The 144,179-nt window shown below is 40.2% G+C and overlaps 1 protein-coding gene across 1 annotated transcript; it reads left to right on the top strand.

The window, feature by feature from the left end:
* Nucleotides 1-50,345: 50,345 nt before the first annotated feature.
* Nucleotides 50,346-110,892, top strand: hs3st2 (heparan sulfate (glucosamine) 3-O-sulfotransferase 2). The gene is made up of 2 exons (XM_062990335.1): nt 50,346-51,054; nt 110,274-110,892. The coding sequence occupies exons 1-2, from the start codon at nt 50,504-50,506 to the stop codon at nt 110,890-110,892; spliced, it is 1,170 nt and encodes a 389-aa protein (XP_062846405.1). The 5' UTR covers nt 50,346-50,503.
* Nucleotides 110,893-144,179: the final 33,287 nt, after the last annotated feature.

Here is a 144,179-nt window from a genome sequence, read left to right as displayed (position 1 = left end):
TAAATATGTGTCGGAGGGCTCCGAGCTGCCTCCCGCACAGTGATTATAACGTTTAATAACTTGCCTTCAGTAATACGTTGACGTTGTCCGGCCAGGATTCTTGCCATGAAGGCTTGATTTACCAGATCCCTCAGAGGAAGTGGAAGAAGAAAGCGATTCTCATTCAGAGGACGGATTGCTGAAAAGGCTCTCAACCAAAGCCATAAATCATTCTTTAATCAGAGTCCACAGAGTATGTGCCAAGCCACATTTTGCCCAGTAGAGGACCCCTGACTCAATAGTGTCTGTGTTACTGCTCTCCAGATGCTGCAGTCTTTATTTTTTCTTTTCCCACTGCCCTGTTTCTATTTGTTTGTCGACATTTAGGGCCCCACACAAACTGTAACTCAGCATGCTTTGCCGGTTTTAGTACTCTGTGGGTGGCATACTGCGCTTTTACAATCACAAGAGTTTTATTACTCAGCAGTTGCTCTTTTAAAAATTGCAAACACTATACAAACAATTAAATATTAAATATAATTGGGTGGGGAGTAATCATTTTGCTTAATAGTGTCTTTAATTTTTTTATTCAGTCATTGTTTTTTTATAGAAGCCTACAAAAACATACATTGTTTGGCCAACAATAATCTAAGAATCTGTGTGGAGTGGCTGGAGAGGCCTGAGGGAGGAGGTATGAGTGTTTGTCCCTGGTGTCTCCATTAGCCAGGTTGGACTGACTTGTTTTTGCGAGCTGCTACTCAAGGTATGATAGCAGGCAGGAAATGAGACAAGTAATATGAGATTAATAACTTGCTAAAATCAAGTGCAGCTAGAATTAAAGTGCACAGTCTGAATACAACATAATAATAGAATAAATGCATGTAAATAAATTAAGGAATTATAACAATATAAAAATTAATTAATCATAAACCACTTCTGTTTAAAAATCGTTCAACCAAAAACAATAATATGAGTTATAGGATAGAAAGGTTTTAATTTTCATTTTAAGGCTTTGGTTAGATTTTATTACAGAGAACCTGGGTTCAAAGCCTCTTTCCCTATTTAAAAAAAAATGAGTTACTGAAAAGTTGCCCTTCCATCCTGTTATCAAATAGTACTGGCCACACTTTCACCCTTACCAGGACGAAGTAATTGCTAATAATAAATTAATTAATGTACCAGTGGCAAGTGCTTTTACGCTGCACATCAACCCTCGTCACTTCTCGAGTGTGTTTTTGTGACAAAACGTAGTTTGGGAGACCAGACAGACTCATCTGAGATTCCTCCTGATGGTAGATCGTGTAGTGTGTAATCCCCTATCGCCGATTAGTCATGTAGTGTGAAATACACAACGACTTAAAAGACTCCCGATTACAAGAGATCCAGTTGTGTAGTGTGAACTGCACAGCCATCTGACGACATGAAACACGTGTAGTGTGAACTGTACAGTGATCTGACAACTTGGAAGTTTGTGTAGTGTGAACTTGGCATTAGTTACTTTGGTTACCTTCAGCCTCTGTAAAGATTAGCTACTTGAAAATGAGTTACTCACAAGTTGTTCTTCCACCTGGTGTTATCAAATAGTGCCGGACACACCTTCACCCTCACCAGGATGAAGCAATTGCTAATAATAAATTAAGCAATGTTTCAGTTATAAAATGTCATATTATTCTATGTGCAATTACTTTACATTTGATTACTTTTACATCACTTAAAATCTGATGAAAAATGTAAACCCTCTAAGTTATAAATGATCAGAACACAAAAGTCATTTTAACTAAGTTAGGTCATGAAATATTTAAAATGGTCTAGCTCATGATTTTTACTAATATGTTATTTAGAAATAGCACTTAAGGGCAAACAAGGAAATCAAGGCAAGATCTAAAAAACAAAGAAACCACTCTGAACTACGTAAAGAAATGCAAGATAAAAGTTTTAGCTCAAACCTCCCTGACCTGGCAAAATTAAAAATCTGTGCATAGATCACAGAAGCTGCAACCAAAGATGCCCCAAGAATAAGTAAATGTGTGTGGAAAAATTCCAAATAGAAATAAATATTTCTATCTGGCCTTTAGTCAATAAGATATAACGTAACTGGACATCACAGGGGAAGAGAAAGATTTTGGGGAAAAAAATTTACAAATTATGTAATCGAGCCAGGCAGCTTAAACTTTTTGATACAGTGGTAAATCAAGAATGGTAAGAATGGGGACCACATGACTACATGTACTTCGGTATGAAAGTTCTACTAAAAATTCTACAGACCTGGTATTTTTTTCTTCTTCTATGCATTGCTGCAAGACTTGCTGAAAGACTAACACAACAGTGCTAACATTTAATATGAATGAATAATTAACCATCAGATATAATTAAAATTATTCACACAAAAAGTAAATGTTATAATAGGTTCTACATACACTGATCAGCCATAACATTAAAACCACCTCCTTGTTTCTAAAAACATTGTTCATTTTATCAGCTCCACGTACCATATAGAAGCACTTTGTGGTTCTACAATTACGGACTGTAGTCCATCTGATTCTCTGCATGCTTTGTTATCCCCCTTTCATGCTGTTCTTCAATGGTCAGGACTCTCCCAGGACCACTACAGAGCAGGTATTATTTAGATGGTGGATCATTCTCAGCACTGCAGTGACACTGACATGGTGGTGGTGTGTTAGTGTGTGTTGTGCTGGTATGAGTGGATAAGACACAGCAGCACTGATGGAGTTTTTAAACACATCACTGTCACTGCTGGACTGAGAATAGTCCACCAGCCAATAATATATCCAGCCAACAGCGCCCCGTGGGCAGCGTCCTGTGACCACTGATGAAGGTCTAGAAGATGACCAACTCAAACAGCAGCAATAGATGAGCGATCGTCTCTGACTTTACATCTACAAGGTGGACCAACTAGGTAGGAGTGTTGAAGACCATTGAAGAACATTTTTTAGAGTTGGGATGCCATGAAACAGAAGGCAGTGGAGAAAGCTTACCCACCTCAGCAGCCAACCATCCCATTTACATTTTCTGCATTTAGTAGACGCTCTTACCCAGAGCGACTTACAGAGGTGCTTCCATAGTAAACATTACCTTACTCTAGTTTAAGTAAACAACAGTCCAAGAATACAAATCTGCCCAAACTCTGTTAGAACCATTTTTTTTCCAAGAAATAAATAAGAGAATTAGTAAGTAAGTAAGTAAAGTAAAGAAGTAAGTAAACAAGTCAGCTTAAGTGCTTAGTAAAGAGGTGTTTTTTAATCGTTTTTTGAAGACAGCAAGAGACTCAGATGTTCGGACAGACAAGGGAAGTTCATTCCACCACTTGGGTGCAAGTACAGAGAAAGAGCCCTGATGCTTGTCTTCCTCAAGTTCTGGGTCGAGGATCAAGTGGTTCGGAGGTTGCGTGGTACAGAGCAGGGTTTTATTAGACCTCGAACGTAGCTTGGGGCTGGTCCATTTTTGGCTTTGTAGGCGAGCATCAGTGTTTTAAACTGAATGCGTGCAGCTACAGGAAGCCAGTGAAGCCATCACAAAGCAATGGTGGCGTAGGATAGATGGGTAAAATGGTATCTCACATTATGGATTCAAAACTATGCCACATTTAATTTATCATTTTAATAAATCCTTTACCCAACAGTGTTGGAAGAATGGTAAGCTATGACACTATGCACATGAATTCAGGCTAAATGTTTCCTGGTGGGCTTCTGTTTATTGTAAGTCATGTCAGCAGTTTTACATCAAGAACTTTTTATGTCAAATATTACTTGAAATTAGATGGAAATTTGTTGTACTTTGTTGGAAAACCTTTACTGCCTCTGTGGTACGAATGTGTGCACATGTTTCAGAGGTTATGTAAGTAAGGACCATTTAAATTCATACAATTAGCAGAGTTTTCTAAGCAATCACTGCTCTGATGACCTCAATTACGTGCCAGTCGCCACACCAGGCAGCTGGGATAATCTACACTGTGATTCCTTTGGGTATCACAAATAGTGAAGACTTTTATCAAGCAAGCTCAGCATTGTTATAAAGAAACACATTTACCAAATAATTTACACCAAAAAATGATCATGACTATGGAATGAAATTTGCATTAGATTGAACACTTGTGAAACTGTTACAAGTTTAGTGAGATTTTTATATTTTATAGGTTAAATTTTTCAATAAGAGACAGATCTGAACTGCAGGCAGGTCAGTCAAGCACACGCAATCTGTGTCTACACTTGTAACCAATACAGAATAAGACCTGGCATCATATTGCTGAAATAATCATGGACTTCACAGGAAAAGATGTCATTCTGACGGCAGCATGTGTCTCTCTAAATCCCAGTATACACCTCAATATGAATGGTAACTTCACACATATACAAGTCACCAATACCAAGACAGATGTTGGCTTTTGTGCCTTTTACTGATAACAGTCTGGATGGTCCATATTTTCTGAAAACAAGCTGAACTTATCTGACCACAGCACACCTTTCCACTGTTTTTTAGACCCTCTAGATGAGTTTATTTCTGCACAGTATTGATGTATTGCTTTTCCTTTGTGTAACAGAGTTCAGGTTGCATTTCTTGATGCAGTAGCGGACTTTGTTAAGTGACAATGGTTTTCAGAAATACTTTCTAAACCTTTTCACACTATTATGAACAGTAGATAGCATATGACTAAATTATTTACAATCTTGCATTGATATATACAGTGGTACCTTGTAACTCAACCTCCCCTAAACTCAAAATCTTTGAAACTCAACGTCCTTCATCGACAAATTTGTACCCTTAAACTCAACGTGTGTGTGACTGCTGCTTTGCTCAGCGCTAGGCTTGAACAGTGCGGTAAAACGTCATGTGAACATGAGACGAATCTGCATTTGTGAGGAATAACCGCCAAATTCACTCTGAAAGCTCTACGTGTATCTGTGTTTAGCTGGATTTTTCTCCTATTTCACTTTTAAGCTTGTTATAGCTCGGGGTTCTGAAAAATTGAAGGAATCAGCTTTTCTGAGAGAGTTTATCATAAAAAAAGTAACTTAATGTATTAAAAGAATGACATAGAAACACTAAACCTCTCTTAATTATTACTGCTTCTTTGTTCTCTCCACTAATTAATAAGCATAAGAAAACAATGAAGAAGTAAAGGTAAAGAGCAGGTTTTATTGTATTTTTGATGGTACTTTTTCTCCCTTTTTTTAGCGCGTCCAATTGCCCGATTGCATCATGTTTCCTCTCCACCAATGCCGATCTCTGCTCTGATTGAGGAGAACGAAGATAACCCACGCCCCCTCTGACACGTAGGCAGCATGCCGTATGCATCTTATCACCTACACTTTCACAAGTGCAGTGCAGCTTAGCTGCATGTACGGAGGGACACACCCTGAGAGCACTCTTTACTCAGCCAGCAGAGGTTGTAATTCACCATCCGGCTTAGTCCCGCCCATATGAACAACAGGCCAATCGTTGTTCATGTGGTCGCTCAGCCTCAGCCGGCAAGGCAGAGCTGAGATTCGATATGATGTATTCAAGGTCCCAGCTCTGGTTCCAGCGTGTGTTTTTACCGACGCGCCACCTAAGCACCCTTTTCAGTGTTTTTGATATTATACTTTGCTGTGTTATTTTCAGTGTATAAGTGTCAAAAACAACCCTATTATTTTACATTAGCCTAAAATCTATGCAGTTCCACGGGACCATGGAACGCATTAACAGGTTTCCCATACATCCTTATGGGAAAAAATACCTTAAAACTCAACGCCCTTTAAACGCAATGCCACTTCCATAACCAATTGACATTGAGTTTCAAGGTACCACTGTTATTTTTCAATTAATTGACAATTCTCTATTAAAGTTGACACAGAGTTGTGAGCCATGACTCATTATTGATTATAAAGACTGATGGATCCTCCTTTTATAACCAAACATGATTCCCTCACCTGTTAACAATTCACCTGCTCATTCTGGAACTTTTTTACTCTTATTTTGCTTCTGTCCCAACATCATATTTTAAATATTGTTAAAGATTGTAGACAACAAATATAATATATACAATGGTGGTTACGTTCCAAAGTTTGAAAGTTAGTCTAACTTAGAGACACCACAGTATTTAATGTTTAGGAACAAAGTAGTCTTCATTTGCATCTTTGAGTAATTATAATTACAATGCAGCATGCAGACCCACAGTAGACCATTATGTCCTTCAAATGAAATACCAGGAGAGCCCTTAAAATTATTATAAATGTGCATAACACTTATGCACAGAAACTGTGTTACTGTGCAGCATCCATACTACAAGCTGCCAACCCAAAAACATTTACATACTGTCAAACCAGTAGTTCAATAGGAGGGTACAACAGAAGCACAAAAAAAACCTCACTGACACTGAAGGCAGGGATCAAACTCAGGCTCCCAGGACAAGCTCACCATGCCACCCCAAACACATTCACATGCTACACATTAACAGTAAACCAATAGGAGTGCCTAGAGAAGGTGGAGGAAGAATGTCCTGATCTGGCATGACATCAGCAGTTGGGCCACTAATCAATAGTAGCATAATTTGTGATAGCCCGTTCAATACAACATGGTTTATTACTGCTTTTTCTCAGTTTGCTTGCAGTAAACACAGAAGAATGAATTGTGACCGTATTTCATATCTGTAACAGCAACATGTTTTCAATATTTTACCTACTTCATGTAAAGTAATTTGTTTTTGTTGAAACAAAAGATCTATTGTATTGATTTTTCTTCTTGTCATGCTTGTGTGCATGATCATGGAACGCAAGCAAAGAAGACACAGGTAAATAATTTCGACAATGTCCTTGAAATTACATAGGCATATACACCGATCAGGCATAACATTAAAACCACCTCCTTGGTTATACACTCACTGTCCATTTTCTCAGCTCCACTTACCATGTAGAAGCACTTTGTAGTTCTACAATTACTGAATGTAGTCCATCTGTTTTCTACATACTTTTTCAGCCTACTTTGACACTATTCTTCAATGGACAGGACCACCACAAGACCACTACAGAGCAGGTATTATTTGGATGGTGGATCATTCTCAGCACTGCAGTGACACTGACATGGTGGTGGTGTGTTAGTGTGTGTTGTGCTGGTATGAGTGGATCAGACACAGCAATGCTGATGGAGTTTTAAAACACCTCACTGTCACTGCTGGACTGAGAATAGTCCACCAACCACAAATATCCAGCCATCAGCGCCCCGTGGGCAGCGTCCTGTGACCACTGATGAAGGTCTAGAAGATGACCAACTCAAACAGCAGCAATAGATGAGTGATCGTCTCTGACTTTACATCTACAAGGTGAACCAACTAGGTAGGAGTGTCTAATAGAGTGGACAGTGAGTGGACACTGTATTTTAAAACTCCAGCAGCGCTGCTGTGTCTGATCCACTCATAACAGCACACACTAACACACCAGCACCATGTCAGTGTCACTGCAGTGCTGAGAATGATCCACCACCTAAATAATACCTGCTCTGTGGTGGTCCTGGGAGAGTCCTGACCATTGAAGAACAGGGTAAAAGCAGGCTAAAACAGTTTGTAAAAAACAGATGGCCTACAGTCAGTAATTGTAGAACTACAAAGTGCTTCTATATGGTACGTGGAGCTGATTAAATGAACAATGTGTGTAGAAACAAGGAGGTGGTTTTAATGTTATGGCTGATTGGTGTAGGTACAAGCTAAGAAGCAATCTGTTGGTTAAAGATTCAGGAGTTAACACCTTTTTAGGTACTTTACAAAAAAAAAGCAAATCAAAAAACTTAATCACTAGCTGAATCGCTTCAATATGAGGTGAGGTACCCTAAATAATGACCTCCAGAATCGAAGTTGAGCACACATAAAAAGTAGGTATTAGTTTGGCATTCAGCCAGTGTTCAAGATTGCTCTGACCAGCTTCCATTCCTTTTTTATCAATATTTTGCTTTCCTTGTAGCAGGAGTTCCCAGATATGTTATCCTGCAGCCACTAGTTGGGGGTCAGCCGCACAAGAGCTAGAATATAGAACCTGGCCCTCTGTGACAACAAAACCGTGCAGAAAATGGAAAACACCTCTATCAGTATTTGCTATAAGCCTCATGCTGTGATTAAAAATTCATGTCTCCTGCAACCGCTGGTACACTGATAAATGCTAGTGGCTAGTCCATTTAGTGCATTAGCGCTCTCATTAGTAACTGTGGGTGCACCAAACCACCACTGCACATGTTGATGGAGATGCACAAATACCACTTTCAGATTGTAAGCCAGGAAAAGCTATATTTAACTATAGAATTTTTGTGCCTAGATTACTAAGCAAAATAAAAACATTCACACGTGTGTGTGTGTATATATATATATATTTTAAAATAGAAACCTAGATTTAGAAAATAATAATAAATAAAAGAATTCCATGAAAGCAGAGGTTGGACAAATCTCAAATAATTTAATGATTGTATAACTATTGTATTTTTTTAATGCAAGCTATTACAGTTCAGATTAAAATGTACTTGTTCAACATTGCTCACTGTCATTTACCATAAATAGAATTTAAATGTATTTATAACTGTGGATCATAAATGATCCTGAGATAATTAACAGTCTAATACACATTGGACTTCAGAATCAAATTTAAACTGAAATAATTATTTGTTAATAAACATATTTTCTTTAATGGCCTTGTACACAATATAATCATTCTAAACAAAGCCATATTAAGCAGCTTTGGAAGTAAAAAAGATGTTAAGTCTTAGTTTAAAAAAGGCAGAATTCAGTACTATATATTTAGATTACTTTCCAGTACAAACAAACAGTATTAGACACCCTTCTAATATTTGAATTGATGTGTTGCTTCCAGCTTCGCAGCCCCTGTGCACAAAGCAAGGTCTATAAAACATAAATAAAACGAATGAGGTATTTGCTGACTTGGGGACTAGGAACACATCCTCCTCTAAAAAATCTTAAGTGGAGCAAATTCTAGAATTCCTGTATCGCATATTAATAATAATAATAATAATAATAATAATAATTATTATTATTATTATTATTGTTTTGTTGTTGTTATTATTATTTGTTTTGCTGCTGTTATTATCATTACTATTATTATTATTATATCACTATTATTATTATTACTACTACTATTATTATTATTATTTATATTTTTACTATGATTATTACTATTATTAGTAGTATTAGTATTATTGCTATTATTACTTTTATTCTTATTACTATTATTATTATTGTTGTTGTTGTTGTTATTATTACTATTATTATTATTGTTATTATTATTATTATTATTATTATTATTATTGTTATTATTATCTTTATTATTGTTGTCATTACTATTATTCCAATCAAAAACATGTGTGAAGCAAGACACACATTTACTGCTCTAACTCAGAAAGCATTGCACCAGTCATCAATAAACTTCAGAGGCACATAGCATAGAAGGTTTATAGGCAATGGCAAAAATATGGTGTAATCGCAGTTCTAGGTGGTCCTATAACATGCAGGATAATATTACGCAAACAAAGACTGTCCGATTTACATGGTTCGGCATGTATGATTTGGCATGGTACTTCTGTGTCATATCTTCCTTCAGGAATGGTCCCATACACATGTACTGGGCCACACTGGGTTGTTTGTGCTTGGAAATCACCACTTGCACTATATTTATTAGAATAGAATAGAACGCCTTTATTTGTCATATATACACATAGACATGTACAGTACAATGAAATTATACTTATGCATATACCATTGTGCGGGGCCCCTGGAGCATACTGGAGGACCTAACAGTGGCTGCAAAGCAGAACGGGGATTCAAACTCTCAATCTTTCAATTGCTAGCTCACACTAGGCTACCACTGTCTCAAACTATTACTATTATTGATAGCCACTGTGGCACAGCCAGTGTAATAATGTTTTTAGAATTTCTGTTGCACATGGAACAAGGAAGTTTTCATTCCCACTATCACAAGATTTTCAATTGAAGACCCAAAAGTCCAGAATCAGCATTTTCTAAGAGTGGATGTGAATGGATACAGGCATCATGTGCTTAAGTAGTGAATACACACAAAAATGACTAGAGCAGGATCTTCATATCAATAATAAATATGGTCAAACCTCTGAGGGCTCTTAAATTTCTCCCCTTCATATAAATTATGGATGCACTTTAGTGTTCAGCTGGTCCACTTTAGATTTCAGCTTTGGTGTTTGCGACAGGAAAAAGCCAAACAAGTACGAGTCTGTTTACCTAAAAAGAATAAAATGTCACTGAGCCCATTGGCTGCACAAATCACTAATGTCCTTAATGTCACCCAGTATTAAAATAATCCCAATAATAATACAAATTCAGTGTGCTAGCTATAAAGACTTATGTACAACCCCAAATCAGAAAAAGTTGGAACAGCATGGAGAATTCAAATAATAAAAAACACAGTTTCTTACATTTACTTTGACTTATTTTTATTATTTTTTATATATTTTTATTTCATTTATTAATAAACATCCATTCCTGTTTTTCAGACCTGCAACACATTCCAAAAAAAAGTTGGGACAGTAAAGCATTTACCACTTTGTAATGTTGCCATTCCTTTTCACCACACTTAATGTACAGTGTATCACAAAAGTGAGTACACCCCTCACATTTCTGCAGATATTTAAGTATATCTTTTCATGGGACAACACTGACAAAATGACACTTTGACACAATGAAAAGTAGTCTGTGTGCAGCTTATATAACAGTGTAAATTTATTCTTCCCTCAAAATAACTCAATATACAGCCATTAATGTCTAAACCACCGGCAACAAAAGTGAGTACACCCCTAAGAGACTACACCCCTAAATGTCCAAATTGAGCACTGCCTGTCATTTTCTCTCCAAAATGTCATGTGATTTGTTAGTGTTACTAGGTCTCAGGTGTGCATAGGGAGCAGGTGTGTTCAATTTAGTAGTACAGCTCTCACACTCTCTCATACTGGTCACTGAAAGTTCCAACATGGCACCTCATGGCAAAGAACTCTCTGAGGATCTTAAAAGACGAATTGTTGCGCTACATGAAGATGGCCAAGGCTACAAGAAGATTGCCAACACCCTGAAACTGAGCTGCAGCACAGTGGCCAAGATCATCCAGCGTTTTAAAAGAGCAGGGTCCACTCAGAACAGACCTCGCGTTGGTCGTCCAAAGAAGCTGAGTGCACGTGCTCAGCGTCACATCCAACTGCTGTCTTTGAAAGATAGGCGCAGGAGTGCTGTCAGCATTGCTGCAGAGATTGAAAAGTTGGGGGGTCAGCCTGTCAGTGCTCAGACCATACGCCGCACACTACATCAAATTGGTCTGCATGGCTGTCACCCCAGAAGGAAGCCTCTTCTGAAGTCTCTACACAAGAAAGCCCGCAAACAGTTTGCTGAAGACATGTCAACAAAGGACATGGATTACTGGAACCATGTCCTATGGTCTGATGAGACCAAGATTAATTTGTTTGGTTCAGATGGTCTCAAGCATGTGTGGCGGCAATCAGGTGAGGAGTACAAAGATAAGTGTGTCATGCCTACAGTCAAGCATGGTGGTGGGAATGCCATGGTCTGGGGCTGCATGAGTGCAGCAGGTGTTGGGGAGTTACATTTCATTGAGGGACACATGAACTCCAATATGTACTGTGAAATACTGAAGCAGAGCATGATCCCCTCCCTCCGGAAACTGGGTCGCAGGGCAGTGTTCCAGCATGATAATGACCCCAAACACACCTCTAAGACGACCACTGCTTTATTGAAGAGGCTGAGGGTAAAGGTGATGGACTGGCCAAGCATGTCTCCAGACCTAAACCCAATAGAACATCTTTGGGGCATCCTCAAGCGGAAGGTGGAGGAGCGCAAAGTCTCGAATATCCGCCAGCTCCGTGATGTCGTCATGGAGGAGTGGAAAAGCATTCCAGTGGCAACCTGTGAAGCTCTGGTAAACTCCATGCCCAGGAGAGTTAAGGCAGTTCTGGGAAATAATGGTGGCCACACAAAATATTGACACTTCAGGAACTTTCACTAAGGGGTGTACTCACTTTTGTTGCCGGTGGTTTAGACATTAATGGCTGTATATTGAGTTATTTTGAGGGAAGAATAAATTTACACTGTTATATAAGCTGCACACAGACTACTTTTCATTGTGTCAAAGTGTCATTTTGTCAGTGTTGTCCCATGAAAAGATATACTTAAATATCTGCAGAAATGTGAGGGGTGTACTCACTTTTGTGATACACTGTACTTTTCTGCATTAATGCTGCCATCACCGTAGTGTAAATGACCTTTGCCTAGGGCACTGACACAGCCCCATACCATGACAGACCCTGGCTTTTGGACTTGCTGGACTTTGCTGATAACAGTCTGGATGGTCCTTTTCGTCTTTGGTCTGGAGCACACAGCGTCCATTTTTCCAGAAAAAAAAAAAGACCTGGAATGCTGATTCATCTGACCACAATACACTGTGTGATGGTCCATCCTAGATGCCTCGGCGCCCATAGAAGTCGACGCCGCTTCTGGACATGGTTAACATAATGCTTCTTTTTTGCACAGTAAAGTTTTAAGTGGTATTTGTGCATGTAACTCCGTATTGTAGTGCTTCACAAAGGTTTGCTAAAGTAATCCCTCACCCATGTGGTTATATCAGCTATTGTTGAGTGGCGGTTCTTGATGCAGTGCCATCTGACGGATTGAAGATCACGAGCATTTAGTTTAAGCTTGTGCCCTTGGCCTTTACGCACTGAAAGACCTCCAGATTCCTTGAATCATTTAATGATGTTATGCACTGTAGAGGGGGAAATCCCTTTCAATCTTTCTTTGAGGTTAATTGTTTTTAAACATTTCAATCATTTTCTCACACATTTGTTGACAAACTGGAGATCCTCTGATCATCTCTGCTCATCATAGACTCAGCCTTTCCTGGATTCTGCTTTTGTACCAAACCATGATTACAATCACCTGTTGAGACATCACCTGTTTGGAATCACATCATTATTTAGTTTGTTCACCTCATTACTAGCCCTAAAGTGCCTCTGTCCCAACTTTTTTTGGAATGTGTTGTAGGCCTGAAATGCAGGAATGGAGGTATATTAACAAATGAAATGAAGTTGAGCAGACAAAACATGAAATATCTCAGGTTCATACTGTCTACAACCAAATAAAAGTTAAAGTAAATGTAAGGAACACTGCATTTTTATTTTATTTGCATTTTGTACATGTTTTTTGGGTACATTTAAATTGTAATAAACTCTCTATGAGCCCAAAGAGTTTTCTAAAGTTAAAACACAGCCTGCTACACTGGTTCCTTCAATACAGTCTTTCTGAAGTCTCATGGGGAAACGCTGCTGTGCTAATGATAAAGTCTATGGGATTTCTGTAAGAGAAACACGATACACTCATCAGCATCAAACAACTTATGAATGTATGACTGCTAATATGCCTGGACAGTTTAGGCTACTTTTAGGTATTTGCCATACTGCTACTTTCTCTCATTATCAGAATCAAATTCCTCAGAGGCTTGGACTGTGTTAATTACCTGAAAATACAATATGGATTCCACTCTTGCACCTTTTAGAGCAGCATTTTTACCAAGGCCCAAGGCACATCACCTGCTATAATTGTGATCAATGGCTTGTGATAACCTATTTCACAGTCAAGCGATTCTATGTATAGTAAGGGCAAAGGCACAAACAGTGCTTATTTACATATCTAATAATTTAAAATTAAACATCAGAATGCTGGATCAGTGTTTTTTGTAGACTAGGGTGCCTCTGTAAACTTGTTTGGTGGCTAGTTGTGAATTGACACCCGCCTACCTCCCCAATTTGTGATTTGTTTACTTTCTGACAAAGTGACAATTAGACTAAGAAATACTTGATTAAACTGTGTAAATATAAACACATTTTAAATTTGATTCCCACAAAAAAAAGGTGGGATGGTGCAAAAGAAGAACAAAAAGATTGTATATTACTTTACCAATTCACCTGCTTAAAACAACATTTAGTATAAAAGGGGAATTCACTAATGTTTTTTGCAAGCAAAAATGAGTTGTGGCTCACCACTTTGTACCAAATGGTAAAATGTATTTTTATTTTAAATTTCCATTACCCAGAAATGTCAGAAACAAGTGTTGAATATGCTTTTGATTGCAGCATACGTCATTGGTACACATATGCAAGTCAATCAAGGTGACGTCTTTTCCAGTGTGCATGTGCCTGGCTGGCTTGCCTGCAGTCTAGATCTGTTTCCTAGTGAAATGTATGGCGCATCATGAACAGCTACAACAATTAGTATCATCCGTACCCAAACAATTGGAAAGTGTAACTAATAGAAACAATAGAAGTTCATCCCAAACGTTTTTAAATGTGTTCAAGGCATCAAATTCAAAATTTGCTTATATTTACGAAATACAATTCCCATTTTGGTGGACTGTTCTCAGTCCAGCAGTGACAATGAGGTGTTTAAAAACTCCAGCAGCACTGCTGTGTCTGATCCACTTATACCAGCACAACACACACTAATGTGCCACCACCATGTCAGTGTCACTGCAGTGCTGAGAATGATCCACCACCTAAATAATACCTACTCTGTGGTGGTCCTGGGAGAATCCTGACCACTGAAGAACAGGGGGCTAACAAAGCATGCACAGAAACAGATGGACTACAGTCAGTAATTGTAGAACTACAAAGTGCTTCTATATGGTAAGTGGAGCTGATTAAATAGACAGTGAGTGTAGAAACAATGAGATGGTTTTAATGTTATGGCTGATCGGTGTATATACAACTATAGGGGAAAGAACAGAAAAGCAGGCAGATTATTCACACTACCTAAGAATATAATACTGGTGAGATATCTTCATGTTTCTAACATTACTGTCTGCTTTTAGACACAAACTACTTCGGGGTCCATTACAAGCCCAGAGCAATCTACACTTATGTAATAGAACCTCTTTAAAGCAATGATTCTTTAAACACACACACACACACACACACACACACAATATTCTAATCCCTGTTTCCAGCTTCAATGCCGCCACCACCATCATACCAGTGCTAAAGAAATCTACAGTATCTAACCTTAATAACTACTGTCCTGTAACGTCAACTTCAATCATCATGAAGCGATTTGAGTAGCTGGTCTTAAACCACTCAAACACCAGCTTCCCCACCGCACATTTTCAGGACAAGCCACATCATCCATTTTACAGATGACACCACTGTACTTGGCCTAATCAGTGACAACAATGAAACATCCCACAGATAGGACGTGAAGATTATTGAAGACTGCAGGAAGTCCTGCTCTGTCCATTCCTTTTGTGCATTATGGCTCCATAGTGATAAGAGTGCAAGACATTAATCACACACAGTGCAAACACAATGCCAGGCCACAGGCCTTGTTAATAGTACTAAAGAGTGTAAACTATAGGTCACATTGCTTACAAGTTGAAATATGGTAAAAAGAAATTATTATTGTTGGTGTGATTGTTGTTGTTCTACTGGTATTGTCACCCTGTCTACAACCCTACAGTGTTTCATGACACTACATGTGCACATACAGTGAGGAAAATAAGTATTTGATCCCCTGCTGATTTTGTAAGTTTACCCCCTTACAAAGACTTGAACAGTCTATAATTTTTATGGAAGGTTTATTTTAACAGAGAGAGACAGAATATCAACAAAAAATCCAGAAAAACATTAAATAAAGGTTATAAATTAATTTGTATTTAATTAAGGGAAATAAGTATTTGATCCCCTACCAACCAGCAAGAATTCTGACCCCACAGACCGGTTATGTGCCCATGAGGCACACAAATTAGTCCTGTCCCTGTATAAAAGACTCCTGTCACAGAATCAGTTTCTTCAGTTCAAATCTCTTGATTACCATGGGCAAGACCAAAGAGCTATCAAAGGACATCAGGGACAAGATTGTAGACCTGCACAAGGCTGGAATGGGCTACAAGACCATCAGCAAGAAGCTTGGTGAGAAAGAGACCACTGTTGGCACGATAATTTGAAAATGGAAGAAATACAAGATCACAGTCAATCGCCCTCGCTCTGGAGCTCCATGCAAGATCTCACCTGGTGGGGTAAGAATGATTCTGAGAAAGGTGAGGTCAGTCCAGAATTACACGGGAGGAGCTTGTCAATGATCTCAAGGGAGCTGGGAGCAGAGAAATGCTGGATACGACCCCAAGAACACCATCCCCACCGGGCATTTCTCTGCCTCCAAACACGGCGAGTGGAGTTGATGCCAAAGAGCTCAATTTTGATCTCATCTGACCATATCACATTCTCCCAAGCTTTCTCTGAATCATTCAGGTGTTCATTGGCAAACTTCAGACGGGCCTGTACATGAGCCTTCTTGAGCAAAGGGACTTTGCGGGCACTGCAGGATCTCAATCCATTACGTCGAAGTGTGTTACCAATGGTTTTCTTGGTGACTGTGCTCCCAGCTCCCTTGAGATCATTGACAAGCTCCTCCCGTGTAATTCTGGGCTGACCTCACCTTTCTCAGAATCATTCTTACCCCACCAGGTGAGATCTTGCATGGAGCTCCAGAGTGAGGGTGATTGACTGTGATCTTGTATTTCTTCCATTTTCAAATTATCGCACCAACAGTGGTCTCTTTCTCACCAAGCTTCTTGCTGATGGTCTTGTAGCCCATTCCAGCCTTGTGCAGGTCTACAATCTTGTCCCTGACGTCCTTTGATAGCTCTTTGGTCTTGCCCATGGTAGTCGAGAGATTTGAACAGAAGAAACTGATTCTGTGACAGGAGTCTTTTATACAGGGACAGGACTAATTTGTGTGCCTTTTGTGCACATAACCGGTCTGTGGGGGTCAGAAGTATTTCCCTTAATTAAATACAAATTAATTTATAACTTTTATTTAAGGTTTTTTTTCTGGATTTTTTGTTGATATTCTGTCTCTCTCTGTTAAAATAAACCTTCCATAAAAATTATAGACTGTTCAAGTCTTTGTAAGGGGGTAAACTTACAAAATCAGCAGGGGATCAAATACTTATTTCCCCCACTGTATACATTGATCAGCCATAACATTAAAACCACCTCCTTGTTTCTACACTCACTGTCCATTTTATCAGCTCCACTGTTTCTCTGCATGCTTTGCCCCTTTTCATGCTGTTCTTCAATGGTCAGGACCTCCACAGGACCACTACAGAGCAGGTATTATTTGGGTGGTGGATCATTCTCAGCACTGCAGTGACACTGACATGGTGGTGGTGTGTTAGTGTGTGTTGTGCTGGTATGAAAGGATAATACACAGCAATGCTGCTGGAGTTTTTAAACACCTCACTGTCACTGCTGGACTGAGAACAGTCCACCAAACAAAAATATCCAGCCAACAGTACCCAGTGGGCAGCGTCCTGTGACCACTGATGACCAACTGAAACAGCAGCAACAGCGATCATCTCTGACTTTACATCTGCAAGGTGGACCAACTAGGTAAGGGTGTTTAATAGAGTGGACAGTGAGTGGACATGGTATTTAAAAACTCCAGCAGCACTGATGTGTCTGATCCACTCATACCAGCACAACACACACTAACACACCACCACCATGTCAGTGTAACTGCAGTGCTGAGAATGATCCACCACCTAAATAATACCTGCTCTGTGGTGGTCCTGTGGGGGTCCTGACCATTGAAGAACAGCATGAACGGGGCTAACAAAGCATGCAGAAAAACAGATGGACTACAGTCAGTAATTGTAGAACTACAAAGTGCTTCTATATGGTAAGTGGAGCCGATAAAATGGACAGTGAGTGTAGAAACAAGGAGGTGGTTTTAATGTTATGACTAATCAGTGTATGTTAATGCTTGTCATGTCATGTTGTAGCACCTATAGATCTAAGAGGAGCCATTCATAAAAAATAAGAATTATCTAGTGCAGACAAAATGCCTTTATTTGTCTTATATACATACACACGTGTACAGTACAATAAAATTCTGTACTCACAAATTCCAACTGCCAGGTCTGACATTTACTTGATCACTGCACTTCTCTGATATCTAGCACTCCCACTAAGCTCATCAATAAACTTCATCTGAGCCGCCCCTGTTCTCACCCACAGTTGAGTAGTTTGTGAACTATTTATAGCAGCTTTTGGTTATATAATAATTCATTTCATGTGAACTAACTTAAAGCTGAAGTTAATAAATTAAACATATTGTGCAAATTGTAAGCAACATAGTGTATTTAAACCGTTCAGCTGAAACATTATGATCACCTATGTAATATGCTGTCAAAAACACTCTGACCTGCTGAGGCATAGACACCAAAAGAGTCCTGTGGTAACTGGTACCAGGACATTACCAGTATATGTATTTTAACTTTTGTATGTTTCTATATGAATCATCCTATTGTGGATCCTGATGACATCTCTTCCCCAAGTAAACAAAGCACATGTGCCCAGACATTTTGGACATGATAGAACAGTAGAACTTTCTCCATGGTTCTGATGTCTAGTTCCAATGCCTGCATGTTCATTGTATGTGCTTATGACTGGAGTTAGCTTGTTTAATTTAACTGGCCTACAACTATGTAGCTCATACAAAGAAAATGTAATTCACTGTGTTGACATATGAATCAATTATATGCAATTTCCAGTTCATTTACAATCAATATCCAAGGATTTCTTAATTAGTATCTCTAAATGAATGGCATCCATTCCATTCCAGTGTGTGTTGAATTGCAACACAAGCAAACCACATTCTACCTAATAAAGAGATGATTAAATGATCACCAGAATAAAGGGTGTCACGCTTTGCTATTGAGGCACTAGGTGGAACCCTGTACATTTATTTATTAGGATTTTAACGTCAGGTTCTACACACTTTGGTTACATGTCATGACAGGACAGGTAATTACTGGTTATACAAAATTCATCAATTCAAGTTTAATGTTAAACACAGGCATGGACAATTTAGTATCTCCATTTCATCTGACAGTGGAAGGAAACCGGAGCTCCCGGAGAAAAACCATGCAGACACAGGGAGAACATGCAAACTCCACACAAAAAGGACTCGGACCACTCCACCTGGGTGGAACCCTGTACAAGCAAAGATTAAAGATAAACCAAATATGCGGGCTGCTTAACCAAAGTGGAACAAAACTGTGAGTAAAAAGCCACAACCAAAAAAGGGGATAACAAAAGTACAGGTAGGCCAAAAATTATCAAAAATATCACAAGAAAATACACAAAAATACCCACAGCCAATAGCAGAGATAGTTGACAGAAAAAAAACTTAGGCACAAAACATGCACAAATACACTTAGAAGAGTCCAAATCAAGAGATCAAAGCTCAGATTGACTACATCCTGATCAGGCAACAGTGGAAACAGTCGATTAATAATGGACACAAATTACACAAAAGTGCATACTGTGAACCTTACAATCTTGTACTGTTGACAACAAAGCTCACATTTGAAAGGAAGCCAATCAGATAGCCAGAGCAACTCAGTTCAAGCAGCAATACCAATTGAAGGTTCCTAACAGATTTGAAGATCTACAGACACTTGAGGAACGTCACACACCACACAGACAGATGAAGAATGTCATGCTGAAAGCTGCTAAGGAAACATTACAATAAAAACTGCAACGAATACAACTGGATTTCCAGTGACACCTTTGACTTTATAAGTAAGAAGCCTGAAGCAAAAACAAAGTCCCCTGATGAATACAGAAAACTTCAGTGTGAAGTGCTCAGAAGAGATAAACAAAGCTGAGTTGGATTCATTATGCAGTGAGCTAGAAGAAAATGCAAAGAAATGTAACAGCAGAACTTTCACCTAACCATTACAGACTCAAACTACAGCCATTAAGAACAAAAATTGGAAGAAACTGGTGAAACTTAAGAAGTTGTGTCAAAGACGAAAAGACTACTGTGAAAAATTGTACATTGGTGAAGAGGAGAACAAACAGATTGATGTTCAAGAAAATGGCTTAGATGACAGAAGTTAAACCGCTCGAGTTTGGTGACATGACTCTAAACAAGTTGCATAAGGTGTGCAGGAAAGTATGGAAGAACAGAATCTGACCAGAAGAATGGACACAATACAGCCGCTTTGTTCAGCACTTGGCTTGAGCGGTGCAGTAAAACGTCATCAAATCGTGTAAGACGGATCTGCATTTGTGTGAAATAACTGTCAAATTAACTCTGAAAGCGTCCACATTTATCTGTGTTTAGCTGGATTTTCCAGTTCATATGCTGACCAGCCTTGTGCATGGAGAGCCACACCCTGATCTGCATTATTCCCTAACTCTGTGCAGGCGCCATCAATCAGCCAGCAGAGGACATAATTGAACCAGTTATAAGGAACCCTGGTCTGGCTTACCAACCCTGTGAACAACAAGTAATCGTTGTTCATGTGGCCACCCAGCCCAGCCGGATGGCAGAGCTGAGATTCGATACGATGTATTCGAAATCCCAGCTCAGGTGTGCTAGCACATTTTACCGCTGTGCCACCTAAGCGGCCCTATTATATTTGTTTTTCTCAGTGTATAAGTGTCAAAACAACCCCAGTATTTTACATTAGCCTAAAATATATGCAGTTCCACGGGAACTTGGAACGCATTAACAGGTTTTCCATACATTCTTATGGGAAAAGGTACCTTGAAACTCAACGCCACTCCCAGAACCAACTGACGCTGAGTTTCTAGGTACCACTGTATATGTATGTATGTATGTATGTATGTACAGTGGGGCCAAAAAGTATTTAGTCAGCCACTGATTGTGCAAGTTAGAAAGATGAAAGAGGTCTGTAATTTTCATCATAGGTACACTTCAACTATGAGAGACAAAATGAGTGGAAAAAATCCAGGAAATCACATTGTAGGATTTTTAAAGAATTTATTTGTAAATTATGGTGGAAAATAAGTATTTGGTCAATAACAAAAGTTCAACTCATTACTTTGTAACATAACCTTTGTTGGCAATGACAGAGGTCAAACGTTTCCTGTAAGTCTTCACCAGGTTTGCACACACTGTAGCTGGTATTTTGGCCCATTCCTCCATGCAGATCTCCTCTAGAGCAGTGATGTTTTGGGGCTGTCGCTGGGCAACACGGACTTTCAACTCCCTCCACAAATTTTCTATGGGGTTGAGGTCTGGAGACTGGCTAGGCCACTCCAGGACCTTGAAATGCTTTTTACGGAGCCACTCCTTCGTTGCCCGAGCGGTGTGTTTGGGATCATTGTCATGCTCGAAGACCCAGCCACGTTCCATCTTCAATGCTCTCACTGATGGAAGGAGGTTTTGGCTTAAAATCTCACGATACATGGCCCCGTTCATTCTTCCCTTAACACGGATCAGTCGTCCTGTCCCCTTTGCAGAAAAACAGCCCCAAAGCATGATGTTTCCACCCCCATGCTTCACAGTAGGTATGGTGTTCTTGGGATGCAACTCAGCATTCTTCTTCCTCCAAACACGACGAGTTGAGTTTTTACCAAAAAGTTCCATTTTGGTTTCATCTGACCACATGATACTCTCCCAATCCTCTTCTGGATCATCCATATGCTCTCTGGCAAACTTCAGACGGGCCTGGACATGTACTGGCTTAAGCAGGGGGACACGCCTGGCACTGCAGGATTTGAGTCCCTCTCGGCGTAGTGTGTATACTGATGGTAGCCTTTGTTACTTTGGTCCCAGCTCTCTGCAGGTCATTCATCAGTTCCCTCCGTGTAGTTCTGGGATTTTTGCTCACCGTTCTCATGATCATTTTGACCCCACGGGATGAGATCTTGCGTGGGGCCCCAGATCGAGGGAGATTATCAATGGTCTTGTATGTCTTCCATTTTCTTACAATTGCTCCCACAGTTGATTTATTCACACCAACCTGCTTGCCTATTGTAGATTCACTCTTCCCAGCCTGGTGCAGGTCTACAGTTTTCTTCCTGGTGTCCTTTGACAGCTCTTTGGTCTTGGCCATGGTTGAGTTTGTAGTCTGACTGTTTGAGGCTGTGGACAGGTGTCTTTTATACAGATAACGAGGTCAAACAGGTGCCATTATTACAGGTAACGAGTGGAGGACAGAAGAGCTTCTTAAAGAAGAAGTTACAGGTCTGTGAGAGCCAGAAATCTTGCTTGTTTGTGGGTGACCAAATACTTATTTTCCAATTTACAAATAAATTCTTTAAAAATCCTACAATGTGATTTCCTGGATTTTTTTTCTCATTTTGTCTCTCATAGTTGAAGTGTACCTATGATGAAAATTACAGACCTCTCTCATTTTTCTAAGTAGGAGAACTTACACAATCAGTGGCTGACTAAATACTTTTTGGCCCCACTTTATGTATGTATAAAAACAAAGAGAGAGAGAGAGAGAAAGACTTGGAGTCAATGTTGAAGTTTTCCAATTTATCAAATAGGGTTGAGGTCAGGGCTCTGTAAAAGCCCTTATATCTTTATAGACCTCAGTTTGTGCAGTCATGCCAGAACAGGAATGTGCTATTTCCAAACTACTGACATAAAGCATATGATTTGATATACGTATTTTATACACATTTTAGCACTGGGTATGTCAAAAGTTAGGGGGGATGTCTACATACTTTAGGGAATTTAGTATAGGTTCAAATTATGTCTAATATATCTCGTCATTTTTATTAACACGTTTGTAGTTGTAAAAAGAAAAAAAAATAATAGTTTGAATTTAATAGTTTTTTCAGCCTCCTACAAGCTCTCATCATCATCAAAGGCTTACCATAGTCTGTAGGAATACAGGTCATGCACAGTGCTCAGCTGGAAGTATGCAAATCAACAAGTAACATCTGCAAAGCAGGCATGAATGCCTTTCTAATCGGCATTCCAATACCCAAGCTGCCCTTCGAATCCATTTGCGCAAGGCCAGGTTCAGCATACATCAGCACGGGAATTATTTCCAGCCTTGCCAGTGGAGGCTGTGTGATAGATGGCACCAATGAGGGGCAACTCTCATCTCTCCTCCATTTTGTTTGGATTCAATTTTGCTGAGCGCACACAAGAGGTGACACTTCAGTGGGGGAGCTTCTTGTACGGTGCCTTTCAAAGATGTGTTGGAGAGGCAGATGCTAAAAAGAAGGTTAGATTGCAATCTAAAAAGGGGGAGGTTGGTTGAGAATATGTAAAAATATCACACCCACATCGGCACTCATGCATTCTGGAGATTGGGAGCATATGTAAGTGGGGTTAAGGCTTGTGAATAGTGCCAGGAAGCGTTAAAATATGAAATTATAACACTTGTCTTATACATGATAACATGCTACAATGTCACAGCGCACTTAAAGAAACCCCACAAGATATAAAAATGTCATACTGCATAAACGATCTACTAGTCGGAAACCTGTTACAAAATCAGTGACATTTAAACTGACTCCAACTTTGTAGCTATAACAACCTCTACTTAGCTCCAGAGATGTTCACAAGTCACAAAATACGAGTCCGAGTCAAGTCACGAGTCTTTAGGCTAGAGTCCGAGTCAAGTCACAAATCTTTAGGCTAGAGTCCGAGTCAAGTCACAAGTCTTTAGGCTAGAGTCCGAGTCAAGTCACAAGTCTTTAGGCTAGAGTTCGAGTCAAGTCACGAGTCTTTAGGCTAGAGTCCGAGTCAAGTCACGAGTCAATATAATATACACAAAACATATATTGGAAATGTAGCGTAGAAACAAATAATATATAAGTTCAGATAAAAAACAACAACAGATTAGCGAGTGTATTTTGCCATTTTACTTAGTGCCTTTACTTTCCTAGGTACCGGTTAAAAGCTTAAACTGATACGTTTTGTTTTCATTGCAAAACAAAAGCGCGCAATAAATTACAGCGGCCGAAATCCAAAACACAGCAAAAAAAATATATAGAAATATTATCTTATATAATATCTTATCTTATATAATATATATCTTATGTAATTATAAGAAATATAATCCGTTAGTTTGTAAATGTGCTTATAATTAAAAACCACCAAACTTTTCCTCTCAAGTGTTTCACTGACACATCATCTGTGTGACGCTGCAAACTAAATAAATACAAATAAAAGCATTTCTTACTAAAAATTTAAATCAGAAGGTCTGATTATTTCAGAAAGCGGTTCTTCCAACCATTAGCGCCAATTCTGTTGGAGCATTTAATTCACACCAGATGTTCCAGTGAAGTGCACTATGCATCACTATACCGGAAGCTGGCTGGAACATTTACCCATTGTGTGCGTTGCGGGTTAAAACGGCTGGAGCGTTATCAGAGAGCAGAAAATGACACGATCAGAAAGATGTCGGATCATATATATATATATAAGCTAACCATGATTCTTATATACAGTGTATCACAAAAGTGAGTACACCCCTCACATTTCTGCAAATATTTTATTATATCTTTTCATGGGACAACACTATAGAAATAAAACTTAGATATAACTTAGAGTAGTCAGTGTACAACTTGTATAGCAGTGTAGATTTACTGTCTTCTGAAAATAACTCAACACACAGCCATTAATGTCTAAATGGCTGGCAACATAAGTGAGTACACCCCACAGTGAACATGTCCAAATTGTGCCCAAAGTGTCAATATTTTGTGTGACGACCATTATTATCAAACACTGCCTTAACCCTCCTGGGCATGGAATTTACCAGAGCTGCACAGGTTGCTACTGGAATCCTCTTCCACTCCTCCATGATGACATCACGGAGCTGGTGGATGTTAGACACCTTGAACTCCTCCACCTTCCACTTGAGGATGCGCCACAGGTGCTCAATTGGGTTTAGTCCATCACCTTTACCTTCAGCTTCCTCAGCAAGGCAGTTGTCATCTTGGAGGTTGTGTTTGGGGTCGTTATCCTGTTGGAAAACTGCCATGAGGCCCAGTTTTCCAAGGGAGGGGATCATGCTCGGTTTCAGAATGTCCCAGTACATGTTGGAATTCATGTTTCCCTCAATGAACTGCAGCTTCCCAGTGCCAGCAACACTCATGCAGCCCAAGACCATGATGCTACCACCACCATGCTTGACTGTAGGCAAGATACAGTTGTCTTGGTACTTCTCACCAGGGCGCCGCCACACATGCTGGACACCATCTGAGCCAAACAAGTTTATCTTGGTCTCGTCAGACCACAGGGCATTCCAGTAATCCATGTTCTTGGACTGCTTGTCTTCAGCAAACTGTTTGCAGGCTTTCTTGTGCGTCAGCTTCCTTCTGGGATGACGACCATGCAGACCGAGTTGATGCAGTGTGCGGCGTATGGTCTGAGCACTGACAGGCTGACCTCCCACGTCTTCAACCTCTGCAGCAATGCTGGCAGCACTCATGTGTCTATTTTTTAAAGCCAACCTCTGGATATGACGCCGAACACGTGGACTCAACTTCTTTGGTCGACCCTGGCGAAGCCTGTTCCGAGTGGAACCTGTCCTGGAAAACCGCTGTATGACCTTGGCCACCATGCTGTAGCTCAGTTTCAGGGTGTTAGCAATCTTCTTATAGCCCAGGCCATCTTTGTGGAGAGCAACAATTCTATTTCTCACATCCTCAGAGAGTTTTTTGCCATGAGGTGCCATGTTGAATATCCAGTGGCCAGTATGAGAGAATTGTACCCAAAACACCAAATTTAACAGCCCTGCTCCCCATTTACACCTGGGACCTTGACACATGACACCAGGGAGGGACAACGACACATTTGGGCACAATTTGGACATGTTCACTGTGGGGTGTACTCACTTATGTTGCCAGCTATTTAGACATTAATGGCTGTGTGTTGAGCTATTTTCAGAAGACAGTAAATCTACACTGCTATACAAGTTGTACACTGACTACTCTAAGTTATATCCAAGTTTCATGTCTATAGTGTTGTCCCATGAAAAGATATAATGAAATATTTGCAGAAATGTGAGGGGTGTACTCACTTTTGTGATACACTGTATATATACATACATACATACATACATACACACACACACACACACAAACATATACGGTATATATATAATTATCACACGTAAGTAATATTAACACATGCTGCTGACTTTTGTTGCCTACAAGTAATTTTTTGCGAGTCACGAGTCAAGTCCGAGTCATTTGAAACAAGTTCGAGTCGAGTCTGAAGTCGCTGTGTGTGCGACTTACGTGCGACTCGAGTCCCCATCTCTGCTCAGCGCACAGTTAATCTATTAAGTATTTGTAAAGTCTGATACTAATGTTCTTCAATAAGGCCAGGCTTACATTTAACATTCCAATTCATACCAAGTGTTCAGTGGTGTTGAGCTCTATGTAGGCCACACCATGCCAAACTTGTCTTTAGGGATCTTGCTTTAAGCTAGGAGGAAAATTGTGCTGAAACAAGAAAGGTCCTTCAAAAAATGTTGCCAAACAATATGGCAAATAATTAAAACAGCTGATCCATGATTCTTTGTTACACCAGTGTTGACCATCAGCAAACTAAGTGAAATGGTAAGTTTTGTGCTGCATGGGATAAAAATAATGCTCCAGATTTCTTTCACACTGTTGATTTGAACAATGCAGTATGTTTTTATGTATTATGTACAGTGTATCACAAAAGTGAGTACACCCCTCACATTTCTGCAGATATTTAAGTATATCTTTTCATGGGACAACACTGACAAAATGACACTTTGACACAATGAAAAGTAGTCTGTGTGCAGCTTATATAACAGTGTAAATTTATTCTTCCCTCAAAATAACTCAATATACAGCCATTAATGTCTAAACCACCGGCAACAAAAGTGAGTACACCCCTAAGAGACTACACCCCTAAATGTCCAAATTGAGCACTGCTTGTCATTTTCCCTTCAAAATGTCATGTGACTCGTTAGTGTTACTAGGTCTCAGGTGTGCATAGGGAGCAGGTGTGTTCAATTTAGTAGTACAGCTCTCACACTCTCTCATACTGGTCACTGAAAGTTCCAACATGGCACCTCATGGCAAAGAACTCTCTGAGGATCTTAAAAGACGAATTGTTGCGCTACATGAAGATGGCCAAGGCTACAAGAAGATTGCCAACACCCTGAAACTGAGCTGCAGCACAGTGGCCAAGATCATCCAGCATTTTAAAAGAGCAGGGTCCACTCAGAACAGACCTCGCGTTGGTCGTCCAAAGAAGCTGAGTGCACGTGCTCAGCGTCACATCCAACTGCTGTCTTTGAAAGATAGGCGCAGGAGTGCTGTCAGCATTGCTGCAGAGATTGAAAAGGTGGGGGGTCAGCCTGTCAGTGCTCAGACCATATGCCGCACACTACATCAAATTGGTCTGCATGGCTGTCACCCCAGAAGGAAGCCTCCTCTGAAGTCTCTACACAAGAAAGCCCGCAAACAGTTTGCTGAAGACATGTTAACAAAGGACATGGATTACTGGAACCATGTCCTATGGTCTGATGAGACCAAGATTAATTTGTTTGGTTCAGATGGTCTCAAGCATGTGTGGCGGCAATCAGGTGAGGAGTACAAAGATAAGTGTGTCATGCCTACAGTCAAGCATGGTGGTGGGAATGCCATGGTCTGGGGCTGCATGAGTGCAGCAGGTGTTGGGGAGTTACATTTCATTGAGGAACACATGAACTCCAATATGTACTGTGAAATACTGAAGCAGAGCATGATCCCCTCCCTCTGGAAACTGGGTCGCAGGGCAGTGTTCCAGCATGATAATGACCCCAAACACACCTCTAAGACGACCACTGCTTTATTGAAGAGGCTGAGGGTAAAGGTGATGGACTGGCCAAGCATGTCTCCAGACCTAAACCCAATAGAACATCTTTGGGGCATCCTCAAGCGGAAGGTGGAGGAGCGCAAAGTCTCGAATATCCGCCAGCTCCGTGATGTCGTCATGGAGGAGTGGAAAAGCATTCCAGTGGCAACCTGTGAAGCTCTGGTAAACTCCATGCCCAGGAGAGTTAAGGCAGTTCTGGGAAATAATGGTGGCCACACAAAATATTGACACTTCAGGAACTTTCACTAAGGGGTGTACTCACTTTTGTTGCCGGTGGTTTAGACATTAATGGCTGTATATTGAGTTATTTTGAGGGAAGAATAAATTTACACTGTTATATAAGCTGCACACAGACTACTTTTCATTGTGTCAAAGTGTCATTTTGTCAGTGTTGTCCCATGAAAAGATATACTTAAATATCTGCAGAAATGTGAGGGGTGTACTCACTTTTGTGATACACTGTATTTAAGGGCACTTTAACTTCAAATATAATTCTGAATTTTAACATGTGCAGTTAGCAATTCAGTAGTATAAAGACTCTATTAACACAACACTAAATACATTTTTTTTAGTGCTCCAGTCTGGTCCCCTGTTTTACATGAAGGTCGTTCAATTTTTGGTAATTGGTTCATAGAATTGTGTCCTTGCTACTTTATTCAATTGCTAATTTTACCAAACAAACACAAGTATAATTTTTAATAAAATTAATTAATTAAATAAATAACTGCAGTTGGATCCACTTTTGATAGATCAAATAATAGGAATGGGTTGTATAGGAGTAGCGATCACCAAAGGATGTGAAAGGACTCCCTTCCCATCGTTATGAATGTTAGAAACCAAATTAACAGCCGCTCAGGTGGCGCAGCGGTAAATCACGCTAGCACACCAGAGCTGACATTTCGAACTTGTTAGTTTGAAGCTCAGCTCTGCCACCCGGCTGGGTGCCACCCGGCTCTGCCACAACGATTGGCTTGTTGTTCATACAGGGTGGGAAGCCGGATAGGGACCTCATAACTGATGCAATTATGACCTCTATTGGCTGATTGGTGGCGGTCGCTATCTGTTGATCAGGGTGTGGCTGTCCATACACAAAGCCAATCCGCATATGAACTCACCTCGTGCAGGTGAAAAGATGCAATCGGCTACTGCACACGTGTGAGAGGGGGCATGTGTTAGTCACGGCTCTTCTCGATCAGAAGTGGAGATCAGCATCGGTAGAGAGGAAGCGTAATGTAATCGGGTAATTGGATACAACTAGATTGGGAGGAAAATTGGGAAAAATGCAAAAAAAAGAAACCAAATTAACAAGCTTTTGACTGCATGCTGTGTTTTTATGCATATATTTGCAGTTCACTTGATATATGCATTAGATCTAGATGTGTAAAATATCCAGACAGCACTGGTAATGTCAAGCTTGGTAACAGCCATTCTGTGTATAGAATCATAAACTTCTGTTTTAAAACAGTAGTGCTGCTCCCATAAAGGAAATAAAAGAACCTATAAAATGTGGGGCAAAGTATTAGAATCAACAATAGGTGATGTGTACTGAATAAAGTGGTTAATACAGTAATACAGTACTTTTTCTATTTTATTTATGCATTTTCTCCTATTTTCTCCCAATTTAGCATAGCCAATTTGTCCATCGCTGCTTGGGGATCCCTGATTGCAGTAGATGGTGGGTATATCGCTGCTTACGCTCCTCCGACCTGCGCACAGCCATTAGCTGAACCCTTTTTCACCTATGCATTCTTCACAGGTGCCTCTCTATCTGCTAATCAGGGTCCTTACACAGCGTTTAAAGACCCCACCCACATAGTCCGGTCATCCCGCCCTAGCAGAAACGTGTCTGTTGCAGGCACTGCCAATTATGCCCGCTAGATGGTGCCCAGCTGAGCGGTGGCAACGCCGAGTTTAGAACCGAAGAGTTCTGAATCTTGCCGGTGGTGTGTTAGAGGAATATCCTGTACATACCGTACATACCGTAATACAGTACATTTAAATGGTATTGGTTAAAGTACTGGACTGCTGATTGGACACAGGTTCAAGTCCCACCACAAAGTCGCCACTATTGGCTCCTGATTAAGACCCTTAATCCTCAATTGTTTGCATTGTATTCAATTATAATTGTAAGTCACAATCATAATTGTAAGTCAAGAAAATACTTTGTAATCATAACTCATTAGCATATGCTGTACACTATATGTGAATACCTGACCATGAGCTTGATGGACATCCCATTTCAAAATAAAATGGTACTTTTTGCCATAACAACAGTCACTCTTATGAGAAGGCTTATCACTTCAAGAATCTGAAGTTTGCCTGTGGGAATTTGTGCACATTAAGTAAAACATCTGTATGGTTGGGCAGTGATGTTGCTCAAGAAAGCATCAATTATTGTTCCAGTTCATTGCAAAGCTGTTCAGTGGGGCTGAGGTCAGGGCTTTGTGTGGGCCACTGGAGTTTGTGTAAACCAAGCTTATTTTATCTGTTTAGGAGCACAGTCATGCTGGAACAGATACTTATAATAATAGCCTTACCTAAACTTCTGCTGCAAAGTTGAAAGCGTATTGTATTGTTTACTTCTATGATTTATCACACTCACTATTGGGCCTAAAACAGTAATTCAGTGTCCCAGTGCTTCTGTAGATATAGTGTATCTCAAATCACATATTATTACAGCACTGTAACAATACTTTACAGCAAAATGCTCAGCTGTTGAGTAGAGAGGGAGCCTAGACTAGATTTATTACCTGTAATATTCAAGTTGACATTTTTAGATAAAGGATCCTCTTTGCTACTTATGTCAAAAAAGCACCCATCAAGTACCATAACTCTGCCATCACTAGTCACAAACCATACCCAACTATAAATCCATTTCTGAGAAAACTGCTTATTCTGTGTTAGATTTTAGGTCAACATATGTTCTTTCATGCAACAAAATAAAATCTGTCTCAGCAGAGCCCCCAGATGATTCAGAGCTCAGATCTCAGTTTGGTAATTGTAAAGCATGTTGTTTTTTGCCCTGCTGGCTGAGATTTAATTATTTATATTTCTAATACCTGCAGGACAAGCTTTATTTAACACAATGGTCTATCACGCTAGCCCGCCACCGCTGAGAGCTGTGCTGTCGGATGGCTGGGCATCTACACAGACATGATTGGCTATGTCCTTAGGGTTATGTCTCTGGGGATGGGTTGGCACCCTATTCAAAGCATTCAAAGCATCGATGCTTTGCACCTAGGGTTTTCTAGTAGGCCCTGACCAAGTGTTTCTTACATTTACTTTGACTTTTATTTCATTGCAGACAGTATGAATCCAAGATATTTCATGTTTTGTCTGGTCAACTTCATTTTATTTCTTAATATACAGTTAAGACAAAAAGTCTGCACACCCCTTTCACCTTCTCCACGTTTTATTACGTTACAGACCCATTCTATAATAGATTGAGTTCTTTTTTTGCCTCAAACATCTACACACAATCACCAATAATTACAGGGTTTAGAAAATATGCAATTTTATTTTACTGATAAAAATAGTTTATTTAGGGGTTACATATCTGTACACACTCTTAGCCTAATACTTGGTTGATGCACCTTTGGCAGCAACTACAGCTTCAAGGCATCTTGGAAAAGAAGCTACAAGCTTGGCACACTTGTTTCTGGACATTTTTGCCCATTCCTCTTGGCATATCCTTGCAAGCTGCATCAGGTTGGATGGGGAGCGTCGGTACACAGCCATGTTCAGCTCCTTCCACAGATGTTCGATTGGATTCAGGTCTGGGCTCTGGCTCAAGGACATTCACAGACTTTCTCCAAAGCCACTCCTTTGTTCTCTTGGCTGTGTGCTTCAGGTTGTTGTATAATGTTGAAAGGTAAACCTTCACCCCAGTCTGAGGTCCAGAGCGTTTTCTTCTGGAATCTCGGTGTACTTAGCTGCATTCATCTTTCCCTCTATCAGGACTAATCATCCCAGTCCTGCTGCTGAAAAACATCCCCACATAATGATGCTGCCACCACCATGCTTCACTGTAGGGATGGCATTAGCCAGGTGATGAGTGGTGCCTGGTTTCCTCCAGCTTGGTATTCAGGCCAAAAAGTTCAATTTTGGTTTCATCAGACCAGAGAATCGTTTCTCATGGTTTGAGACTCCTCTAGGTGCCTTTTGACAAACTCAGAGCGGGCTGTCATGTGCCTTTTACTAAAGAGTGGCTTCCGTCTGGCCACTCTACCATAAAGGCGTGATTTGTGGAGTGCTGCCTGGATGGTTGATCTTTTGATAGGTCAAAGCCCGTCTTCCCCGATCGCTCAGTTTGGCCGGGCGGCCAGGTCTAAATTTTTGGTGGTTCCAAACTTCTTCCATTTAAGAATGATGGAGGTCACTGTGCTCTTTGGGACCTGTAAAGCTGCAGCAATTTTGTCTGTACCCTTCTCCAGATCTATGCCTTGACACATAAAGACACAGTTTCTGAGGTCTGCAGATAATTTCTCTGTCCCCATGGCTTGGAGTTTGTTCTGATATGCACCGTCAACTGTGGGACCTTATATAGGCAGGTGTTGGCAATCCTCAATCATGTCCAATCAATTGAATTTAGCACAGGTGGACTCCCATTCAATTGTAGAAACATCTCAAGCAGTATCAGTGAAAACAAAATGCACCTCAGTTCACTTTTGGGTGTCATATCAAAGGGTGTGCACATTTGTGTATATATGATAGTTTACATTCTAATTTGTAATAAATTAGAACAAATGTCTAAAAACCTGCTTTTACTGTCATTGTGGCTATTTTGTGTAGAATATTGTGACAAAAAAAGAACTCAATCTATTATAGAATGAGTCTGTAATGTAATAAAACGTGGAGAAGGTGAAAGGGGTGTGCAGACTTTCCAGCTTGACTGTACATCCATTATTTCCAATAATCCATCAACTGCTTTATCCTGCTCAGGGTCACAGCAGGTCAGATTCCATTGGAAGACGATGAGACAAAAAGTGCTTGGACAGGGCATCAATCCATTGCAGAGCTCCAGCCATCTCCCATTTCTTAGACATAGCCAATCATGGTCGTGTAGGTGCCCAGCTGGCCCATAGCACTGCTGAGATTAAAATCTGGATCTCAGCAGTGGTGAACGCTGTGCCAATCACTTCTTTTCAAATGTAATCAAAACTTATAAAACATGTATTAAACAAGAGTAATTAATACTGACATTTAGCTGACATTTATGCTTTTGAACATTTTTTAATTAAAAAGAAGTTTTCTAAGGGTTGAGAATCATTTATTTGGGGGAAAAAGTTTGAGAAAGACTAAGAATAAGCAGGATTGACAGCATCATGATGTGGATTGCATTATCAGGAGCTTGTCTGCTACATCTGACATAAGACAGAAGGTATTGGAGAAAGCTAAAACAATGATGAAAGCAATGATGGCATAGTGATGGGACACAGAGGAACATTTGAAGAAATGTAATATATTTTATAAAATGTAAAAATTGCTGAAAACAAAGTAGCATATTTGATATCAGGTAATCCACATATACACTGATCAGCCATAACATTATGACCACCTACTTGTTTCTACACTCATTGTCCATTTTATCAGCTCCACTTGCACTTTGCAGTTCTACAATTACTGACTGTAGTCCATCTGTTTCTCTACATACTTTTTTAACCCTGTTCTTCAATGGTCAGGACCACTACAGAGCAGGTATTATTTAGGTGATGGATCATTCTCAGCACTGCAGTGACACTGACATGGTGGTGGTGTGTTAGTGTGTGTTGTGCTGCAGCAGTGCTGATGGAGTTTTTAAACACCTCACTGTCACTGCTGGACTGAGAATAGTCCACCAACCAAAAATATCCAGCCAACGGCGCCCTGTGGGCAGCGTCTTATGACCACTGATGAAGGTCTAGAAGATGACCAACTCAAACAGCAGCAATAGATGAGCGATCGTCTCTGACTTTACATCTACAAGGTGGACCAACTAGGTAGGAGTGTCTAATAGAGTGTACAGTGAGTGGACATAGTATTTAAAAACTCCATCAGCGCTGCTGTGTCTGATCCACTCATACCAGCACAACACACACTAACACACCACCACCATGTCATTGTCACTGCAGTTCTGAGAATGATCCACCACCTAAATAATACCTGCTCTGTGGTGGTCATGTGGGGGTCCTGACCATTAAAGAACAGGGTGAAAGCAGGCTAAAAAAAAGTGTGTACAGTCAGTAATTGTAGAACTACAAAATGCTTTTATATGGTAAGTGGAGCTCATAAAATGGACAGTAAGTGCAGAAACAAGGAGGTGGTCATAATGTTATGCCTGTTCGGTGTACATTATCTCTCCAATCTCATGCCTAGACAACATGAACTGATGTCCTCAGGTTTTTCCACTGTAAGCTCAGTAAATAAATGTCTGGAGACTCTGAGGGAAATGCTCCTTCCTGCTGGGCATCACGCTGACTGCTGCCAATACGAACTGTAGGACAATTACCAGGTTCCAAGAAACAGCTGTAGTGAGACAGCCAGCTGAAGACCAAAAGGCTGACATTTCTAGCTCATGTCCCCTTCTTGTGAACAACATTAGGGATCAATGCATCAAAACTGTTTGGAGTTGAACAACACAGATGAAATGTCAGCAACAATTAGCCCAGTGGCTTGTTGGCGGGGAAAGAAATAACCTGCTGTTCAATGGCCTTTGGTGAATAGCTGGACTCAGTGATATTAATTCTGTCACTACAGAGGAAGAGGTTGCAAAAAAAGCCAAAAGCCATAATGTTGACTGTGTAATCTCTGAGAAAAAGCAATGTCAAATGTTCTGCGAAGGATAATGTTGGTTTTTCACTTTTGAGCGTTAGACCTCTTGGTGGAGTGTCTTGATTGGATTTGTTTATGCCATTAAGGCTAGGAGTGATGCAGCAGGCAAGGTCTGTAATCTAATTATGGTTGAGTAATAGCATGACAAACAAATTTGGAGTAAAAAAACTGGCATTCTACAGCGACTGAAGCCTAGAGGAAGGCTTCACAATTTGGGAGAAAAAGCTAACACAACAACCATCCATCTTTATAATTCTGTTTCTGTGAGTCTAGGCTCACAGTGTGAGTCCTGTGTAAGTTAAGGCGAAAGACAGGTGAAATGTAACAAAATGTGAATAATATTTGCAACAAAAACAAAACGCAAAGTTCTCAGCATTGTGGATGATCTGACACGCCCATCATATGGACTTTTCACTCTCCTGTTGTCTGGGAAAAGGTACCGCAGCATTCGGTCCCTCACTGCTAGATTCTACAACACCATTTTTTCCCCCACAAGCCATCAAACTCCTTAACTCACACACATACTTGCATACATACACACACTTTTACACTGACAATTACTTAGATATATACATATATACCGCCTACACATGCATGCACACACACCCCCACTAACCTTAACATCGGCACACCACACACACACACAAACTCTAACACACCCACTAACCTTAACATCGGCACACCACATACACCTACAAATACACACAAACTCACACAGACGCATACATACTCTAACACATAAACTTGTACACTAATACACTAAACACAAACTTGCTTGCACACACACACGCACACACACTCGCAAGCATAGATACACTCATACACTCACTCACACTTTTACACTGACAATTACTCATACATATATACAAGCACACACACACTGACACCAGCATACCACTAACAAACACTTACAAATGCACATACACACATACATAAACTCTCACACACATGCACATACACTAACATGCAAACTTAGTCACACACACACAAAAACTCACACACATACAAATACATACACACGTACATACATATATACACACACACTAACCTTAACATCGGAACACCACACTCACCTACCTACACACACACACACTAACCTTCACATCGGCACATCACACACACCTACAAACACAAGCACACACACAAACTCACACACATGCATACACTAACACACAAACTTGCTCGCACACTTGCATGCATACATACACCCCATACACTTACTCACACACACACTTTTGCACTGACAATTACTCACACATATATACACAACTAAACCTCCTACACATGCACGCACGCACGCACACAAACATCAGCATACCACAAACACACACTTACAAATACACACTCACACGTGCATACATACAGTAGCACACAAACTCAGTCACTCACATACTTACAAACTCGCACACACATATACATACACACATACTGTACATACATATACACACACACAAAAACATTACCATCGGCACATCACACACACACACTAACCTTAACATCGGCACACCACACACACATAAACTCACAGACACATGCATACATCCACTTACACACACACTTGCATGCATACACAGTTTTGCACCGACAATTACTCCTACACATCTATGCACACACACAAACATCAGCACACAACAAACACACATCCATACATAAACTCACACGCACATACAATAACACACAAACTTGCACGCATACTAACACATACGCCTATACACTCTCTCTCACACACACACACACACACACACACACACACACACACACTCACAAACTCGCATGCATACTCATTTGCACACACAGACATACACACACAACCAACACAGTGTTGCTCCCTGGACTCTATCAAGTTTAAAATACATACCAAAAACACACCACTACTTTGTGACTATATCACCTGCATCTTTGCACAATTGCATTTTTGCACATTATTCTTAATATAGTTGCTACTACATATACTGTACCTTAAACTGTTAATTGTATAACAGAATATGTTTTCTACCATGTCCTGGCAGACACTACTCTTACCTTTGGTCCTGCCCCCCTTGATTACTTTTAGTAATGTATTGTAGGTCCTCGTATTAATTGTACTGTTTATTTGCACTGTGTATATCGTATTGTTTTGCACTTGTGTTCTGTGTGGTACCCTGGTCCTGGAGGAATGTTGTTTCATTTCAGTATGTACTTGTATATAGCCGAAATGACAGTAAAGCCTCTTGACTTGACTTCTGCATAAAACAAAATATATCTGTGATAAATTCATATTCAGTGACTACCCTGTCATATCTATTTTCTACATTGCCAAAGGTATATGGATATTTGACCACTAGCATGGACATGGGCTTTAATATGGAATTGACCTTTGTGAGTAGAACAGCCTTGGCTTTTTTGGTAAGCCATTAAACAATAATGTAGAATTGTTGGTGGAAAAGTTTACCCATTCAGTTACTAAAAAGGCACTGATTGCAATCAACCTGGCTCACAATCAACATTTCTGTTCATTTTGTTTAAAAAAGTAAAAGTTTGTAAACAGACTTAACAAAGTCAGCAATTTGATTGAAATTAATATTGTAGTTTAGGGGCATTTGGGCATATTTTTTGAATAAGTGGCATTTTTCTGTAGTATAGGTATTTATGGTTGAGGGGCATTTTCTTAGGGGATATTTATGGTAAAGGTGAATATGACAAATATCAATATGCACTATAACTCAATCTTCAGCCTCACTAATTGGTGGAAAATCATTTTGCTTTGTGGTAAGTGTTAACAAGGTTCTGAAACCTATATTGTGGAATCTTTGCCCATTCTTCTTAAAAAGCTTACAGCTCATTACTGTTTGATGGCAGCTGTTTTCTTTAAATCCCACCACAGATTGTCTATGAGACTTAACTCTAAAGATTGAGAATGCTACTCCAGGATATTTCAGGGCTGATTCTTTCAAGCCAAGCTTTCGTTGGCTTGAAAAAGTGCTTGGGATAATTGTACTGCTCAACTGTGGGAACTGAATAAGCCTTTCCTTTCTTAAACCAGACAAATTGCTGATCCATTTAGCCAAACAGTTCCAGTCCCTCCATAGAACCGTGTTCCAGAACCATGCAGGCCTATCCAAATAACTATTTCATATTCCAATAGACCCTTACTGTGCTTCTTGGTCGAGAGTGGCGTGCTTAGGTGATCCTCTTATGGTTGTCACTGACACATTTGTCCAAGCCTTCATAAGGGTTTTCCTTATTGTCCTGATTAGATCTGTAAGGGCCAGGCAGATTTGTTGGTGTGGCATAGCTTTGGAACAACCACACAATAATTACAATGCTGTCTCTAGGTATGGTGTTCACAGTCTTGGAATTTTCTTTTTTATACCCACTGCCCTTTTGGTGCAATAATAATAAATGTTAGATTGCCTAAAGTATTCAACCACTGCACAGATGTACTTGGTCAACAGGTTGTACACAGGCATCTCAGTTCAGCTCGAGTGTCCTTATGGTGGCACTATAGCATACCGTAAAATTTCAAAGTGCATATCTCATGCGCAAATGGCGTACAGATAAAATTCCTTTTTCCCTGATTACTCATATTATGCCCTACAATAGAGCTTCGAGAGCCATATAGCTCCACCCACTTAAATCTTGAGCTAATTTCCATAAAGTGCAAGATCACACACATTTTTGAGCAGCCAGTAGTCTTTGTATTTTTACCCCACATACACAAATGTTATATGAAAGTAACCCTGAGAACTTGAATTTTAATATGTATCAAACAAATGTTGTAGTTTCAATACAGTGTCGTTGCCAGTGTCAATCAAAAATATGGGAGCAAATCAAGCATAAAGAACACAATTACTGCTCTAAATCAGAAAGCATTTCACCAATTGTCTACAAGGTTCATAGGCTATAGCAAAAATATGCTGTAACTGCAGTGCTAGGTGGCGCTACAACATGCAAACAAAGATCGTCTGATTGACATAAAATTGGCTATAGCAGCGCTCCCCAACCTTTTTTGCACCACAGACCGGTTTCATATAAGATACAATTTCATGGACTGGCAGGGGCAGAGGGATTTAAAATACTGTAGAATAACTGTACAGTAGACCCTTGACTTACGAATTTAATTGGTTCCGAAGGGCTGTTCTTAAGTCAAAATGTTCATTAGTTAAACCTATTTTTCCCATAAGAAATAATGTAAATAAAATTCATCTGTGCCAGACCTCACAAACCCCCCCTTTACCTAACCTCTCTAATGTCTTAAATGGTCTTTTTTATTATACATACAAGTATATTTTCCCTTAAATTATAGAATAGACATTACTGTACAATAATAACAATACACAGTAGTACTGTACATAAAAAACACACATCACATTGTACCATACTCCATAATAAATTTCCTTCTTTTTTTATATAATGTATCTACCAGAAACAACAATAACGCTCAAATTTCTCTTTAATTTCCTTCTTTATTTCAATCGTGTTGTATTTTGTAGGTAAATTGCAAAAAATAATAACTTCCTTCTTCTCTCTCACTCACTGTCCCCACTGTCTGATACACAGTGACAGCTACTGGCAGGAGTAATTATACAACACAACAAATAGCAATAGATTTGTTCATTTTCTCACCACTAAGTTTTCTCTGCACCTTCTTTGCGGACATTTTACTATAGAATTTTACAAAATATTTAAAAAAAAACACCGGAAAAACACAGTCTGCTGTCAGAATGTTTGCTCACTGTATATATATATATATATATATACAGTGTATCACAAAAGTGAGTACACCCCTCACATTTCTGCAGATATTTAAGTATATCTTTTCATGGGACAACACTGACAAAATGACACTTTGACACAATGAAAAGTAGTCTGTGTGCAGCTTATATAACAGTGTAAATTTATTCTTCCCTCAAAATAACTCAATATACAGCCATTAATGTCTAAACCACCGGCAACAAAAGTGAGTACACCCCTAAGTGAAAGTTCCTGAAGTGTCAATATTTTGTGTGGCCACCATTATTTCCCAGAACTGCCTTAACTCTCCTGGGCATGGAGTTTACCAGAGCTTCACAGGTTGCCACTGGAATGCTTTTCCACTCCTCCATGACGACATCACGGAGCTGGCGGATATTCGAGACTTTGCGCTCCTCCACCTTCCGCTTGAGGATGCCCCAAAGATGTTCTATTGGGTTTAGGTCTGGAGACATGCTTGGCCAGTCCATCACCTTTACCCTCAGCCTCTTCAGTAAAGCAGTGGTCGTCTTAGAGGTGTGTTTGGGGTCATTATCATGCTGGAACACTGCCCTGCGACCCAGTTTCCGGAGGGAGGGGATCATGCTCTGCTCAGTATTTCACAGTACATATTGGAGTTCATGTGTCCCTCAATGAAATGTAACTCCCCAACACCTGCTGCACTCATGCAGCCCCAGACCATGGCATTCCCACCACCATGCTTGACTGTAGGCATGACACACTTATCTTTGTACTCCTCACCTGATTGCTGCCACACATGCTTGAGACCATCTGAACCAAACAAATTAATCTTGGTCTCATCAGACCATAGGACATGGTTCCAGTAATCCATGTCCTTTGTTGACATGTCTTCAGCAGACTGTTTGCGGGCTTTCTTGTGTAGAGACTTCAGAAGAGGCTTCCTTCTGGGGTGACAGCCATGCAGACCAATTTGATGTAGTGTGCGGCGTATGGTCTGAGCACTGACAGGCTGACCCCCCACCTTTTCAATCTCTGCAGCAATGCTGACAGCACTCCTGCGCCTATCTCTCAAAGACAGCAGTTGGATGTGACGCTGAGCACGTGCACTCAGCTTCTTTGGACGACCAACGCGAGGTCTGTTCTGAGTGGACCCTGCTCTTTTAAAACGCTGGATGATCTTGGCCACTGTGCTGCAGCTCAGTTTCAGGGTGTTGGCAATCTTCTTGTAGCCTTGGCCATCTTCATGTAGCGCAACAATTCGTCTTTTAAGATCCTCAGAGAGTTCTTTGCCATGAGGTGCCATGTTGGAACTTTCAGTGACCAGTATGAGAGAGTGTGAGAGCTGTACTACTAAATTGAACACACCTGCTCCCTATGCACACCTGAGACCTAGTAACACTAACAAATCACATGACATTTTGGAGGGAAAATGACAAGCAGTGCTCAATTTGGACATTAAGGGGTGTAGTCTCTTAGGGGTGTACTCACTTTTGTTGCCGGTGGTTTAGACATTAATGGCTGTATATTGAGTTATTTTGAGGGAAGAATAAATTTACACTGTTATATAAGCTGCACACAGATTACTTTTCATTGTGTCAAAGTGTCATTTTGTCAGTGTTGTCCCATGAAAAGATATACTTAAATATCTGCAGAAATGTGAGGGGTGTACTCACTTTTGTGATACACTGTATATATATATATATATATATATATATATATATATATATATATATATATAAAGAGAGAGAGAGAGAGAGAGAGAGAGAGAGAGACGCTCGGAGTCAACTTGTTCGTGACGTCACATATTTCGCGAATTTCGGTTCGTAATCCGAAATTTGTTTGTACGTTAAGTTTAAGAAGATCGTTCGTAACCCGAAATGTTCGTATGGTAAACCATTCGTAACTCAAGAGTCTACTGTACTACTCACAAATGACCTTTTTTCTTTTTTTGCTGCAACAAGACGCTGCTTCCACCTGGGGGTGATATGAGATGATAAACACCCATGTGTTGGAAATGGAAGCAGTGTTTTCATTGCTGATGTAGTGATCTCTAATTATTTATTCTTTCTGTGCGGCCCAGTAATAAATGACCCACAGACCGGTACCTGCCCGCGGCCCGGTGGTTGGGGACCACTGGGCTATTGTGCTTATGTTTCTTCTTCTTTGTCGATTGGGGCTATATTCGGAATTTACGTTTGTCTACTATTTTAACTGATTAGTTGCATGTATTCTGGAAAAACAAGCAGTCTCCCCTAAACATTTCAGCACTATGCATCAGCAAGAGAAGAGGTATTAAATATAATTTAACCAACAGTCATTTACTGGAAGCTGTATATCAGGTTATTTTTCCAGAAGAGGCATGGAAAATAAAATGGAGCAACAACATCCTTTCAACCAGCCACAGAATGGTAACACATTTAAACACTGAAGTGAATTGCATCATCCAAGTTTTAATCATAAGCCATAAAAGTTAATTGCAAGCATTTTTCAATGGAACATTTCTCTGGCAAAATTTATCTGCACAGTAAGATAGTGGTATAAAAAATCACTCATCGCCATGAATTTTATTAAAGCTAATGCAATTTAGCACACATGCAAAAGCCCAGTATAACCAGGGCCTAATAGTTTTAAGTGCAGCGTATATTATTCTACAATAGTTTTAAAATAATAACATAATAATATACATAAAGATGTCCCTACTGAAATAATGCTCATTTCTATTATTAACCAATGCAAGCAGGAATACTTAGCTGCTAGCAGGCTTGCCTAGCTTTGTGCTCTTGTAGTAATGTAACCAACATAAAACACGTCTTCCCAGTATTAAATTGAATTAATGTACATAGAGGTGTCTGTACAAAATAGCACTTTTTAAATTATCAGCCAACGCAAGCTAGGCTTCTTTGCCAGTAGCAAACCTGGCTGCTAATTTTAGGCTGTTGTGCTTTTGTCATCAACATGAATCTTGGGTATTATGGGGTGATGAGCTAGGGGTAAAAGTGAAAGGTGCAACAGCTTATTCAGTCTGACAATCCTCTGATATAGGTTTATCTTAGCCTTTACCATTGTTACGGGGCGGCACTGTGGCTATATGGGTAGCACTGTCGCCTCACAGCAAGAATGTTCTGGGTTCGATCCCCAGGTGGGGCGGTCCGGGTCCTTTCTGTGTGGAGTTTGCATGTTCTCCCTGTGTCTGCGTGGGTTTCCTCCGGGTGCTCCGGTTTCCTCCCACAGTCCAAAGCCATGCAAATGAGGTGAACTGGAGATACAAAATTGTCAACGACTGTGTTGGATATAACCTTCTGAACTGATGAACCTTGTGTAATGAGTAACTACCATGTCTGTCATGAATGTAACTTAAGTGTAAAACATGACGTTAAAATCCTAATAAACAAACAAATAAACAATTTACCATTGTTACGAAGCACACTAGGATAAGCTGAGAAACAAGCAATAACCCCTGCACACGTCCTCAGATGATAGTGTTTCTAAATACCATGGCAATGGCGTTCTAGCCTTACCAGGACGAAAAGGTTAATGAACCCCATTAATTTTGTCAGTGTTATATCACTGGCAACGGTTAACCCAATTGATTTAGCCTCTGATCACATTACACTAATAGCAGACTCAAGGCCACGGTGAGCCTCGTTTGATGAGACTCTGTGGGGCCCCACTAATTGGCAGAATCATCCATTTCTCTCTCACTTCTCTTTTTAGGCATGGTGCTCAGCATTTGGACTATGCGTGAAAGTTGTTGCCAGCAGTCAGCTATAAATACATCAAATGTGTCAAACAACAGAGTCAGTGACAAAGTTTGATGAGGAAATGAGTACTTTGAATAAACACTTAATATGCTACGGAGGAGGAAAAACAATTTAAATAAAAAAAACATTAAAAATAAGCAACCATTAAGCATAAAGTCTATATAAATTTGTCATCATTTATATAACTATCTGTAAATTTAGTGTGTTTGAATAAAATTGCTAACTACAACCTCTGGTATTGTACAATCTACTTGCCTAACAAGTCATTAGAGGTGGACAATGTCAAGAGAACTAAATATTTTGCATTTAAACTGTCAGCTTATCCAAAATTACATGTATGTATCAGTGAATATTCTTTCTCTGTAACACTGAGGCTGTGAATTTTTATGAAATTCTATACACATCACTATGATACATTTTAACTGTAACCATAACAATGTCCACTCTGTTGAGAAGGCTTTTTACAAGATTCTGGAGTGTGTCTGTGTCATCTGGGCATATTCAGTCAGGCACTGATGTTGGCTGAGAAGTCTTTTCTCGTGGACTTTATGTTATGGCTGGTGTGGAGGAACACTAGTGGCCTGCAAAAATCCTTGTCTTTTCAGATAACAATGTTTACATGTTAGCACTGGATGTGGCTAAAACATCTAAACCTAATAAGTAGGGCTGACTCGATACCACTTTTTTATGTTGGATATCGATACTGCAAATTGAGTATCTGCCGATACCAATCCGATACATCATTTCTCCTCTCAAACAACTAAGCAGTAATAATACATGTCTCAATGCACCATGGTTAAACTAGCTATCTAAATAACAATGCTCAGACTGTGAAACAAATATTCTAAAGGAATAAATACAGAACCTACATCACACTTGTTCACGTGACACATCTCGCTTTACGTCGTGTCATCCAAAGTGTCTACAACTGAAAGGTGTGGATGTCAATCAGAATTGACGCAGAGATTTACCATCACGAGAAGTTGTGTCACGTTTTTAGATTATTAAACCTTGTTGAATTTTGAAGAGGACATCGGTGGCTAAACGGGAAACGGTGTAGTTTGTTTTATTTCATAACACAAATGGATTAATTGTTGAGGATGTGAGAGATCTCTAAGCCGAGACAAAATAGGTTTTCTTTATCTCAGGTGAGCGATTTATCATTTATAAGGTGATTTTTATTGTGTTTAAATAGTGTTTTTAGATGTGGCAGTAGTAGATGATTTTTTTTAAATGCTAAAAGTTTAAGTAGATCAGTGTGTTTTAATTTCTGAATGGCTGTTGTAGATCAGTGGCACATGTTAATGATGATATCAAGATGCACCTTGTTATGGCCTTATTTACATTAAGTGTTATTTACATTAAGCAACAGTATCGGATCGGATTACACGTTTTTTTTTTTTCCTTCTGCTATCCGATCCAGTGATTTGGGCTAATATCGTGCCAGCCCTACTAATAAGCAGTAGGAGTCTCCACATGGAGCCATATATTGTATGTGAACTAAACTTAAATTGCCACGTCCCAACCAGTGCAAGGGTATAAGAGATTACAAGGCGCATTGGTGTTTTCATTGCAAACGATCTTAGGTCATTTTTTTGTTGTTGAAAATGAAAGCTTTAGACTGTGGTCAATACACCAAAGCCAAAATACTGCATCCCTCTTCAGCCAGCCGGTGATGCCAGAGCTTTACAGAGAAATCAAAGCACTTTTTTTATGTGGTATTTGTTTCAATTATCCAGGTACTATTTTCTGGATATTTTGTTAATAAAAATAAAATATAATTTTAGATGCACTTTCGATAGAAGGACACATTGCTTTGCACAGTTTATATAAATAAATCAACAGAAAAATCAGGAGAAAATTGCATTGCAGACCTAAAATTGAGAATTAGAAATTGAGTGCATCATTACATTCCAAGTATGTACTTCACATCTTGTAAACTTCCGATATGACGCAAATGCATATGCACAGAACGTACTTAAACTTTCTGACGGGGAACGTCATCAGATACGGGTGTTTACTCTTCTATTTAACAGATAAAGGATTACCCACCTCATTCAGATAGAAATTATATTCAGAATGGTCTCAATCGTACTATAGTTTATTTAGACTGAGATGTATACATGAACGTATCCTATTACAGTTAAGCTATTAGTTGGATTAATAATGGATCATCAGGTTGTATGTAAACATGGCTATTGAAGCCTAAAGGTGCTGATTTTAAAGCAGGAGCTTTTAATAGAGCAACCTTTAAATTTATGGTTTAGAAATGGCTTTAAGTGACATTCCATTAAGCCCTTCCCCATTCTTTCTCCCAAGTTTTCATCTTTTCATGAGTTTTCATTCATTAGACAGCTGTGCCACCTGAGGACATAAAGAATCTATGAATCTCTTTAAAAACTTAGACCAGACTCCACATACTTTTTAATTTATTTAATGCTTGTGGCTTATACAGGTGCTTAAACTAGCTTATTTATGCAGCCACACAGATGCCACCATAGGTAGTCAATCAATAATAACTAACTTTTTTTTGTATTTCACAAAATTAATAACCAAGCTGCTGTAATTGTTTTTTAATGACGGATATTGTTAAACATTTTAGAAAGCCCACAGAATAAAAAATTGAAATTTGTAAAAGTTTTTAGACAGGGTAGTATGTGTACATCCAATCATTTAGAGACAGAAACAGATCAGCTTGAAATATTAATGAATTCCCAATATCTCCATGATGCACATAACTGTACACATAATGGTGCTCATAACTGTTTTACTTTATTGGTAAATATTAGTATTAATGCCGTGTAACCACAGTTCATTAGAAAAAAAAGGGGGAAACATGTTCTAATGAATAAGTGGTACATATCATTACAATCACGATGATGTCCAAGATGAACATTCCATAACAAAGTCAAAATAAAATAAAACTGCACTGATCAAATGGGCTTTAACTTAGTCTCGGGAAAAGCCAGGGCCAGTGAAGGCAAGGCAAGGCAAGGCAAGTTTATTTGTATAGCACCTTTCATACACAGTGGCAATTCAAAGTGCTTTACATAAGGACAAAAAAAAAACATTAATTAAAAGCATTAAAACATTCCTGAGATCTAAAACCTCAGAAAGACTTCTTGCAAACATTTAGTTACAATTAAGAACATGAAATTCAAACAAGAGAGAAAAAAAAAATTAAGGACATGAAAAATTAAAAGAAATTATTGTAAAGTATAACCTACAATTTAGGGAATAAGAAATTAAAACAAGAGAGATAAAAAATTAAGAACATGAAAACTAAAAGAAAATATAGTAAAATATACACTACAATTTAGAAGAGCATGAAAAACTAAAAGAAATATGGTAAAATGAGGGTAATGGCAAAAATTTCGAGCTCAATCATAGGCACAAGAAAAAAGAAATGTTTTTAACCTGGATTTAAAGATTTCTACATTTGAGGAACATCTAATATCTCCTGGCAGTCTGTTCCAGTTATATGCAGCCCAACAGCTAAATGCTGCTTCACCATGTTTAGTTTGGACTCTGAGCTCAACTAGCTGACCTGAGTCCATGGATCTAAGAGATCTACTGGGTTTATATTCTCTAAACATTTCTGAGATGTATTCTGGGCCGAACCCATTCAGTGATTTATAGACCAGTAGCAGCACTTTAAATTCTATTCTGTAACTAACTGGAAGCCAGTGTAGAGATTTTAGAACTGGAGTGATGTGCTCAGTTCTCTTCGTCTTAGTTAAAACTCTAGCAGCAGCGTTCTGAATGAGCTGTAACTGTTTAATGGTCTTTTTGGGAAGTCCAGTTAAGAGACCATTACAATAGTCCACCCTACTGGAGATAAAAGCATGGATCAGCTTCTCTAGGTCTTGTTGGCACACTAGACCCTTGATTTTGGCTATATTTGTGTGAACCCAGATATACGATTAAAAGTCTGGCCTGTGTGTAACTGGCTTAACTGTTAAGAGTTATTATAAAAAATATGGGTAAAAAGCAAGCTCCACAAAGATATGGTTTGACAATTTTGTGAAGAGAAATTTCATGGTTCTGGACAGAGCCCTGACCTTAACTGGACTGAGCAACTTTAAAAAGAATGGGAACATTGATAGCAGGACAACTTTTTGGTCCATCAGCTACTGATCTTAACTGTTTTTGAACAGAATAGACATGAAAGCCCACATAAATACTTCAAACACACTCACACTTGGATACAGTGGTAGCCTAGTGGGTCAAGCTTTGGGCTATTAATTAAAAGATTGAGAGTTTGAATCTCAGCTCTGCCATGCAACCACTGTTGGGCCCTTGAGCAAGGCCCTTAACGCTCTCTGCTCCGGGGCGCTGTACAATGGCTGACACTGCGCTCTGACCCCAGCTTCCAAACAAGAAGGGATACACAAAGAAAGAATTATGTTGTATTGTACACCTGTATACACTGATCAGCCATAACATTCCTCCTCCTCCACCTCCTTGTTTCTACACTCGCTGTCCATTTTATCAGCTCGACTTACCTGTAGGAGCACTTTGTAGTTCTACAATTACTAAATGTAGTCCATCTGTTTCTCTGCATGCTTTGTTAGCCCCTTTTCATGCAGTTCTTCAATGGTCAGGACTCTCCCAGGACCAGTACAGAGCAGGTATTATTTAGGTAGTGGATCATTCTCAGCACTGCAGTGACACTGACATGGTGGTGGTGTGTTAGTGTGTGTTGTGCTGGTATGAGTGGATCAGACACAGAAGCGCTGCTGGAGTTATTAAATACCGTGTTCACTCACTGTCCACTCTATTAGACACTCCTACCTAGTTGGTCCACCTTGTAGATGTAAAGTCAGAGACGATTGCTCATCTATTGCTGCTGTTTGAGTTGGTCATCTTCTAGACCTTCATCAGTGGTCACAGACGCTGCCCACGGGGTGCTGTTGGCTGGATATATTTTTGGTTGGTGGACTATTCTCAGTCCAGCAGTGACAGTAATGTGTTTTAAAACTCCATCAGTGCTGCTGTGTCTTGTCCACTCATACCAGCACAACACACACTAACACACCACCACCATGTCAGTGTCACTGCAGTGCTGAGAATGATTCACCACCCAAATAATACCTACTCTGTAGTGGTCCTGGGAGAGTCCTGAGTCTGACCATTGAAGAACAGCATAAAAGGGGGCTAACAAAGCATGCAGAGAAACAGATGGACTACAGTCAGTAATTGTAGAACTACAAAGTGCTTCTATATGGTAAGTGGAGCTGATAAAATGGACAGTGAGTGTAGAAACAAGGAGGTGGTTTAAATGTTATGGCTGATCGGTGTATGTATAAATGACAAATAAAAGCATTATATTTTATAAAAAAAAAGTAAAGGCTGCTCATTTTGGAACAGAATGTTAAACAAGCTTATGATCAGGGGTCTACAAACATTTAATAACACTGTGTTTAAATAACAAAAAAAGTGGTTGATTGTTTTCCCTCACTGTTTTTGACTGGCCGTAAAATACAGAATCGTTCCTTATTTGGAAACTAAACGTCGCGTTCCGTATTGAACTGATACGGGACGCGCTTTGTTTTGTATTTTTATAAATGGAAGAGAAATGCTGCAGATTAGACTGAGACAGGACGATATGTATGAAACAGAAGGAAACTGCTGCTACCGTGGAAATTAGAAAGCGTTTGGTTGTTATTTTAAGGAGTGTTCAGATTTAGTCTTCGCAACGCTGTGTGTGCGCAGGCATATCAGCATAACAACCTGTTTATTACTTCCCTATTTATGGCATCGGGGCTGATGTGCAATGAATAAAGAAGTACAATTAAACAATTGGGAAGATACAATAAGTGCAATCACAATTCACAATTTAGAAATTATATTACTTACTTGTAATTTACTTGTAACTTATATGATTTCCCCTCCTTTGTAGATACTTGATGTTTAAATTTGGTCTGGTTGGCCCTAATTCTTTAGTTGCTAATTTATCCTGATTACTACGACGACTGAATGGCATTTCCCTTAATGACACGATGGAGTTGCTCCGAACTGAGGTAATGGTAGTCATGGTGACGAGATCGCGAAACCAGGTTACGTGTGACGCAAGCACGTAAGTGCGAGCCCTCCCGGAACCCATTCAGAATGTATTGCAGTGCCTGCAGTTCGAAAAAAAAAGAGCCTTAACATGAGAGTCTATGAGAGCAATCCGGGGCGATTTTCAGTCAGACTGAAATCGCCCTAAAAGGGGCGGTACTGTACGGAACACAACTCGACGCTGACTGGACTCCGATATTCAGAGGCAAGACAGACTGTCCAGAACAGTCACAGCTGTGATAGAAAAATTTCTTCCCTTTCGCCCTTTGGTGGTGCGTCGCCCGATCGCCCTAAGGAACGAGCCGCCCCTGTTTCCGCCCAAGGTTCGAATCCGGCTTAGGGCGAAACTAAAGTAACACAAGCAGGGCCGGCGCTATGTGGGCACTGCCCCCCTAAGCAACGCAGTCCAGGGCTGCATGTCAGTGTGAAGATGGATTATGTAAAAATGTTGTTTACACTATTGAGAAAAAAATGTTACATGATGTTCTTTATGCATGTTGTTTTGCCTAAAATATGGTTCTAATTTATTATTATAAAAAGTGAAAATAATAAATGTTAAACAGCCTAAATAAAACATTTTGATATTGTTCCTATGACGGTGTAAGACGCGTAATATTTTTTATAGGCGCAACCCTAACCGCCTACCACCCGCTCCCGCTCAGGTAAACACCCGCCATCCCACCCTATGCTTTCTGCGAACCCGCCAGCTCAGGGTGTTCCTTATTTCCAGTTCTGAAAGTTGGCAACCCTAGGCCCAAACATCAACTATATATTTTCCATCCATGTTCGATTAACCAGACATTAGATCTAAAAAGGGGCTACAAATTAAAATTAAGACACTTATTCGATACGAAAAGGTGCGTTGAGATGTACAGTGGGTTTTAAGAAACCTAAAAGCTGTAAAAATAATAATAATAATAATAATAATAATAATAATAATAAATTTAGAGGGAGAGTCGAAAAATAGAAAGGAGAAAAAAAAAACGTTGAAGAAATAGGTGCACGCGGCGTGACGTCACACAGCGTCTTAAAGTATTTCTCACGCGCTTGTAACGGTCACAGCTTCATCTGAGGAGAAGTTTAGAGAAGAAACGCGGCTCGCTAACAGCGTCGCTTCTGGATGTAATTTATTCGGGAAACTTTGAGGAAATTTTGCGAGGGTGCTGGCTTCTCGGTGTGGATTTTTATATTATATTTGTATTTCTGGTCAGACCTGGGAAGTAGCTCATACTACAGAGTAGCTTTTTCAATTCAAAAGTGAAGCAGCGATGAGGCAGGACGCGAAATCCGGTTCTCCCGCGACCATATTTAAAGTGCCATGAAATGCCTTTCATAACGGAACTTTCCAAAAAGACTACTGAGTTGTGTTTAAGGATCTGTTTGGAAACGCTGCCTTATGAAATTGAACTAACGGAGTTTATCGTGGAAGAATGAGGAGTGCGCGAACAACAACGGAGCAGGTCGGAAGGTGATACCATGCTGCGCTTTAACCCATGGAGAGATGGCATATAGGGTTATCTCCAGAAGCGCGGCGCCGTCCTCCAGCTCCAAGTTCAGCAGCAGCAGGTTCATGTTCATCTTCACCCTCTCGCTGTCCTTTACGTACGTGTGCTACAGTCTGCTCTTTTGCTCCGCTCCTATCATGCCAACCGGACGCTTGGAGGAGCGCCGGTGCGCCCACGGTGGAGAAGCAGGCAGCCCCGGCTCCAAAAAGCTGCTACACCAGTCACCGTCCTGCACTTTCACTCCTAGCTCAGATTCTAGCGAACTTAAAGCATTGGCGGATGCTGTGAGTCGTGCACCGAACCGAAGCGAGCACGCGAACCAGCGAAGTTCTCGTACGCGCAGTCCCAAACCGGTAAACAGCACCATGATCGCGACTGCGCAAAGGTACGGTAACAAAAAACTACCCAACGCGCTTATAGTCGGAGTAAAGAAGGGTGGTACGCGCGCAGTGCTCGAATTTATCCGCATCCATCCGGATGTGCGCGCCCTCGGCACCGAGCCGCACTTCTTCGATCGCAACTATGACAAAGGACTGGACTGGTACAGGTAAGCACCTCTAACGCACACCAACCGTCTAAACTCCACTTTCTGACTTCTCTGAGAAATATAACACATTCTCCTGACTTAAGTGTAGACACAAAAAGTGAAAATCTTTATTTCTCATTTCTTTTTGTAAGAACCTAAAGAGATCAGAATTTAGATTGTTCTATGAATTTATATATATATATATATATATTAAGTGTAGACACAAAAAGCAAAAAGTGAAAATCTTTATTTCTCATTTCTTTTTGTAAGAACCTAAAGAGATCAGAATTTAGATTGTTCTATGAATTTATATATATATATATATATATTAAGTGTAGACACAAAAAGCAAAAAGTGAAAATCTTTATTTCTCATTTCTTTTTGTAAGAACCTAAAGAGATCAGAATTTAGATTGTTCTATGAATTTATATATATATATATATATATTAAGTGTAGACACAAAAAGCAAAAAGTTAAAATCTTTATTTCTCATTTCTTTTTGTAAGAACCTAAAGAGATCAGACTTTTGATTGTTCTCTGAATTATATATATATATATATATATATATATATATATATATATATATATATATATATATATATGTGTATATACATATACATATACGTATATACAGTATATATAGACACAAAAAGTTAAAATCCTTATTTCTCATTATTTTTTTAAAGAACCTAAAGACATCAGAATTTAAATTGTTCTCTGAATTTATATATATATATATACATTCAGAGAACAATTTAAATTCTGATATATACTGTATATCAACATAGATAATACACTGAAGTTCAGCACTGCTTATTTTTTACTAAAAAAACAAACAAATAAAACGTATAGCTGATACATATCCAAGTCCAGAATCTAAACCCATCCTGGGATATTCCTTTGCACTCAGTAATGCGCAAGCTTGTGTTATTTACATTTACATTTTCAGCACTTAGCAGACGCCTTTATCCAAAGCGACTTACAGTACAGTTACAGTATACAATCTGAGCAATTGAGGGTTAAGGGCCTTGCTCAAGGGCCCAACAGCAGCAACCTGGCAGTTGTGAGGCTTGAACCAGTGACCTTATGATTACTAGTCTAGTACCTTAACCGCTAGGCTACAACTGCCCTTATTTATATAAGTACATATTGATGCTCAATGACACATTAAACATTATCATTTACTCTCTTTTTAATATACAACAAAGATCTAATTACATACTTTTTTTTTTGTTAATAGTGGAACACAACCTGGACAGCATTTGCATCCCAACATTTGTTTGACTTATTGAAACTCCTTAGACAGGTCAGAACTTGACATTAGGAATTATTACTGGATGACTATTCCAGAGCCTATTAAATTCTCTGACACTGAACTTTGTATTGTATTAACACTCAGCAGACACAGGCTCCTCTAATAATTGATCCTAAAGCAGAGAAAGCTATAAAAATATATCAAAGCAGATATAACTGTCATTATGCCATTAAGAATTAGTTAAGAATACCTGAACCTAAAGTGAAATTAAGGTTAAGGTCTAAAACGCATAGAAAGCTCTCACTTAAAATTGGACGCTGGTCAGAATTACAGAGACAGACAGACAGGCAGACGGACGGAAAGAGGAACATGAACACACACACACGCACACACACGCACACACACACTCACTGGTTTATTGCACACATTACATGTGGAGGCAGTGCAATAAATAAAATTATACAGATGTGGGTAAAGAGTTTTAGTTGATGTTCACAACAAGAATTAATTTTCCTGTCATGCAAAAACAGGTATCTAAGCTTTTAGTGGGCACAGGCTCACCAAAATAGAACAGTTAAACATTGGGGAAATGTTGCCTTAATAAATGAAGATGCAAATTGGTGCTTACAGCATAAATCCTTGGATCCTTTTGTTAAAGCTGCTGGTTGTAGTGTAATGGTTTATGGAAGATTTATTGTCGTAAACATTGGGCCCCCTAATATCAACTGACTATTGTGTCAATGCCACAATGTCACAGCCTATTTGAGAATTTTTTACTAACCATGTGCATTGCTTTATGTCCACAATTTACCAACACATAATGAATAAGTATGACAATGTACCATATACCAGAGCACATGGCATCTCAAATTTGTTTAATTAACATAATAAGTTTTATTGGTCTACCCAGTCACCACATCTAAATCTAATATGTGGAATATGTGCATCTAAAAACTTCTCAATATGGACCAATGGATTGTTTGCAAAACCTTGGGAAATTAATGCCACAAAAGACTGAGGCTTTTCTGAAAGCATAGCATAGGTGTCCCTACCCAGCATTATAGTGTTTCTAATAAAGTGGCCAGTGAGGACATATCCACTCTGAAACTTGTTACATGTTGTTATTTGTGTTTAGTTGGGTATATGATATAGCAGATGAAATGAGCATGTTTGTCAGGTTTTAATTGGATAAAGTCATCATGAATTATTTGCCTTTAAGTGCAGCATGTGTGTCATATCCAGCTGATGTTTCTCAAATTCATCATTTTATAAATACTATTAGACCTCTAACCAAGGATGTAGCAATCAACTTTATTTATTCTTTATTACGATACCGATATCAGACACGTATTGATTAATTTCCAACATGTTTATTGTAACCAAGCCAGTTCTCTGAAAGCTTATGTTGCGAGTGAGGAAGTGAACACATCCGAGTTATAAAATCTGAGCTCATTACTGTCACAAAAATAATTATGAACAATTTTTAGTCTTTTTCCCTTATTATTTTATGTTTAAAATGGTTATATTCTGTAAAATTATATTATATATTGTAATAATACTTATAATACTATGTAATAACACCATGAATAAATAATAATTTAAATTATTAAATTTGAAGCTGCCACTGAAGTACAAAATGACTAAAAAGTCACATATGTTGTATCAGAACTCCAGAAAATATTACTGTTAAACAAAACAGTTGCAAACTCTCCATAGTTTTAATGCCTAGGATGACAGTAATGTGATAGATGATCATTAATTGCAGAAGTCTGAACTCATGATCAGCATAAATAACTGTAATTAGGTGATTATTTAATACATGTGACAGAACCAAACACGTGTCTCGAGTGGTGAATCGGCCATCAAGCAGAGAGAAGGCAAGGATATATTCCTGACATGTTGCCAATCTATTGCAGGGCACCTCACACTCACTTGCTAGTTCAATTCAAAGTTCATACACCTTTTGCATGTTTTTGGGAGGTAGGTGAAAACTGAAGTATTCAGTCATGCACTGATTATTTTGATCACGTATTAATACAATACTGATGTCTTGATCCCTACCCTATACCTGATACTGATGTGATCTTCTCAGTTACAGAGGTTGTTCTCTAAAAAAAATGTGCCAGTGGACCGGATTGAAAAATGTATAAGGGTTTAATACAGATCCAGTATTCTGTATTAAATCAGTGTTTTTACATTTACTTTGACTTGTATTTCATTACAGACAGTTTGAACTCAATATATTTCATGTTTTGTCTGGTCAACTGTATTTCATTTGTTAATATACCTCATTCCTGCATTTCAGACCTGCAACACATTGGTATGCAAAAGCATTTACCACTTTGTAACACTTAAGATATTTTGGAACTGAGGATAATAAGTGATTATGTGGTTCAGGTGTTGTTTTGTCCCATTCTTCTTGCAAACACATTTTAAGGTGTGCAACAGTGGGGTTGTCACCGTCTCATTTTTCTGTTAAAAATTCTCAACACTGTTCATTGGGGTAAACAGCCAGGCATGAAATATCTAGGGTTCATAGGTCCGTGTACCTTTGGTAATTCGTTTTTTACTTTAAATCCCAAAGTTGAAAAACAAGAAAACGGGTTGTTTTTCGTTTCAAATACCAATATTGGAAAACGGGGCGTTATTCGTTTTTCGTTTTTCGATCAAAAATCAAATAACAAATAAGCAGAAATTGAAAAACGGGTCGTATTTTAATTTTCCAAAATCAAAATTTTTTATCAGTTCAACCAGAAATAAAAGTGCGAGCGCGTGCACACGCTGACGTGCGTATACATGCTTCATATAAAGTGTAAATCAGGTACAAGTGTTGAGAAGACGGAGCAAAAAGTTATAATAACGTTACACCGCGTCCCCTGTTATATTACCCTATAGAACTCAATTCTGTAATACAGGCAGAACTAATCGTACATGTCACGGTGAAACTATTACATTTACATTTTCATTTACATTTTCAGCATTTAGCAGACGCTTTTATCCAAAGCGACTTACACAATGAGTGGAACATGATGAGCAATTGAGGGTTAAGGGCCTTGCTCAGGGACCCAACAGTGGCAACTTGGTGGTGGCGGGGCTTGAACCGGCAACCTTCTGTTTACTAGTCCAGTACCTTAACCACTGAGCTATCACTGGCCCTCCTATTACAACATCTAATGCTTATTATTTACCAAATAACTTTTTAAAATATATTTGATTGTTGTTGCTCCTTGTTTACTGCAGAGTTAGTTCGTGCAATTTTATTAATTTTTGGATGTTTATTGGCCGAGAACAAGAAATATTGAATCGCCTCGGTTAGGGATTCGAATCTTCGTACTGAATCAGGAATCACGAGTCCGAGATCTCAATTAACCCGGATCCTATGAGTCCTCTGATTGGCACTGGCTCTGAGTGCACGGAAGACAAGTGATATTTGGATGCATTTTCATGCAGTAAATCAATCGCAATCAAGATGTCAGTACAAGTGACTCAAGTGAACCGAATCACATCACTGAGTGACTCAGACTAACCCGAGTCCATAAAATGAAACGAATTTACCACCACTATGTGACATGTATGATTAGTTATGCCTGTATTACAGAATTGAGTCATATATGGTAATAATAATAATAATAATGTAAAAAATAATGCAGCATTCTTTTTTTTAGGATAAATAGTTCTTGTGTGAATTTTTTCTGACTTCTGAGGGTTCTGAGATAAGTTTAATGTTTTTTTTTAAAACACACGGTCCCTCAACTGTGTGTTGACCATTCTGTGTCTGGGACTTCATATTTGCAGGACAGTCAAAGTGGCCATTTGGTATTCGAAAATGGACATTGGAAGAATGAACTGGTCAGATGAATCCTGATTTCTCCAAGAACATGTCAATGGCCAGGCATTGGCCATGGCCAGTGTAAATTATTTAACCCACAAAAGACATGACACTATGATACACTGTAGGACAACCCTTTTTGCAACATGCAAACGTTTGTTTTGACAGCATATGAAGAGGGTGGTTCTAAAATTTTTGGCTCATCAGTATGTCGTATGTAATTCATGTCTTTTGAACAAGTATTTGGAACTTTCTAACACCAGTGTTCTTACATTTTCATGTTCATGAAAGCATTTATTTTCATATACTAGTGATTTCTGAGTCTTGATGACTTGATTACTATGCTTTTTTTTACTGCTGTAGAGGAATTTTTTTTAGACCCAGCTTGATCTTTAAAAGTCTGGACCTGAATTTCTGTGAAGCTGTTTTTGAACAATAAGTCTTGATTAAAGCACTTGGCCAAAATAGCATAAAAATATAGATTTATAGAAATTATTACTGCAGGCAACATTTAGATTTTTCAACTGCGCCACAGTTTTGACCTTAGAATAATGTGTCAAGGTAAGATAACACAAAATGTCTACATTGTTAGGGTTTTGGTAAGGAACCGTGCAAATGTATTGGTTGGTAGTGAAGTGTAATTAAACCCTGCCATGCAGTGTCAGTTGTTGAGCAGTAGCCATTAAAATGCACCTTCAGGGCCATCAGCCTTGTAGTTGTGACTGGCATAGCTATGTGGTATGTAAGGCTAGGGTAGTGTTACACTCTGTGTATCAGGCATCTCACTTGCAGTGCTGCCCACAGCTCAGAGCCAGTAATTACACATACACCACAGCCTTGCTGAAAAAGAACACAGGCTTGGGCAAGTGAGTACAGCATGATTATCCAAGAGAGACTGTGGGACACACTCAAGTAAACAATCCCTTTAACCATATATATTTTTAACTACATATCTTGCAAGGCTCGTGTTTGTACCCCAATTCTATTGCAGTAAGGGCAACAGAGACAGATGTTTGTGAGATTTAATCAATACCATTGTGCTTGGAAAATGTGTATGGCTTGGGGAAAAGTGTAACAGCAAAAGGAAACATGTCACAAACTGGAATTTCTAGGTGTTCAGCAGTGTTTTAACTACACACTCAGCAGACAGTATGTTAATTGATGTGATTCTCTAATTAGCCAGTCATGTGGCTCCAGCATAGTGATCAGAAAAGCATTTCAAAACACTGCAAACCTTAAGGAAGATGCACCACAACTGCAGGCAATTACATCAAGTTGCGTTCCTGTTGCATAAGAGCATGCTTTTAATGCTGAATTCTGACAATACCTTTTGCAGTATGCCCACTGTAGATTCCAGTTCTTGGCTTTATTAGCCCTTTCATTAGGTCAAATAAGGTCACTCACCATGTTTTTTTTTGCACTTTTTTGTGTATACTGTGCTGTACATAAAACCCTTATCAGCAGTTCTGTGTATACTTAAACCTGACACCAACAACCACATCATGGGCAAAGTAACTAGCATCCCATGCATATGTTTTATGTAAACATTAACTAAAACCTTTAAACCTTTCAATGTTTTTTTTATTTATTTATTTATATTAGGCTACCATATGATTGCCTGAATAAAATACAGGAATTCCTCATTTATTACTATAGCAAGTACTCTTGATCTCCCAATAAAGCAGTGTAAACTAGATATCTCATACACTGATAACAATGTATCAGTACTCCCCCAGTAACCTCTTACTGTTCAGATTATACACAATTCCACCTGATTACATTTTACAGAGTATCATATGACAAATGCATACTTACAACTACATATCATTGTACACTGTTGCAACTAGATTACTTGTTAGGTAAACTTGCAAGTAATTTGCACCTGAACCAGAGTAATTGACTCTTGTCAGTTAGATGCTTTGATTCCCTGTAAATCCCAGAACATACTTACTATAGCTGCAGTGTAACACATTAGCGCCTATAAAACACCCCCCATTTGTCTTTTTTTGTAAGAATAGTTTGATAGGCTACACATCTACCACAACTACAAACACAAACCCTCAATCAGTACTACTTGGACTGGTTAATTGAAATGGCAAAAGATGCTAAAAGACTAAAAAGTTCCTCTAGTCACTTAGAACCCTTTGCCATAAAAGCCATAAGTACAGAAAGAATGATGGGTGGATTAATGTACTTTACAAATGTTATTTATTTTTACCATAGTCATATTAATGTTATTCATATTTATTCATTTATTTAGAATTCTAATGTCACGTTTCACACTTTGGTTACATTTATGACAGGACAGGTAGTAACAGCTTACACATGATTAATCAGTTCAAGTTCAATGTCAAACACCGCCACCAGTGTTAATTTCGTTGACGAATGATTTTCGTCATAGTTTTCGTCATAGTTTTCGTCAACGAAATGACGAAAACGAGACGATGACTAAATAAAAACTACATAAAAAGATAAAAACTATGACGAAATGAATCGACACTTTCGTCAACGAATAAAAACGAGACAAAAATGTCTGGGACAAGTTAGAAAGAGATCCAATCATAACTACTTTAGCATATGTGGAGGGGCGGGACAAGCCGGGTAGCCATCCAATCAGTACTAATCTTTTGCAGTACCGCGGCAGAGCCATAGACAGAGATAGCTCTGTACCACGGTAAGACCACACTCGCACAAGTTTGATCTAAACCCGGGAAGACTAGCCTGTGAACTTTCTTTACTCATGGAACCAGGTTAACTCCACAATGTCAACAGGGAGAAAGAGGAGAGTCGATATATGGACACATTTCTCATTTGACGTCGTGAAAAACAAGACGATGTGTAAACCATGTGGGGCGATCTAGGGTAAAAACACAACACATCTGAAACATCTGGCACCGCTGGCAGTATAATGGCAACATAATGTCACAGCTGCTTTTACAGTACCAAGTTTTATAAAGAATGCAATATGCAATTTGTTATGAACAATGCATATATTTTTCAGGCAGAGCAGGACTACTGGTCATTAATATTTTGTTATTGTTATGCTCAATAAGCAAGGTCAGGTAAATAAAGATGTTTGAAATAAGTTAAATCTGTTTTTGTGTGTATTGCACATTCAAACTAATAATATTCCATAACTGGTTAAAAATGTTTCATTTTGTGTAAGTGTATATAATGACTTAAATAATTTAAGGGAAGTGATAAAAAAGCATTTACATTTTACACACTTTATATGTATTTTAGGGCGGCACGGTGGCTAAGTGGGTAGCACTGTCGCCTCACAGCAAGAAGGTCCTGGGTTCGAACCCCAGGTGGGGCGGTCCGGGTCCTTTCTGTGTGGAGTTTGCATGTTCTCCCCGTGTCTGCGTGAGTTTCCTCCGGGTGCTCCGGTTTCCTCCCACAGTCCAAAGACGTGCAAGCGAGGTGAATTGAAGATACTAAATTTGTCCATGACTGTGTTCGATATAAACTTTACATTACTGTCATGAATGTAACCAATGTGTAAAAACATGACGTTAAAATCCTAATAAACAAACAAACATGTATTTTAGTCGACTGAATCGACTGTAGATTTAGTCGACTATATTCTTATGATAATTAGTCGACTAAAACTAGACTAAAACTAAAACAATTCAGATGACTAAATTATGACTAAAACTATATTACATTTTAGTCAAAAGACGATGACTAAAACTAAATCAAAATTTGCTGTCAAAATTAACACTGACCGCCACAAGAAAATTTTGTATCTCTACGTTTATCTAACTTTGGACTGTTTTTGGTCTGTGGGAGGAAACTGGAACTCCCAGAGGAAACCCACACCGACACGTGGAGAACATGCAAACTCTACTCAGAAAGGACCTGGACCGCTCCACCTGGGAATCAAATCCTAGAAGCTTATCGTTGTATGGTAACAGTGCTACCCACCAAGCCACCATGCCGCCCCTAGGCATTGCTAATGCTATTACTCATGCAGGAAATACATGTCTAGAATGGTATTTATGGTGCTTCCCTATAGGCCAAGCTATCAAGAGCAAATGTATTGATTTGTTCATGTCTAAAATATTTAATTATTAGGATTTTAATGTCATGTTTTACACACTTTGGTTATATTCATGACAGGACAGGTAGTAACAAGTTACACATGATTCATCAGTTCAAGTTCAGTGTCAAACACCATCACAGGAAATGTTGTATCTCCAGGTTAACTAACTTCGGACTGTTTTTGGACTGTGGAAGAAAACCGGAGCTCCCGGAGGAAACCCACACAGACACGCGGAGAACATGCAAACTTTTCTCAGAAAGGACCTGGACCGCTCCACCTGGGAATCAAATCCTAGGAGCTTATCACTGTATGCTACCCACCAAGCTTTATCCATTTGTCCATGTCTAAAATGTATTTATTAGGATTTTAACGTCATGTTTTACACACTTTAGTTACATTCATGACACAACAACAAGTAGTTACTGATTACACAGGATTCATCAGTTCAGGTCTTTAATGTCAAACACAGTCATGGACAATTTTGTATCTCCAACTCATCTCACTTGCATGTCTTTTAACTGTGGGAGGAAACCAGAGCTCCCGGAGGAAACCTATGCAGACATGGGAGGAACATGCAAACTCCACACAGAAAGGACCCAGACCTCGCCACCTGGAAATCAAACCCAGGACCTTCTTGCTGTAAGGTGACAGCACTACCCACCGAGCCACCATGCCGCCCCTTGTCTAAAATAATAATTGTAAAGCTTTGCAAGCATGGTAGCATTTTCTGCTCCCACCCTAAAGATGAACAACAACATGGACATTTTTTGAAAAAGACCCAGATGGCCTCATTTGTATTGTGCAGGTCTGCCTATCCATTATCACAGGAGCCACCCAGTCTGGTGAATTGGACATCATTTGCAGCAACAATTTTTCAAGACCAACTGTTATATTTTCAATTGAATCTCAAAACCAAACACGCACCTACACACATACAATGAGACACCATGAAAACTTAAAGGGCATCTTGCTGCTATTGATTTTTACTGAAGTCCTTCAAGTAGATTTCCAGAGAAGTGGTCAAATTGTAGGAGCGGCCTCCTTTTAACATTTGCTTCAGGCCTAGAATTTGATCCTGGTCTTCCATTAATTGGCTCAGAGGGGGGAGGGAGGAAAGAAACGCAGCAGAGGGGTTGATGACAGAAAGTTGGGCGAAATTCATTGAGCAGAAACAGCTACACATCCATTCAAGAATGCATGACTTAGTCTGTCATCATTACTAATGGGAATTCTTAATCTGAGTAGATGTCTAAAAGATGGGGAGCTTACTGCAACGTTATCAACACAACTTTTTTTTTCGGGAATGTGCCCTCAGCACTCAGCTAGTGATGGGATGTTTTGATACAGTAGGTTTTAGCTTAAATTACACATTAGGGCTGAGTGGCACTATCGGAAGATGAAGGTAAACATGAGCTACTCAGAGTCTCAGCATGCCTACCTACGGGAGTCTGTTATGAGATGAAATGGATTACGGATGAATGTGCATTGCGTTAAGTCACTATGGAGGCTTGTCACACAATGTCAAAGTACCGCTGCATTCTTTCACCAAGACTGGCAAAATTTAGACTGATTTAATTGCGAAAAGGCATCAACAAACAGAGCTGATGTTTGTTTATGAGAATTCATACAATAATCATAATCTCAATATTCAGCTATGTAATACTGATAGGGTAATAGTGGTAAGAGTTAAAGCCGCATAACAACATGAGGTGCTGGGGATCTGGAAATCTCTGCCATTGGTCACTGAGAAGTTTTGCATGTTTCCTATGTTTCAGTATACACCGATCAGCCATAACAATAAAACCACCTCCTGGTTTCTACACACAATGTCCATTTTATCAGCTCCACTTACCATGTAGAGGCACTTTGTAGTCCATCTATTTCTCTACATACCTTTTTAACCTGCTTTCATCCTGTTCTTTAATGGTCAGGACCCCCACAGAGTAGGATCATTCTCAGTACTGCAGTGACAATGACATGGTGGTGGTGTGTTAGTGTGTGTTGTGCTGGTATGAGTGGATCAGACACAGCACTGCTGGAGGTTTTAAATACCATGTCCACTCTATTAGACACTCCTACCTAGTTGGTCCACCTTGTAGATGTAAAGTCAGAGACGATCGCTCATCTATTGCTGCTGTTTGAGTTGGTCATCTTCTAGACCTTCATCAGTGGTCAGAGGACGCTGCCCACAAGGCGCTGTTGGCTGGATATTTTTGGTTGGTGGACTGTTCTCAGTCCAGTAGTGACAGTGAGGTGTTCAAAAACTCCATCAGCATTGCTGTGTCTTATCCACTCATACCAGCACAACACACACTAACAAACCACCACCATGTCAGTGTCACTGCAGTGCTGAGAATGATCCACCACCCAAATAATACCTTCTCTGTAGTGGTCCTGAACATTAAAGAACAGCATGAAAGGGGGCTAATAAAGCATGCAGAGAAACAGATGGACTACAGTCAGTAATTGTAGAACTACAAAGTGCTTCTATATGGTAAGTGGAGCTGATAAAATGGACAGTGAGTGTAGAAACAAGGAGGTGGTCATAATGTTATGCCCAATCGGTGTATATACTGTAATGCAGTGTGAGGGTTTAATAGTAATGCACATTCATTTTGATTTTCGGCATTTAGCATTTATCCAAAGCGACTTACAGTATACAGTCTAAGCAAATGAAGGTTAAGTGCCTTAATTAAGGGCCCAACAGAGGCAACCTCGCAGTGGTGGATAGGTTTCCTCCGGGAGCTCTGGTTTCCTCCCACAGTCCAAAGACATGCAAGTGAGGTGAATTGGAGATACAAAATTGTCCATGACTGTGTATGACAATAATCTTTGGTGTAACCAGTAACTACATGTCCTGTCATAAATGTAACCAAAGAGTGTAAAACATGACATTAAAAAATATAATGGAGTTGTTCAGCCAAAATCAAGTGGTGATTTGTTTGCAGTTTTGTCAGTTAATTAAAGACTTAAGAGAATTAACAAATCATAAATACAAAACATCCCGACCTAGCGTTTGTCTACATTATACTATTGGCTAATCACTTTTCTCTAACAAATTTATTCAATGTCAAACATGTGGACGTAAAGTATATTCTCAGTGATCAAGGAACTGGACAAGTAATCAACAGGTTGCTGGTTCAAGCCCCACCACTAGCAAGTTGACACTATTGGGCCCCCGAGAAAGGCCCTCATCCCTCAGTTGCTTAAATTGTAGTTGGTCACACGTCAGTCTCACTGAGCTCTTTTATTTATTAAGGTGCTTTGAACACAAACAGTATGCACACATGACTTATCATCCAAGATTGTTAGTGCAGTAAATACACCCCGAAACAGTCAGTGCGGCATCTCATGAAAGTGCTTGGTGGCACTCAGAGTTCAGGCATTAAATAAAGCACAGGCATTAATGCATGGCTCTCCTGCTTTCCGGTAGCCCAGCCAGGCATTTGCATTTCTGCCTTTCAATGAGTAAAGGCAGGCTGCCTCTCATTATGCCATGCTAATGTTCCCATTATTTTCTGCAGTTCTGCGTTGAACTCTTTAAACTAAGAGAATGGGGAAAGAAAAATCCTCTAAAGAAGCAAGCTACAAAAAAGAAAGTTTGGCTAAACCGACAAGTCCTGGCCTTAGTTAAAATGCTATTTATATAGCTTGCTGTCCTATAAAATGAATTCATAAAATACTGCCATGACAACATTTCAGATTGGAGAATATGTAGCTTTTTGGTCTTTGATAAAGGAGGACATTTTTGGCAGTCTAGATAAGAGTCAAAAATAAAATGAATTTGGCATACTTATTTGTCTTCTTTATCTGTATTTTAAAGCAAAAAAGTGCAAATGTAAGGATGTAATTAGCTGAAACTGTCTACTCTAGCTGAAATTATGTCTCAGGACAACAGCAATTATGTGTTTGTTTGTTTATTAGGATTTTAACGTCATGTTTTACACTTTGGTTACATTCATGACAGGAACGGTAGTTACTCATTACACAAGATTCATCAGTTCACAAGGTTATATCAAACACAGTCATGGACAATTTTGTATCTCCCATTTACTTCAGTTGCATGTCTTTGGACTGTGGGAGGAAACCGGAGCACCCGGAGTAAACCCATGCAGACACGCGGAGAACATGCAATTCCACACAGAAAGGACACGGACCGCCCCACCTGGGGATCAAACCCAGGACCTTCTTGCTGTGAGGCGACAGTGCTACCCACTTATCCACCGTGCCGCCCGCAATTGTATGTAAGAATGTAAAAATGTGTTCTAAAACTTGTTTAATAAAATAAATAAATGATTAATAATAATTATTACACTGGAGCCAGTACTTTGCCACTTTGCCATTGTTTGCCATCTTCAATCCAGCCTATAATGTTTTTTTGTTTTGTTTTTTTAATATATTTGCTTCCTTTCCACCAATGCCGATCCCTGCTCTGATTGAGGAGAACGAAGCTAACCCACGCCCCCTCAAACACGTGGGCAGCATGCCGTATGCATCTTATCACCTACACTTTGATACGTGCAGTGCATCTCAGCCCTGTGTACGGAGAGACACACCCTGAGAGCACTCTTTTCTCATCTCTGTGCAGGCACCATCAATCAGCCAGCAGAGGTCGTAATTGCACCAGTCATGAGAGAGAGAGACCCCATCCAGCTTAGTCCCACCCATCTGAACAACAGGCCAATCGTTGTTCATGTGGCCGCTCAGCCTACCCGGCAGGCAGAGCTGAGATTCGATACGATGTATTCGAGATCCCAGCTCTGGTTCCAGCGTGTGGTTTTACCGCTGCGCCACCTGAGCAGCCCCACGATATAATGTTTAAGCAATTTACTTTTAGAAAAGGAAGTTATTAGACAGTTTAAATGCTACTTGTTTTGAAAAATAAAGTGTAAAGTTTCAATCCACTCTAAAATCCAAATTATTGTCTTCTAAAAATTAGGGATATTTTAATAATGCTAATGAACTAACAACATGGTAGTTAATCAAGTTTATTAACAGCTAACAACAATGCAAAAACGTCCACAATCTACAAAAAGTGTCAAGGAGACAAAGTAGGTGTGTTCAATACTAATCTTAGCACAGTGGGGTATTCCTTTAGCACACCAGTGCAGAGGTTCTGAACTCCTTGGTTCGAAACTTGGCGTTGCCACCGGTCGGCTGGGTGCCATCTAGTGGGCATAATAGGCAGTGCCTGCAGCAGACTTGGTTCTGCTAGGATGGGATGACTGGACTATGTGGGTGGGGTCTGCAAACGCTGTGTAAGGACCCTGACTGGCAGATAGAGAGGCGCCTGTGCAGAGTGCATGGGTGGACAAGGGTTCCGCAAAGGACTGCGCACGGGACGAAAGAGGCATGAGCCTCGACTGCAATCAGGGATCCCCCAGCAGCGGAAGACAAATTGACTACACTAAATTGGGAGAAAATTGGAGAAAAATGCATAAAATAAATAAATAATAATCTTAATCAGCAGTTTTGATTATTTTTTGTTACAAACCTGAAGTATACAAAATGATCAAAGTATATGAGGGCGCTCAGGTGGCGCGGTGATAAAGGAGGAGGAATTAGGGAAAAATGCAAAACATAAATTGTTGACACCTTACCCTAAACTTTTCAGACATTTAATTCCAATATACTGTGGCCATTATTAGTAGGTATGACAACCTTTGGTTTTAAAGTGTGTCTAAGATTCTGTGCCCTTTTAGTCAAAAGAGCATTGGTGATTGGTGAGGTCAGCTATTAACTGCTATTTATCCCAAATGAATTATTTTGAATGGTGGATAAAGAACCTCATTCAGCTCTCAAAAACAATTAAACTAACCTGCAGACACAAGGTATAACAGTGTTAGCACTATCCGTCACTAGCTGAATAAAATGGGACGCTATGTTAGGTGCCCCAAGAGAACCCAGAGCAGACAAAGAGACATAAAAACAGACTAGAGTTCTTCAGAACCCGATTAAGACACAATTCATCTGGTGGAACATGCTGTGGACAGATGAGCCCAAATAGAGCTTTTTGGTAAAGCAAAGTGAAGCCTTCAAGGAAAAGAACACTGTCCTTGTGGTCAAACCTGCTGAAGTTCAACAATGTTTTTAGGTTGCTTTATCTTGCTTCTTGCACTGGATGATTTAAATGTGGGCATGGAATTGTTAAATCTGGAGACATTAAGATTTTTTGTAGTGCGTTGTCGGACCCAGTGTAAAAAATCTATCTGAGTGTCATTCAGTCGAACTATGATCCAAGGCTTCAAAAAGCACCCAGAAATGGATTAATACAATGAACTGGAGATTCTGAAGTGGTCCAGCAATGAATCCAGATCTAAATATCTGCAAACATGTGGAAAAATCCACAAAAGAGCAGTTAAGAGGAGGCATCCCAAATTCGAGTGGCACAAAATTCTAGTAAAAAAATTAATGGTTACAGGAAGAAATTAGTTTCATTTATTGTTTCAGAAGAATGCGACACCAAATATTAAGTAGAGGGTGCTAATAATTTCTGGACAATGGTATAGGATTTTATTTTTTTTCTCAGCTGTGCCATTCCATTGCAAACAAAAGAAATGCACATGTGAATACCTAAGCATTTGCAATTGCAGAAGTTTTCTAGGAGATGTGGTGCATTTTCTAAAGAGCGTGCCAGGGGGAGGGAGGAGGGGTACATGATTGCAAGTATGACAAAAAAGAGAAAAATCAGTGCATATTGGTTGTGCCTCAGTTGTGTTTCATCCAAGATAATGAGCACACAGAAGAATTTTTAAGTATCCTTTTTACAGTTTTAAAACTGAAACAGAAGGACTAGGGCAACTCTAATTACAAAACAGTTCAACCAAAACATGACATGAGACTGTGCAACAGTGAACAACCAGCTTTATTTTGTTTCACCATGTTAGTGTAAAATTAGAATGAAACAGTAAAAATGCAAGGCTTGAATGTGATATAGAAAACACATTAACTTTAATTTGTACTATAGATTATTATTTAAACTAATTTCTGTTTGAACGTGTGATTATTGATTAATTAGATTTAATAGAGATGTGTTTTAGTCTGTCGCCTTCATGCTTTACAGCAGCATTTCTCAACCTTTGTCCAGACACAGCACTTTTTAAAAGTATGCAAACTCTCAAGGCACATCAGTCTAACATGTATTAATGAACATACACTCTGATGGCCAACACACACACACGACTGGTCATTAACAGATGGGGTGGGGTAAATGTGACTTACTATCAGTGTGAAACAACGGTAAAAATGAATCCATATGACAAGTAGCTGTCATCGTACTGTGTTTTCATTGCCATGTTTCTGGCCTCTACTACCCTCGCTGCTGAGATACCAGTGGATGATTAAGTTGACGGCTCAGATCCAGAATTACCTGTTTTTGTTGATAACAAACCTGAGGTTAGCAGCAGTGTATAGATTTTGTGTATGGGTCAAAACTTGATTGAATATTACTATAAAATCTCAAATTCTGCTTTAGCAAAGTCTAAATATTTCATGTTTTGAGTTTTTGATAATTGAACATTTAGTTTTTGTTTTCTTGCTTTAAGAGTGTAGTGAGTGACATCATCATAGTCCTGATGTAAATAATGTAACATGTATTATGTTCATATTGGGCAAAATTATTAAAATATTTAGAAATTGTTTCTTTTATAAATCCTTGTATACAAAAATATTATAAAACATCTATTTATTTTATTAGGATTTTAACATATATTCATGACAGGACAGGTAGTTACTGGTTACACAAGATTCATTAGTTCAAGTCTTTAATGTCAAACATCACCTTACTTGCATGTGTTTGAACTGTGGGAGCAAACTGGAGCTCCCAGAGGAAACCCACGCAGACACAGGAAGAACATGCAAACTCCACACAGAAAGGAACCGGGCCGATCCACCTGGGAATCGAACCCAGGACCTTCTTGCTGTGAGGAGACAGTGCTACCCACTCAGCCACCTTGCGCCCCCAGAACATATCTACAATGATTGAATCATTGACATTTTTAATATTACAGCAGTCCATAATTTTCCAGATATGCTATCACATGTAAATGTTTTTGACACCTGACCACAGTGACACCTAACCCTGTAAATGAATGTATACTTCTTACATAAAATGTACAGTTTCCTTTTTGGTTCTAAAATCTGACTTTAGGGTGATACTCAGTGGTGTTACAAATCATCCTCAACTTTTTGAATAGACCACTGAAGTCGTGTCGTCATATTGTAGTCCACGCCATGTTGTTATGCCCATATTTGGTAACCCGGGTCTAACAGAAATTTTGAATGGGAAAAATGAATGGAGATTTCGCAAATTGCCTCTCTCGCATCCTGTAGTCATAAAAAATGATCCAGAGCTGTTACGTTTTGTTTTATGGAGATTCTTTTGTCTATTATCACTGGATCCTCTGAATTACGAAGTCGTTAAAGAGTCAAAATATGAATATTGCTACATGTAAGCTAATGCTACTGCACACTGAATTGACGTCACTAGACTGGAAGCCTCTTAAATTTTTATTTACTTTTTCTTTTATAAGTCTCTTAAATAACCGCACAAAGCAGTGCGATTCACCAGTGTAACAGTGCATTTTTTTATTTCTATATTTTTAGTAGCTAGCTACATTAAAGTAAAAAAGCAAGGATGGTTGAGTGTTACGCCTTTGGTTGTACTTAACAAAAGCGGGCTGCTCTTTCCGTCAATTCGATTGGTGTAGTTCAGTGACGTCTAATTAATGCGCAGTAGCATTAACTTTCGTGTAGCATTATTAGTATTATGATCCTTTAAAAACCTCGTAATGCAGAGGATCCAGTGATGTACAAGAGAGAAATGTACATAGGACAAAACGTATAGGGTTCTGAACATGTTTATTTAGCACAGGATGCGGTAGAGCCGATTTTTTGAAAACCCCGTTCATTTTTCCTATAGGAAATGTGACTTAGACCCGGGTCTCCAAATATGGGCATAACGAGGACTACATAATGACGCACGACTTCAGTGGTCTATGAAACTGTTAGTTTAATACAATGTACCTCATATATGTATTCCTCGAAGTACATTTCAGTTTCTGCTATTCAGCCTACATTATGTATGCTATTAAATGAGCACACTCATGCTACATGCAATCCAAGAGTGGTAGCACAATTACCAGCACTGCAGCCTCAACTTTACCTAACTACTAGGTATTTTGCTTTCTTTGCTAAACACTATATTTAACATAGTGGCAGAGATATACCTGGACAGGGATCAAACCATTACAGAGCATCAACCATCTGGAAATTTAGTAGCCAATCCACCATCATGTTTTGAGTGATAGGAGAAAACTAGAGTACCCAGAGAGACTCAAAGATGGAACCCAGGTACTTAGGACTCAGAAGCTTTGTGGAAAACAACTGCACCAACATGTCACTTGGTTCTTGGGTGTAAATTGATAATATGCCCTATACAAACAAATTAACTTCAAAGGTTAATTAATTGTTGTATTAATATGCAAATTAGGGTATTAGCCTGTCTGTAAAGAATTAATTAAATGGCTCGGCTAGCATTTATAATTGTAAACACTTTCTTGGTAAAAATGACATCACATTAGAAATGTAATAAAGGAACATAGACCTGCTGGAAGTTTATGCATCAAAAGTTTGCAGGCGCTTGGGTGGCGCAGCGTTAAATTACACTAGCCCTCTACTACTGGGATCCATGGTTTAAATTAATAGCGGTGCTATCGGCTTGTCAGGCATCTACATACAGACATGATTGGCTATGACTGGGGCCCAGCAATGGACTGCCCTGATTTTTAGGGTGTGTTACTGCATTGTGCCGAGTGATTCCGGAGGTAACTGGACATGCCATGACCCTGACCAGGATAAAGCACTGGTAAAACATAAAAATAAAAGGAAAAATATGATGCATCCTTTCTATTCATTAAATAAAGGCAACAAAAACCATAAGGTTTTTTTGGTGAACATTAATGTAGAAAAGAAATAATAAATATAAATAGTAATTCAAGGGTGATGGTTGATGTGTTTTTGTAGTTATCATCTCTGACATTAAAACATGATAGTGAGTTCCAGAAAGCCTCTTTTACTGTAAGGTCACTTTCTCTTACAAAAAATAATGTTCTATGCAGTAATGTGATCTGAGCTATTAATTTCTATGGAGTGCAGAGCTTCTGGTTAGCAGGCTTATATTACAAGTCATGATTTTACAGTTTCTTCATAGCCAGTAATAGCTCTGCTATTCCCAGAGACATAACATGTTATAATAGTCCCACAGTTCTGTACAGGATGAGAGTGTGGGTCCACCCTCTACTGTATTCCATCCATCTTCTCTCTGAAGTAAATGAGACCAGAAATATCACAGCATCACCAAAGAGCAAAAGAAAGAAAAAAGAAGAAAAGTCACTTCTGCTTCAACATAAATGAGTTTGCAGGTTGACAAGTTTAGGACCCTTTATCTTTTTATAGTCTATCTTGAGGAGGAGTCTATTTAAATAAATAGTCATGAAGCCTTGTAGTGGTGGCCTGTGTCTTTCCCTCAGCTAAGTAAGGGTGGATTCATGGGAAATGTTCCAATGTGAGGTGTAAAGAAATCTTGTCAGTGCAGTCTATTTTGGTGCAGTCAACATTTAAATTGCAGTTTGATTGAAAGATCAATGAAACCTACAGACTACTGTTTGGTTCATATGTTTCAATTAAAATGCAATCCATACAAAAATCTATGTAGGCTGCTTGGAGACTGAACAACTGCACTGTAGTCTGCCGTGTATGAATCATTTAGCAGGAGTGTGGCTGGTGTAAATGGATTGTATTAATAATGTGATATTTGCACCAGGTCATTTTGAATGTGTCCTTACTTCCATCGGTTGAATTATTATTGACATTGCAAGTTACATTAATTTTACAGCTTACCTACACACTGTTTCACGGCTGTAAGAATGACTGCTGGTTGAAGCTAGCTGGACTTTTTCTGTTGCTCAGCGGCTGGTGATTAATGGTTGAGCATCTTCCCCGAAGAAAATGTGAGTGAATGAAATATTAATGAGCTAATGTATTCCAGAGGAGCCAGAATTAAGCCATTCCTCTTTATCAGACCAGGGAAGTGTGGATTGCAATTAGTAATTAGTTTGCTCACTGGCTCAAGGATTATTCGAGACCTTGTTTATTGGAGCTTTTCACAACTTTTTTTCAGCTCAGTGATTTGTCAGTTCTACTGTAGTTTCAAGACTTATTTTAGGCAGGCTTGAGTACAATCATGTAGTCATGGCCTTTATGTATTTAACTTGCTGCTGCTAGAACCGTTGATAGTTATTCTTTCTGTGCATTGGAATTGATGTTTTAAACCAGATTTACCAACAATTTGTGTGACTAAAATGGGCAAATCTAGTGGAACTACATAAATAAATAGACAAGCTCTTTTACTAACAATACAATGTCACTCTTAGACGGTGCTATTATGCTAGCTTATACCCACTGAGATACACGTTCAAATCAAATTGTGCTACCTACCAGCCGGGTGTCTACAAAAATATGATTGGCTATGTATGTGGCACCCTGCAATGGCTTGGCACACTGTCCAGGGTCCAGCAAAATGCAGAATGGAGTGCTCTTCGCATTATAAAAACAACACTGGCAAACAACAGGTATAATTATGGAAAAAAGTTATAATTGTCAAAATAATAATAATAAAAAAACACTACATTAAGACTTTGGGTTGCACAGAGGTAGAACACACTAGCCCACCATTGCTAAAAGTCTGGTTTGGTTGGTGCTATTACGCAAGCCTATCACTGCAGAGATACACGTTCAAAACTTATTGTGCTACCTATCAGCCGGGTGTCTACAAAAATATGATTGTCTATGTACAGTGTATCACAAAAGTGAGTACACCCCTCACATTTCTGCAAATATTTTATTATATCTTTTCATGGGACAACACTATAGACATGAAACTTGGATATAACTTAGAGTAGTCAGTGTACAGCTTGTATAGCAGTGTAGATTTACTGTCTTCTGAAAATAACTCAACACACAGCCATTAATGTCTAAATAGCTGGCAACATAAGTGAGTACACCCCACAGTGAACATGTCCAAATTGTGCCCAAATGTGTCGTTGTCCCTCCCTGGTGTCATGTGTCAAGGTCCCAGGTGTAAATGGGGAGCAGGGCTGTTAAATTTGGTGTTTTGGGTACAATTCTCTCATACTGGCCACTGGATATTCAACATGGCACCTCATGGCAAAGAACTCTCTGAGGATGTGAGAAATAGAATTGTTGCTCTCCACAAAGATGGCCTGGGCTATAAGAAGATTGCTAACACCCTGAAACTGAGCTACAGCATGGTGGCCAAGGTCATACAGCGGTTTTCCAGGACAGGTTCCACTCGGAACAGGCTTCGCCAGGGTCGACCAAAGAAGTTGAGTCCACGTGTTCGGCGTCATATCCAGAGGTTGGCTTTAAAAAATAGACACATGAGTGCTGCCAGCATTGCTGCAGAGGTTGAAGACGTGGGAGGTCAGCCTGTCAGTGCTCAGACCATACGCCGCACACTGCATCAACTCGGTCTGCATGGTCGTCATCCCAGAAGGAAGCTGACGCACAAGAAAGCCCGCAAACAGTTTGCTGAAGACAAGCAGTCCAAGAACATGGATTACTGGAATGCCCTGTGGTCTGACGAGACCAAGATAAACTTGTTTGGCTCAGATGGTGTCCAGCATGTGTGGCGGCGCCCTGGTGAGAAGTACCAAGACAACTGTATCTTGCCTACAGTCAAGCATGGTGGTGGTAGCATCATGGTCTTGGGCTGCATGAGTGTTGCTGGCACTGGGGAGCTGCGGTTCATTGAGGGAAACATGAATTCCAACATGTACTGTGACATTCTGAAACAGAGCATGATCCCCTCCCTTCGAAAACTGGGCCTCATGGCAGTTTTCCAACAGGATAACGACCCCAAACACAACCTCCAAGATGACAACTGCCTTGCTGAGGAAGCTGAAGGTAAAGGTGATGGACTAAACCCAATTGAGCATCTGTGGCGCATCCTCAAGTGGAAGGTGGAGGAGTTCAAGGTGTCTAACATCCACCAGCTCCGTGATGTCATCATGGAGGAGTGGAAGAGGATTCCAGTAGCAACCTGTGCAGCTCTGGTGAATTCCATGCCCAGGAGGGTTAAGGCAGTGCTGGATAATAATGGTGGTCACACAAAATATTGACACTTTGGGCACAATTTGGACATGTTCACTGTGGGGTGTACTCACTTATGTTGCCAGCCATTTAGACATTAATGGCTGTGTGTTGAGTTATTTTCAGAAGACAGTAAATCTACACTGCTATACAAGTTGTACACTGACTACTCTAAGTTATATCCAAGTTTTATTTCTATATTGTTGTCCCATGAAAAGATATAATAAAATATTTGCAGAAATGTGAGGGGTGTACTCACTTTTGTGATACACTGTATGTGGCACCCTGCAATGGCTTGGCGCACTGTCCAGGGTATTCCTGTCTTGTGCCCAGTGTCTCCCGGTGGAGCCAAACCAATAGCAGATTAATTATCAACGTGCTATAACATATTTTCTATATGAATGGGCAAAAGCAGACATCGCTACTTAGGCAAAATGCAGAATGGAGTGCTCTTCGCATTATAGAAAACAACACTGGTAAACAACAGGTATAAATATGGAAAAAAGTTACAATTGTCAAAATAATAATAATAGAAAAACACTACATTTGGCATTTGGATGGCACCGAGGTAGAACACGCTAGCTCACCACTGTTGAAATCCCGAGTTTAATTCTCAGCTATTGGCAGGCCAGGTGCCTACACAGGAATGACGGCTATGTCTAAAGAAAGACAAGCAGACGGGATTTCTCAGTACTACTGCAATTGCAGCCTCTGCTGGCCCACGTCGATCACGTCTGCACAGAGACAAAGAATAATTATCATCCCTGTGATGATCACTGTGTGAACCCGCCTCAGGAGGGTGAAAAGAAGTGATTGCCTGCTACACGTGTCTTGAGGGACGGTGTATTAGGTACAGCCCTCCTCAATCAGGATAGGGGTCTGTGGCTGTAGAGGAGATAGAACTGGATAAGTGGACAAATATAACAATATAGATGCCATATTTGTACACATATTAAAACTACAGTATAAACTGCTTCTTGTAGGGTCTGTGCTTACTTTATTAACTTTTTAATGGTCTCACCAAAAAAATGTTAAAAAAATTATTTCTTTGCATTTCTTAGTTTCTTGGGATTATACCAACAACAAACAATTAATATTTTTTACTAGTGCGCACAGTATTTTTTAATGAGCTTTTACCAAGCAGTCGAGACTTTCATGGATGATTTTCAGCTAGTAGCATCAAGGTGACATAGTTTAGAAACTATGTTTTCTTAAAACCACAGTGTCATCTACCAATGTTTTTGAGTTTAACATGCCAATCAACGATAAAATACGGCCCAAGTTGACGTCATTTGTGTCGGCTACATTTGTTCTTAAGAACACAATAGTTTAAGGGCCTCCAGCTAAATGTAAAAGTGTGAAGCAGTTCACATCATGTGTAAGCATGCACTGAAAGGACTAAAATCAAGTTTGTTTGTTTATTAGGATTTTAACGTCATGTTTTACACTTTGGTTACATTCATGACAGGAACGGTAGTTAGTCATTACACAAGATTCATCAGTTCACAAGGTTATATCAAACACAGTCATGGGCAATTTAGTATCTCCAGTTCACCTCACTTGCATGTCTTTGGACTGTGGGAGGAAACCGGAGCACCCGGAGGAAACCCACGCGGACACGGCGAAAACATGCAAACTCCACACAGAAAGGACCCAGACCGCCCCACCTGGGGATCGAACCCAGGACCTTCTTGCTGTGAGGCGACAGTGCTACCCACTCAGCCACTGTGCCGCCCTGACTAAAATCAAGTAACAGACACTAACTGCATGGCAGCAATAATTAAAACTACACTATTTACTTTGCTTTAAAAACTACATTAATTACATATTCGCATATGCTGAGGCTTCAAACCCACACTGCTCAGCAGCAATGTTATCAGTAGTCTCATGTTCTACCTGACATTTTGACTTTCTGCTGTAGTGCGAATGCAGCTTTCAGAAAGAGATGCCATATCCAATTTGTGCCGGATGTTTACAGTGCACTTGCATTACAGCTAAGTGTGACAGCATCTTTTGGATTACAGTGCATCATAATCAGGTTTTATGTTGCCGTCTGAACCTCTGTTAACGGCTCACTGGGTTGTGAATGTAACACTGTCAGAAATTTGTCAAGCTCTTGGTTAAGCAGAAAAAGTGAACTAACTGTCAACTATCTAATTGAAACCAAATTTAATTAACTGTCAACAAACAAACTAAGATCAAATGGAATTTAATTAAAATCAAATCCTAAGGCGCTCAGGTGGCGCAGTGGTAAAATAGCTAGCACATCAGAGCTGGGATTTCGAATACATCATATCGAATCTTAGCTCTGCCATCCGGCTGGGCCGAGCGCCTACATGAACAACGATTGGCTGTTGTTCACGGGGTGGGAAAAGCCGGACCGTGTTCCTCATAACTGGTGCAATTACGACCTCTGCTGGCTGATTGATGGCGCCTGCGCAGAGTTGAGGAATAATGCTGATCAGAGTGTGGCTCTCCGTGCACAAAGATGATCCGCATATAAACTCGCCTCGTGCAGGTGAAAAGATGCAGTTGGTACTGCACACGTGTCGGAGGGGGCGTGTGTCAGTTGCGAAGCTCCTCAGTCAGCAGTGGAGGGTTGTATCGGTAGAGATGAAGCGTAACGCAATCAGGGTAATTGGATACGACTAGATTAGGGGAGAAAATTGGGGGAAATTGGAGTTAAAAAAAAATCACATGCTAAAGGAATGAGGACTGGTTAACAATGAGTTACATTAAATATTTGCTTAAAAAAATCAAAATTTTACAATATTAGGCTGCACACGGATCAGAGAGGACACCACTTTAGATGGAGCGCTGTGTCTCAATCTGCAGACAATATTCTATACAGTGCACTCACATTAGCAGTCTTGTTATTAGTCAAAATCTAATTCAACACACTGTACAGTAAATTTACTGGTATTGGGAATACAACCGCTCTCTGCAGTGCCAAGTACAATGCCATGATACTCCATGTTTATTGCATTTGTTTTATGTAACAACTCGTATTGTTTTCTCTCTATACTCACAGACTCTATGTGCTTAGCAAACTGCTGTCTTATATTTGGTTTGATTAGCCAGAGAAATCTGCACACGTAAAAGCTTTAATTACACACTGTTTTTGCACGATTTTGCATTACTTGTATAGACCTGAGTTTGTTGTAGTGCATACATAATGGCAATTTTTTCTTAGAATATCTTTGAGATGACCATAAATAATGGTCAGAATTTACAATCCTTTATTCTCAGCTATAAACAAAAAACATTCATGACAGGACAGGTAGTTACTGGTTACACAAGATTCATCAGTTCAAGTTTTTAATGTCAAACACAGTCATGGACAATTTTGTATCTCCAATTCACCTCACCTGCATGTCTTTGGACTGTGGGAGGAAACCGGAGCTCCCGGAGGAAACCCACACAGACACAGGGAGAACATGCAAACTCCACACAGAAAGGACCCAGACTGCTCCACCTGGGAATCGAACCCAGGAACTTCTTGCTGTAAGGCAGCAGTGCTACCCACTGAGCCACCGTGCTGCCCATCTTAAATAGAAATCAAATAGTTTGTCCATATATTAATGTTAGTCGTTGCCTTTAAACTGTAGACATTTGTAATTATGTTGTGACACAACGTACACTGATCAGCCATAACATCATAACCACCTCCTTGTTTCTACACTCACTGTCCATTTTATCAGCTCCACTTACCATATAGAAGCACTTTGTAGTTCTACAATTACTGACTGTAGTCTATCTGTTTCTCTGCATGCTTTGTTAGCCCCCTTTCAAGCTGTTCTTCAATGGTCAGGACTCTCCCAGGACCACCACAGAGCAGGTATTATTTGGGTGGTGGATCATTCTCAGCACTGCAGTGACTCTGACATGGTGGTGGTGTGTTAGCGTGTGCTGTGCTGGGAGTGGATAAGACACAGAAATGCTGCTGGAGTTTTTAAACACCTTACTGTCACTGCTGGACTGAGAATAGTCCACCAACCAAAAATATCCAGCCAACAGTGCCCCATGGGCAGCGTCCTGTGATCACTGATGAAGGTCTAGAAGATGACCAATTCAAACAGCAGCAATAGATGAGCGATCGTCTCTGACTTTTCATCTATAAGGTGGACCAACTAGGTAGGAGTGTCTAATAGAGTGGACAGTGAGTGGACATGGTGTTTAAAAACTCCAGCAGCGGTGCTGTGTCTAATCCACTCATACCAGCACAACACACACTAACACACCACCACCATGTCATTGTCACTGCAGTGCTGAGAATGATCCACCACCCAAATAATACCTGCTCTGTAGTGGTCCTGTGGGGGTCCTGACCATTGAAGAACAGGGTGAAAGCAGGTTAAAAAAAGTATGTAGAGAAACAGATGGACTACAGTCAGTAATGGTAAGTGGAGGTGATAAAATGGACAGTGAGGGTAGAAACAAGGAGGTGGTTTTAATGTTATGGCTGATCAGTGTCATATTGGATGTTCCTGTTAATGGATGTTAATTTCTGTTTGCTACCATGATTCAGAAATGAGATTTACAACGTATTACACTGCTAAAACCATTGAATTCTGTTTATGTGAATTTATGTAAAGCTGGTCCCATTAACGACTTCATTAACTACTACAGGAGCAGACGTGAAGTGCAGATGTGGGTGGTAATTACTGATGTCATTTTATCAAACGCATCACAGCTGAACAGCCTACTGGCTGCGTACAGCTATTAAGATATTGCTGTCATTATTATCTTTCCTATATAAGCTATCCTTATATAAATGATCAATTGTGCATGTGAATAAAAAATGACTGCAAATTACTACACAGTGAATTATGGATGCAACCAGCACCAGACTAATCCCCTAAACCTTTGATCCAGGATATTGTTGTGCTCTTATCACTAGCATCTGCTCTCCTACAGGAAATGAAAAGCATTGTGTCAGCACGGCTCTGCCAACAACTGGCCATGATTGATGGTTTCCAATTTAAATACCAATCATATCAGTAGCATTTTAAACATCACTGTCCAAACCTCCACCTCATCATAAAGCATCTTCATGAGCACATCTTGCCTCTGACTAATTATGTTAAAACTTAGTTTGTAATAAATGCAGCTACTGAGCCTACGAGCACATATTTTGCAGATATGGATCGAGGAAGTATTTTTGTAAGATTTCCAGTAAAGAATCAATGAAGAAACACAGTGTGTTTAAATACATACTGTAAGACCAAAGCAAATGCAAGTTAGTAGGCATCCAAAAACACTTAAGGGGGGAGTATTAATAGAATTAAGATAAGACTTATACTTATAGTGAACCAGGGCTTAGGCAAATATCACATGAGGTTCACCCTTGCACTTAGACTTACACATCATCCTACACTTATCTGCTTTTTATGGTATTTGGGAGTGTCTGTGTTTGTGCTAATGTGATTTAAAAAGAATTTATGAGCATTTACAAGCTCATGTTTTATGCTAATGCTTACTGTAGTGTAGTTTATGATTATGGTATTGTGTACTTTTAGTTTTAGTGTTTAGTGTTAATTTATAGCTATATAAATAATGTGAGCTATACTGTAAGTATAGTTAGTTTGTTTAATAGGATTTTAACGTCATGTTTTACACTTTGGTTATATTCGTGACAGGAACAGTAGTTACTCATTACACAAGATTCATCACTTCACACAAGGTTATAATGAACACAGTCATGGACAATTTTCTATCTCCAGTTCACCTCACTTGCATGTCTTTGGACTGTGGGAGGAAACCGGAGCACCAGGAGAAAACCCACACGGACACGGGGAGAACATGCAAACTCCACACAGAAAGGACCTGGACCGCCCCACCTGGGGATCGAACCCAGGACCTTCTTGCTGTGTGGCGACAGTGCTACCCACTTAGCCACCGTGCCGCCCCAGTAGGTATAGTAAAATATAAATTGTGTGCGTTATAAAAAAGCACATGCAGCATTTAGCAGACACTTTTATCCAAAGCGACTCGCAATTATTAGCTATTGAGGGTTAAGGGTCTTGCTCAGGTATCCAACAGTGGGGCTTGAACTGGCAACGTTCTGATTACTAATCGTGTACCTTAACCACTGAGCTTACCACTGCCCACAAGATGTATAAAATGTTACCTGGAAGCCTAGATCAGAATAAGCTTTTATTTATTTATTTATTTATTTATTTATTTATTTATTTATTTATTTATTTATTTATTTACTTTTTACAAACTACTGCAGAATTTTTTAATAAGGAATCACTGATGTGAGAACGTTGGCTTGTTTTCGCATAGAAAATAGCCAGTTTACACATAATTTTACCCTTTAGCACAGCATCTTTGTAAAAGCAATATAAAGTAGTAAATGGCTTTATGATGCTGTTTCTCTGTGCTGTGGTGTAGTGCAGGCTTTTAACTTCAGATATACAGTGGGGCCAAAAAGTATTTAGTCAGCCACTGATTGTGCAAGTTCTCCTACTTAGAAAGATGAGAGAGGTCTGTATTTTTCATCATAGGTACACTTCAACTATGAGAGACAAAATGAGAAAAAAATCCAGAAAATCACATTGTAGGATTTTTAAAGAATTTATTTGTAAATTATGGTGGAAAATAAGTATTTGGTCAATAACAAAAGTTCAACTCAATACTTTGTAACATAACCTTTGTTGGCAATGACAGAGGTCAAACATTTCCTGTAAGTCTTCACCAGGTTTGCACACACTGTAGCTGGTATTTTGGCCCATTCCTCCATGCAGATCTCCTCTAGAGCAGTGATGTTTTGGGGCTGTCGCTGGGCAACACGGACTCCACAAATTTTCTATGGGGTTGAGGTCTGGAGACTGGCTAGGCCACTCCAGGACCTTGAAATGCTTTTTACGGAGCCACTTCTTCGTTGCCCGAGCGGTGTGTTTGGGATCATTGTCATGCTGGAAGACCCAGCCACGTTCCATCTTCAATGCTCTCACTGATGGAAGGAGGTTTTGGCCTAAAATCTCACGATACATGGCCCCGTTCATTCTTCCCTTAACACGGATCAGTCGTCCTGTCCCCTTTGCAGAAAAACAGCCCCAAAGCATGATGTTTCCACCCCCATGCTTCACAGTAGGTATGGTGTTCTTGGGTTCTTCTTCTTCCTCCAAACACGACGAGTTGAGTTTTTACCAAAAAGTTCCATTTTGGTTTCATCTGACCACATGATATTCTCCCAATCCTCTTCTGGATCATCCATATGCTCTCTGGCAAACTTCAGACGGGCCTGGACATGTACTGGCTTAAGCAGGGGGACACACCTGGCACTGCAGGATTTGAGTCCCTCTCGGCGTAGTGTGTTACTGATGGTAGCCTTTGTTACTTTGGTCCCAGCTCTCTGCAGGTCATTCATCAGTTCCCTCCTTGTAGTTCTGGGATTTTTGCTCACCGTTCTCATGATCATTTTGACCCCACAGGATGAGATCTTGTGTGGGGCCCCAGATCGAGGGAGATTATCAATGCTCTTGTATGTCTTCCATTTTCTTACAATTGCTCCCACAGTTGATTTATTCACACCAACCTGCTTGCCTATTGTAGATTCTCTCTTCCCAGCCTGGTGCAGGTCTACAATTTTCTTCCTGGTGTCCTTCGACAGCTCTTTGGTCTTGGCCATGGTTAAGTTTGGAGTCTGACTGTTTGAGGCTGTGGACAGGTGTCTTTTATACAGATAACGAGGTCAAACAGGTGCCATTAATACAGGTAACGAGTGGAGGACAGAAGAGCTTCTTAAAGAAGAAGTTACAGGTCTGTGAGAGCCAGAAATCTTGCTTGTTTGTGGGTGACCAAATACTTATTTTCCACCATAATTTAAAAATAAACTCTTTAAAAATCCTACAATGTGATTTCCTGGATTTTTTTTTCTCATTTTGTCTCTCATAGTTGAAGTGTACCTATGATGAAAATTACAGACCTCTCTCATCTTTCTAAGTAGGAGAACTTGCACAATCAGTGGCTGACTAAATACTTTTTGGCCCCACTGTATGCCATAGTTTGTTTGTTTATTAGGATTTTAACGTCATGTTTTACACTTTGGTTACATTCATGACAAGAACGGTAGTTACTAATTACACAAGCTTCATCAGTTCACAAGGTTATATCAAACACAGTCATGGACAATTTTGTATCTCCAATTCACCTCACTTGCATCACTTTGGACTGTGGGAGGAAACCGGAGCACCCGGAGGAAACCCACATGGACACGGGGAGAACATGCAAACTCCACACAGAAAGGACCCGGACCGCCCCACCTGGGGATCGAACCCAGGACCTTCTTGCTGTGAGGCGACAGTGCTACCCACTTAGCCACCTTGCCGTCCCAGTAAGTATAGTAAAATATAAATTGTGTGTTTTATATAAAAGCACATACCGGTTCACATACTGATCTGCAGCCTTTAGCAGACACTTTTATCCAAAGCGACTTGCAATTATTAGCTATTGAGGGTTAAGGGCCTTGCTCAGGGATCCAACAGTGGGGCTTGAACTGGCAACCTTCTGATTACTAATCGTGTACCTTAACCACTGAGCTACCACTGCCCACAAGATGTATAAAATGTTTAAAAGACGACAACAAAAATCAGGCAGAGGATGAAGCAAAATTACTGGTGGAAGAAAGGCATATTACCTTTAACATATTTGAGAAAGTTACCTGGAAGCCTAGATTAGAATAAGCTCTACTTGCGAATTTTTAAATAAGGAATCACTGATGTGAGAAGGTTGGCTTGTTTTCACATAGAAAATAGCCAGTTTACACATAATTTTACCCTTTAGCACAGCATCTTTGTAAAAGCAATATAAAGTGGTAAATGGCTTTATGATGCTGTTTCTCTGTGCTGTGGTGTAGCGCAGGCTTTTAACTTCAGATATATGCTTTACAGATATCACACTACAGTACTGTAGGTATTTGGGAAACACTGCAGCTGGTCAGTTAATGAGCAGATTTATCATTTAACGGGTTAAATCAGCTACGGTACCAAGTTAAGGTGAAACGTCTATACACACTTGTAAGGAACAGGTTTGTAAAGACAGTACTGAAATTTCCTTGATTTCATTTCTTTCTTAACTGCATTGTAAGGTTTCTGAAATGAATTGTAATGGGTTAAAATACAATAATAATAATGCCAATCTAGGGCAGATAGAATGCCCCTCCTCATATACAGTGTATCACGAAAGTGAGTACACCCCTCACATTTCTGCAAATATTTCATTATATCTTTTCATGGGACAACACTATAGACATGAAACTTGGATATAACTTAGAGTAGTCAGTGTACAGCTTGTATAGCAGTGTAGATTTACTGTCTTCTGAAAATAACTCAACACACAGCCATTAATGTCTAAATAGCTGGCAACATAAGTGAGTACACCCCACAGTGAACATGTCCAAATTGTGCCCAAATGTGTCGTTGTCCCTCCCTGGTGTCATGTGTCAAGGTCCCAGGTGTAAATGGGGAGCAGGGCTGTTAAATTTGGTGTTTTGGGTACAATTCTCTCATACTGGCCACTGGATATTCAACATGGCACCTCATGGCAAAGAACTCTCTGAGGATGTGAGAAATAGAATTGTTGCTCTCCACAAAGATGGCCTGGGCTATAAGAAGATTGCTAACACCCTGAAACTGAGCTACAGCATGGTGGCCAAGGTCATACAGCGGTTTTCCAGGACAGGTTCCACTCGGAACAGGCTTCGCCAGGGTCGACCAAAGAAGTTGAGTCCACGTGTTCGGCGTCATATCCAGAGGTTGGCTTTAAAAAATAGACACATGAGTGCTGCCAGCATTGCTGCAGAGGTTGAAGACGTGGGAGGTCAGCCTGTCAGTGCTCAGACCATACGCCGCACACTGCATCAACTCGGTCTGCATGGTCGTCATTTCAGAAGGAAGCTGACGCACAAGAAAGCCAGCAAACAGTTTGCTGAAGACAAGCAGTCCAAGAACATGGATTACTGGAATGCCCTGTGGTCTGACGAGACCAAGATAAACTTGTTTGGCTCAGATGGTGTCCAGCATGTGTGGCGGCGCCCTGGTGAGAAGTACCAAGACAACTGTATCTTGCCTACAGTCAAGCATGGTGGTGGTAGCATCATGGTCTTGGGCTGCATGAGTGTTGCTGGCACTGGGGAGCTGCGGTTCATTGAGGGAAACATGAATTCCAACATGTACTGTGACATTCTGAAACAGAGCATGATCCCCTCCCTTCGAAAACTGGGCCTCATGGCAGTTTTCCAACAGGATAACGACCCCAAACACAACCTCCAAGATGACAACTGCCTTGCTGAGGAAGCTGAAGGTAAAGGTGATGGACTAAACCCAATTGAGCACCTGTGGCGCATCCTCAAGTGGAAGGTGGAGGAGTTTAAGGTGTCTAACATCCACCAGCTCCGTGATGTCATCACGGAGGAGTGGAAGAGGATTCCAGTAGCAACCTGTGCAGCTCTGGTGAATTCCATGCCCAGGAGGGTTAAGGCAGTGATAATAATGGTGGTCACACAAAATATTGACACTTTAGGCACAATTTGGACATGTTCACTGTGGGGTGTACTCACTTATGTTGCCAGCTATTTAGACATTAATGGCTGTGTGTTGAGTTATTTTCAGAAGACAGTAAATCTACACTGCTATACAAGTTGTACACTGACTACTCTTAGTTATATCCAAGTTTCATGTCTATAGTGTTGTCCCATGAAAAGATATAATGAAATATTTGCAGAAATGTGAGGGGTGTACTCACTTTCGTGATACACTGTATATACATATACACATGCACAGTGCAATAAAGGTCTTTTTTCTTATATAAACCGATCAGACATAACATTATGACCACCTTCCTAATATTGTGTTGGTCCCCCTTTTGCTGCCAAAACAGCCCTGACCCGTCGAGGCATGGACTCCACTAGACCCCTGAAAATGTGCTGTGGTATCTGGCACCAAGATGTTCGCAGCAGATCCTTTAACTCCTGTAAGTTGCGAGGTGGGGCCTCCATGGATCTGACTTGTTTGTCCAGCACATCCCACAGATGCTCGACTGGATTGAGATCTGGGGAATTTGGAGGCCAAGTCAACACCTCAAACTCGTTGCTGTGCTCCTCAAACCATTCCTTAACCATTTCTGCTTTGTGGCAGGGTGCATAGCTATCAGGGAACAGCGTTTCCATAAAAGGGTGTACATGGTCTGCAACAATGCTTAGGTTGGTAGTACGTGTCAAAGTAACATCCACATGGATGGCAAGACCCAAGGTTTTTACCCACTTCAATTGGTTACCACCCCCTTCTGCGGCACTCCTCCACCAGCTCCATGTATTTGCCTCTCTTCCTTCCGTTGGCCTCCTCCATTCGTTCTTTCCAAGGTACTCTCAGCTCCACTATGACCACCTGCTTTAACGTATCCGAAACCAGCACAATGTCTGGCCTGTGAGTGGTTTTGATGATGTTCTCTGGGAATTTATGTTGCTTGCCCAGGTCCACCCTTAGTTGCCAGTCATGTGCTGCGCATAGGAGGCCTGCTTGAGTTCTCAGCTCGGTTTGGGTTGTAAACCAGCTCTTACAAATGTGACATCACACCGTGGTGGTCTATGGCACTTGGCCTGGTCGATGGCGCTGCAGATGTGCTCAGCTATTACCTTCAGCACCATGTCATGTCGCATAATAATGAGCAAACAAACAAACAAAATTCCATAAAGACGTTAATTTTCCACAAGGTTTGAGACTTGATCCCTGGGACCAAAATGCTCTGAAGCACCAACACTACACGCTGCTCCACTGAGCCACCAACTACAATACAAACCACAACACAACATTCAGCATATGAAGCTTAACCTTCATATATGACCAGATTAAAAAGTGCAAGAACAGCATTTTTTTTGCATGAGCAGTCAAGCACCAATTCATTTTTGCAGAAGTGTATATTACCCACCCAAACTGCAGCACAGTCTGTATATCGCAATGCACTAAAATTTTATCACCAACACAGCCCTGACTCTGATACATATCAGATTTCCCAACTGCAATCCAGGAGAGCCAGTGCCCTGCACAATTTCATGTTTTCTCTACTCCCAGCACACACAAAGGGGCTTAATAATTAGCTGATGACATTTTGACTGGTGCAGCAAACCAATTATATCTAGTCTACACTGATCAGCCATAACATTAAAACCACCTCCTTGTTTCTACACTCACTGTCCATTTTATCAGCTCCACTTACCATATAGAAGCACTTTGTAGTTCTACAATTACTGACTTTAGTCCATCTGTTTCTCTACATACTTTGTTAGCCAGCTTTCATGCTGTTCTTCAATGGTCAGGACCCCCACAGAACCACCACAGAGCAGGTATTATTTGGGTGGTGGATCATTCTCAGCACTGCAGTGACACTGACATGGTGGTGGTGTGTTAGTGTGTGTTGTGCTGGTATGAGTGGATCAGACACAGCAGCGCTGATGGAGTTTTTAAATATCCACTCTATTAGACACTCCTACCTAGTTAGTCCACCTTGTAGATGTAAAATCAGAGACGATCGCTCATCTATTGCTGCTGTTTGAGTATGAAAGGGGGCTAACAAAGTATGTAGAGAAACAAATGGACTACAGTCAGTGGTAAGTGGAGCTGATAAAATGGACAGTGACTGTAGAAACAAGGAGGTGGTTTTAATGTTATGGCTAATCAGTGTATGTCAGTATAATGGTTACAAATATATTGAAGCTATAGTGGCTTGGGATTCTGCAAGCATAACACAATTTGCCTACATTTAACATGAATACACATTCTAGCCATAATGACTGATATGGATACATGGTTTTACATGCATAATTAGAGCTTAGATCACATTTACATTTTCAGCATTTAGCAGACGCTTTTATCCAAAGCGACTTACACAATGAGCAATTGAGGGTTAAGGGCCTTGCTCAGGGACCCAACAGTGACAACTTGGTGGTGGCAGGGCTTGAACCGGCAACCTTCTGTTTACTAGTCCAGTACCTTAACCACTGAGCTATCACTGGCCCCACACAAAGCTCCTTAATATGAATTAAACATGTGGTAAGTAGATTGTGGCAGACAGACTAGGTAGGAGAGGTGTTGCCCCTTTTTTGGTAGCCATTAGTCACTTTAACACATGACAAACACAAACATTTGGGAGCCTAATGTATTATTCTCAGTATTCAAGTATTGGCCTTCTGGGCACAACAATGGCACAGCAGGCGGTGTGGATGCCAGACAGCACCGGGTTCCAACCAGTCCTCTAGTCACTGTCTGCGAGGAGTCTGGTATGTTTATCCTGATCAGTGTTGCAGTTAGTCTGACAAGACAAAGTGATTACTGAAGATGAATGAATGAACCATGAGCGTTCTTGGTAAATCTCTTAATTTGATGTATTTTACACGTGCACCACAATTACCTTTAACACTATTCCAAAATGTTGATATTCATATCACAGTGTACCCAACTAGTAGTGAGTTCTATGACCAACAGTGCCCTAAGAGCATACTAAAAATAAATCTGTATTTAATTTGATAATTTGATGAAACACATTTTCCAGTTTTTAAACTGATGATATGTAGTGGGTGGTAAAGTGGCATAGCAGGTAGTGCCAGTGCCAAGCTGGTCCAAAGTTTTAAATTTGCTCCTTAGTTACTATCTGTGTGAAGTTTTGCATGTTGTTGCCGTGACTGTGGGGTCTTTCTGTAGATACTCTAGTTCTCTTGCTTCTGTCACACTAATAAAGCTAAATAATATTTAACAAATAAACAACCCCATTGCATTTTTGTAGTTATAATAGCATGTACATTTGTCTTTTTGCCAAGGTGGTGAAATGTTTCCCTACATTTTTGGCATTTAGCAGACGCCTTTATCCAAAGCGACTTACAGTTGTGACAGTATACAGTCTGAGCAATTGAGGGTTAAGGGCCTTGCTCAAGAGCCCAACAGTGGCAACCTGGGGTTTGAACCAGCACCTGGATTACTGGTCCAGTACCTTAACCACTAGGCTACAGCTGCCCTTTTCCCTCTGTGAAATACAATATTAAAGGATTCCCTAAACTTACAATGTCTTTAGCAAGCTTTGATCTTTAATACAACTTTATGTATGTGTGCGTATATACAGTGTATCACAAAAGTGAGTACACCCCTCACATTTCTGCAAATATTTCATTATATCTTTTCATGGGACAACACTATAGACATGAAACTTGGATATAACTTAGAGTAGTCAGTGTACAGCTTGTATAGCAGTGTAGATTTACTGTCTTCTGAAAATAACTCAACATACAGCCATTAATGTCTAAATGGCTGGCAACATAAGTGAGTACACCCCACAGTGAACATGTCCAAATTGTGCCCAAAGTGTCAATATTTTGTGTGACCACCATTATTATCCAGCACTGCCTTAACCCTCCTGGGCATGGAATTCACCAGAGCTGCAAAGGTTGCTACTGGAATCCTCTTCCACTCCTCCATGATGACATCATGGAGCTGGTGGATGTTAGACACCTTGAACTCCTCCACCTTCCACTTTAAGGATGCGCCACAGGTGCTCAATTGGGTTTAGTCCATCACCTTTACCTTCAGCTTCCTCAGCAAGGCAGTTGTCATCTTGGAGGTTGTGTTTGGGGTCGTTATCCTGTCGGAAAACATTTTTTCGAAACAGTTTTCGAAGGGAGGGGATCATGCTCTGTTTCAGAATGTCACAGTACATGTTGGAATTCATGTTTCCCTCAATGAACTGCAGCTCCCCAGTGCCAGCAGCACTCATGCAGCCCAAGACCATGATGCTACCACCACCATGCTTGACTGTAGGCAAGATACAGTTGTCTTGGTACTTCTCACCAGGGCGCCGCCACACATGCTGGACACCATCTGAGCCAAACAAGTTTATCTTGGTCTCATCAGACCACAGGGCATTCCAGTAATCCATGTTCTTGGACTGCTTGTTTTCAGCAAACTGTTTGCGGGCTTTCTTGTGCGTCAGCTTCCTTCTGGGATGACGACCATGCAGACCGAGTTGATGCAGTGTGCGGCGTATGGTCTGAGCACTGACAGGCTGACCTCCCACGTCTTCAACCTCTGCAGCAATGCTGGCAGCACTCATGTGTCTATTTTTTAAAGCCAACCTCTGGATATGACGCCGAACACGTGGACTCAACTTCTTTGGTCGACCCTGGCGAAGCCTGTTCCGAGTGGAACCTGTCCTGGAAAACCGCTGTATGACCTTGGCCACCATGCTGTAGCTCAGTTTCAGGGTGTTAGCAATCTTCTTATAGCCCAGGCCATCTTTGTGGAGAGCAACAATTCTATTTCTCACATCCTCAGAGAGTTCTTTGCCATGAGGTGCCATGTTGAATATCCAGTGGCCAGTATGAGAGAATTGTACCCAAAACACCAAATTTAACAGCCCTGCTCCCCATTTACACCTGGGACCTTGACACATGACACCAGGGAGGGACAACGACACATTTGGGCACAATTTGGACATGTTCACTGTGGGGTGTACTCACTTATGTTGCCAGCCATTTAGACATTAATGGCTGTGTGTTGAGTTATTTTCAGAAGACAGTAAATCTACACTGCTATACAAGTTGTACACTGACTACTCTAAGTTATATCCAAGTTTCATGTCTATAGTGTTGTCCCATGAAAAGATATAATGAAATATTTGCAGAAATGTGAGGGGTGTACTCACTTTTGTGATACACTGTATATACACACATGAAGGCATTATAGGGTTCTAAGGACACACACCTTCAAACTGAAAAAACTGTTTTTTCTTTCCAAGTGCCATTGTTGTATTAAATAAATACTCCCCACTACACTCTACACTCACTGTCCATTTTATCAGCTTCACTTACCATATAGAAGCACTTTGTAGTTCTACAATTACTGACTGTAGTCCATCTGTTTCTCTACATACTTTTTTAGCCTGCTTTCACCCTGTTCTTCAATAGTCAGGACCCCCACATGACCACCACAGAGCAGGTATAATTTGGGTGGTGGATGATTCTCAGCACTGCAGTGACAATGACATGGTGGTGGTGTGTTAGTGTGTGCTGTGCTGGTATGAGTGGATCAGACACAGCAGTGCTGCTGGAGTTTTTGAATACTGTGTCCACTCACTGTCCACTCTATTAGACACTCCTACCTAGTTGGTCCACCCTGTAGATGTAAAGTCAGAGACGATCGCTCATCTATTGCTGCTGTTTGAGTTGGTCATCTTCTAGACCTTCATCAGTAGTCACAGGACGCTGTCCATGGGGCGCTGTTGGCTAGATATTTTTGGTTGGTGGACTATTCTCAGTCCAGCAGTGACAGTGAGGTGTTTAAAAACTCCATCAGCATTGCTGTGTCTTATCCACTCATACCAGCACAACACACACTAACACACCACCACCATGTCAGTGTCACTGCAGCGCTGAGAATGATCCACCACCCAAATAATACCTGCTCTGTGGTGGTCCTGTGGGAGAGTCCTGACCATTAAAGAACAGGGTGAAAGGGGGCTAACAAAGCATGCAGAGAAACAGATGGACTACAGTCAGGAATTATAGAGTGTAGAAAAGAGGAGGTGGGTTTAATGTTATGGCTGATCATTATATATATTGTTATATATTGATGTATTGATATAAAAGATTACACATAGGACTACACTTTGTGCTGAACCTCATTGCATTCAGCATTTGCACAATACAATAATTTGTGCACAATATAATTTCTGATGTTTTTACCATATTAATTAATGTAACTTTTAATGGAGAAATTGGTACATTATTGAAAAAAATAATGGTACCGCTCTGTGTAACAAAGCCATATCAGGGGAATAACTGTGACAAACAAGGACCCACTATTAGTGCCGCTGTATCTTTCTTATCTCGATATGACCATGGCCTGATGTCAGTCCTCATTACAGTAAGGTGCTAACTGCATCTAAACTAATAAACTAAGGAATCCCACACATGAATTGGAGTGTCAATCTCTGTTTAATGAAAAGAGAATTGCTGATGGATGGTTTAAATGGCTTTCACTCCTGTCATAAAGATACAGTGCAAAGTCTGAGGCCTCAGATTTCAGAATAATTGTTTGAGAGAAATTTATGTTAAGGTCACAGTTAAAAAGTGATAGTAGTCATTTCCAAAAATTGGAGAACTCGATGAAGGCAATTCTATTAGTAATTAATCTTTTTTTACAGTTATAAAATAGAAATATAAGACAGCTTAAAAATTAATAATTTATTTTCACAAACAAAGATAATATTAATGGTTTTGGAATATGTTGTTCAACGGTCGTGTTCTGTACTTTTAAACACTTTTAGTTTTTATTAATTCATCCATAATAATTCAATACTTATTTTTATTTTGTTTATGCACTTTCTCCCCTTTTTCTCCCTTTTAGCGTGTCCAATTGCCCGATTGAGTCACTTTTTCTCTCCACCAATGCCAATCCCCGCTCTGATTGAGGAGAACGAAGCTAACCCACACCCCCTCCGACACGTGGGCAGCAGCCGTATGCATTTTGTCACCCACACTTTGATGAGTGCAATGCGGATCAGCCCTGTGTACGGAGAGACACACCCTGACAGCACTCTTTTCCCGTCTCTGTGCAGGCGCCAATCAGCCAGCAGAGGTCATAATTGCATTAGTCATGAGAGACCCCCCCCATCCAGCTTTAATATCCCACTCCTATCTGAACAACAAGCCAATTGATATGATGTATTCGAGATCCCAGCTCTGGTGTTCAGCGTGTGTTTTACCGCTGCGCCACCTGAGCGGCAATGATTCAATACTTAACCTGCACGTAGAAGTACAGTTAGAACTAAGTCATGTTGAACCACAAATGGCTTCCTACTCATTAGATTATGTGCTTGCTATCCAGGTTCAAATCTGAGCAGTGCTGTGGACAGCTGGGTATCTACACAGATATAAATTGCTATTACTGAGAATAGAGCTGGGGGGTGCCCTGTCTAGGGGATTCCTACCTTGCAGCCAGTGTTTACTGGTGGAACCAGACCTGCCACAACACAAAATTATGTTCACACGGTAAAATTGGCATGATAATTATAAGTAATAATTATAAGTATAGATTGCTACCCACAAAAGCTGATAAAATGTAACATTTGTTTTTGTGCTGCATTGTAAATATGAATCTTGTCATTACAATCTATTAATTTAGTATAGTGCTTTATCCTGCTCAAGGTGACTGTAGTCCAGAAAAACTAAGACCCGAGGCAGGGATACACACTGGACAAAATGCCAATCCATCACAAGTTACACACTGATTGACTCACACCTTGGGGCAATTTTAACAAGCCAATCCAACTCCTGAATATTTTTTGGAGGTAGGAAACCAGAGTACCCAGAAAACCCCACACAGAGAAAATCCATCAGCTGTACCCAATGCACCAATTTTTACCAATACCAAAACTCTTTATAATCTGTGCACAATGTAATGAGAGAGAAAAAAAAGCTTTTTTAGTTATTTTGTGAAATGAAAGGGCATAACCAATTTATCTAACACAGTATGGTGCTGTGCCTGTGCTAAGGAAACTGGTGTGTCCTTTCATTTTCCAACCTGCACTACATTGTTTGGGCGCTATGTGCAATTTGATGAGCAATTTAAAAGTGCTGCGTGACAATGTACTTCTTTAAATAAAGTTGAGTTCTTATAAAGTATCCAAGCAGCCTGTCTTATCGTGTGTTTCACAAGTTCAGAAAGTTAAACACAAAAGGAAAATAGACATTTAGTCAGCATAGAACTTTGTCTGAAAGTGTCCAGTGACATGATCTGTGATCATTTTATGAAACTAAAATTTAAGTATTGTTACTGACTTAAAATGTCATGTTAGAGCAAAGCTGACATGACATTTAACTAAAACCTATTTAGAAAGGACTTTGTGGTCAAATACTTTCATTTTTTTATTTTATGTTCATGTTTTACCACCGCTTTATTCTAATCAGGGTTGCTGTGGGTCCACATTGCCCAGAATCTCTGGGTGCAATGCAGTACCACACCCCGGGCCTGCAATCTATTGTGGGGCCTTAGCCATTTTCCCCCCTTTCTTAGACAAAGCTATTCATGTTTTATGTAGACACCCGACCGGCCGATTAGACCACTGGGGATTCAAATGCTGGACTGCAGCAGTAGTGGGCTAGTGTAATTTACTGTCAGATGATCAAGCTGTGGGTCAAGATGCACTAAACTATTTCTGCCCATTTTCAGCATTGGCCACGTAATGTGTTTGGGTATGGGTACATTTTAGTCAATAAGCAGATGATCAAGATCCGTGAGGAAGTGTATAAAACATTAATTATTGACAAAATGGAATAACAACTATACAGATAACCTGGTAGCATATGCTCTAAACAAAATGCTGGTAGGAGGTTACATGAGTTAGCACTAATTGATATATGATGTGTAGTAATAGGAAACAGCTGCTAATCATATGAGAATGATGATTTTGATGATATATGCACTGTGCACTTTATTTGCCATAGAAACTTGCCTTATTGGTTTTTACAAAACAAAAATTTTTCCATAGAACAAACAGGTTACAATGGGAGTGGTAGTTCAGCATTTAAGGTTCTGGTTGAAGCTACACCACCCTAAGTGTCCACTCCACTGTCAAGCCTATGAGCAAGCCTCAGTTGCTTGAATTGTAAGTCACTTTGGATAAAATCATCTACTAAATGCAATAAATGTAATGTTACGACACACAGACAGCTGGGAATGGCTGCATACCAGTACACAAAAGTTCATTTTCACATAATTTTACTGCCTTACATTTTTAAGTTAAAAATGCCCTTTTGTAAATCAGTAAGGGATTTTCTAATCCAACTTTTTAATTATAGATCCAATTCTAACTCAGATCTCTGCAAATATGCCAACTCCACTATCCTATACAGACATTATCTTAGTATCTGGGCTAATACAATTTGCCTGACAGGACAAAGTTGCTTAAAAACTTAAACTTTAATTATGATGACTTAAATTGCATGGATAAAAAAATATTCCACAGCATTACATACAGTAAAGTCCAGTACCACAACAGCAAATAAGTAATACTACTGTTAATAAAATTACATTATGATTCTAGCCTGAATTGGTTATTCCTATGTGTAAGTGGATGAGTGTTTGGTACCGTATGGTGAATTAGGTCCTTGTCTTGCTCCCAATGTTTCCATGTAGGCTTCAACCCCACAGCAACACTGTTCAGAATGTAGATGTTACTAAAGTTAAATTAATTAATCAAGAATGTTAAGGACGAAAAACTATGCAGTCATGTAGGCTATTTAGCTAACGTGTTACTTTGACATATTACGGTGTTAACTAAAATGTTCAATAATAGTGACAGTCGGGTGATAAGAGAGTAATTTGTAAGACCTATGATCGCTAAAGAGGCCGATAAATTAAAAAAAAAAAAAAAAAAAAACTTAAAAGAGAAATAAATGCCACTCAGGTGGCACAGCGGTAAAAACACATGCTGGAACCAGAGCTGGGATCTCGAATATATCGTATCGAATCTCAGCTCTGCCTGCCAGCTAGGCTAAGCAGCCACATGAACAACGATTGGCCTGTTGTTCAGATATGGGTGGGATTAAGCCAAACATGGTCTCTCTCTCTCATAGCTAATGCAATTACGACCTCTGCTGGCTGATTGATGGCGCCTGCACAGAAATGAGAAAAGAGTGCTGTCAGGGTGTGTCTCTCCGTACACAGTGCTGAGCTGCACAGCACTCGTCAAAGTGTAGGTAATAAGATGCATACGGCATTCTGCCCACATGTCATAGGGGCGTGGGTTAGCTTCGTTCTCCTCAGTCAGAGCAGGGATCGGCATTGGTAAAGAGGGAGCATGAAGCAATCGGGCAATTGGTCGCGCTAAAACTAAATAAATGAATTCATAAAAAAAAGAGAAATAAATGTCACCCTGATGCAACATAGTCTTTCACATAGTTTAAAATTTGGACAGCAAACTAGATTTCATGTTTTGATGATTTTCTACTTGAAAATAAGCCAACATACTCTACAGGGATAAAACGTTTATCTGCAAATGCATACATTATATATTTATTTGTTAAATGTAACGTTCAATGGCAAATTTATAGAACTTATACCATTTTTTCCCAGATGTGTAAAGCTTTATCAAACAAACACGGGCTTACTCGTGTAACACAACTTGATGAGGAGTGTTTCAAAAATTGTATAATACAAACAATACAGTATAAACAAGATTTGGGATCATTTCAGTTTGTAGCTTGAGAATCCAGTGCAGTTAAAGACCAAAAACAAGCCACAGATTTAGCATCACAAATACTGAATGTCACAAGCTGGTTTTAGACCAAAAATGTCTAAATTAAAAATTTCCAGCATTGTCTGTTTAAAGTTTAGACATAGCCCAACCAAGATTAGCAATTTAACTTGGGTAATAAAGCAGGTTACAGTTATAGTGTACACAAGGCAAGAGAGGTATGGCTAATTATACTGCATTAATGTGTTCCACCAACACACAAGTTTTGATTAGTGGCATGTATTTAAACATGCAATAAAGCTGTTTGGAGGAGAGGCACTGCTCTATTCTGTGCAAGATTAATTGTTGCCTCTGGCCCTGAACTGGTAAGGCTAACTGAGGCACCCTGGCCAGCTGAACACCGTTCATAAATCAAGCTAAATGGATCGATATTTCAGGAACCGTGTAGGTAACTTATAGTCATTCCTATCGCAAGAAAGCCCATTAAAAACTGGGAATGACTCACAACTGATGGAGACTAGAGGTTATTCTCTTAGCCCATGTTTTATTGCCTTGAGACAGTCAATATACTATTAATCTGTATTACTGCTTTTTGCTAATAAGATACAGATAACTTAGCCTATGCTAGGCCGTAGCAATAAAAGTTTAGCTTAACATGTTGACACTGATTTAATAACCCATATACTTCTTTACTAAACGATACTTTCGACTGCCACAAAAGCCATAAAATGGAAAGAGAGGAAATTGACTGCCAACGACTAATAGATGATTCATATGAAGAGTGTTACAAGCTGTCAGAGCAATCATTACAGCTTTGATTCGTATGAAAAACATAATCCCAGTGAGGTTCAGTACTAAGTCCAGGTTTTTAAGTCCCATCTGTGGCTTGTGATTGTCCATTTAAGGGTCTTATTGGATTCACTATGACGCATACCAGCATGATCTTATTAGCAAAGTAACACTTAGACTAATTTATACTTGATTACGATTGCATTAATCCGCAAAAATGGGTGTGTAATGCAACCAAGAAACTTTAAAACAGATTTAAATGTATTTGCTCAAACCCTGTCAGGAGGTTTGAGCCAGTTAGCACACAAATGGCTCCAAAACACATCAGACAAGCAAACGTATTTCCAGCATTTGTGCATGTAACTCGTATTGTAGTGCTTGACAAAGGTTTGCAAAAGTAATCCCTTGCCCATGTGATTATATCAGCTATTGATGAATAACTGTTCTTGATGCGGGGTCTGAGGGATCGGCAATCAGCTTAGGCGTGCGTCCCTGCCCTTTACTCACTGAAATTCTTCTAGATTCCATTAATCATTTGATATTATGAAAAGGAAAAAATGCAAATTTCTTCCATTATTTCTTTTAGGAACATTGTTTTTAAATATTCTTGCACATTTAGTGACAAACTGGAGATCCTCATCTATGTTACTCAAACACTTCTTCAAATACTGTACATAAGTATACTGTACATCAATACTGTATTGATGTACCAAATCATGACCACCTGTTGACATCACTTGTTTAAAATCACATTATTATTTCATTATTTAGGTTTTTTTCCATAATTACTAGCTCTAAATTGCCCATGTCCCAACATTTTTGGAAAGTGTTGCAGGTCTGATATGCTGGATGTATATAGACGAAAGAAATGAAGTCTGCAATGAAATAAAAGTCAAAGTCATTTTTTTCTGATTTGGGGATTGTAATAGCAGGGCTCACCTGACAAGACATGCAGATTTTAAACAGCGACCTAGTTTTGTCCAGTTTGAAGTCTGAGTCAGTGCTGTCAGACATGTTTACACCAAAACCTCTAAATGAGCTGTAGATCAAATTAATAAAATTCAACATTATTTCCACACACCTTCTATTGCACTAATGAGCATATCTACCCTCAGGTTCCCAGCTAGTAAAAATCATTATGGAAATGTTTTTTTTTTTTTTTTAAACAACAGTAATGCTTAGCCTTATTCAAAGGCCCCAAAATTAATTCCAAAACAGTAAAAATTGAAGAATTATTTACAAATTCAATCTTTTTTAAGATCTTGGGCGTGTTCAAAAACCTAGTGAGCTCTCTACATAAACAGCATTTTATTTTATTCTACGCGCGCTCCCGAGAAGTAGCCTGTTCAAGTTCCTAGATGCCTTAATATGCTGTCTACTAAGTCACCTTAAAAACTGAACAATATTTTTACAGAATTACGAGAGAGCATCCAATGCTGCCTTAACGGTGAAGGCAATCCCAACATTCAGTGCGGAACAACTTTTCTCACAAAAAAATACAAAATATGGCGGACAGTGCGGAGAAACAAGTTGTTTTCAAACGTAAATAAATTATTATTGATTTTTAATTGGTTTGAATGGCATGAGGCTAACTGTGTTCGCTTAGTAAGCGAAAACTGATGGAATCACTGTGTAAGTAGTGCGTTCGAATAACCTGACTTAAGTCAATGACTTGTTAAAATCCTCTCTACTTATGCCTAGTTTACATTACATGATTTTTGCCCTGATTTTCAGTACACAAACAACTTTGATCGCTCGCTACTTGTTGACGTGCATTTTTGGACGTGGTATCATTAAACCTCTTGTCACTTCTCACATTTGTTTTCGTGACAAAACGTAGTTTGGGAGACCAGAGAAGCTCGCCTGCGATTCCAGTTGGTGATAGATCGTGTAGTGTGAAACCCCCTATCACCGATCAGTCGTGTGACTACCGATTACAAGAGATCCAGTCGTGTAGTATGAACTGTGCAGCGACCTGACGACATGGAAAGTCGTGTAGTGTGAATTTGGCATTAGGCAGCTGCCTATGTAGGCAGTAAGACAGCAAGGTTTTTGAACACACCCAATGTTTGATAAGTAGAAACAGGTCTGTGTTAAATGTTTAATTGTTCTAGAAACCCTAAATTTATTACACTCCTGATTTAAGGTATTGTAAAAGTGGGGTCCTGAAAGCAAGTTTTGCTGGTGACAGCATTGAGCTGTTTCACTGGCAGCCTTGTGGCTTTCTGCTGCAAGGAAAAAACCCTCATTCGAACAGGAAATACTACACTACCTTTACTATATACAATGCCATTACAAGTGCTTACTTCACTGTTACTAAACAATACATCAATTTTATGTCCTGCTCACTAGTTTAAGTCTGAACAACTCCAAAGTTGGAGGATTTGATCGTTCTTTCCAGGAAAACTTTGTAATGATAATGACCTATTTCAAGTGTCCCAGATTTCCCAAAGCCGTTCTCTGTATTGTGCATCTGTAATGCAGGTGATGGTGATTTACGACCAAGAGTGCAGGATGTGGCTGAGATTTGATAATTTTCTTATGCCCTTCAGCATCAAACACACTAGGGAGATAAGGGACTAGAAATATTGGCTGAAAGTATTAAAAGCCTCTGTGTGTGTGTGTGTAGATTGTCTGACTGTAACAGAATCTCAATTTGTCAAGGAGACTTACACCTATGAGCACTTACTGTTTTTATTCTGTATCCTCTTGATTCTTGTATTCCTCTTGCTAATAATTAAAACTTAAATGTCAGTGTTTTTTCTTGTCTTGCAAGGGTGATTGTTTTATTCTGGAGTTGCTGCTGATGACTGTATTTGGTGAACTATACAACTACAACTTTTTAAGCTTACTGTACATATTGGTTTTATTGAAAGGCTTTTTTTAAGATTCAGCTAGCTATCAGTAATTTACATTTTAGGCATTTAGTAGATGCCTTTATCCGAAGCGACTTACAGTACAATTACAGTATACAGTCTGAGCAATCAAGGGTTAAGGACCTTGCTCAAGGGCCCAACAGCAGCAGCAACCTGGCAGTGGTGGGGTTTGAACCAGCGACCTAGTCCAGCACCTTAACCACTAGGCTATGGCTTGCTAATACTGGAATGTATAATCTATTTGAACCAATTTGTTTATTACAGCTTGTTAATCGGTTGATTTATTAAGAGGGCTTAATTAATCTCACAGGGCAAGTTGGTGTTTAAGTACTTTGCCTTTAATAAACAAAACGATAATTTAAACATGTTCGGTTTGAGAAACATTAAATCTATTACATATAAAACATTTTGGCTGTACTTTCCTCACAAACTGTCCTGTGTAATGCTGTCCAACCTTGTCAGTAAGTTTTAACTACCTGTCCCTTTTCACAGATAATGATCACTCATGCTTAAACTATGCTGTAATGAATTTTCACACAGTTCCCTTTACAACAAAGTATATTTTAGATTTTTGTGACTGAGGCTGCATTTACATGATATACAGCAAACCCGCTTTGTGCTGACTGTTCCGTTATCTTCTTTTGGAGTACTTTGTCACTGTTCAACATTAAGCTTTGTGTCCCGCCTAGATTCACCGATTCGCTGCTCAGTTTTTTACAGCTTTCCACTGAGCCAAGTTACATTGATTCAGCATTGCCCTAGTTTGATGCTGACTTTTTCAAAGCACCTCCAATCAGAGATGGAGACTCGAGTCATTTCAAATGACTCGGACTCGACTCATGACTCGCAAAAAAATGACTCGTAAACAACAAGACTCCCTAGCGTCAGCATGTGTTAACATTAGTTACATGTGACAATTTTATATATACAGTGTATCACAAAAGTGAGTACACCCCTCACATTTCTGCAGATATTTAAGTATATCTTTTCATGGGACAACACTGACAAAATGACACTTTGACACAATGAAAAGTAGTCTGTGTGCAGCTTATATAACAGTGTAAATTTATTCTTCCCTCAAAATAACTCAATATACAGCCATTAATGTCTAAACCACCGGCAACAAAAGTGAGTACACCCCTAAGAGACTACACCCCTAAATGTCCAAATTGAGCACTGCTTGTCATTTTCCCTCCAAAATGTCATGTGATTTGTTAGTGTTACTAGGTCTCAGGTGTGCATAGGGAGCAGGTGTGTTCAATTTAGTAGTACAGCTCTCACACTCTCTCATACTGGTCACTGAAATTTCCAACATGGCACCTCATGGCAAAGAACTCTCTGAGGATCTTAAAAGACGAATTGTTGCGCTACATGAAGATGGCCAAGGCTACAAGAAGATTGCCAAAACCCTGAAACTGAGCTGCAGCACAGTGGCCAAGATCATCCAGCGTTTTAAAAGAGCAGGGTCCACTCAGAACAGACCTCGCGTTGGTCGTCCAAAGAAGCTGAGTGCACGTGCTCAGCGTCACATCCAACTGCTGTCTTTGAAAGATAGGCGCAGGAGTGCTGTCAGCATTGCTGCAGAGATTGAAAAGGTGGGGGGTCAGCCTGTCAGTGCTCAGACCATACGCCGCACACTACATCAAATTGGTCTGCATGGCTGTCACCCCAGAAGGAAGCCTCTTCTGAAGTCTCTACACAAGAAAGCCCGCAAACAGTTTGCTGAAGACATGTCAACAAAGGACATGGATTACTGGAACCATGTCCTATGGTCTGATGAGACCAAGATTAATTTGTTTGGTTCAGATGGTCTCAAGCATGTGTGGCGGCAATCAGGTGAGGAGTACAAAGATAAGTGTGTCATGCCTACAGTCAAGCATGGTGGTGGGAATGCCATGGTCTGGGGCTGCATGAGTGCAGCAGGTGTTGGGGAGTTACATTTCATTGAGGGACACATGAACTCCAATATGTACTGTGAAATACTGAGCAGAGCATGATCCCCTCCCTCCGGAAACTGGGTCGCAGGGCAGTGTTCCAGCATGATAATGACCCCAAACACACCTCTAAGACGACCACTGCTTTATTGAAGAGGCTGAGGGTAAAGGTGATTGACTGGCCAAGCATGTCTCCAGACCTAAACCCAATAGAACATCTTTGGGGCATCCTCAAGCGGAAGGTGGAGGAGCGCAAAGTCTCGAATATCCGCCAGCTCCGTGATGTCGTCATGGAGGAGTGGAAAAGCATTCCAGTGGCAACCTGTGAAGCTCTGGTAAACTCCATGCCCAGGAGAGTTAAGGCAGTTCTGGGAAATAATGGTGGCCACACAAAATATTGACACTTCAGGAACTTTCACTAAGGGGTGTACTCACTTTTGTTGCCGGTGGTTTAGACATTAATGGCTGTATATTGAGTTATTTTGAGGGAAAAATAAATTTACACTGTTATATAAGCTGCACACAGATTACTTTTCATTGTGTCAAAGTGTCATTTTGTCAGTGTTGTCCCATGAAAAGATATACTTAAATATCTGCAGAAATGTGAGGGGTGTACTCACTTTTGTGATACACTGTATATATATATAAATATATATATACAGTGTATCACAAAAGTGAGTACACCCCTCACATTTCTGCAGATATTGAAGTATATCTTTTCATGGGACAACACTGACAAAATGACACTTTGACACAATGAAAAGTAGTCTGTGTGCAGCTTATATAACAGTGTAAATTTATTCTTCCCTCAAAATAACTCAATATACAGCCATTAATGTCTAAACCACCAGCAACAAAAGTGAGTACACCCCTTAGTGAAAGTTCCTGAAGTGTCAATATTTTGTGTGGCCACCATTATTTCCCAGAACTGCCTTAACTCTCCTGGGCATGGAGTTTACCAGAGCTTCACAGGTTGCCACTGGAATGCTTTTCCACTCCTCCATGACGACATCACGGAGCTGGCGGATATTCGAGACTTTGCGCTCCTCCACCTTCCGCTTGAGGATGCCCCAAAGATGTTCTATTGGGTTTAGGTCTGGAGACATGCTTGGCCAGTCCATCACCTTTACCCTCAGCCTCTTCAATAACGCAGTGGTCGTCTTAGAGGTGTGTTTGGGGTCATTATCATGCTGGAACACTGCCCTGCGACCCAGTTTCCGGAGGGAGGGGATCATGCTCTGCTTCAGTATTTCACAGTACATATTGGAGTTCATGTGTCCCTCAATGAAATGTAACTCCCCAACACCTGCTGCACTCATGCAGCCCCAGACCATGGCATTCCCACCACCATGCTTGACTGTAGGCATGACACACTTATCTTTGTACTCCTCACCTGATTGCCGCCACACATGCTTGAGACCATCTGAACCAAACAAATTAATCTTGGTCTCATCAGACCATAGGACATGGTTCCAGTAATCCATGTCCTTTGTTGACATGTCTTCAGCAAACTGTTTGCGGGCTTTCTTGTGTAGAGACTTCAGAAGAGGCTTCCTTCTGGGGTGACAGCCATGCAGACCAATTTGATGTAGTGTGCGGCGTATGGTCTGAGCACTGACAGGCTGACCCCCCACCTTTTCAATCTCTGCAGCAATGCTGACAGCACTCCTGCGCCTATCTTTCAAAGACAGCAGTTGGATGTGATGCTGAGCACGTGCACTCAGCTTCTTTGGACGACCAACGCGAGGTCTGTTCTGAGTGGACCATGCTCTTTTAAAACGCTGGATGATCTTGGCCACTGTGCTGCAGCTCAGTTTCAGGGTGTTGGCAATCTTCTTGTAGCCTTGGTTATCTTCATGTAGCGCAACAATTCGTCTTTTAAGATCCTCAGAGAGTTCTTTGCCATGAGGTGCCATGTTGGAACTTTCAGTGACCAGTATGAGAGAGTGTGAGAGCTGTACTACTAAATTGAACACACCTGCTCCCTATGCACACCTGAGACCTAGTAACACTAACAAATCACATGACATTTTGGAGGGAAAATGACAAGCAGTGCTCAATTTGGACATTTAGGGGTGTAGTCTCTTAGGGGTGTACTCACTTTTGTTGCCGGTGGTTTAGACATTAATGGCTGTATATTGAGTTATTTTGAGGGAAGAATAAATTTACACTGTTATATAAGCTGCACACAGACTACTTTTCATTGTGTCAAAGTGTCATTTTGTCAGTGTTGTCCCATGAAAAGATATACTTCAATATCTGCAGAAATGTGAGGGGTGTACTCACTTTTGTGATACACTGTATATACAGTGAAGCCCGAAATTATTCATACCCCTGGCAAATTTTGACTTAAAGTTACTTTTATTCAACCAGCAATTTTTTTTTTGGACCGGAAATGACACAGGCGTCTCCCAGAAGATAATAAGACGATGTACAAGAGGCATCATTATGGAAAAAAATATTTCTCAGCTTTTATTTACATTTGAACAAAAAGTGGCATGTCCAAAATTATTCATACCCTTCTCAATAATTAATAGAAAAGCCTTTATTGGCTATTACAGCAATCAAACGCTTCCTATAATTGCTGACCAGCTTTTTGCATGTCTCCACTGGTATTTTTGCCCATTCATCTTTAGCGATGAGCTCCAACTCTTTCAGGTTGGAGGGTCTCCTTGCCATCACCCTGATCTTTAGCTCCCTCCACAGATTCTCAATTGGATTCAAGTCAGGACTCTGGCTGGGCCACTGCAAAACGTTAAAGTTTTTGTCCGCTAACCATTTCTTCACCACTTTTGCTGTGTGTTTTGGGTCGTTGTCGTGCTGAAATGTCCACTGGTGCCCAAGGCCAAGTTTCTCTGCAGACTGCCTGATGTTGTTGTTGAGAATCTTGATGTATTGATCTTTTTTCATGATGCCGTTTACTGTGATTAGGTTCCCTGGTCCATTGGCTGAAAAACACCCCCAAATCATTAGGTTCCCACCACCATGTTTGACAGTGGGGATGGTGTTCTTAGGGTTGAAGGCTTCTCCTTTTTTACGCCAAATGAAGGATACATCATTGTGGCCAAACAATTCAATTTTTGTTTCATCTGACCATAAAACAGAAGACCAGAAGTCTTCTTCTTTGTCCAGATGAGCATTTGCAAAGGCCAAGCGAGCTTTTGTGTGCCTTTTCTGGAGAAGTGGCGTCCTCCTTGGTCTGCGTCCGTGGAACCCAGCAGTGTGCAGTGTCCGTTGGACTGTCTGCCTTGAGACGTTGCCACCAGCAGAGCCCAGATTCACCAGGATGGCCTTGGTGGTGATCCTTGGATTCTTTTTCACCTCTCTCACTATCCTCCTGGCCAGCACAGGTGTCACTTTTGGCTTCCGACCACGTCCTCTGAGATTTTCCACAGTGCAGAACGTCTTGTATTTTTTAAATAATACTTTGCACTGTAGCCACTGGAACTTGAAAACATTTAGATATGGCCTTATAGCCCTTTCCTGACTTGTGAGCTGCCACAATGCACAGCCGCAGGTCCTTAGTGAGCTCCTTTGTCTTAGCCATGACTGTCCACAAACCAACTGCAGAGAGTTGCTGTTTTTCACCTGTTGAGTTGATTAAAACAGCTGTTCCCAATGAATCAGGGTAATTAGGATGCTTTAGAACAGCTTGGACTATTTGGAATGGTATAGAACTTTGGATTTTCCCATAGACTGTGACAGTTTGCAAAGGGTATGAATAATTTTGGACATGCCACTTTTTGTTTAAATGTAAATAAAAGCTGGGAAATATTTTTTTCCATAATGATGCCTCTTGTACATCGTCTTATTATCTTCTGGAAGACACCTGTGTCATTTCTGGTCAAAAAAAAAATTGCTGGTTGAATAAAAGTAACTTTAAGTCAAAATTTGCCAGGGGTATGAATAATTTCGGGCTTCACTGTATATATATACAGTGTATCACAAAAGTGAGTACACCCCTCACATTTCTGCAAATATTTCATTATATCTTTTCATGGGACAACACTATAGACATGAAACTTGGATATAACTTAGAGTAGTCAGTGTACAGCTTGTATAGCAGTGTAGATTTACTGTCTTCTGAAAATAACTCAACACACAGCCATTAATGTCTAAATAGCTGGCAACATAAGTGAGTACACCCCACAGTGAACATGTCCAAATTGTGCCCAAATGTGTCGTTGTCCCTCCCTGGTGTCATGTGTCAAGGTCCCAGGTGTAAATGGGGAGCAGGGCTGTTAAATTAGGTGTTTTGGGTACAATTCTCTCATACTGGCCACTGGATATTCAACATGGCACCTCATGGCAAAGAACTCTCTGAGGATGTGAGAAATAGAATTGTTGCTCTCCACAAAGATGCTAACACCCTGAAACTGAGCTACAGCATGGTGGCCAAGGTCATACAGCGGTTTTCCAGGACAGTTTCATAAGTTATATCCAAGTTTCATGTCTATAGTGTTGTCCCATGAAAAGATATAATAAAATATTTGCAGAAATGTGAGGGGTTCCACCTTCCACTTGAGGATGCGCCACAGGTGGTCAATTGGGTTTAGTCCATCACCTTTACCTTCAGCTTCCTCAGCAAGGCAGTTGTCATCTTGGAGGTTGTGTTTGGGGTCGTTATCCTGTTGGAAAACTGCCATGAGGCCCAGTTTTCGAAGGGAGGGCATCATGCTCTGTTTCAGAATGTCCCAGTACATGTTGGAATTCATGTTTCCCTCAATGAACTGCAGCTCCCCAGTGCCAGCAACACTCATGCAGCCCAAGACCATGATGCTACCACCACCATGCTTGACTGTAGGCAAGATACAGTTGTCTTGGTACTTCTCACCAGGGCGCCGCCACACATGCTGGACACCATCTGAGCCAAACAAGTTTATCTTGGTCTCGTCAGACCACAGGGCATTCCAGTAATCCATGTTCTTGGACTGCTTGTCTTCAGCAAACTGTTTCCGGGCTTTCTTGTGCGTCAGCTTCCTTCTGGGATGACGACCATGCAGACCGAGTTGATGCAGTGTGCGGCGTATGGTCTGAGCACTGACAGGCTGACCTCCCACGTCTTCAACCTCTGCAGCAATGCTGGCAGCACTCATGTGTCTATTTTTTAAAAGCCAACCTCTGGATATGACGCAGAACACGTGGACTTAACTTCTTTGGTCGACCCTGGCGAAGCCTGTTCCGAGTGGAACCTGTCCTGGAAAACCACTGTATGACCTTGGCCACCATGTTGTCGCTCAGTTTCAGGGTGTTAGCAATCTTCTTATAGCCCAGGCTATATAACCTTACATCTTTGTGGAGAGCAACAATTCTATTTCTCACATCCTCAGAGAGTTCTTTGCCATGAGGTGCCATGTTGAATATCCAGTGGCCAGTATGAGAGAATTGTACCCAAAACACCAAATTTAACAGCCCTGCTCCCCATTCACACCTGGGACCTTGACACATGACACCAGGGAGGGACAACGACACATTTGGGCACAATTTGGACATGTTCACTGTGGGGTGTACTCACTTATGTTGCCAGCTATTTAGACATTAATGGCTGTGTGTTGAGTTATTTTCAGAAGACAGTAAATCTACACTGCTATACAAGCTGTACACTGACTACTCTAAGTTATATCCAAGTTTCATGTCTATAGTGTTGTCCCATGAAAAGATATAATGAAATATTTGCAGAAATGTGAGGGGTGTACTCACTTTTGTGATACACTGTATATACACATACACAATGGGTAAATGTTACAACCAGTTTCCGGCGTTGAAGTTCACTTCATTTGAACATTTTCGTTACCTTTGGATTGGAATCTCACTTAAAATGGTGGAATACCCTACTTAGTGCACTTTACAGGAACAACTGGGGTAAATGGAACACTCCTACAGAATTGGCACCAATGGTTGAAAGAAGGAAAGACCGCTTTCTGAACCAACCATTTAATTTTTAGTAAGAAATGCTGTTATTTGCATTTATTCAGTTTGCGTCACGCAGATGATGTGTCAATGAAACGCTTGAATGGCTCCTCTAATGAGTTCGTGTTTTACTTCACAACCGGGAAAAGTTTGGAGGTTTTTAATTATAAGCACATTTACAAAATAACGGATTATATTCCTAATGGGACACACGGTTATAAATTTTATAGCATCTGAAAGAACATAAGCTAAGGTAATAGTGGTTATGATTTTTTTTTTTTTTGCTGTGTTTTGGATTTTGGCCGCTGTGCACACAATGAAAACAAAACATATCAGTTTAAGCTTTTAACTGGTACCTTCTTATTATGGAAATTACATTCATTTTCACAATGACTAGGAAAGTAAAGGCACTAAGTAAAACGGCAAAATACAGTTGCTAATCTGTTGTTTTTTTATCTGAACTTACATATTATTTGTTTATTTCGATGCTACATTTCCAATATATGTTTTGTGTATATTATCTTGACTCGGACTCTAGTCTAAAGACTTGTGACTTGACTCAGAATCTATTCTAAAGACTTCACAAAGTTGAATCAGTTCATCTGGACACAAGTTTGTTGTAGTGATACGTTTCGTCACTCAATCTGAATGACTTCATTGCATAACAATGGAACCGGTGATCAGGTCCATATGCAAATCACAATGATTATTAATTACAATGGTCATGTGTGTCTTTCACATATGATTGGGGTATAGCTCCTATTACGGCGTTGTAAAATGGTGAGAGATGTACTCTTAGACCCCCTCCCTGGTTCAGGGATGGTGGTTCCCTCTTCACATAGATGGCCTCTTTGACTCCCTGTTCAAACCAGCGTTCCTCCTTGTCAAGGATCTGCACATCATCATCATTGAATGAGTGGCCGTTGGCTTGCAGGTGGGTGTAAATCATGGAGTCCTGGCCAGAAGAGGTCGATCTTCTATGTTGGGCCATCTGTTTCGCCAGTGGCTGTTTAGTTTCCCCAATGTACAGTTCCCAGCAATCCTCCCGGCACCTAACAGCATACACAACGTTACTCTGTGTTGGGGGCCTGAGAGTACATCTCTCACCATCTTACAATGCCGTAATAGGAGCTATACCCCAATCATATGTGAAAGACATATGTGTAATTAATGGTCATTGTGATTTGCATATGGACCTGATCACCGGTTTCATTGTTATGCAATGGGCGGTGATTGGTCGTTATGCAAATCAGCTGCATATAAGGTTGGGGTAGCCACCACCAGCTCAGACTGAAGAAGTCATTCGGATTGAGTGACGAAACGTATCTCTACAACAAACTTGTGTCCAGATGAACTGATTCAACTTTGTGGATTTGTGTACCTGGATTATTGAGCATGCATCAACAGATTCTAAAGACTTATGACTTGACTCGGACTTTAGTCTAAAGACTTGTGACATGACTCGGACTCTAGTCTAAAGACTTGTGACTTGACTCAGACTCTAGCCTAAAGAATTGTAAATTGGCTCGGACTCTAGTCTAAAGACTTGTGACATGACTCGGACTCTAGTCTAAAGATTTATGACTTGACTCGGACTCTAGCCTAAAGACTTGTGACTTGACTCGGACTCTAGTCTAAAGACTTGTGACTTGACTTGGACTCTAGTCTAAAGACTTGTGACTTGACTCGAACTCTAATCTAAAGACTTGTGACTTGACTCAGACTCTAGCCTAAAGAATTGTGAATTGGCTCGGACTCTAGTCTAAAGACTTGTGACTTGACTCGGACTTTAGTCTAAAGACTTGTGACTTGACTCGGACTCTAGCCTGAAGAATTGTGAATTGGCTCGGACTCTAGTCTAAAGACTTATGACTTGACTCGGACTCTAGCCTAAAGACTTGTGACTTGACTCGGACTCTAGTCTAAAGACTTGTGACTTGACTCGGACTCTAGTCTAAAGACTTGAGACTTGACTCGGACTCTAGCCTAAAGACTCGTGACTTGACTCGGACTCTAGTCTAAAGACTTGTGACTTGACTCGGACTCTAGTCTAAAGACTTATGACTTGACTCGGACTCTAGCCTAAAGACTTGTGACTTGACTCGGACTCTAGTATAAAGACTTGTGACTTGACTCGGACTCTATTCTAAAGACTTGAGACTTGACTCGGACTCTAGCCTAAAGAATTGTGAATTGGCTCGGACTCGGACTCGGACTCGGACTTTAGTCTAAAGACTTGTGACTTGACTCGGACTCTAGCCTGAAGAATTGTGAATTGGCTCGGACTCTAGTCTAAAGACTTATGACTTGACTCGGACTCTAGCCTAAAGACTTGTGACTTGACTCGGACTCTAGTCTAAAGACTTGTGACTTGACTCGGACTCTAGTCTAAAGACTTGAGACTTGACTCGGACTCTAGCCTAAAGACTCGTGACTTGACTCGGACTCTAGTCTAAAGACTTGTGACTTGACTCGGACTCTAGCCTAAAGACTTATGACTTGACTCGGACTCTAGCCTAAAGACTTGTGACTTGACTCGGACTCTAGTCTAAAGACTTGTGACTTGACTCGGACCCACATTTTGTGACTTGTGAACATCTCTGCCTTCAATAAGAAAAACTGTTTATATGACAGTCAGAAGTGACACACTGACAAGGCAAGAAGAAACTAATTCTCACTGTATCACAGCACCCAGAATCCTGTAATTGCTTGTTGTGTCTTGATAGTTCTTTAATTAATTGCATCACCCTTTGACCATGGTAACAATAAGATTTCTTGAACCCACTTAGTTTTTTTTTCTTCTCACATATCCAAATGACAACTAATACCTGTGCTTTTTTGTATTAAACTGCAATACATTTCATACAAATCAGCATGTAAATAAACAAAGAACAGCCAGCAGAAAACGGTTTTGCAGTGTATCATGACATGCTTTTAAATGCCGCAGTAAGCAGCAACAAGCGCCCAGCTTGTGAACACTTATCATTTGAAAGCAGCCTAGAGCTTTTCAAATATAGGCACAAACTAATTGGCTTATTGTCTAAGCCTCTTTATAGAACAGAAAAACTTTTCGATTGCAACAAGCAGAACAGAACTCACATGTGCAGTTGTGTTTTTACTTGTAACTTGCTGACTGCCAAGTCAAGCTCTTTATTCCATGTGCTGTTTGTTATTTTGTCCATCTGATGTAGCTTTGGTTTGTCACATCATATGAATAGGTTAGATTTATGAAAATGTAAGACTAATGCCAAGTTCACACTACACGACTTTCCAAGTCGTCATGTCGCTGTACAGTTAACACTACACAACTGGATCTCTAGTAATCGGGAGTCTTTCAAGTCGGTGTGGCTTTCACACTACTACACGACTGCTCAGCGATGGGGGTCACACACTACACGATCTAACATCAACTGGAATCGCAGGCAAGCTTCTCTGGTCTCCCAAACTACGCTTTGTCACGAAAACACACGTGAGAAGTGACGAGGGGTTTAATGATGCCATGTCCAAAAATGCACGTCAGCAAGTAGCGAGCGATCAAAGTTGTGCGCCGATGTGCAGCATAAAAGCAAGTAGGAAAAATAAATGAATCCGAGTGGATTTGGCAACACGACCAGCAGGGATTGTTGGTGTTATGTTTTGTAGAGAACGATAAGGTCAGAAATACTGTAAGACTTGAGTGTGTCCCTGTTCCACAACTCCTCCCCTGCGTTTCCCCTCACCCCGTATCTTGCGTTCTCAATGGCTGTTCAACACCGCACTTATTGCCAGTCGGCTGACTCATATCCAGATATCCAAGCTATCCAAGCTAGATAATTATCTTCAGTCGGCGAGCCGCTCGGATCGAGTTGTTGAGCAGTTCACACATAGCGATTGAGAGCCGAGTTTCGATCACCGAGCGAACGCCGAGTTGCTCCCGAGCTGGCAAATCTAGCGCCAACCAGTCGGCGAGCGAAAATCAGGGAAAAAATCATGTAGTGTGAACTAGGCATAAGCTGTAAAATGCTACTTAAAATGTCATAAAATCTAAAGATATGTGATATAAGACGGTACATAGCCTGTGTTATTAAAAATAACGTTTTTTAAATGTGAAGATCCTTTAAAGATCAAAGCTTACATCATTATTGAGTAGCATAAATCAGAAGTGCATTCAGGTCTCTCACCACTATCCTTTATCTCTGTTCTTCTCTAGAAGCCTAATGCCACGCACACTGGACAGCCAAATCACCATGGAGAAAACCCCAAGCTACTTTGTTACACGTGAGGCCCCACGCCGCATCGCCAGCATGTCCCAGGACACCAAACTCATTGTAGTGGTGCGCAATCCAGTGACACGAGCCATCTCCGACTACACACAGACTCTCTCCAAAAGGCCCGACATCCCCAGCTTTGAGGAACTCGCTTTCAAGAACAGGAGTCAGGGTTTGGTAGACACCTCGTGGAACGCCATCCGCATAGGCATGTACATCCTGCACCTGGAGAACTGGCTGCAATACTTCCGGCTCTCGCAGATCCACTTCGTGAGCGGCGAGCGACTCATCACTGATCCGGCCGGTGAGCTAGGACGCGTGCAGGACTTCCTGGGACTCAAACGTATCATCACAGACAAGCACTTCTATTTCAACAGAACGAAAGGCTTTCCCTGCTTGAAAAAGCCTGAGAGCAGCAGCACCCCACGCTGCCTAGGCAAGTCCAAAGGCAGGACACATGTGCAGATCGACCCGGAAGTCATCGAGCAGTTGCAGGAATTTTATAGACCTTTTAATGTAAAGTTTTATGAAATGGTGGGACATGACTTTAGGTGGGACTGACTAGAGCTCAGACTTTTTAAAAAAATGTTACATTTTTTCTAATTAAGATGCATCACTGGAGCGTTTCTGTCAATCAGAAAACCTCAAAAGACTCTTTAATTTAATTAAGACCAAAAGCTCATGAGGTATTAAAATAGCTTAAAATAGCTTATAAGCTTACGGAATGATTAAACACAGGCCAAATCCAAAGCCGTTCGTACTGTAGCTCAAGAGACTGTGCCATTCACTTACAAGTCTTTACTAAATTTAGAACAGACACTGAATCTTTAAATCAAACAAATAACCGAGAAGCTGTCATTCAGTCTCAGAGTACTTGTCATGCGCAGCACTGTTTCTATTTACTGTCATCCCGTCACTATTTCAAACACAGTGAGTGTTCCATCTTTATGAGAATATAGAACTCAGCAGAACATTGCTGTATAATATTAAGCACAATTAAATAGATCATCCAGAACTTCACTTCGAGCTTTTCTTTACCTGAGTAAGTGTTTGACTGAAGCCGTCATTCTGCTAGAATGATGAGGGCTGGATGTATGAAGGTGAGAAGTTGCATTTTAATGCGACCCTAATCTGTGATCATAATACGTATGAGATTAGCTGAAGTCAATCACTTCGTTTGGGAGCACCAGAGTTGAAAAATATTAAAAGATACAGACGAAACATTCTCAGCCTAATGGGGCAAAATCAAGTTCAGTAACATGGAAATACACAGATCAGGCATAACATTATGACCACCTTCCTACTATTGTGTTGGTCCCGCTTTTGCTGCCGAAACCTGTAACTGTGATGCACTGTGTATTCTGCCACCTTTCTATCAGAACCAGCATTAACTTCTTCAGCAATCTGAGCTACAGTAGCTCGTCTGTTGGATCAGCTCCCCACGTGCATCAATGAGCCTTGGCCGCCCATGACCCTGTCGTCGGTTTACCACTGTTCCCTCCTTGGACCACTTTTGATAGATACTGACCAATGCAGACCGGGAACACCCCACAAGAGCTGCAGTTTTGGAGATGCTCTGACCCAGTCGTCTAGCCATCACAATTTGGCCCTTGTCAAACTCGCTCAAATCCTTACGCTTGCTCATTTTTCCTGCTTCTAACACATCAACTTTGAGGATAAAATGTTCACTTGCTGCCTAATATATCCCACCCACTAACAGGTGCCGTGATGAAAAGATAATCAGTGTTATTCACTTCACCTGTTAGTGGTCATAATGTTATGCCTGGTTGGTGTATATTAGGTAATAAATAACATTAATTGAATTTAAAAGAACAAGTAAAATGTGTGGGTTGGTGTAGCTAACACACCACGTGACTCCATGGTTTTGGAATGAGATTTTGGGTGTCCACATACTTTTGGCCATATAGTGAATGACATTTAAAGCAGGGAAATTGGATTTATCCTAATGAACACTACTGTGTATATAATAAGCAATGTAATAAAAGTGTTTAAAGTGTTAAATTAAACTGCTTTACATTTTTTGTGGTAAAAAGCAAAGATTCCTTTAGATTTTTGCTCATATTATGATCAGTGTGTCCAGTTAAACATGAGTTTAAAAAATGCATTATCTTGTAGACATACAGAGCTGATGTTCGGTGTTTATTAAGGTTTTAATGACATGCTTTACACTTCGGTTACATTCATGACAGGATGAGTAGTTTGGTTACACATTATTCAAACACCACATGCAACTTTGTATCTTTTATATCTCTGTGGGAGGAAACCAGACCTCCCAGAGGAAACTCTTGCAGACACAGGAAGAACATGCAAACTCCACACAGAAAGGACCCAGAACATTCCACCTAGAAATCTAACCTAGGACCTTCTTGCTGTGAGGCATTATGACCACCTCCTTGTTTCTACACTCACTGTCCATTTTATCAGCTTTACTTACCATATAGAAGCACTTTGTAGTTCTACAATTACTGACTGTAATCCATCTGTTTCTCTACATACTTTCTAAGCCTGCTTTCACCCAGTTATTCAATGGTCAGGACCCCCACAGGGCCACCACAGAGCAGATATTATTTGGGTGGTGGATCATTCTTAGCACTGCAGTGACACTGACATGGTGGTGGTGTGTTAGTGTGTGTTGTGCTGGTATGATTGGATAAGACACAGCAGCGCTGCTGGAGTTTTTAAACACCTCACTGTCACTGCTGGACTGAGAATAGTCCACCAACCAAAAATATCCAGCCACCAGCGCCCCATGGGCAGCGTCCTGTGACCACTGATGAAGGTCTAGAAGATGACCAACTCAAACAGCAGCAATAGATGAGTGATCGTCTCTGACTTTACATCTACAAGGTGGACCAACCGGGTAGGATTGTCTAATAGAGTGGACAGTGAGTGGACACAGTATTTAAAAACTCCAGCAGGGCTGCTGTGTCTGATCCACTCATACCAGCACAACACACACTAACACACCACCACCATGTTAGTGTCACTGCAGTGCTGAGAATGATCCACCACCCAAATAATACCTGCTCTGTGGGGGTCCTGACCATTGAAGAACAGGGTGAAAGCAGGCTAAAAAGGTATGTAGAGAAACAAATGGACTACAGTCAGTAATTGTAGAACTACAAAGTGTTTCTATATGATAAGTGGAGCTGATAAAATGGACAGTGTGTGTAGAAACAAGGAGGTGGTTTTAATGTTATGGCTGATCAGTGTATATAAAAAAAATACAAATACACTCAGTTTGTAAGTACAAGGTGCATAAAGTTTGTTCTTAGGTCCATGCTTCAGAGTTATTTACACACAAAAACGTGGTTAAATTGCACTTTAAGATGACCACAAATAACTCAAGTACATCATCTCCCAGTTTGACTCAATTTGATTCCTTTCTTTAGGTAATATTTCATAACTGCACAGCATCAGCAGATGTTTAACTGTTTGAAAACAGATGCGAACCTTCAAGCAGATTGAAACCCCTGTGACATCCCTGTGGGATTACACAAAATGGCTAAATGCTAAGGGCTGGTTTGATGACAGAAATCCTTCTAACGATACAATTATACGAAGCTATCAGAAAAAGAAAAGAAAAAAAAGTTTTCCCTGTAAATGAGTAATACTTCAGCAGCATAATTATTATATTTACTTTTAAATGGTCAAAGATGCAAATTTCTGATATGTTGGTAAATAACTAAGAAAAGACTCAGTATGCCAGAGATTTTTCTGTAATGTATGATCTATATTTTTACATGTTCTTCACATGTTATATACACAAAAATGGAACTATGCTCACAATTCTAAAAACCTGAAGCTCATGTATCAACAACATGACTCCAAACTGCTAAACTCTAACCACAATAGCATTATAAGGGTCTGTTCGAAAACTAAATAGAGAATTTTCTAATAAGATATCGAACTTATATGGCAGGTTATTCAGACACACTACTTAGACAGCGATTACATCTCCGCAGTTTTCAAACCAATAGGCTGAGGCGGGACAACTCGCTAGCGTGCCAGCTGTCCCTGACAAGACCAATTTTGCAAATAAATGACACTGGTACATTTTTAAACACGTTAAAAATCAATAATAATAAGAATAAGAAGAGCATCCAGGTGGCGCAGCGGGTTATTCCGCTAGCACACCAGCACTGAGATTCTGAACTCCTCGCTTCGAAACTCGCCATTGCCACTGGTCGACTGTGCGCCGTTTAACAGGCATAATTGGCATGACCTGACTATGTGGGTGGGGTCTTCAAACTTGTGCAAGGACCCTGATTAGCAGATAGAGGCGCCTGTGCAGAATGAATGGTCGAAAAGAAGGGGTCTGCTGGAAGGAGGCGTGAGCAGCAACATACCCTTCTCGAATGTAATCAGGGATCCCCAGCAGCGGAAGACAAATTGACTACGCTAAATCAGGAGAAAATGGGAGAAAATGTATAAATAAATAGAAAAAAAATAAGAAGAATTTATTTACACTTGAAAAGAACTTCCGTTGCTTTGCATTCGTCCACTATATCTGTAATTTTTTGTGGGAAAAGTTCGGCTGCTCCCTTGTCATTCACTCAGATTATCATTCAGAATTAAGGCACCTCAGTTTAGACAGCCTTCCTCTGAGGATGACGTAAAATGCTGTCTACGTAGAGAGCTCACTAGGTTTTGGGACAGACCCTAAGTCACAGTTTTGCAAATCTCTGAGCACAAATTGCATCATTTAGCACAATTTGGTACCAATAACACTGGCTTTCAAAATGCAACACCCTGATTACCCTGATTATCTCACTCAAGTTGCACCTGTGCAAACTCAATTTAAAGAACAATTCAATCATTTGGTTGAAGAGACCTGAAGCGACTTACACAGGTGTTAAGCAAGACGATTAAGCAGCAATATTACAGAGGAAAAGAAAGAGCAAGAGTATGAAGAGGCCAAGCAGGACACAGAGGTCACTGAGGATGAGGAGGAGGCGCCAATATTTCCAATATGTGCAACTTTGGTGGACCATGTAATGAATCATGGTCTAATCATTATAGAAGACTGCAGAGAACAGGTAAGTAACCACTTTTTTTACAGTAGTTTTACAGTACTCTAGAGTAATTACAATATATTGCAACTTTATGGTTTCTGTGGATACCTTTAGTGCTCACAGAAATTTACCCTATATACTTTGTCATACACCAATCAGGTATAACATCATGACCACCTTCCTACTATTGTGTTGGTCCCCCTTTTGCTGCCAAAACAGCCCTGCAACTGTGATGCACTGTGTATTCTGACACCTTTCTATCAGAACCAGCATTAACTTCTTCAGCAATTTGAGCTACAGTAGCTCGCCTGTTGGATCGGACCACACGGGCCAGCCTTCACTCCCCACGTGCATCAATGAGCCTTAGCCGCCCATGACCCTGTCGTCAGTTTACCCTGTCGTCCTTCCTTCGACCACTTTTGATAGATACTGACCACTGCAGATTGGGTACATCCCACAAGAGCTGTTTAGTTTTGGAGATGCTCTGACCCAGTCGTCTAGCCATCACAATTTGGCCCTTGTCAAACTCGCTCAAATCCTTACACTTGCCCATTTTTCCTGCTTCTAACACATCAACTTTGAGGATAAAATGTTCACTTGCTTGCCTAATATATCCCACTTACTGTCAGTGGTCAAAATGTTATGCCTTGTTGGTGTACATTTACGAAGCTATACAGCAAAATGTTTATTCTATATCATGTGTAGATACATTTTTTTTTTTTTTTTTTTTAAAGAAAGGCCAGAAAGAGGAGGCAGATGCTGAAAATTCACAGACGTGCAAGAGAACATAGTCGTGGAAATTAATCTCATCACCCTAAGGGAAATCAAAGACCTGGACCAGAGTCCTGGATGACGATGGCCATTTCACAAACACTGGCTAGGTCAGCTTGTCCACAATCAACTGTGCCTTGAATCAACACCAGCCAAAGATGAAACAGGTATATCATGTCACAGGTGGGCATAACTCTGACCGAGTGATGAAGAAATGATACCAATATGTTGGTGTGAGTACAGCATCCTCTTATTGTACAGAGATGCTTCTATTTACCTTAGTTCCCCAGTATGTAGACTGTTTGTCTAATATGGTCTCTCTTTGTTTTTGAGCAACTTGATGCCAGTGCTGTTCCCTGTTAATATACACTGACCAGCCATAACATTAAAACCACCTCCTTGTTTCTACACTCACTGTCCATTTTATCAGCTCCACTTACCATATAGAAGCACTTTGTAGTTCTACAATTACTGACTGTAGTCCATCTATTTCTCTACATACTTTTTTAGCCTGCTTTCACCCTGTGTAATGGTCAGGACCACCTCAGAACTGGTTTTATTTAGGTGGTGGATCATTCTCAGCACTGCAGTTACAATGACATGGTGGTGGTGTGTTAGTGTATGCTGTGCTGATATGAGTGGATCAGACAAAGCAGTGCTGCTGGAGTTTTTGAATACCATGTCAACTCACTGTCCACTCTATTAGACTCTCCTACCTAGTTGGTCCACCTTGTGTCAGAGATGATCGCTCATCTATTGCTGCTGTTTGAGTTGGTCATCTTCTAGACCTTCATCAGTGGTTACAGGATGCTGCCCACAGGGCGCTGTTGGCTGGATGTTTTTGGTTGGTGTACTATTCTCAGCAATGACATTGAGATGTTTAAAAACTCCATCAGCATTGCTGTGTCTGATCCACTCATACCAGCACACTGCAGTGCCGAGAATGATCCACCACCCAAATAATACCTACTCTGTGGTGGTCCTGACAATTGAAGGACAGCATGAAAGGGGACTAACAAAGCATGAAGACAAACAGATGGACTACAGTCAGTAATTGTAGAACTACAAAGTGCTCCTATATGGTAAGTGGAGCTGATAAAATGGACAGTGAGTGTAGAAACTAGGTGGTTTTAATGTTATGGCTGATCAGTGTATATTAACTGACAGGGTTCAACCTGCAGAAGATCAGGCAGTGGAGGAACATCACAGGCAACCGTGCCTTTTCCAATATCCCTAAGCAGCATGGTAAAGATTTCTCCATATGTGCTGCTATTATCACCATGCAAAATTTGCACCCTATATCACTCCTTGAACTTATAAACATTCCTATCCTCAACCAGAAATAAGAACCACAGTAGCACGTCTATGTTGACTTTTGGCATAATGTCAGTTTCCACCAGGCCATTCTGGTCCATGACTGTTTCACCAACAACCCACATTTCGAGGTGCTGCACTTTCCACCATATTCCCCATTTCTGAATCTATTATTTATTCGGAATTAGATTTAGCATGGTGGTGAAAAGTGTAAGAACACAGACCCCACACACATGAGGCACTACTCCAGGCAACGGAGGAGGCATGTGATGACATCCACACTGATGAATGCCAAGGATGGGTTCATCATGCCAGATGTATTTCCCCCCGCTGCTTGGCCAGGGAGGATATTGCAGCGGATGTGGAAGAGTTCCTCCGGCCTGACCAGGATTAGAAGCAGGATGCAGAGTGATCCATTTCATTATATTTTGTATTTCTGTTTTTTAGCTCAACTAAAAATATATTGCAATTACAAATAAATATTTTTGGTTACTTTTGTGCACTGATTTTCTTTGTAGTGTTTCTTATTGTACCTCTATAAGTGAAATTTACTGAGCTATGCTACACAACACATTATATAGGTAACATTTGGGTTGCATTTACAGTAAATGTACACTGATCAGCTACCACATTAAAATCACCTCGTTGTTTCTACACTCACTGTCCATTTTATCAGCTCCACTTACCATATAGGAGCACTTTGTAGTTCTACAATTACTGACTGTAGTCCATCTGTTTCTCTACATACTTTATTCACCTGCTTTCACCCTGTTCTTCAATGGTCAGGACCCCCACAGGACCACCACAGAGTAGGTATTATTTAGGCGGTGGATGATTCTAAGCACTGCAGTGACACTGACATGGTGGTGGTGTGTTAGTGTGTGTTGTGCTGGTATAAGTGGATCAGACACAGCGGTGCTGCTGGAGTTTTTAAATACCGTGTTCACTCACTGTCCACTCCATTAGACACTCCTACCTAGTTGGTCCACCTTGTAGATGTAAAATCAGTCCAGCAGTGACCATGAGGTGTTAAAAAACTCCATCAGCATCGCTGTGTCTTATCCACTCATACCAGCACAACACACACTAACACACCACCACCACCACGTTAGTGTCACTGCAGTGATGAGAATGACCCACCACCCAAATAATACCTGCTCTGTAGTGGCCCTGGGAGAGTCCTGACCATTGAAGAACAGCATGAAAGGGGGCTAACAAAGCATTAAGTGAAACAGATGGACTACAGTCAGTAATTGTAGAACTACAAAGTGCTTCTATGTGGTAAGTGGAGCTGATAAAATGGACAGTGAGTGTAAAAACAAGGAGGTGGTTTTAATGGCTGATTGGTGTCAGATAGATAGATGATAGATAGATAGATAGATAGATAGATAGATAGATAGATAGATAGATAGATAGATAGATAGATAGATAGATAGATAGATAGATAGATAGATAGATAGATAGATAGATAGATAAAGAGATTTTGATGCTCTTCAAGAGATAAGCATATGATAGCGGTGAGTATTGTTTTGTTCTGTACATAGTATACAGTACACTGCAAAAGAACTAGTGTATGAAATGCTCTCTCCACAAACGCATCTACAACAAACCACTTGACTGACACCTCGATTTCCACCTTGTTCAATACTGCAAGATATTTGACATGTACTGCAATGTCTACAATTGGATAGTAAACCCTGCAAAAACAAGAGATTTTGCTAAGCTACTGTATGCCACGTGTGTTGTGACCTAAATTAGTAAATTAGATCCTGATGGTAATAAGCTGCCTTACAAATTAAGGGTGTTTAAAACACCTTCAATTCTGACATAAAGGTCCTTCTTAATTTGATATGATCATAAGGGAAGCAACAATGCAATTACCGCTAGAGGCCAGTTTAACCTTCAAAGTAAATACCGAGAAACAAACAGACTGTGTTATAAATGTCATGAACTTTGAAGTTCTTAGCAACTTCTTCCTCCACCTTATTAAGCCATGTCAAAAACAGTGATACACAAGACTATGGTTTCACTGCTTTGTTTAGTACACAACAGTATACAGAAGTTAAGGAGGATGGTTAAAGGAGTAAAACCTATACGAGGATTGTGTCTCCAGGAGAGGATTGTAGAATTTCAGTGTTATTATTATTTTTTTTTTATATACGTACATTAATTTAGGTTTGGCATAAAAAAATTATACATAAATATAATTGATGTTCTGTGGTAACTGGTACCAATACATCACCAGCAGGTCCTTTAATCTTTGTACAATGCAAGATTGATCGTCCTACAGTGCATCCTTGTACCATCTTTTCTGTGGGTAAACAATGCACATGTGCCCAGATGTTCAGACAATCTTGGACCAGCAGACTTTCTTTCATTGCTCCTTTGTCTAGTTCTGATGCCTGCATGTCCATTGCAGGTGCCTTCAATAGTAGACAGGGGCTCGCATGGTCATCACTGGTATTAAAATGCAACTGTTCCATAGCAGTTGCCATAGTCTTCATATTGTCTTGAATCAATGAGTCTAGGCCACTCAACATCATGTCTGTGGTTTCTAAATTGTCACTCCTCAGACCACTTATGAAGATACTTCAACCTGTCTATAGTAGTTTGGACTTGGTCCATATTTTGACTTTGTGCACAATCTGTTATGGATTTAATTTTGTATGATTAGAATTGCTATTTTGTACCAATCAATGAACATGTAAACCCATCTTGACAAATCTGTTATTCACAAAAGTATTCTGACCCTTTTATTTAATGATCTGTAGAAGATTGGAATCAATTACAGCTTGTATTTGGATACAGCTCTACAAATTTTGCATTAGATTTGGACGGTTTATCCCAATTTTCAAGGCAGATCCTTTCAAGCTCCTTTGTATTCCATTAGAAGTCTAAATATCCTTAAGGGGCCCAGTCAAAGACCAGAGACCTGCTCTTAAACCACTCCAGTGATGTTTTGGCCATAAGCTTCAGGTCATTGTCGTGTTGAATGGTGAACTGTCGCCCCAGTCTCCACTCATCCATTCCAGTCCTACAAATCTCCCTGTCCCTGCTGCTGAGAAGTAGCACATGGCATAATGCAGCCACAGGCATTGTTCCCAGTAGGAATGGTATTTGCCAGGTGATGTGGAGTGCCTGTTTTTCACCAGACATAGTGCTTGCTGTATGGCCTATGAGCTGAATTTTCATCTCATCAGACCAAAGAATCTTTTCCATGCTGTTTAGCAAGAACCAAGCTGGCTAAATGCTGTCTTCAGTCTGTGCAAGCTACGCTACATGTGAATTTTTACTTTATATATGTATATATACTGTATATATATATATACTGTATATATACTGTATATATACTGTATATATACAGTATATACTAACTGTAATCCATCTGTTTCTCTACATGCTTTGTTAGCCCCTTTTCACCCTGTTCTTCAATGGTCAGGACCCCCACAGGACCACCACAGAGCAGGTATTATTTAGGTGGTGGATGATTCTCAGCACTGCAGTGACACTGACATGGTGGTGGTGTGTTAGTGTGTGTTTTGCTGGTATGAGTGGATCAGACACAGCAGCGCTGCTGGAGTTTTTAAATACCGTGTCCACTCACTGTCCACTCTATTAGACACTCCTACCTAATTGGTCCACCTTGTAAAGTTGTATAGTTCATCGCTCATCTGTTGCTGCAGTTTGAGTTGGTCATCTTCAAAACCTTCATCAGTGGTCACAGGATGCTGCCCACGGGGCGCTGCTGGCTGTATATTTTTGGTTGGTGGACTATTCTCAGTCCAGCAGTGACAGTAAGGTGTTTAAAATTCCATCAGCGCTGCTGTGTCTGATCCACTCATACCAGCACAACACACACTAACACACCACCACCATGTCAGTGTCACTGCAGTGCTGAGAATGATCCACCACCCAAATAATATCTACTCTGTAGTGGTCCTGTGGGGGTCCTGACCATTGAAGCACAGGGTAAGTAACAGTAAGTAATTGTAGAACTACAAAGTGTTTCTATATGGTAAGTGGAGCTGATAAAATGGACAGTGAGTGTAGAAACAAGGAGGTGGTTTTAATGTTATAGCTGATCAGTGTATATACTTATACATTATTATGACCACCAGCTAATATCCAGAGTAATGGCCATGTGCAGCATGGACAGCAGCTAGATGGGCTGGGAGTGACTTAATAAGGTCATGGTAGGTTGTCATAGGTATTTGGAGCCACAGCTGCTGGAGTGTGCGTTGGGGAAGGTTCCATAGAGTGAACAAAAAGATCAAGGTGCTCAACTGGGTTTAGATCTGGGGAATTAGGGGGGCAGGGTAGTACTTGGAAGTCTTGGTCATGCACTTCCAACCAATGTTGGACATTTCTAGCTGTGTGACATGTCACATTGTCTTGCTGAAAGATCCCATTTGTGTGTGTACATGACCTGCAAGGATGGATTCATATCCAAATGGGTTGAAAGTACCTTGCACACCTTATTTACCCACCAAGCCAGAGGAAGTGGTCATAATATTGTGACATATATGTGAGTGTGTGTGCATTTGTAAATTTTAGACTGAAAGAAATGTGTTGTCTGGCCTTAGGACACGAGGTCTTACAAATGTTCAGTGTATAGCAGGCTGCTTAAACAACTCATGCACTTCTTCACTGCAGGCATTTCTTGCATTGTGTGCTCATAAAACAAATAACATCTAAAGCTGGCCACCTGGTGTTTTATACATGCCATATTCAAAAGGTGTTTTATTCAGGCCATGTTCAAGTCGTGCATCAGCTCTGGCACCAAACCAACTTACTTCAGACAAAGGATTTTTTTCTCTCTTTCAGTGTGTCTGTCTGCCCTCATTAAAAAAAACCCATGTTTAATTACAGCAACACAGTACTCTCAGAGACAGTTTCCCTACTCACTGTGCTCATACAGTGGAACACAACGCAAAGCGGAGTTCATTTGTCATGTGCCGTAACAAGGCTGGCATGACCCATGACTTGCCGTCATGTCCTGGCCACAGTAATAACCTGTCTGAACAACTGCAGGTCAGGCACATCTGTCAACATACCCACACTGGACATGCAAAGCAACGTTTATGTTCAGGTCATCTTAATATAAAAATGAGATGTTCCATGGGTTCTTCTTTTTGGCTGGGTGGCTTGCCCTTTACACAGTTAAATCCCTCCAAATTCTTTGAATCATATAATATTATACACTGTAGAAAGAGAAATGTACAAATACAATTCAATCTTGTATTGAGATTAATTGTTTTTAAACATTTCAATAATTTTCTGAAGCATTTGTTGACAAACTGAAAACCCATTTTTCTCCTTAAAGACTCAGGCTTTTTCCCCATTACTAGCCCTAAACTGCTGCTGTTCTAACTTTTTTGGAATGTGATACAGGTCTGAAATGCAGGAATGGGTGTATATTAACAAATGAAATGAAGTTGACTAGACAAAACATTAAAAAGGGGGAATATTATTTGCGTTTTCCATACCATCCCAGCTTTTTCAGATTTAGAGTTGATACTGATATTGATATTCATAGTACATTTTATTTTAACAGTGTCTAGTCAAATGATAAACTGACACTTTTTTTTTCCAAGTACTGTGGAAATATTGAATAAACTAAAGGGAGCTTAAATACTGATGTCATAAAGTAAGTGAATTACATGTCATATATACAGTATATATATTGAGGTTTTAACTTTTGCTTATTGACAGCTCTTAGCCTTCCAACTGTGTGATAGATACATAGTTGTTGTGATAAAATTAAGAGTATAATGATGTAATCCATGGTGTTTGGTATTAATTTACATTTAATACATACAGGGTGCATTCACATGAGAAGCAGCAAAACTGCTTTTGTGTTGACTGTGCCGTTGTCTCTTATGGAGTGAGGTACTTTTGCCACGTTGGGCTTGCGATTTTTGCACTTGCCGCAACGCTCAAGGTTCACCTGATTGAACTTTGACCCAGTTTGCCACTTTTCAAAGCACCTCCAATGAGATGAACTGTTTGATTTCCCTCTGCAATTTCCCTCTGGGATCAATAAAGTATTCTGATTCTGATTCTGATAAAGTAGTAAAAGCAACTCAGGCAGTACGACGCCTAACGTGACTTATTGTATTAAAACAACGACCGAGGAACTCAATTAATAGGGGGAACATATGACCAGTAATAATTAAGAGAAGTTTAGTGTCGTTCTTTTAGTACATTAATCCACGATAAGCGTTTTAGACTCTCTCAGAAAAGCTGATTCTTACAATTTCTCAGCACCCCGATCTATAACACAAGTTTAAAAATGAAACAGTGAGGAAAATACAGCTAAACATTGATGTATGTGGATTTGATGGATATTTTACACAAATGCAGATTTGTGTCGTGATGCATTTTGTTTTGCCGCTTCTCATGTGAATGCACCCTAACACTAAAAATTAAACTCATTTCTACCATTGATTTCCCTTGAATTTTGATTATGAAGGTATATTTTTAATATTGTTGGCTTATTTATTTTCATAAAAATATAAGGTCCAAATTGTGTAGTGTAACAGATGTTAGCCATCTGTAAAATTCGGAGTCTTTTCTTAAGCTGTGTGTTTATGAATATTTAAAGATCCTGACATTTCAATTATAGTTTGCAGATTTTTTCCCATGGTTCAAAATGGCATTCATGGGTCCTTTAAAAATGCAGCATGCCACTGCCTAACACCTCCTTTCATATACTTAAAAAGTATGACACCAGGTAGTGTTTTGAAACATGCATAACAAATCGCTGCTGCTCCAGCTGCTTGTCACATTTGCACATGCAGAATATCATCCATGCAAATGTGACAGATGGGATTCAAATCTCACCCATTCCATAAGTGGCTTTAGATGAACAGCTCCGACAACATGCGTCAGGTTTAAAACTCCACACGCCGACTAGTTCTGCTACATCGATCTACCTCATTCTCTTTCCATCTTTAGAAGCTGTACGTGGCATCAACAGCTGCTTTACTGGCCTTTGCAGAGAGCTGTGTAGAGAGCTGAAACTGATGGGGGCAAAGTGGTGGATTTCAACCTCTTTCACACTATAACCTTTATATCTCTGTGAAATGTGTTAATGAGGAAAAGTAAAAGCAGACTGCAGCCAGTATGTCAGACAGCAGCAAACACAACCCCTGAGAAATCACCCAGCTATGGCTTTTTTTTTTTGCCAGGGTTTATTTATGGCTCTGATTCATTTATAAAAACCTCTCTTGAGTAGGCTAACTTCTCTGTAAATCATTTGGAAAGGAGGTCTACGCAGTGCGGCCTTTAACTTCACTCGAATTTACTAATGCACTGGGTCTTTTTTATACCAAGAACCACCGTATAGGAAACCATGACCTCCAAGTACTCCAAGCCTTCCTTTCACACACACACACACAAACACACTTATTTACAGTAGGTTTATAGGTCTCTATCAGTCCCAAACTTACAGTAGCTTTGTTTTATCTAATAAGCATATTGCAAATTCTTGTAAACACTAGTATACATACAGTATATACACCGACCAGGCATAAGACATTATGACCACTGACAGGTGAAGTGAATTACACTAATCACTTCATCACGGCACCTTTTAGTGGGTGGGGTATATTAGGCAACATTTTATCCTCAAAGTTGATGTGTTAGAAGCAGGAGAAATGGGCAAGCGTAAGGATTTAAGCAGGTCTGACAAGGGCAAAATTGTGATGGCTAGACGACTACGTCCGAGCATCTCCAAAACTGCAGCTCTTGTGGGGTGTTCCCGGTCTGCAGGGTTTAGTATCTATCAAAAGTGGTCCAAGGAAGTACCAGTGGTAAACTAGCGACAGGGTCATGGGCAGCCAAGGCTCAATGATGCACGTGGGGAGTGAAGGCTGTCCTGTGTGGTCTGATCTAACAGACGAGCTACTGTAGCTCAAACTGCTGAAGAGGTTAATGCTGGTTCTGATAGAAAGGTGTCAGAATACACAGTGCATCACAGTTTGTTGCATATGGGGCTGCATATACGCAGGCCAGTCAGGGTGCCCGTGCTGACCCCTGTCCACCGCTGAAAGTGCCAACAATGGGCACGTGAGCATCAGAACTGGACCACGGAGCAATGGAAGAAGGTGGCCTGGTCTGATCGATCACAACAACGAGTTTGAGGTGTTGACTTGGCCTCCAAATTCCCCAGATCTCAATCCAATCGAGCATCTGTGGGATGTGCTGGACAAACAAGTCCGATCCATGGAGGCCCCACCTCGCAACTTACAGGAGTTAAAGGATGCCAGATACCACAGCACACCTTCAGGGGTCTAGTGGAGTCCATGCCTCAACGGGTCAGGGCTGTTTTGGCAGCAAAAGGGGGACCAACACAATATTAGGAAGGTGGTCATAATGTTATGCCTGATCGGTGTACATACTAAATAGAAAAAAGTATTGAGACACCCCTACAATTTCCTAGCAATCCTATGGCAATTGATTTAGCAATCGGTTAGTCAAAATGACCAAGATGTGGAAGTCTAAAGCAGCTAAAAACACTACTCGGGTAACTGAGTTTGGAAAAATCCCAATCAATTCTGTGAACGCAGTATTTTTAAGACAGGCGCTGGATTTAAAGTCAATCGTTAAGGTAGGCTGTGCTGTGTATTGTAGCTTCCATTTATTCGGTCATTAAATTTATCAGTGTAATTTAATGGCTGCTGTGAAATGTGGCACATTTCTGTAAAAATTCATGAAATCTGTGATTTTTGAAAAACGAGGTCCATGAAATTAAGCAAATTTTCCCCAGAATTCAGTAGGGCCCTAGACATAAATAAATTATATATATAAAAAAAAAATATGCTTCCAACTTTGCAGCAAGAGTTTTGAGAAGGCCCTTCCCTGTTCCAGCATTACTGTGCCCCTGTACGACCTCTTTTCAAAGCGCCTCCAATGAGACAAACTGTTTGTTATAACGTAGTAAAAGCAACGTGTACAAAACTTAACGTGACATATTGTATTACAACAACGACCAAGAAATTCAATTAGTGGAGAGAACTTATGAGCAGTAATAATTAAGAGAGGTTTAGTGTTCCTGTGTCGTTCTTTTAATACATTAAATTATGTTAAGCTTTAACAATAAGCGTTTTAGACTCTCTCGGAAAAGCTGATTCTTACCACTTCTCAGTACCCCGAGCTAAAACGCAAGTTTAAAAGTAAAACAGTGAGGAAAATGCAGCTGATAATAGATGTATGTGGACCGTTATATTACACAAATGTGGATTCGTGTCAGGATGCACTTTGATGGCGTTTTACCGCACCGCTCAAGCCAAGCGCTGAGCAAAGTAAAATCTGTGATTAAAAAAAAAAAAAACAGGTCCATGAAATTAAGCAAATTTAACCGTGAATTCAGTAGGGTTATAAATCAGTTAAATAAAAAAAAAATTATATGCTTCCAACTTTGCAGCAAGAGTTTTGAGAAGGCCCTTTCCTGTTCCAGCAATAGCGTGCCCCTGTGCACAAAGCATCATCTATAAATATAGACCATGACCTCAGCTCCACTGAACCTCTTTGGAATAAACTGGAAGACCAATTGAGGCTTTACTGACCAACAACGGTGTCCAGATATACAAACGCTTCTTTGACTCTATGTCCTCGGCTGATTGTGATCCGCATTATTGATTTGGCACAGTTTTTACGCCGGACGCCCTTCCTGACACAACCCTCCCTATTTATCTGGGTTCGGGACCAGCACTACAATGCACTGGACAATTCAGTGTCTCCAATTAGCCTGGCTGCATGTTTTTGGACTGTGGGAGGAAACCCACGCAGACATAGGGAGAACATGCAAACTCCACACAGAAAGGAGCCGGACCGCCCCAACTGGGGATCGAACCCAGGACCTTCTTGCTGTGAGGCGACAGTGCTACCCCCACTTAGCAACTGTGCCACCCATAAACACTTCTTTGACTAAATGGATAAAAATACCAAAAGACATACTTCAAAGTATTGTGGGAAGCCCTCTCAGAAGAGTGGCTGTTGTTGTAGCGGAAAAGATCCTATAGAGGTCATGTTGTTTTAATACGAACAAGCTCATGCTCAGGTGTCCAAATACTTTTAGCCACATGTTTTACCAATACCATCTTTATAGCCTATATAGCATTACACATCAAACACATTCTTTATTATTTCTAAAAAAAGATATTCATATAAATCACCACTGTTACATGGTGACAGAATAACTGCACTGATCAAATTTGGTACTTAACTGAGAAAAAAATACCCAAATGTGGACAAAAGATGCTGTTTGTATGTAAAAGATGTCAAAAAAATCTTTGAGACCAGTAAAATAAATCTTCTTTAGCAAGAATTGTTTCTTCCACATATTTCCGCCTGAAACAGGATCTCTCAATTAGCATTCCAGTTTCATGCACTTAAGCCACCTTGCTGTCACATTTTCCAGATCAGGGCTAAATTGGTGTCCTGCGGCAGTTTCACTATTGCGAGCTCTGGCTGGTGGTATACGGTGAGGGGCTGGACCAGTGTTACCATGCTGCCTCGCTTAATGAGCAGAAATTCTGAGAAACGTCTATTTTTTATCTGATTTGTCCATCCTTGTTAAAAAAAATATTATCTACACAGTAACTTTACTGCTTTCTACTTATCATGCCACAACAGTTGACTGGTGATAGAATATTAAATTAAAATAAAAACAGTAAACAAGTAAAAGATGATAGACTATAAATATGCAGAAAATACAGGTATACACTGATCAGACTGAACATTATGACCACCTCCTTGTTTCTACACTTACTGTCCATTTTATCAGCTTCACTTACCATATAGAAGCACTTTGTAGTTCTACAATTACTGACTGTAGTCCATCTGTTTTTTTTTTTTTACATACCTTTTTAGCCTATTTTCACCCTGTTTTTCAATGGTCAGGACCCCCACAGGATCACCACAAAGCAGGTATTATTTAGGTGGTGGATCATTCTCAGCACTGCAGTGACACTGATGTGGTGGTGGTGTGTTAGTGTGTGTTGTGCTGGTATGAGTGGATAAGACACAGCAGTGCTGATGGAGTTTTTAAACACCTCACTGTCACTGCTGGACTGAGAATAGTCCACCAACCAAAAACAGCCAGCCACCAGCGCCCCGTGGGCAGCGTCCTGTGACCATTGATGAAGGTCCAGAAGATGACCAACTCAAACAGCAGCAATAGATCAGCAATCGCCTCTGACTTTACATCTACAAGGTGGACCAACTAGGTAGGAGTGTCTAATAGAGTGGACAGTGAGTGGACACGATATTTAAAAACTCCAGCAGCGCTGCTGTGTCTGATCCACTCATACCAGCACAACACACACTAACACACCACCAGCATGCATGTCAGTGTCACTGCAGTGCTGAGAATGATCCACCACCTAAATAATACCTACTCTGGTGGTCCTGACCATTGATGAACAGGGTGAAAGCAGGCTAAAAAAGTATGTAGAGAAACAGATGGTCTACAGTCAGTTATTGTAGAACTACAAAGTGCTTCTATATGGTAAGTGGAGCTGATAAAATGGACAGTGAGTGTAGAAACAAGGAGGTGGTTTAATTGTTATGACTGATTAGTGTACTTTGTGTATGTTATTGGATATATGATTATGTAGACAAAGCAGTTTTTATTTCATACATAGTGTAGTGTAAAAAAACCTTACTACCTTTAAAACTTAAGACATTGATTTATGCCTTTTCACCTAAATCTTTAAATTCTTGAAGAACAAGCATATATAAATAATTCTGTTTGGCTGTTTGACCACTACAGAAGATTTAGTACAGAAGATGTATGTAGTCTTTCTAATCATAACTCCTATGGCTCATTTCAGTGGTGCATTTGTTTGTTTATTAAGATATCAACGTCATGTTTTACTCACTTTGGTTACATTCATGTAACCAAAGAAACGGTAGTTACTCATTACACATGGTTCATCAGTTCACAAGGTTATATCGAACACAGTCGCATGTCTTTGGACTGTGGGAGGAAACCGGAACGCCCGGAGGAAACCCACACAGACACAGGGAGAACATGCAGACTTCACACAGAAAGGACCCAGACTGCCCCACCTGGGGATCGAACCCAGGACTTTCTTGCTGTGAGGCGACAACGCTACCCACTTAGCCACTGCTCCCTAAATGGTGCATTTAAACTAGCCCTATTTAAATAGACTGTGGTGGGTTTCCCATCCTAAATGAAGACAGCCTCACCATACCAAACCTAGTAACAGGTAGATGGTGGTGGATGTTTTATTTCACTAAGCATACATATAAATGACTAACAAAGTATACACTGCATTCTGTAGGACAGCAGCTTTCGCTAAATGTCACTGGCAAGTGACTATAGCTGTATGGCCAACGCAGTGTTGTTACCATAGCAACTAAAGAGTTAAAGACTAATTGGTTGTAGATTTAACAATGGTTTCACTTGTGTGTGTTAAAAAGAAGTGTGTCTCGTATTTTGGAGGGCAGCAGGGTCAAGTGCACATCATATTTCACATACAATAATATGGTACCACAGTAATAAAATTAATTATTAATAAACAGTAAATTATTAATAATATATAAAAAAAAGACTATTTATGAAAATGCTGACAAATGTGACAAATATTTTTTATTTTAAATTTAATCTTAGGCCACTCAGGTGGCACAGCGGTAAAGCACACGCTGTTCACCAGAGCTAAGATCTTAAATACATTGTATCGAATCTCGGCTCTGCCTGCTGGCTGAGGCTAAATGGTCACATGAACAACGATTGGCCTGTTGTTCAGATAGGGGTGGGGTTAAGCCGGATGGGGACTCTCTCTCAGACTAGTGCGATTACGACCTCTGCTGGCTGGTTGGTGGCGCCTGCACGGAGATGGGAAAGGAGTGCGGTAGAGGGTGTGGCTCTCCGTACACAGCGCTGTACTGCACTGCACTCGTCAAGTGTAGGTGATAAGATGTTCGATTGCTGTGCACGTGTCGGAGGGGGCGTGGAGCAGCCTCGTCCTCCCCAATCAGGAGCAGAGACTAGCATTAGTGAGAGGATAAATTGGATGCTCTAAAAGTAGGAGAAAAGGGGGAAAAAATCTTAATTTTCTTGTTTGTTTGTTTGTTTGTTTATTAGGATTTTAACGGCATGTTTTACACTTTGGTTACATTCATGAGCATGGTAGTTGCTCAGTACACACAAGTTTCTTCAAGTCACAGAAGGTTATATCAAACACAGTCATGGACAATTTAGTATCTCCAATTCACCTCACTTGCACGTCTTTGGACTGTGGGAGGAAACTGGAGCTCCCGTAGTAAACCCACGCAGACACGGGGAGAACATGCAAACTCCACACAGAAAAGACCCAGACCGCCCCACCTGGGGATCGAACCCAGGACCTTCTTTAGTTATTTTGTAATGTAATAATGTTTGTAAAATGCTTATAATAAAAAATTAATATAATTAATTCTTTGTGTAATGAACCACATTACACAAAGAATTAAATACCTGAATTATTGGGAAACAAACTAAAGTCCAAAGTAAAACGTAGTATTATTTGGCCCTAACAGACACTACAGTACAGCAGATTATCTGAGCACAGTATCCGACCCTAAATTAAGAAACACCCTGACGAGGTGCAGACTGAGCGCACACGACCTGGCCGTGGAGACGGGGCGACACACCTGGTCCTGGCTGCCCCGGGAGGAGAGGCTGTGCCAGCACTGCACTCTCAGTACAGTAGAGACGGAGCTGCACTTCCTCACTCGGTCCCAATTCTTCCCCAAATTTAACACCATCATCCCCAAATTCAACTCCCTCCCAGACCCCGACAAACTACCCCACCTAATGAGGGAGCACAGAGAGAGCTGCACACTAGCAGCACTCTATACACACACCTGCCACCTGATGAGGGACAGCAGGTGACCATGTCTCTCACACACATGCACACACAACTAATTTTTATTTACCTCATTACTGTGAATGTTACCTTCTTTATTGTTATTATCTGCACTGTTTATATTATTATTTTATTGCACCTGTAACTGTTTTGTATATATTTGTTCTTATTGTTAGTTTTCTTGTCTCTGTAACCAAGCTTTGGCAATACAAATGTCCTCATTTTGTCATGCCAATAAAGCTTCATCTGAGTTTGAGCTGAGTGAGTATTGAGTACTTTGTACACTGCTGTTGACTAAACTTGTTAAAAACTAAAATAAAAATCTAATTCTTCATCATAGTCAAAATATTTTAGTGCATGAACATTCACACTAATAAAGGTTCACCCTTGTTTACATGTTCATTTATCTCCTTTTTAGAGCTTTATGATTTTTTGGTGTAATTTTCTGGCACCCAGAAAAAAAATGGACAAAATGTGTGCATAACACATTAGAAAGCTCTGAGACAAAAAAGAGCATGTGATACAGAGTCCTAAATGAGGCTGCTTGTTTTATTTTTGCTTGATGAACACTAACCGCATCTATCTGACAGCTCTCATGAAACACTAATGAAGTGTGAGCTATTAAAACCGCAGCACAACGAGGTTACCAAGCTTTGATGAGGATGAGGGCTTGACATAGTAATATACTGGAGAGGGAAATAAGTTACTTGCATGTTTAGTGTGGGGGCTTTTTAATAACCTGTGGTGATCAATCTTAAAGCTGTTATAACGGTTTTTAGACCATTTCACCTACACTGCATTTACATTATAAAAGCCATCAGTAAAATGGTGCTCTCTGTAATTCTATTTCAACAAAACATTCTAACAACATCCAGCTTTATTAACCTTTGGTAGCTGTCAACAGAAATTTTGATTTAGCAAATCACTATAAACCACTATGTTACCCTACATACTTTTAGCGCATATAACCCATTTAAATTTACATTATACTTATGAACAGTTCTTACTTATATGTTTGGGACTTTGAAACCTTTTGGCTATTGATTAGTCATTTGCCAAAACAAATTAAAACCAAATTTATAATCCAAATTTATCCTCTGTCTGTCCAAACATCTGAGTCTCTTGCTGTCTTTAAAAAACAATTAAAAACCCACCTCTTTACTAAGCACTTCAGCTGACTTGTACTTACTTACTAACACACTTTCATTTCTTTAAAAACAAAAAAACAAACAAACAAAAAAAAACACCAAATATATTAAACCCTTTGGTTCTTACAAGTTTTAGCAGGTTTGTGTTCTTGGACTGTTGTTTACTTAAACTAGAGTAAGGTAATGTTTACTATGGAAGCACTTCTGTAAGTCGCTCTGGATAAATGTCGAAAATGTAAATGTAAATAATTATGTCTCCTTCGTTGATGTGTAATGACCCGGTCATATTTGAAAAGCAGCTGCATATCACAATGCTCCCACCTCCATACTTTACTGTGGGAATTCAAAATTACATGCATAGCTCTTTAAACAGCTCCAAACATAATAATCAAATGCATTGAATTAAAGGGTTTGGGAGGCAGCACGATGGCTTGGTGGGTAGTACTGTCACCTCAAAGCAAGAAGGTCCTGCATTCGATCCCCAGGTGGGGTGGTACAGGTCCTTTTTGTGTGGAGTTTTCATGTTCTCCCTGTGTCTGCATGGGTTTCCTCTGAGAGCTCATGCAAACTATAAACAGAATAGACCCAGACCGCCCTCAATGGTGCATTTAAACTAGCTCTATTTAAATGGACTGTGGTGGGTTTCCCATCTTAAAATGAAGACAGCCTCACCACACCAAACTTAGTAACAGGTAGATGGTGGTGGATGTTTTATGTTTTATTTTGGGGCAAGCTGTAGCCTGATCCCCTGCTGATTTTGTAAGTTTACCCCCTTACAAACACTTCAACAGTCTATAAGTTTTATGGAAGGTTTATTTTAACAGAGAGAGACAGAATATCAACAAAAAATCCAGAAAAAAAACATTAAATAAAAGTTATAAATTAATTTGTTTTTAATTAAGGGAAATAAGTATTTGATCCCCTACCAACCAGCAAGAATTCTGACCCCCACAGACCGGTTATGTGCACAAAAGGCACACAAATTAGTTCTGTCCCTGTATAAAAGACTCCTGTAACAGAATCAGTTTCTTCCATTCAAATTTCTCAACCACCATGGGCAAGACCAAAGAGCTATCAAAGGACGTCAGGGACAAGATTGTAGACCTGCACAAGGCTGGAATGGGCTACAAGACCATCAGCAAGAAGCTTGGTGAGAAAGAGACCACTGTTGGTGCGATAATTCGAAAATGGAAGAAATACAAGATCACAGTCAATCGCCCTCGCTCTGGAGCTCCATGTAAGATCTCACCTGGTGGGGTAAGAATGATTCTGAGAAAGGTGAGGTCAGTCCAGAATTACACGGGAGGAGCTTGTCAATGATCTCAAGGGAGCTGGGAGCACAGTCACCAAGAAAACCATTAGTAACACACTTCGCCGTAATGGATTGAGATCCTGCAGTGCCCGCAAAGTCCCTCTGCTCAAGAAGGCTCATGTACAGGCCCGTCTGAAGTTTGCCAATGAACACCTGAATGATTCAGAGAAAGCTTGGGAGAATGTGATATGGTCAGATGAGACCAAAATTGAGCTCATTGGCATCAACTCCACTCGCCGTGTTTGGAGGCAAAGAAATGCCCGGTGGGGATGGTGTTCTTGGGGTCATTTCCAGCATTTCTCTGCTCCCAGCTCCCTTGAGATCATTGACAAGCTCCTCCCGTGTAATTCTGGACTGACCTCACCTTTCTCAGAATCATTCTTACCCCACCAGGTGAGATCTTGCATGGAGCTCCAGAGTGAGGGTGATTGACTGTGATCTTGTATTTCTTCCATTTTCGAATTATCGCACCAACAGTGGTCTCTTTCTCACCAAGCTTCTTGCTGATGGTCTTGTAGCCCATTCCAGCCTTGTGCAGGTCTACAATCTTGTCCCTGACGTCCTTTGATAGCTCTTTGGTCTTGCCCATGGTGGTCGAGAGATTTGAACGGAAGAAACTGATTCTGTGACAGGAGTCTTTTATACAGGGACAGGACTAATTTGTGTGCCTCATGGGCACATAACCGGTCTGTGGGGGTCAGAATTCTTGCTGGTTGGTAGGGGATCAAATACTTATTTCCCTTAATTAAATACAAATTAATTTATAACTTTTATTTAATGTTTTTTTTCTGGATTTTTTGTTGATATTCTGTCTCTGTTAAAATAAACCTTCCATAAAAATTATAGACTGTTGAAGTCTTTGTAAGGGGGTAAACTTACAAAATCAGCAGGGGATCAAATACTTATTTCCCCCACTGTATATATAAATAACTTACAAAGACATGCAAGTGAGGTGAATTGGAGACACTAAATTGTCCATGACTGTGTTTAACATTAAAAACTTGTAGTAACCAGTAACTACCTGTCCTGTCATGAATGTAACCAAAATGTGTAAAACATGACATTAAAATCCTAATAATAATAATAATAATAATAAAGGGTTTGGATTGAAAGCAATTTGATTTGTCTAAACCCTTGATGCAAATTTTAGCTGTGCGTCTCTGTGTTTCTTTTTAAGCAGATACATTCTGGTTGGGTTGTAGGAATAGAGATAATTGGGAAACAGTTACAGTGATACCTCATAACTCGACATCCCATAAAACTTGAAATCTTTGAAACTCGCCACCTTTCGTCAAGAAATGTGTGCCCTTAAACTTGATGTTTACTTTAAACTCGATGTGTGTGCACCGTCGCTTTGTTCAGCACTTGGCTTGAGCGGTGCAGTAAAACATCATCAAAGTGTGCATATGAGACGAATCTGTGTTTGTGCGGAATAACATTTTCTCTGAAAGCGTCCACATGTATCTGTGTTTAGCTGGATTTTTCTCCTGTTTTACTTTTAAACTTGTTATAGCTCGGAGTTCTGAGAAATCGTAAGAATCAGCTTTTCAGAGAAAGTCTAAAAAAAAAAAAAAAAAAAAAAAAAAAAAAAAAAAGCTTAACATTGTATTAAAAGAAAGACATAGGAACACTAGACCTGTCTTAATTGTTACTGCTCATAAGTTCTCTCCACTAATGAAATTCCTCACTCATTTTAGTACAATAATTCACGTTAAGCTTTGTGCACCGCCACACTTCATAGAAATTAATGGCACAGCCAGCGCAAAAGCGGTTTTGACGCTTCTCTTGTGAATGCATCCTTACTGAACTCATTAAGGAATACAGTATTCCAAGATCAAGCATCTCCACAATTAAGAATCATAAGGAAACAATAAATAAGTAAAGGCAAGGTGCATGTTTTATTGCATTTCTTATTTATTTTTAACTGTTTTCGAATGTATTTCAGTGTTTTTATATTATATTTGTGTTATTTTCAGTATATAAGTGTCAAAAATAACCCCATTATTTTACATTAGCCTAAAATATATGCAGTTCCATGGGACAATGTAACACATTAACAGGTTTTCTATACATCCATACGAGTAAAATGATGAGGTTGAGTTTCAGGGTACCACTGTAATTGCTTATTGCTTACAGTGTAACTACTGTTCCTGCTGTTTTCTAGGTTGTCCTGCGACTCTTTTCAAGTGACTGCTGGCTTCTTTATTTACCTTGTTACTCAGAGAGCATGTTGTGAAACCTTAAGTGGCACATTTGCCTAGGAATTTATGGTTTCATGAACTTTCCACTTGCAGATCGTAGAATCAATTCTATTGACAGGGTGGTATAAGGTACTATGGTTCTGTAGCTCTTTCTATTTAAGTGTTGTTCAATAATTTTGCCACTGTAACCTTAAAAAAGCTGCTTAACATTCACCATAATTGTTAGTTGTGTGAAATCTATAATGTCTGGAAATATTTACTCCATTACAAATAGTATTAATTAAAATATATATACATCTCATAGTAAAATGTAAATAAATAAAATTAAAACACTACTCTGTATAGACAAGCAAAGTACTTAGACACAGTCTGGGTCATACCCAGGTCACAAGCATGTATAAAATGCAGATTTTTGGTTTACCAGTTTTAACATTTGAATAAGCATTATAAAAATGCTACAAATATACAAATGAATGAATGAAGAAGCAAAGAAATACACAATAAAAAAGCATGAATGTGTTAGTACACATTGGTTTAAAATAGTTCATTTTTTGAGCTTATCAGTGGCAACAGGAGGCAAATAATTACATTTATGAAATAGCTAGCAGCCACTTTTATGAAAAATCTGCTGTTAAAACCAGAATTTTTTCATGTTATGAAGAAAGACAAGCTTAAATGAAGTCCTATAGAAAAGCTCAACTCAATTTCCTTCCAAAATACAACCCATATCTATGGCCTTGAGCTAAAGATTGTAGAGATGAACTCTGGCAGGGTATAAGGGCTGCTTTGGAAGAATCAGACTTCCTATATATGGCACTGTGTCCTTGTTCAGATAATAATTTAGACAGATGCCCTTTCAGAAATCTCTTCTTCCACCAAGCTATTTAGTGAGGCTGGGGCTGCACCACCTTACCCAAGCTGGGCTTGTCAGCTTTCTCCCCAATGCTCCTCATTTTCCTGTGTTTCTGTTGAACATGCCAGTCGCTTACCTTTAGGAAAGGTCAACTGCAGAACACTTCTCCCGGCGTACAGACAGGCTAATTAAGCACCGGCTGGAGAAAATACTGAATCCCAAGATACTCTGCTCAGAGAGAAGACCTCTGTGGGTCATGGACATCTTGTTCCAGATTTGTGTGTGTGTGTGTGTGTGTGTGTGTGTGTGTGTGTGTGTGTGTGTGTGTGTGTGTGTGTGTGTGTGTGTGTGTGGTATTTGCATACTCTAATAGTGAGAGTGCTATTATGTCCCCCTAGGCTCTCAGGTAAGTTGGGATTTTTATAGCAGGTAAAATGGAATTGCAGATGCTCAGAGTGAGAGGGAGTTGATGAATGAAGGAGTGAATGTTTTCTGCCACTGACTGAGAATTGAGAACACTCAAAAAACTCAAATTTAGATAGAAAAAAAGTGTTTACCAGTCTGTTTAGTTATAAAATCATGAATAGGGATAAACAAACCTTTAACCAAACTGACAAACACTATTTTCTGTTCACATTATCTAATAATAAAAAAGATCAGTTAAGACATTGGAAATCTTAGATATACAGTGTATCACAAAAGTGAGTACACCCCTCACATTTCTGCAAATATTTCATTATATCTTTTCATGGGACAACACTATAGACATGAAACTTGGATATAACTTAGAGTAGTCAGTGTACAACTTGTATAGCAGTGTAGATTTACTGTCTTCTGAAAATAACTCAACACACAGCCATTAATGTCTAAATGGCTGGCAACATAAGTGAGTACACCCCACAGTGAACATGTCCAAAATGTGCCCAAAGTGTCAATATTTTGTGTGACCACCATTATTATCCAGCACTGCCTTAACCCTCCTGGGCATGGAATTCACCAGAGCTGCACAGGTTGCTACTAGAATCTTCTTCCACTCCTCCATGATGACATCACGGAGCTGGTGGATGTTAGACACCTTGAACTCCTCCACCTTCCACTTGAGGATGCGCCACAGGTGCTCAATTGGGTTTAGTCCATCACCTTTACCTTCAGCTTCCTCAGGAAGGCAGTTGTCATCTTGGAGGTTGTGTTTGGGGTCGTTATCCTGTTGGAAAACTGCCATGAGGCCCAGTTTTCGAAGGGAGGGGATCATGCTCTGTTTTAGAATGTCACAGTACATGTTGGAATTCATGTTTCCCTCAATGAACTGCAGCTCCCCAGTGCCAGCAACACTCATGCAGCCCAAGACCATGATGCTACCACCACCATGCTTGACTGTAGGCAAGATACAGTTGTCTTGGTACTTCTCACCAGGGCGCCGCCACACATGCTGGACACCATCTGAGCCAAACAAGTTTATCTTGGTCTCGTCAGACCACAGGGCATTCCAGTAATCCATGTTCTTGGACTGCTTGTCTTCAGCAAACTGTTTGCTGGCTTTCTTGTGCGTCAGCTTCCTTCTGGGATGACGACCATGCAGACCGAGTTGATGCAGTGTGCGGTGTATGGTCTGAGCACTGACAGGCTGACCTCCCACGTCTTCAACCTCTGCAGCAATGCTGGCAGCACTCATGTGTCTATTTTTTAAAGCCAACCTCTGGATATGACGCCGAACACGTGGACTCAACTTCTTTGGTCGACCCTGGCGAAGCCTGTTCCGAGTGGAACCTGTCCTGGAAAACCGCTGTATGACCTTGGCCACCATGCTGTAGCTCAGTTTCAGGGTGTTAGCAATCTTCTTATAGCCCAGGCCATCTTTGTGGAGAGCAACAATTCTATTTCTCACATCCTCAGAGAGTTCTTTGCCATGAGGTGCCATGTTGAATATCCAGTGGCCAGTATGAGAGAATTGTACCCAAAACACCAAATTTAACAGCCCTGCTCCCCATTTACACCTGGGACCTTGACACATGACACCAGGGAGGGACAACGACACATTTGGGCACAATTTGGACATGTTCACTGTGGGGTGTACTCACTTATGTTGCCAGCTATTTAGACATTAATGGCTGTGTGTTGAGTTATTTTCAGAAGACAGTAAATCTATACTGCTATACAAGCTGTACACTGACTACTCTAAGTTATATCCAAGTTTCATGTCTATAGTGTTGTCCCATGAAAAGATATAATGAAATATTTGCAGAAATGTGAGGGGTGTACTCACTTTTGTGATACACTGTATATAGACATAGATATATAGTATAAAGTTGTGACAGAGGCACTATAAGACTAAATGGGTATAAGAAGGTCTTTACAAGCAATGATGGGTCGTGGTTTACAACTGTATGCCACACTTCACGAGACAATTGTCAATCAGTTTAAAGAATCCCATTTCAATACAAGATTGCAAATAATGTCGTTTTTCACCATCTACTACACATAATATTGCAAAATATATTTATTTCATAAGATTGTAACGTCATGTTTTACACACTTTGGTTACATTCATGACAGGACAGATAATTACTGGTTACACAAGATTCATCAGTTTTGTCTTTAATGTCAAACTCAGTCATGGAAAATTTTGTATCACCAATTCACCTCACTTGCATGTTTTTGGACTGTCAGAGGTAACCCACACAGATACAAGGAGAATATGCAAACTCAACACATAAAGGACCAAGACTGCCCCAACTGGGAATCGAACCTAGGACCATCTTGCTGTGAGGTGACAGTGCTACCTACCGAGCCACCATGTTGCCCCATTGTCACTTAACACAGTCTGCTGGTGCATTAAAATCTTATTCCCAGCTTTTTTGGTGTGTGTTATAGGCATTAAATAATAAATGTGTCAATATTTTTAAAAATACAACATAGTTGCTTAGTAAAAACACGAAGTAATTTCCTTCTACTTTTATCTGGTAAATAAAGATTCAAGCGAATGCACAAATCCCAGAGTTTCGGCATTTAGCAGACACTTTTATCCAGAGTGACCTACAAAAGTGCTTCCATAGTGAACATTACTAAGCACTTAAGCTGACATGTACTAATGCTCTTATTTATTCCTTGCATTTATAATAATAATAATAATAATAATAATAAAAACCTTTGGTTCTAACAGGGTTTTTAGCGAATTTGTATTCTTGGACTGCTGTCTACTTAAACTGGAGTAAGGTAAAGAGGTGGGTTTTTAATTGTCTTTTGAAGACAGAGAGAGACTCAGATGTTCAGACAGACAAGGGAAGCTCGCCCCTCCACTTGGGTGCCAGAACAGAAAAGAGCCTTGATCTGTGTCTTCCTCGAGTTCTGGGTGGAGGATCAAGTCGAGCGAGACTAGTGGCTCGGAGGTTGTGTGGTACAGAACAATATAAATGTAGATATACATTATAAATATACAGTATAAATTTGGCAACAAAATTTTGCCTCCAAAAACAACAACAAATTGTCCAAGACTTAAAAAGCGGACTGCTATCACAGCAGGATACGTTACAATCGGCAATTGGAGGGCCACCATAATGCAGATGTGGCACTTGGTGAAAATGAGTTTGACACCCTAATGTGACAGCTCTACATATATACAGGGGTTGGACAATGAAACTGAAACACCTGTCATTTTAGTGTGGGAGGTTTCATGGCTAAATTGGACCAGTCTGGTGGCCAATCTTCATTAATTGCACATTGCACCAGTAAGAGCAGAGTGTGAAGGTTCAATTAGCAGGGTAAGAGCACAGTTTTGCTCAAAATATTGCAATGCACACAACATTATGGGTGACATACCAGAGTTCAAAAGAGGACAAATTGTTGGTGCACGTCTTGCTGGCGCATCTGTGACCAAGACAGCAAGTCTTTGTGATGTATCAAGAGCCACGGTATCCAGGGTAATGTCAGCATACCACCAAGAAGGACAAACCACATCCAACAGGATTAACTGTGGACGCAAGAGGAAGCTGTCTGAAAGGGATGTTCGGGTGCTAACCCGGATTGTATCCAAAAAACATAAAACCACGGCTGCCCAAATCACGGCAGAATTAAATGTGCACCTCAACTCTCCTGTTTCCACCAGAACTGTCCGTCGGGAGCTCCACAGGGTCAATATACACGGCCGGGTTGCTATAGCCAAACCTTTGGTCACTCGTGCCAATGCCAAACGTCGGTTTCAATGGTGCAAGGAGCGCAAATCTTGGGCTGTGGACAATGTGAAACATGTATTGTTCTCTGATGAGTCCACCTTTACTGTTTTCCCCACATCCGGGAGAGTTACGGTGTGGAGAAGCCCCAAAGAAGCGTACCACCCAGACTGTTGCATGCCCAGAGTGAAGCATGGGGGTGGATCAGTGATGGTTTGGGCTGCCATATCATGGCATTCCTTTGGCCCAATACTTGTGCTAGATGGGCGCGTCACTGCCAAGGACTACCGAACCATTCTGGAGGACCATGTGCATCCAATGGTTCAAACATTGTATCCTGAAGGCGGTGCCGTGTATCAGGATGACAATGCACCAATACACACAGCAAGACTGGTGAAAGATTGGTTTGATGAACATGAAAGTGAAGTTGAACATCTCCCATGGCCTGCACAGTCACCAGATCTAAATATTATTGAGCCACTTTGGGGTGTTTTGGAGAAGCGAGTCAGGAAACGTTTTCCTCCACCAGCATCACGTAGTGACCTGGCCACTATCCTGCAAGAAGAATGGCTTAAAATCCCTCTGACCACTGTGCAGGACTTGTATATGTCATTTCCAAGACGAATTGACGCTGTATTGGCCGCAAAAGGAGGCCCTACACCATACTAATAAATTATTGTGGTCTAAAACCAGGTGTTTCAGTTTCATTGTCCAACCCTTATATATATATATATATATATATATATATATATATATATATATATATATATATATATATATATATATATATACAGTATATACAGTGTATCACAAAAGTGAGTACACCCCTCACATTTCTGCAAATATTTTATTATATCTTTTCATGGGACAACACTATAGAAATAAAACTTGGATATAACTTAGAGTAGTCAGTGTACAACTTGTATAGCAGTGTAGATTTACTGTCTTCTGAAAATAACTCAACACACAGCCATTAATGTCTAAATGGCTGGCAACATAAGTGAGTACACCCCACAGTGAACATGTCCAAATTGTGCCCAAAGTGTCAATATTTTGTGTGACCACCATTATTATCCAGCACTGCCTTAACCCTCCTGGGCATGGAATTCACCAGAGCTGCACAGGTTGCTACTGGAATCCTCTTCCACTCCTCCATGATGACATCACGGAGCTGGTGGATGTTAGACACCTTGAACTCCTCCACCTTCCACTTGAGGATGCGCCACAGGTGCTCAATTGGGTTTAGTCCATCACCTTTACCTTCAGCTTCCTCAGCAAGGCAGTTGTCATCTTGGAGGTTGTGTTTGGGGTCGTTATCCTGTTGGAAAACTGCCATGATGCCAGTTTTTGAAGGGAGGGGATCATGCTCTGTTTCAGAATGTCACAGTACATGTTGGAATTCATGTTTCCCTCAATGAACCGCAGCTCCCCAGTGCCAGCAACACTCATGCAGCCCAAGACCATGATGCTACCACCACCATGCTTGACTGTAGGCAAGATACAGTTGTCTTGGTACTTCTCACCAGGGCGCCGCCACACATGCTGGACACCATCTGAGCCAAACAAGTTTATCTTGGTCTCGTCAGACCACAGGGCATTCCAGTAATCCAAGTTCTTGGACTGCTTGTTTTCAGCAAACTGTTTGCTGGCTTTCTTGTGCGTCAGCTTCCTTCTGGGATGACGACCATGCAGACCGAGTTGATGCAGTGTGCGGCGTATGGTCTGAGCACTGACAGGCTGACCTCCCACGTCTTCAACCTCTGCAGCAATGCTGGCAGCACTCATGTGTCTATTTTTTAAAGCCAACCTCTGGATATGACGCCGAACACGTGGACTCGACTTCTTTGGTCGACCCTGGCGAAGCCTGTTCCGAGTGGAACCTGTCCTGGAAAACCGCTGTATGACCTTGGCCACCATGCTGTAGCTCAGTTTCAGGGTGTTAGCAATCTTCTTATAGCCCAGGCCATCTTTGTGGAGAGCAACAATTCTATTTCTCACATCCTCAGAGAGTTCTTTGCCATGAGGTGCCATGTTGAATATCCAGTGGCCAGTATGAGAGAATTGTACCCAAAACACCAAATTTAACAGCCCTGCTCCCCATTTACACCTGGGACCTTGACACATGACACCAGGGAGGGACAACGACACATTTGGGCACAATTTGGACATGTTCACTGTGGGGTGTACTCACTTATGTTGCCAGCTATTTAGACATTAATGGCTGTGTGTTGAGTTATTTTCAGAAGACAGTAAATCTACACTGCTATACAAGCTGTACACTGACTACTCTAAGTTATATCCAAGTTTCATGTCTACAGTGTTGTCCCATGAAAAGATATAATGAAATATTTGCAGAAATGTGAGGGGTGTACTCACTTTTGTGATACACTGTATATATACAGTATATATACTGTATATGCTTCTCACAGCTTCAAGAACTTACTATCATATAATGTGATAGCTTTGTACATGGACAATCCTTTACAGTAAAGTTCTAAAACTTATTTTCTTATATGTGAAAGCTCTCCATTAAGGCATTCTTCTCACAGCTTCTAGAACTCACTATCTTCATATAAAGTGACAGCTGTTCACATAGGCACTTCTTTAGAGCTTCTAGAATATCATTTCCTTATATAATGTTAAAGTTCTGCATATAGGCAAGCTTCTCACAGCTTTTAGAACTTACTGTTACAAAATACACTTCTTGATGTGATGTGCAACTGAAGTCCTATAAAAAGTAATGAGTATTTAAGATTAAATGTTAAGTGTAACATACTGTATTTCATGACATTAAGTTTGACTATAATAGACTTGCAGATTGTTATTGGCTAAAGGGTTTTATAGAAAATGATTTGTTTGCAATGTAAAAATATTGCTATGAGCACTTATGTGAAAATACTGATAAAATAAAAATAAAAAAAATCTTTAAAGATTACAGTAAACAGTAGAATATAGAAGTCAGTCAGTTGCTTGCTTGCAAATACACATACACACTTTTTGGACACACTTACACATTATTTAATTGATTTAAATCAATTTTGAGTGTTCCATTTTGCAGGAACTGAGCAATTCCACACCATTTACCAGGCTCCCTTTTCAACACTACATACATTTTCACGGAGCCATTACAGCCAGCTCTCCTCTGAATGATGCATCAACTCATTACACAA

The sequence above is a fragment of the Trichomycterus rosablanca genome, chromosome 2 (genome assembly GCF_030014385.1).
Source record: "Trichomycterus rosablanca isolate fTriRos1 chromosome 2, fTriRos1.hap1, whole genome shotgun sequence".
Classification (NCBI taxonomy): domain Eukaryota; kingdom Metazoa; phylum Chordata; class Actinopteri; order Siluriformes; family Trichomycteridae; genus Trichomycterus; species Trichomycterus rosablanca.
This window is presented reverse-complemented; position numbering and strand designations above follow the sequence as displayed.

Coding starts and splice junctions, on each gene's coding strand:
- hs3st2 (XM_062990335.1), top strand. CDS start 50,504: ATGGCATATAGGGTTATCTCCAGAAGCGCGGCGCCGTCCTCCAGCTCC. Junction 51,055..110,273: donor AAAGGACTGGACTGGTACAG/GTAAGCACCTCT, acceptor GTTCTTCTCTAG/AAGCCTAATGCCACGCACAC.